Source organism: Balaenoptera ricei, chromosome 1, assembly GCF_028023285.1.
Source record: "Balaenoptera ricei isolate mBalRic1 chromosome 1, mBalRic1.hap2, whole genome shotgun sequence".
NCBI lineage: Eukaryota > Metazoa > Chordata > Mammalia > Artiodactyla > Balaenopteridae > Balaenoptera > Balaenoptera ricei.
In genome coordinates this window covers 58,917,877-59,062,055 of record NC_082639.1, presented here as the reverse complement: position 1 = coordinate 59,062,055, position 144,179 = coordinate 58,917,877, and the positions used below count along the sequence as shown (strand labels likewise).

The window sequence follows — 144,179 nt, the reverse complement described above, 5'->3', positions numbered from 1 at the left end:
GAAACATTTTTCAGTCTTGTTTGCAATTAAATGTGATTATGTTTTAGCTAATAGAATGTGAACAAAAGTGATATGTGCAAATTTTAGATCTGCTCAATAACTTTCCATCCCTCCATAGCATACAATCTTTGTTTTCTTTTCTATTCCCCTGGCTTAGTGATAATAAGCATGGTGACCTGGGATGCCGTAGTTTGAAGATAACAGAATCGCAAGATAAAGGAAGTCCCAAATCTTCACTTGGAGGAGAGCCACCTGCCTATCAGATGTCTGTTTTGGACTTTATATGAGTAAGAAATAAACATCTTTTGTATTATGTCACTGAGTGACATGCTGGTGTCTATCTGCTATAGCAACTGGCATCACCTAACTGATTCCTATACACATGAAGAAAGAATCTTGGAAATTAGAGCTGGAAAGGGCCTTAGAAATCATCAAATCCAACTCTCTCAATATTCAGAAGTGTGGCCCAGAGAGGTAAAATGTTTCCCCAAGACTAATGAGCTAGTGCTAGAATCCATGTGTTATTTATTAGTCAGGATGAACTGTAAGTGTACTAAACAAAAAACAGTAATGTATTGGCTCACATAACTGAAAAACTCATGGGTAGGGCTTCATCCAGAGGCTGAGACAATATCATCAGGATTTGGCCTTGCCCTTTCTCTCTGCTGTTCCTTCCACTGGGTGAGCTCTGTTCTTAGGAAGACTCTCCACTTCTGGGAGCAAAATGTCTGCTGGCAGCTCCAAGATACAACCCCAAAAGAATGAGAGTTTTTCTTTACTGCACTTTAAACAAAAATCCTGGAATAATTGCTTCTGATTGACGTAGCCCTGTCGTATGCCCATCTCAGGACCAAATGCTGCAGCCACCAACCTAGGTGACTTGCTAGGTGGCATCGACCCCACTCATAAGGTCTAGAAAAGCCAGAGGTCAGTGTTCTTACCTTACATAACTAGATGCACCATCTCTTCCTCACAAGAGCATTGACCATGCATTTACTCATTGTACATTTGCAGTATGCCAGGCTCTGTGCAGGATGCTATAATGGATAAAAAGAGAAACAAGACACAGGTCCTTCACTCAAAGAACTATCAATCTTGTGTGTTTGATAAAACATATACACAAATAATTACCAGGCCACCAAGCAACCATACGAGCAAGCTATCAATCATAACTAGGATATGCTTAGAGTTTATGATGGCAATTTCCTACCATGGGACAACATGTTTGTTAAAATCCACAATCAGTGCCACTAAAAAGAGGAGAAACAGTTGAACTAGGGAATTAAAGAAAGGCCAATTGAAACATACTTGGGGAAGATAGAATAAAGCTGGTTTTCCCTTGTAATTCCAAATTCCAACTTTAGTTACTAAAACAAAAGCCCAATTTATCAAAAGTAGTTTAAACAAGATAGAAGTGTATTTCTCGTAGAACATTTTAACAATAAATGATAATAAGGCAGCTTCATAGTGTGAAAGGTCTGAATTCCTTCTATCTCTATCATTCCTGATGGTGCTCTCTCCTCGTGCTTGAAGGTGGATTGCCAACACATCTCCTCAATCAGCTTTCGGCAAGCAGGAAGAGGGAAAGGTTCAAGGGAAAGACATGCTTTTTGCTTCTAAAGGTACAACCCAGAAGTCGCAAACATTACTTCTGCTCATATCCCATTGACTACAAGGGAGACTGGGAAATAGCTTTTGTAGCTGAGAGTTCTAATAAGGGACAAAGAGAATGGGCACTAAGGGACGGCTAGCAATCATGCTACACAGAAGAAATAATGATTTAATCTATCCATGAATGATTAGGGAGAACTTGTAGGTATTATTTAGTCAACTTCTATTATAGGAAACCAAGATTCAGAGAGGTTGAATGATTTAGCTAAGGTCACACAGCAAATTATTGAGGGAGCCAGGACACAAATTGGTGTTAGTTGACTTCAGATGGTAAACCGTTGTTATCACCCTGTGCTGCCTGTATTTTATTTTTATTATTTTTTAAAATACATGCACTTTTTTTTTCTTTTTAATGCTTCTAGTACTCTTTTTTGTTAAATTAATTAATTAATTTATTTATTTTTGGCTGCGTTGGGTCTTCGTTGTTGCGCGCTGGCTTTCTCTAGTTGCGGTGAGCGGGGGCTACTCTTCGTTGCAGTGCGTGGGCTTCTCATTGCTGTGGCTTCTCTTGTTGCGGAGCACGGGCTCCAGGTGCCCGGGCTTCAGTAGTTGTGGCTCGTGGGCTCTAGAGCACAGGCTCAGTAGTTGTGGCTCACGGGCTTAGTTGCTCCATGGCATGTGGGATCTTCCCAGACCAGGGCTCGAACCCGTGTCCCCTGCATTGGCAGGCGGATTCTTAACCACTGCACCACCAGGGAAGTCCTGTGCTGCCTTTAAAAGTGCTTTGTCACATAAAGTTGTAAAAAAGAAAGTAGTAGTGTAAGATGTCAATGAGAGCTTTTATAAGAAATGTCAAAAAGCAGAAATACTGATTTTTTTTCATTGCATAGTTGATAGAGCTTATATAGATTTTAAGATATTTGGTTGTGTTATTTAATGCAAATTAATATACAGTCATAAGAATTAAAGTATCACAGAAGTGGTTAAAAGTAAAAATCTTCCCAGGCATGACCGCTGTTAACAATTTGTGCAGAGATCTTCTCAGGTAGATTTTCAAAGGTTCTTGTGTCTATTCCCAAAGTGATGAGACTCCCAGCAATATTTTTTTAAGTAGGATCAAAGGAAAAAGGCAAGTAGATCAGCAGAACCATGCCCAGTCACTGCAAAGTGGGGTGATTCTTTGGTTAGGAAACTTCGGAGGCACCTGGGTTCAGGCCACAGAGAAGTAAAGAGCCAGTATAAGAGGTGGGCACACCTGCAGTTGTCATCTTGCCAACACCAGGACTGGTTGCTTGGCATCAATTCCTCCCTCCATCTCCATAACCCAGCACTCCATCCAAGCTGATATTATCCCTAAGGACACTGCCTTCCTTCCTCCCCAAAGACTGGCTTCCACAGCCACATTCACCTGGTGGAAAATATTAAGTGTAGGGGCAAAGGGAGAGGAAGAGCATGAGTTTTTTGTGTGATTTTCTGACCATTCAGAATGACAGCCCAGAACTGTATTCTTGTTCATTCTGTCTGTCCAAGAGATAGTGTGTGCGGAAAGGCAGAGAGCTCAGTTCAAGGCCTTGTGCCACTATTTACCATACATGTGCCTTGTAACAAGTCACTTAGCTCTCTGAGCCTAAATTTCTTCATGGTGACCAGGGACAATTAATCTTACCAGGTTGAGAAAATTAGTGAGATGCCGTATATGAATGCTGTTGTAACTCTAAGCCTTTGTGGAAGAGAGGTTTAAGGCCCTGCTGTCAATGGGCTACACTACCTTCTTTCTTGATTCAAGTGATTTCTGATATTAAAAAGAGTAAACATGTTCATATACCATTAAAATTTGTGTTGAAAAACCCACAAGTTCTAATTGATAAAAATATTTTGAGAAACAGGACAGAACAACAAAAATATTAGACCAAAATCTAATATTCATAATTCTTTAGGGACTTAGCAAGCCCCAGGTTATAGGTTTGAAGTGCCCTGGATATTTTTAGCATTAATTAAAAGATTCTTCTTAATGAATAGGCAGTAGTTCTGTAACATTATTCGTAATCTCAGAACTAGATCAGAGGGGCTAGTCCTTTTATTTTTGTTTTTGTTGTGACTTCTATTACTTCCTTTTTTAGGTCTAAACTTCATATGAAGATTCTCTGGGCCATTACTATGCTGGCAACAAGGGAATGGATTGAGGAAGCCTAACAGGTAGGGGTGATAGCCAGCAGGTACCATTAATTCAGGCTAAAAGTGGTGGTTTAAGGCTGGCCTTTCTTCTGATTAATACCTGAACCAGTGCTAACAGGGACCTTTTCATTAAAGAAGCAAATGTCAGTTTGAAAATCAACTCATTCTTGAGGAGAGTAGAGTAAACTTAAAGCATCTTTACTTTGTTTGGGCAGAAAGGTTTAAATCAAAGGCAGATATGTTTTTCAACTCCCCAAACAAATGTCATTTACAGGTTGACTGACTTGCATAGACTTGCCCTTGTGTTTTGGTCCTGTTTTAAACATAGTTTGGGGTCGCTTATAAAATAAGCAAACAAATGAATCAACCTCCTCCACTGCTCCCCTCCCTGCAAAGAAACCCAATAAACAAAATCAGTGGTGTCAGGAATGCATTAACCCTTTTTGCTCATAGACATAGCAGCATGTGTGTCTTTCTTCCCAAGATCCATTTTCAACCAAGAATACAAGCAAGTGCATACTCCTAATCCTTGCCATTCCCTTGAAGATATTCCTGAATCTACATTTTCTGTTTAAATCTGAAAAGCTCTAAATAGAGATTTTATATATATATAAATATATTGAGATATATATATATCTCAACCCCAAAGTGTTTGAAGACAGCAATTTGTGAATTGGTATATCTGTTTTCCTTCTTTCTTTATCTCTTTTGAAACATTTTAAGCTAGTGACTAATAAAACTAAGATTTTCCAGCTTTTCAACCAAAGATTGGAAACCCTACCCATTTCCTGGCCTCTGATAATTTTGCTTCCATTTATAGGACACAAAGAAAAGACAGCATGGGGAAATCAGTTAATTCAGAAATTACTTCTCTGTCAGTTGTGCATATTGAAATCAGATATATAGACATATAGAAACAAAATTATGAGGAAAACAAGAAATTCAGAGAACTCAATCATTTCTATTATGACTGAATCAAAACAATTATTTAAGCCACTATATCCATCAAGTCTAAGCATAGCTTATATAAATGAAGAATAAAGTTTGAATTACTCCAAACTATCAGATTATTCTATTGATACTTTTCTACAATACACTGAAATATTCACTTGCTGTATTTTAGATTTGAGATTGTGGGTGATCAATTGATTTCTTTTTTCTTCAAAAAAATTTTGACTCACATATACTACCAAATTGGTGTTACTTTTTAAATTAGAAAAGTGAATAAAATATTATAGTCAATTTTTATCATTAGAATACTCTTCTGTTCTAAAATGTTGATTCCACTGCTTTTCAAAGTTTCAAATAAATGTGAAAAGTAAGAATTAATAGTTGTTGACTTTGCTGTTGTCCTCTACTGTTCAATTAATCTTAGAATTTTTTTGATGGAATCTTTGTTGGCAAGATACCACAATTCTGAAGTCAGTGTACTCTCATAAAATTGAATATTTCTCTTACGTAATAAGTCTCAGGGAGGTAACAAAAGCCAAATTATTCAACCTACAAAGAGCCTGAATCACCTCTAGTAGAAGCTAAAATTTATAATTTTGTTTAATTTTGCTTTATGCTTATTTTATGAACTTTAGTTTCACCTAAAGAAGAGTCAGGTACCTTATTCTGACCAGGAAATGAAACAAAGGCTTAGGCACATTTGCCTTAAACAAAGTAAAGTTTTACATTTCTGACAGTAATATAACTGTTAATATAATTTAGTTTTTATATTTAGCAACCAGATAATTTCTAAAAAAGATTGACTAATGACTAACATTAGTCAGAGGAGCTCTAATAGTCAATGAAAATTTCCCAAAAGGAAATATCACAATGGTCTTGCTTGGTTTAATTTATGAAATTGATTAATAAACCTGAAATACATATTTGCCTCCATGACAAAGATGAGCAGTTTATTGTAACCTCTGAATATTAGCAGTCAATCCACAGCAACATTAGACAAGGAACAGTTAAAACATGTTAGCTTTCAGCAATTTAATGTGTTCCCACCATTAAAATGATTATTTCAAACCAGTATCCCTTCTAAAGTTTCAATGTCTTAGGAAAAAAAAGCTTCTATTGACTATCTCAGCAAATTCAGATGTTTATGATTTTTTCCCAAATTGAGGTTAGGAGTTATTGGAAATTTTTTAGCAGTAAAGATAATAGGTATGACTGCAAATAAATCATTTTTGTGTATGTGTTGCATTTTTTACTAGAAATGAATTCCATCTATGAAAAGCAGAACAGCCTGATATTTAAGAATACAGATCTGTGTCAGAATCTTGGAGTCAAATCTTGCCTCTGCCAATTACTAGTGGTAAAACTTTCAACAAGTTATATAACCCACCTGACACTCAGTTTCCTCATCTGTAAAATGGGAACATCTCATTGGAATGTTGTAATGATTGTACAAAATACAAAACTACAGTTTCTTATCCAAAACCCTAAGGCCTAATGTGTTTCAGAATTTAGATAGTATGTTTACAAAGGAAATATGGTGAACATACCATATATTATGCAATACCCCCACTAGAGTCTGGGGTAGCACTCCAAAATCAAACATGTTGTGTTAGTCAGCTACTGCCTCAATAATTCCTCATAATAAAACACACCAAAACTCAATGGCTTACAAAAACAATCGTATGTATATGTTTTTTATTTATAGGTCTGTGGGTCAGTTGGCATGACTACTTCAGCTTGTGGGTCACCTGAGCTCAGCTAGGATTGGCTGGGTTTGCTCTAGAAGGTAGCTTGGGGAGGCTCTTTTGCATTTCTTCTCATTCTTCTTGGATCAGCAATTTCCTGGGGCAGGCTTTTTCATGGTGAATCGTAGGAAGGTCAGAGGCAAACCAAATTCAAACCTCACAAGCAGATTTAAAGCCCCTGCTCTCATCACCTTCACTCCATTCCACTGGCCAAAGCAAGCCACATGGCCAAGTCCAGAGTTAGGGAAATACATTTCAGAATGAAGTAAGTGAATTATTTCTGTAAAATACTCAAATCTATCATACATATTAACATTTCTTCAGTAAAATATATGAATATACTCATATTAAGTGGGATAAACACTAATTATAAATAACCTCATTATAGTCTGGTTTTCAGAACTTTTTGAATTTTATATTTGTTACTAAGACATTGTGGATCAGTAATGTAGGCAAAGAAAAGCACTTTTACAGTGCCTGATAATAGATAGTCTTCTTCTGTGCTCACAGATGATGTATAATCTTTATGGTACCTAGGGACTTAACTATTGAAAACTTTTCCCCATGTCATGCCAAACATATTAAAATGTATTTCTATCCCCTCTTGCATATATGAATAAAATTGAACTGTAACTAGTTAGATGGCATAATTCTAGATTGTAATGATGCCTAAACATTTATTAAATTTAATTAATTTATTTTAGTTTTCTTCTTGAAGGTTGAAACGAGTAATATGTCTTTAAATCTGAAATACCTACATGTAAACACAACGTAGAGCTTACTATGAGCCAGGCACTATTAAACTTCACATGTAGAGCTAATTTAATCCTTATAACCACTCTGTGAGTTAGGCACTATTGTTATCCTCAGTTTGATATCCCCAGATAAAGAAACTGGAGCATCTTAGATGCTCTAAAACCTAAATCAAGTTCACATACCTAGGAAGCTGCAGAATTGGGATTCAAATACAGGGGGGGCCCACTCTCTTCCCCTTTCTCTTAACCTTGTGCTAAGTGTTTTTGTAAACACAAAGAAGCTTAAGTTTTTCAACAGTGGACCAAGAATCCGTTGTGGATAAAGAAAAGTCCCTGTTTGCACATGAATCTAGGACTTCTCCAGCTATCTTTTAAGATTTGGGAGATCTAGCTAGTCATTAGTTTACTTTTTGTCAATACCGTTTATCTGTGAGCTCCTGAAAGTCAGGAGGGCCATGTTCTATACCATTATATTTCCAGCGTCTGGCATAATGCCTGGCATATAATAGGCACCAAATATATATTTGTTGAACAAAATGAATGACCAAATGAGTAAGCTATACATAATTAATGCATTTTAAACATGGACCTTTAAGGTAATAGTGTGTATAAGTTCCATCAAATCACGTGGTTTTTCCACTCATCCTTTTACTCTGCAATTCCTACTCCTGAGACTAAGAGCTGCGGTAAGGATGGCCTTCCCTCTGCTCAAGGCAGGCAAAAGCTACTGCTGGTACCTGATTCCTAATGTTCTCCATGGCACCTTGGCTCTTTCAGATTTCATCTACTTCTTTCGTTGCTCTCACAGGGCCTAACAAAAGCTTCAGACCCATAGGAGGTCCATAAAATAATGCTTATTCAATTGGATTATAACATCAGTGAAGGCTGTAGATGATGCAAGCCAATTGTGAGAAGGCTTGGGGAGTTAAGCCCCAGGGATGTTCCTGCCATTCAGCTAGTGTATCTCATCCACTCCTACTCTGTAATCACTCTGCTTAAAGAACATCTGAACAATTTTCAGGTGGGTTAATTAAACTTCACATTTTCCATTTATTTACTAATTCATATTGCCATGTTTTTAACCAGAGTGAGATAGTTACTTAGACTTCAATAATATTCTCCTAAAATAAAGAAAACAAATCTTGGCAATAAAGTTATACTTAACATTTAAGGCCAGCTAATAATTAGTGACTATACCATTTATGTGTTCCCTTAGTTATCTGAGAATCATGTTTCTAAGGGGATTTGAAGTAAAGCTATGGACTTGTATTTAGAGTGGAATATTGCCCAGTAACAGTGCTATCTACCATACATTTATCCCTAACCCTTTTGGCCTAGATTGTAATTAAAAGAGAGGGTTATTACAACAGCATGGTTATTACTTGTTTCATGTTACAGTAGGTTGGTTGATATCTTCTTGAAAAATAAAGAACTCAACTTTAAGCTGAGGGATTTTTCTAAATACCCTGATGCCATTCTTGAGTGAACAAAATTATGATTTCTCAGGTTTCGAAAGAAGATGAAATAAATCCAAAGATTTATGAAAGAAAAACCATAGAAAACAATACGGCTGAATTACTGGCAATTGAACCAGACAAAAGAGTCAAAATGAATTACATTTATTTTTAAAGCTAAATCATGAAGAAATAGCAAATCAAGAATAAATAAAACAAGAGAAATTTTTATGCTCACAAAGGAGATTTCTTAGCATTTTTCTGGGACTTCAAAGATTCTCACACACATGCACAATTGACAAAAATTTTCCATTGCTTTTTATTTTTATTTTTTATTTTTTCAAATTTATTTATTTATTTATTTTTGGCTGCGCTGGGTCTTCGTTGCTGTGTGCAGGCTTTCTCTAGTTGCGACAAGCCGGGACTACTCTTTGTTGCGGTGCGCGGGCTTCTCATTTCAATGGCTTCTCTTGTTGCGAAGCATGGGCTCTAGGGTGCGTGGGCTTCAGTAGTTGTGGCATGCAGGCTCAGTAGTTGTGGCACACGGGCTTAGCTGCTCTGCAGCATAAGGGATCTTCCCAGACCAGAGCTTGAACCCACGTTCCCTGAATTGGCAGGCAGATTCTTAACCACTGTGCCACCAGGGAAGTCCTCCATTGCTTTTTAAAATTAACTATTTTATTACAATAGTAATATAGGCTCAATATTTTAAATATTAACAGAATAGAGAGGTACAGGTAAAACAAAATTTCCCTGCCTTCTATCCTTCCTACTCTGTAATCCCACTTTCTGGAGATAACTACTGGTAACATTTTCTTCCTTTTACAGCCTTTGAAAAGGTTTCACTTTTACTGTTTGTATTAGTTTGCTAGGGTTACCATAATACAATACCTCAGACTGGGGGTCTTAAACAAGAGGAATGCATTTTCTCACAGTTCTGGAGGCCAGAATCCCAAGATTAAGGTGTTTGATGGGTTGATTTCTTCTGAGGCCTCTCTCCTTGTGTCATACACAGCTGTTTCCTCCCTCTGTCTTCTTGCGGTCTTTCCTCTGTGCATCTCCATCTCTCTGAGTCCTAATCTCTTCTTCTTATAGGGACACCAGTCAGATTGGAGTAGGGCCACCCTAACAGCCTCATCTTAACCTAGTCACCTCTTTAAAAGTCGTATCTCCAAATACAGTCACATTCAGGGGATCTGGGGGTTAAGGTTTCTACCTATGAATTTTGGGGAGACACAACTCAGCCCATAACACTATTAAAAGTAATACTACAACAAAATTGTGAAATTCCTGTACATATATCTTCAAAAACCTTTGCAAGTATATGAGTAGGATAAATTTCAACATGGAGGTCAAAGGATATGCTCATTAGTAATCTGGAAAAATGTTGATAAATTTCCTAAAATGGTTTATAATAATTTATACTATCAGCAATACATAGAAATTTCAATTTCCCTTTAGCCTTGAACTGACCTAATCTTTTAATTTTTAATTGAATAGAAAAAAGTGACAATTTATTCTTGTTTTAATTTGTACAATTTAAAATATGAATATGGTTGGGTATCTTTTCATGTGTTAATTGTCTATTAAGATTTTTTTCCATGAACTCCCTTGCCCATTTTTTCTCTTGGGTTATTTATCTTTTATTTACTTATTTGTGAGAATTTCTTGTATATTAAGGATGCTTTTTCATATGTATTACAAATATTTTTTCCAATTTGTCCTTGTCTATATTTTTGCCCTTTTTTATTGCATAGTCTTAAAATTGATAAAAACTTAAAATATGAAGATATAAATTTGGATATTAAATGTTCTTGAATAGCTTGAGAGGTTTAATAACATTTTTTTTTTTTTTACACTTTTATTATTTATTTATTTATTGGCTGTGGCCTCTCGTTGCGGAGCACAGGCTCCAGATGCGCAGGCTCAGTAGTTGTGGCTCATGGGCCTAGTTGCTCCACGGCATGTGGGATCTTCCCAGACCAGGGCTCGAACCCGTGTCCCCTGCATTGGCAGGCAGATTCTCAACCACTGCGCCACCAGGGGAGCCCAGCTTGAGAGGTTTGAAAAATGCTTTAGAAAGGCCTTTCCCATGCCAAAATCGTTTATATATTACTATTATCTCAAGTTCTCATCCAGGTATTTTATGGTTTCTTTTTTCACATTTAAGTTTCTTTTTTCACATTTTAATATAGAAGGAGAAGAAGAATATTCAGCTTTATGTACTTCAAATGTTCAGCCATTCTCACCAACATTATTTATTCAACAATTCATATTTTCCTAATTTATTAAAGTTGGCTTTTATCACTTATTAAATTCTGAAAATTATTCAAGTTTATTTATGAATTCTCTCTTCTGTCTCATTGATCTGTGTGTCTAATCTAAGGTCAGGGAAATACAGTTTTAAATACTTTACTTGTTACTCTCCTCATGATTTTTCTCTTTTAGAATTTTTTCTTACATGTACATTTTTCACATGAATTTTAGCATCATTTAGTTAAAGCTTAAAAAAAAAAATCCAAAACCTTGTTCATATTTTTGATTGATTCAAAGATAACTGGTGTCTTTTTAAATATTGACTCCTCTATCCAAATTAAGGATATCTTTTCATTTATTTAACTCTTCTTTTAGGTACCTCAGAGGAATTTTTAATTTCTGTGCCTTTTTTGTTATATTAATTCCTAGAATCTCAATATTTCATAGTAATTGTGAATGAGACTTTCCTTTAATTCTACTTTCTGATAGTTAATCATTAAGGTAAAGTAACTGTCTTTTATATTAAATTTGTGATTAACCATATTAATGAATTTTTATTGCTCTAAATAATTTTTATTTGAATTGTTTGTAATTTTTAGGTTTATAATTATATCAATTACAAATTATTGTAAGTTTGTTTCCTTTTTGCTTCTTTTTTAATTCTCTTGTCCAGTTGCACTGGCTAGCATTTCCAAAATAAATATCAAGCAATAGTGGTGACTTTTCAATTTTACATTGTACTGAAGGAATTGGCCGTAACTATAAGGTAAGAAAACAAAATAAAGTTGTAATGTTTGGAAAGGAAGAAGTAAAATTGTCATTATTTGTACATGACATGATTGTTCATGTAAAAATTCAAAAGAATCTACAAATAAATTATAAAAATAACTTAATTTTGCAAGGTCACTGTATAGAAGGTCAATATAGAAATAGATACCAAACTAGAAAATAAAAATTTTTAAATTACCATTTATAATAGCACCAAAAAATCCGATATTTAGGAATAGAGCTAACAAAAGAAGTGTAAGACCTCTTCCCTTAAAATGAAAATATGACTGAGAGAATCTAAAGAAGACTCAAATCATTAGAAGAGACCCCATGATTATTGATTGGAAAACTTAGTATAATAAGATGTCAATTCTTGCCAAATTGGTTCAATGCAATACTCGTCAAAACCCAGCAAGTTCTATTGTGGAAATTGACAAGATGATTCTAAAATTTATTTGAAGTTCAGAGAACTTAGGAGAGCCAAGGCAATTTTGAAGAAGAACTAATCTGGTAAACTTAATGTATATCAAGTTTTAGCATAAAGCTTTAATAATTAAAATGGTCTAGTGTTACCACAAATTGAGATAAATAGACAAATGGCAGAGAATACAGATCCCAGAAGAAGACCTGCACAAATATGTTTACCTGATTAGCTGCATAGCAACTACTGCAATTCAGTGGGATAGAAGTGGTGCTGGATCAATTGGCTAGACATACAGAAAAATTAATTTCAGGTGAATCATAATCTTTTACATGAAAATAAAACAATCGAGCTTCTAGGAGAAAACACAGGAGAATATCTTCATGACCTTGGAGTTAGACAAGGTTTCTAAAAATGGAACATCAAGACAAACTGTAAAAGGAAAGATTGAAACATTGAACCTAAGAATGTTAAGAATTAACATTAAGAATGTCTATTCATGAAAACATACCATTTAAAAAGAGAAAAGACAAGCCATAGACCAAGAGATGATATCTGCAATACAAATCCTGAAGAAGGGTCTGTATCAAGAATATACAAAGAACTGCAAAAATCAACCAATTTAAAAATGGAAAGAAGACTTGAACAGACATTTCACAAAAAAGGATATCAAATGACCAAAAGTCAACAGCATTAGTCAGCAGGGAAATACAAATTAAAACTCCAAAGATATACTCAATCCCACCAGAAAGGCTAAAATTAAAGAGCTGATAATGCTAAGTGTTTATGAAGATGTGGAACAACTGGAGCTTACATTGCCAGTATATGTTGGCACACCTACTTTGGAAAATTATTCTACAGTATCTATTAACATTGAATACACCCATATATCTATAACCTAGCAATTCCACTTTTGCTATATACCTAGCAGAAAGGAATGATTATGTCCACCAAAAGACATATATGAGAATGCTTACAGCAGCTTTATCATAACAGTCAAAAACTGGAAGCAACTCAAATATTGCATAAATTGGAACATATTTACACAATAAAATGAAATAAGATACTGCTACATGCAATAACATGAATGGATCTCACAGACATCATTTGGGGGGAAAAACAGCAGTCAAAAAGATAACAAACCCATATTATGAAGTTCTGAAACAGGAAAAAACATCAATGGTGATAAAGATGAAAAGGGATTAGCATTGTTGGATTGATTGACTGGAAGAGAGCACAGAAGAACCTTTTGAGATTAAGGAAATGTTCTATACCTTGATCTAGGCAGTATCTTATATATGTATTTTCTACAGCTGAATTATGTCCTCCTTCAAAGTCATATGTTAAAGTCCCACCCCCCAGTACCTAAGAATGTAACTATATTTGAAGATAAGGTCTTTAAAGAGGTGATTAAGTTAAAAGAGACGTTTGGGAGGGGCCCTAATCCAATATGACTGATGTTTTTATGAGAAGAGGAGGGGACATCAGGGGTACAAACACACAGAGCAAAGATCATATGAAGAGACAGTAAGAGAGTGGCCATATTCAAGCCAGGAGAGACGTCTCAGAGAAATGCAACTCTGCCAGCACTTTAATGTTATATTTACAGCCTCCAGAACTGTGAGAAAATAAATTTGTTACTTAAGTCACACAGTCTGTGGTATTTTGTTATGGCATCTCTAGCAAACAAATACAGTATTCATTTGTAGAAATTCATCAATGCGTATACCTATGATTTATGTAGTTTACTGTATGTAAGTTATATATACATCAATCCAAATTAAAAAAACAAAGTTTCCTTCTGGCAGACAACCTAACTTATCCCAAACACATCAGTCCTACTCATCATCGGAAACCTGTATCATAATTTATCCAGGATTTTCTGCAGAGCTCATCACTCTATCTGATTATCTTTAGCTCCACCTTAGCCTTTTCAGCTACAACATTTTGCTCTATTTTTCCATGACAAGAAGAGGAATGGGGGGAGAGTGTGGAATTAGCATGATCTTGTTATTTTGGACACTTCAGTGAGCTGCAATTTAGAGTCCCATTTCTAGGTCCATCAGTAACTTTTTGTGCAACCCTGGATTTCTGCCTTCCCTACCTTGTACTTCTGCTTTCCTGTATGGAAAATGGTGATAATTATAATTGGCCAGACCTCCAAGGTTGTGAAGATTACTAAGATAGTATCTTAAAATTGTACAGAATTGGTGCTATACAAACACAGAAGAAGTGTTATTATTCCCAGTCCAATAATAAACATGGTTTCAAATGATAGCTTTTAAAGATCTATAATCATAATGAGAACATCACGTCTCCACCCTTGTTATGTTCCTATTTCCCATGGCTATAGGTCTCCAAAGCAATATGGTGGAGACACAATGACACATTTTACTACCTCTTTTGTATGAGCTTTAGGAGTTACTGTTCTCTGATTTTAATATTGCCTATCTATCTATCTATATATTTTGCCTACTTGGAGAACACCTGCTCATTTTTAAAAACTCATCTAGAGTTATCTTTTTCTCTAAAGACTTATATGAACTCCTTTACTCACTCTTTGTTCTTGCTTCTCAATGCCCATGTTTCCTTATATGGTAATTCCATTAAAACAACAACTACTGCTACTACTACTAGCTACAGCTGCCCTTTACTTAGTGTTGCCATGTTCCAGGCAGTGATCAAAGTTCTTTACATATAGTAAAACTTAAAATCTTGATAGCAATCATATGATGTAGGCATAAGTAATTTAAGTGAATTTCCTAAGATCACACAGGAGGTATGTGGCAAAGCCAGGCTTTGAACAAGCTCTATCTTGTTCTAGAGTCTGTGTTTTGTTTTGTTTTGTTTTGTTTTTTCTGGCCACACTGCAAGGCATCCGGGATTTTAGTTCCCTGACCAGGGACAGAACCTGTGCCCCCTGTGGTGGAAGCATGGAGTCTTAATCAGTGGACCACCAGGGAAGTCCCTAGAGTCTGTTTTCTTAACCTCTTTGTAATTCTACCTGTTATACTTCATTGTACTTGTTGGCTTTAATGATCTTTTCATTTTCTAGATTTTTATTTTCTGAAGAGAAGAAACATTCTCTGGAGTATTTAGTGTCTTTCATACAGTAGGTATTCAATAAATGTTTGCTTAATATGTAGATGGTTGACTGAATAAAAGAGACCCTCACTATCATACTGGAAAGGTACCTAAAAGTTTGTGTTAAATGATCTGAGAAATAGAAAATTCCAAGGAATTCTGAAACAAGCCTTTAAAAGAGTAAAAGTATACTCTTTTGCACTGAGTATTCATTTCAAGGTTTTTAATGGGTTTCCAGTTTGAACTTTTATTCAGTTTTCTTTAAGTTTATCTGTATAGGTAATCAAGGAGAAAAATGACACCTACCTCACAGAGGGTGTTGTAAGGACTGAATGAAGTAATACATGTAATATATTCAGAGCAGTGCCTGGTACATAGAAAACCTTAAGGTATGCTACTATCTCTGCTATTTGAATCAAAGGCAGAAGAGAGCATCTATTAAGTGCAAGGACTTTGGTGCTATACTGATTGGGTTCACAGCCCAGCTCCAGTGTTTATTAACTGTGTGACCCTGGGCAAATTACTAATCCTCTCTAAACCAAAGTTTCCCCAGTGTCTAAAATAGAATAATAGCATGCATCTCAAATGGTTGTTGTGAGGATAAAATGTTCTAAGGGATATGTATAAGAGTACACTTAGAACACTTAATCCTCACTACAACTATTTGAGGTATATATTTGTATTATACTCTAGCAGTTCTAAGTGTTATATATTTACACATTCTATCTATCTATCTATCTATCTATCTATCTATCTATCTATCATCTATCTATCTATCTCCCTAACTATCTATCTCACTTCAAACAGGGTCTGTTATGTAGTAAGTATGATATGAGTATTTTGTGTTATTATAATGATGCATTATTTATGATGCCTGGCAGGTAATATTGTCAGTATCTGTTGACTACATTTACAAATGAGAAGTCTAGGATAATTTCTAGGTTTCCATTGGGTCTCTGGATAGCCAGCACTTTTAAACAGACAATGCAACAGGAAAAATACCACAAAATCATAGCTTGGTGACATTGCCTTAGGGGTCAACTAGTCTATCCCAATAATTATGTCACAAGGAGAAAGACATAAGCTAGGCTGTGAATTATACACAGTGAGGTACAAAGAAGTGCCTTGGTGAGTCTGGGAACAAAAGGTAGTACAAAAGAACTAGATCTTAGAGTACTCAGTGGAATTTTGCTAGACAAGGGCTTAAAAAGTAGGCTTTATTTGTAGGCAGTGGGAAGATACCACAGAATTATATTCAGAAAGTGAGCAAAACAGATCTGTGTTTTATAACGATCATACTTGGAAACTGTGTGCAGACTGGATTATCTAGAGTAAGAAACCAGAGATTGGAGAACTGATAAGGAAGGTCTTCAGTAGTCCCAATTTGGAGAGATAATGAGGGTCTGGAGTTGCAGAGAAGTGGGGAGGATGGAGACGAAAAGGTAGCTCATTATGAATAAGGAAGACAGAAGAATCTGGTCTGGATAACTGATTGGATGTGGGGGTAATGAATCAAGGATTGCCTTGAGACATGTAACTTGGGTAATTGGTTGGAAAGTTGGGCTATTAAGTGAGATAAGGAAGACACCTGTTTGGTTTGGAGATGCATGTAGGCAGAGATGTCTAGGAAGTGACATCTATAGACTCTATGAGTCTGTAGTTCAGTCAAGAGGTCAGGGCTGAAGATCCAGATTTGCCCACAAATTCTATGGGAAGAGATGAGGTAAAGGAAAGAATACTCAGGGATATTATCATTCAAGGAGTGGGCAGAGGAAATGGAGCTGGTGAAAGAGAGCGAAGGGGATGTTAGAGAAATAGGAAGAGAATTGAGAAAGCAAAGTTATTAAAGCTGAGGTAGGGAGAGCTTTTCCAAAAGGAGGGTTAAATTTCAGAGGCATCAAGTAGGATGAAGACCGAAGAGGTCACTGGTGATCTTTGTCAGATTAGAGAAGAGTAGAGTCAGTGGAATATTGGGTCTGGAATCTAGATCGTCTGCAGTAAATCAGGGAGGGAATGGGAAATGAGGTTATAAATATGAACCGTTCTTTCCAGAAATTTGATTCACAGCCAAAAGAAAGAAGCCAGTGAAGATAATGGATTAAGGAGAATGCGAAGGATATATTTTAGGATGGAGATTTGAGAGTAAGATTGAAGAAAGGTAGGAAAAAAGATCATTAAAGAAGCAAGTTGTAGAAGGTGATGGAAGGTAATTAATAATAATAGCTAACAATTATTGATTGTATACCATGTACTAAGTACTCTATCTAGGAGGTGCTTTCCACAGGCTAATTCATTTAATCCTTATTCTCACCCTGGCCGCAGGGGCTAAACAGAACCCACACTCTTAACCCTTAGGCTGTGCTGGCCAGCTCTCTAAAATAGGCCTAAGAGCATAAGTAAAGGTGGATATGCATCAGTAAAGTTGTATGCTTTGCCCAAGAGGGGGTTCGTTGCTTCTTTGGAGATCAGGCATTGGAAAATATTGATGAGTTTGGAGGCTAAGAATGTTTATACCTGATGGCTCCTTCCCCCAACTTCCCCAGTAAAATAGAACAACTGTTTTGAGAGGGAGGTGAAGAGGCAAAGATCAGGAAGAAAGATCTGGGAGAATCACTACAGAGCCTGGGTTTCTAATAGAATTAAATAAAAAGTCTTCTGAGTAAAACACAGTCCTTTTACCTTAAAAAAATGTGTGACTTAATAGAGTAGATATGACAAGTGCCCAAAGAACTACAATATCAGGTAGCATGTGTGAAGGGACATAATAGACATAGCTATTTGAGGGTTCATCCAAAGGAGATACTGTATCTGCTTATGAGGCAGGAGAATCAAAAAGTATCTCCAAGTATATCTGTGATACTGGAAAAATAGAGTTTCAGCAAGCAGTCCTAGAGGCTTAGTATCCCATTCTTTCCAACAGACAGCTCCACAGCTCCATAAGAGCAGGGTTGTTCCATGAGAGAGTTTTCAAGAAGGATTACAAGGAATTGGAGTTGATGGGAACAAAGCACGGGGGAAGGAAGAGTCCCTGAACAGGGAAGGATGGTAAGGCAAGGGTTGAGAGCACTGAACCTGTTTTCCAACTAAAAAATGTCAACCACCTCTAAGATTATTCTCCTCTTCTTCCTCCCACTCTTCCTCTAGTTCCTCATTATTGAGTGCTTATCAAATGCCTGGTACTTTACTAAGCTCTCTATACATTGAATGTATTCAATCTTCTCCACAGCTTTTGTGGAGATGTGATCATCTCTACTTTACAGGTGACTTAGCTGAGGCTCTAAGAGGTCATGTTACTTGCCCAAGGAATTCCACCCACATCCGTTTGATCTTTATCCTTGCTTCTCACACTGCCTCCAATAATTATACAAACAGCACATGGCATATAGGAGATATCCCATGTATTAATAATGATGATAATAATAGTAATAATAATTATTAATGGATATATATCCAACAACACGTGGTGCTTTGGGGATATATCAAGATGTTAAAGTGAACAGAATCCAAGGTACATTTGTGGGAGTCATAGAAAAGGAAAAAATTTATTTGTTTATTTATTTTTAGCAAATCCATTGAACTTAAAATCAGGCAGTTTTAAATACTTTACACAAATTATCCCATTTAATCTGAGTAATGATCATACTTGGGTAGGGTATTATTATTCCCATTTTACAGGTGAAGGTACTGAGTGACAAAACAATTACCCTAACTGGCCCAGGCACACAACCAGTAATTGGCAAAGCAAGGATTCAGATCCCAGGTAATCTGGCCCCAGATCCATGCTCTTCACTACTACACTATGCTGACTCTGTGAAGGTTAAATGGAGCCAGAGTGTGGAGGACCTCGTACATCCAGCCAAGGAAGACACACCCCCTCTCAGAGCACATTCCCTTTCTCTTTCTCAGGTCAGAGTGTCTTCCATGCGTCTTACACCAGTGATTCTTTAGGGCTTACTATCTTGGCTAATAGAGCCATTGCATCACCAAGATCCTTGGACACACCTGAGATTATAAACTTTACGAGAGTAAGAGTATATCTGTCCTTCTTGTATTTGTATCCCAGCACTTGCCAGACACTTGGCAGATGGTAAAGGTATAATAAATCTTTATGAAATAAATGAAAAAAAAGTATCATCAAATCATTCAGGCTTCAGGTATCAGATTTCCTAGAAAGGTAAGACATATATCAGAAGTAGGAATTTTTACCCATATAAATGATACAGTAAGATGAATAATATTTATGAAGCAACTTGAAACTTTGTGTAGAGACAACACAATATCAAACAAAAATGTTTTAGGACTCAATCTGCAGCTTAGCTAAGCCAAAATTAATTTTGTGCATTGAATGTCTTTTCCTGATGTATATTCTTCAAGGATGTTCTCAAAACACTGTGAAATCATGCTTAACAATTTCTTCCATGAGTCATTTGACTTGAAAATTGATCTTCAACTTGGAAAAGCCTTAGTGGCAGATCCAAGCAAGGAAAGAATTGCAAAGATTTAAGGCTTTATTGGAGGGAGTTTGACCTGAGTGAGAGTAAGGTGGTGAAGAAAAAAACAGAGTTGAGTGTATGAACTAAGTAGTAGCTGAAAAACACTAAAACAGGGCCTGTCTCAGAATTGGCAGGAAAAGGGGTTTCTGAATGATTGTCTCCTGAGGAAAACATGGGAAAGCAGGAGTAAGGCCCCTCAGCCCAATGACAACATGATTTCTACTCACTTCCACAGCCTTATGGGGTTCTTTCTTTGATAAGTTCAAAGGGCATGGCTGACATAAAGGAGGTAAGAACCTAGGCTCTGAAGTGAGCTTTCTAAAGTAGGCTGCATGAGGGCAAGGCCTGTGTTGGGCTCACTGCTCTTCCCCAGGGTCTAGATCAGCCCCTGGCACTTAGAGGAGTTCAGTACATATTCGGTGATTGAATGAATGGAGTGTTGCATCTACTTTAGAATCTTAATTCCCCACGTTACTAGCTCTGTGGCCAAGGGAATGTTCATTAACTTCTCTGAACTGGCTTTCTCCCCTTTTAAAAATGATAAAAATAGTACCTACCTCAAAAGTTGTCACGTGCATTAATGGTGATAACATATGTAAAGCATTTCACGGAGTGCTCGGTACATAGGAAGCAATATAAGTTCTTGTTGTTGTTGCTGTTATAATTATTGGTGTTATTATTAGGGGCTATTTGCTGCCATGTATCTGACATTTGGGGCATTACCTGCCCTCTCTCATTCCCAGTCATCGCAGTTTCCTTTGGCTAGTGGGAAGTAGAAATATGAAGTTCCTTGACTTTCATGTATTTTATTCTCATACAACCTTTACTTTCCCACATTACACATAGATGCCTGAAGCTTTTTTTATTGGAGGTTGTCCTTCATGCTGAGCTGCTTAGCGATGATTCTGAGCTAATTTACAATTAACATGGGGTAAGGACTGGGCTTTGGTCCAAGTCAGGGCCTATTCTCACCCCAGATGGTCTAGGGCTGACGTTAAAAGTCTGAGCCCCTCTTCTTGCCATTGGCCACCTGTGGGGGGCCTTGTTGAACCCCCGGACAGTCAGGGACTGGGACATGTTCATTTGTCATTCATTCATTCATTCAGCAAAATTTGTGCGCTGACTCTGTGCCACGGTGTTGCGTGTTGCCCACACATCATAGGATCGCCCTCCAGGTCCTCCTCCCACTGCCACTCTCGGTGGGGAGGAGCAGATGGAAAGGAGCTTGTGAGCATGACAGAGTACACGGTGAGGTGGGGAGGGAGGGCAGTCATGAGAGGATGGGGAGTGGCGGAAGCAGTCAGCTCAGACCCCATTAGGCTTATACAGGCTACGAAAACAGGCTAAGAGAAAAAGCCCTTTCCTCCACCTCTGCTCCAGGAACCCAGCATGTGTGACCTCTGAGGTTTAAACACTGGAGGCATGTCTGCTCTCTGCCGAAGCTTCTTTCAAGCCTGGGAAGCAGCAGGGTGCTGGCTGGCTACTTCAAGTTGTCAGCTGCCTCCCACCAGAGGCCTCTGGAAACCTATAAAGTTTCTTACCTGCCCTTCCGGGTTGCAACTTCAAAGAGACAATTTCATAAGAGACAATAATTAGGTGTTTCATAGTTCTTTGGGGGTTTTTTGTTTGTTTTTTTCTATCTGGGAACAGAAATCTCCTCCTTTATAGCATGCAAAATGTTTGTTGAGTGCCCACTTTGTGCCAGGCTCTGTGCTAGGCACTTTGTAACATTATTTTACTTAATGCTCACCACAAACTATGAGGTTATAGTACCACCTTTTTTTTAAAATTTTTTAAGAAATAAGAAAAATAAATATCAAAAAGGTAAGTAATTTTCTCAAGTTTATTTACACAATTAGTAAGACTTAAAGTTGGGCATGAATAAGCCTAATGTCTGAAATGTATGCGGAATGTAAAAGAAAAAGTGAAATGGAGAACTTCAGGGCAGGTGCTGATGTGTAAAAAGGGAGGAGTGGTGGGATATTTATTAATTAAACAAATTCATCTAAAGATCAGGTTGAAATACTGGTCTTCCAAGCTCTGGGTTCTACATAGTTCCTACCCAAGGTTAGCCTGTGAAGGGAGGGGCTGGGAAAGGTCTTGTGTGTATACATGAAACAAGACAATGGGACTCAGAGAAAGAAGGGAAGGGTGGTTCCGTGTGGAAAAAAAATAAGCATTTTAAAAAAAACTGAATATATATATATATATATATATATATATATATATATATATATATATATATATACATTCAGGGAGAGAGACAGAGAGAGGGAGAAAAGTGACACTGAATAATAGAGTGTGAACCCAAAATGCCTGCTCACATTCACAGGCACTAACTGTGAGAAAATACCAACAACGGAGGAGCTGCGGGGATGCCATTTATGGATAAAAGCTATTTATGAGAATGAGAAGCCTCAGAGTGAGACTATTACTCTTGTTAGGTCCCTCTGAGAAGTAAATTACGTGTTTGAGTAGGTAGGTGCAACTCTTTTGTATTTCTATGTTACATTTACTGCGATGATAATAATGATATGCCACCCTTGGCTTCCAAAGGGGGCTTTCTCAACTTGAGGAACTGAGCCTCGCTCTGTGCAAGTTGCTGTGCTGGGGCTGTGAGAGACACAAAGGCTCAGGTCATATCTCCTTGTTTTTAAGGAGCTTGCCAGCCACGGGTGACAACACAGCACATATATAGATAGATGTGCAAACTTCAGCACAGGAAAATGTGCCAGAAAGGCATTTAGTCAGTGAACGCTATACAGGAATGGGGGTTGGGAGAGGGGGAGGAATTGCAGTGAATCCACCTTCGGTGAGATATTCATTTATTCATACGTTGGCTCATTCATTCATTCATCCATTCAATAAATATGCACTGCAATCTTTATGACCTTCCATATGCCAAACCCTTCAAATAAATCAATGGATAAATCAGGATCCCCAACTTAAAGTCTAGTGACATGGAGTTGGAATGATCAGCTTCAGTTGGCAGAGTTGGATTGCATCCTTGGATTATCTGTCTTTTGGACAATGTACCTAATGACTCCAGAAAAGTGTTTTACTGGTGATTGGGTGCAGTTTTTAGAATAGAATATCTATATTTAAGGTTCACTGAGTGTTGTTCAGAGTTCAATACCAGATGTTGGCCTTATTAGCCCTTTTGTCAAATAGTTAATCACCCAGACTGCTCCTAAAATATGCTTCCAAAAATAATTATAACATGATAAAATCTTAGAGCTGAGAAAGAACCAATTAGTGATCAGTTTTACTAGTCTTTAAACACAAGGTTTTTGTTTTCTTCTAAGGGTTCCTAAATATAATCATCGTTATCATCATCATCATCATCATATCTTGCAAGAATACCATGAGGTAGGTGCTATTATGATCTCCATTTTACAGATGAGAAACCTGAGCCTCAGAGTGGGTAAATGACTGTGTAATGGTTTATGGTGATCACACACAGCAAGAGGCAGAGCTGGGCTCTAGGCTACACCCCAGATCCAGGGGACTCAAACACTCATGCTCTTTTCTACTCATCTGTGTTATTCCCTTGGGAAATACGGATCCGATAGTCACTTTTAATATTCATAAAGACATAATAGACATTGTGAATTTTTAAAAGCAGTTCATGGTGATGAATATTGCATGTTGTCTGCCCTACACTCAGTTTGGCAATATTGGTAATCTCAGGCAAGCTAGAAGCATTTATTAGCAATTAGAAATATCTCTTTTTAATAAAAATGGTTATATAAGTGCCTGTTCAAAATAGGGGATCATATTTGTGGGGAACCAGTATTTTATCCCAAGCCTCTGGTTTCCAGATGTGGACACTGGAACATAAGGAGTTAAGCCAGTTACTCTGCAGAGATGCATTTGGGAGCTACAGGGGATGGGGTGTGTTGTAGCAGTTGATAGAAAAATGAGTTGAGGACTCATTAATCTTAAATGAATAAACCAATGCAACTAGCCAAGAATATCTTATGGATCCAATTCAAACTTGAAGTGCATGCGACACCCATTTCTTTCTTCTTAAATAGTGAAATGTTATATCAAATGGAGAGTAAATCTTGATATTGAATCCTGTCAACCTTACTTTAGAAATATCCCTTGATATTAAAAAAAGGAATTCTAACCCTAAGGCATTATTATTTAAATGTGTGGAAGTTGCCAGCTTGTTGAGATGAGAACACAGAATGTGGAGTTAACTAGCAGTAAGGTGAGAAGGACATTCTTACTTCTTTTTATGATGCTCTGGAACCAATACTGACAGGGAAAAAATAATGATGTAAGATTCTGAAAAGGTAAAGAAGGAATGCAAAAATAACCCACGCTGGTCTATCTATGTTTGGGTACCAAAGTGTTGACCGCTATTGTTCACAACAGTTCTGTCTATTTCTGACCATTTGCCATTTGATCTGCTGTTCTTTAAAGTAAAGATGGTTAATCACTAGTCAGTGAATAACAGCTAGTCTGGGGCTCCTCCAGGTCAAGGGCAAGTGTCTTCACATCTTGCTATCCTCAAGTACTTAGAAAAGAAAGCTTGGGACAAGTTAAGGGCGCAATATGTGCCTATTGGTTAAAGGAAAGAATAAATAAATAGCAACTGTATCCCCAGAACTGTTAAAAACTGTTAGACTCCAAGGAGATGGAATTTTATATATGTATGGTTTGGCACCTGTCCTTAAGGAGTTCCTAGTCTAGTTGGAGATTAGAATCTAACACTTCTATTAAGTGTATCCTGCATGGCATCTTCTATAAGGGCACCGAGAAATCAGGAACAGAGTAGAGGAGGAGACAGGACTTGGGATATTCCCTTGGCATGAGGAGGGTGTAGGTGGAGGCGAGGGACAAGAAACCAGGTATGTAAGGGGTGGTGGGTGGTGGCAGCTGTGTATGTGTGCGAATAGGGTGTTACCAAACCAAGGGTCTGTTGGGCAATGTGAGTTATACTGGCCAAGTGGCTAGTTTATGTAACATGGAACAGCCAGCCAGGCCCAGGAATTTAGACTTGCTGGAGCAGGAAATCTCTAGAGTCCCACTTACCTTTCCCCCTGGAAGTTAAGCATAAATATAAATATATCCTTACAAAGAGAGGACAAACATTGTAACTTAATATGTGTTCCCTCTAAGGCAAATAAGGTCTCAGGCTTTTGAAATGCACACCGTGGGCTTGCTTTCACATTCACTTATTTATTCATTCCACAAAACTTTACAGAGGACCTACTAGAGCTAGAATTTTGTTAAGCACCACAGGGGGTACAAAGATGAAGAGCACTCGGTCCCTATCCCCCAGGAGTTTACAGCTAAATGGTGGAGACAAACGTGTACACACAAGTCCTTGCGATAGAAGGTAAGAACGTAAACACAGGAATTGTAGGGGCTTAACGCCCGGAGATATTAAAAGGAGGTGGTTTCGAAAGTAAGAAAGATTTTTCAGGCGAGCTGGTTTTTAAATGAGGTTTAAAACTCCGATGGGGTAGAATATATTTTCTTTCAAGGCAAGAGCCAGGGTTAAGGCTCTGGAAACCTATGGAGTGGGGGGATAATGTGGTAATGAACAGTGGCCTGATCTGGCTGGAGCGCAGGGTTCCCCAAGGGGTGCAGTGGGGGGGATTTAGCTGGGTATTTGCCCAATAACGAGGCTGGGATCAGGCAGAAGGAAGCCCAGCTGAGACTTTATTCCGCATCTCCGTGCTTTGACTTAAGCATCTATTGGGTCCCTTTAAAAAATTCTCCTCCTCTTTCCTAAAGAGAGTTCTAGCAGTTGGGGGTGGGGACCATTTCCTAAAGTCAACGCGTAAGTTAAAGGTCTGCCGAGCTGCCCACGGGGGATTTAAATCTCGCACCAGAAGAGGAAACGTGTGGGAAGCGGAGTAGGGGGAACCCACTAAACAACAACATCAACCCCCAAACGACACGAGCCCCTGGCGGGACAGGTTGCCTTCCAGACCCGGGAGCGGGACACCAGCACCCGCCAGAGCTCGGAGCCCCGCACTGAAGGGCAAGGGGGAGTGGAAGAGCGGGAGGGAGGGAGGGAGGGAGGAAGCGCGAGAGGGAGGGAGGAAGAAAGGGAGGGAGGCGGCGTCATGTGATCCGTTTCCCTGCTCCTTTAAGCGTCCACAGGCGGCGGAGCGGCCACAATCACAGCTCCTGGCATTGGGGGAGCCCGAGCCGGCTGTGCCGGGGGAATCCGTGCGGGCGCCTTCCGTCCCGGTCCCATCCTCGCCGCGCTCCCGCACCCCTGAAGTTTTGCAGCGCCCAGAAAGGAGGCGAGGGAGAAGGGAGCGTGAGAGGAAAGGGAGCAAAAAGCACACCCTAAAACATTTATTTCAAGGAGAAAAGAAAAAGGGGGGCGCAAAAATGGCTGGGGCAATTATAGAAAACATGAGCACCAAGAAGCTGTGCATTGTTGGTGGGATTCTGCTCCTGTTTCAAATCATCGCCTTTCTGGTGGGAGGCTTGATTGGTAAGTGCGAGAGCTGCAAACTTTTCCCCCTTTCTCTCTTTTCGGGCCCCTTCCCTCTTTGCCTCTTCGGCTACTTGTTACAGTATCACTGCCTTGCTTCTATGATCTAATTAGTCCGGCTATTGTGCTTAAGAAAGCAGAGCTCCATGGGGCTCCGTGGGGCACAATCCAGTCTAGTGGCTAAGAGAAAAGGAGGGGGAAAAGTTTTGGCCTAGTTTCAGTATCCACTTGAAAGGAAGGAGGGGGGTAACGGGGGTGGGAATCTTAAGCATGGCGACGGATCGCGCGAGGAAGCGCTGGGTTACAAAGTTGATTGCCGCTCCCCCCGCTTTTTCCCGCGTTCCCCCCCTTTTCCTCTCGCTTCCCTCCCAATCAGCTCCCGGAGGGCAACGTAATCGACTTTATTAGGAACAACTGAAGAGTCGGAGAACTGCGCCCGGCGCAAACCCAGAGAGCCCTGTTACAGGGCTGTGATCTCTGCATGTGTAAACGCTTTGGGTTGTCTCAGCTGGGGGCTGAGAGTTTGCATTTTGGGTCCTGACCTTCGTGCCCTCGGCTTCCTCGTCGCACTCCCATCCCACGCCCCGCCGTGGCCGTCCGCAAGGTCCGAGCCTTGGCCCGGAGCCTGGATGGGGTGAGGTACGGTGGGAGAAAGTCCTTGGATGGCGCTGCGGGAAGTTGGAGAGGTCGGAGGGGAAAGGCGTATCAGAAAGGTGTTGCTTTTGGCCTCCCGCCCTCTCGCGAATCTCCCCTCCCCCACTTCTTAGAGCTCCGAGAGCCGGTGAGTCTGGAGCCCCGGGTCCTGCCTTGGCGCCTAGGAGGGCGGCCTGCGCCCCCGCCGCAGCCCCCCGCAGGTGACAGCTCCCCCCCTGGGAGACCTCCCCTGGCGTGCATCGCCCGGACCTCTCGAGCCAAACACGCTTCCGGGTGAAGAAGATGGTTTCACGGACCTTCCACTCAAAAATACTCCCTTCTTCTCGCCGTGTCTCCATCTATCCTCCCGCCTCTCCGCACACTCGATTTCCCCTTACCCTCGAGATTTAGGACGTCCCGGCGCAAACTTCAGCGCCAACTTCGCCACGGGTGCGGATGAGAGGCTTGGCTTCCGTATTTCGCAGATCTGTAAAACTTTGCGGAGTGGAGAGTCTACGGAGGGGCTTTCTGCGCGCGTCCCTTTTCCGGAGCCCGCGCGGCGCGGGTGTCGTCGTGGTCGTGAGAGCTGCACAGGCTTGGGCACCTCGAGTCCTGTGCGTGGCGTTTTGTCTCCAGACTTGGGTTTGATGGGAACAAATGAAAGGGAGTCTGGTTCTGTAAATCACCGTAACATCCAAGCTAATTGTTGAAACAAAGGAGAGTGGGTGAAGCTTCACCAAGGAGAGAAATTTCTGGAGGACATCGTGCCTTTCGCTGTGTGTGTATCCACAAAGCAGAAGGAGGTTCAGAGTTTTCCAAGCTCATATCCTCAATTTGGGTCAAACAGCTTAATCTTTTTATTCCTGGAACCCTCCCCCCACCCCTCCCGTTAGGAGCTCCTGTTTAGCTACGTGCAATCTCCATGTTTCCCTGTATTGGATTTTTCGAGGCTCTTAATACATTCTCTACTGGGAGCTGAAGGCAGCCTTCTCTGTGCCCTCACGGTGATTATGCAGCGGTTACAATTACACCTCTTGTCTCCCTTGATGAGCAGTTGCAGTTAGATGCCATTGGATCTTGTGTGATTTCAGTGGCAGACCATAATTAAAATTTCTTGCACCTTGTGCTTTCAGAATTAAATTGGCCTATTATCCCTGTCTGACCTTCATCCTCTTTGAGGTTTTTGCACAAGCAGTGAACCATTACACATAGTTCCCTGGTATTTGTTGGTGTGTGTTTCTTTTTCTAAAGTTGATCTAACCCATTATCCACTGTTGTAGGTTTCTTAGGGCACTTCTGGAACTAGCATAATTTCTGGAATCTTAGTACTGTGGAGAAGGTCCAAGGGCACTGGTGAGTGGCTGCTGGACATTGGAGTCGCCATAGGATCAGAACAGTTGTATGTTCAAAGAGGGGTTTGTTTGGAGTAAGTGGTGCCAAGGGTTGTTTTTCCCCCGAGAAGTTGATTTGTGACCGTATCTGATAACAATCTCAAAAAGTTAGTGATAGGTCTAGATTCCTCTCAATAAATCAACTGATTTAATTCCATCTTTGCTTGAAAAAGAAAACCGTCTCTGTATAACACTTCTTGGGGGAAATTGTTGTCTACGTTTACCTCTTGCCTCTCCTCCTTTCTCAGTTGCCAAGGCTATGTCCCTAGTTCCGGCCTGAAGGCTGAAAAGATCAGATCCATTTCACCGTAACACTTGAATAGTGGCTTAGCCTTTACCTCAACCAGTTATAGAGATAGAGTAATTTTTTTTTGTTGTTGTTAAACAAATCTAAGAACTTAGGTATGCTATAAGACCCAAACATGGGAAATAAATATCAACAAAAGGTAAGTGATATGTTTTCCCACCAAACTTCCCTAAACTGGAAAGCAGGTGAAACTAAGCAAAGGATGGAACTTCAAGAAAGTGAGTGGAATCAGTGGCTGAAGGAGAAGTGTGTAGGCTGGAAAGTCTAAGTAAAATCCAGAAACCTCCTCTTCCACCCTCCCCAGTGAGAACAGAACTTCTTCACTGCTCAACCCTATTGATCCGTAGGAAGTCCGGTGTCTTGGGTGTGCAGTGTCTTTCTAATTCATCTGCAGAGGCCAAGTGAGAAAGTGAAGTCTTCACTTTGAATTGGCCTTGGTATATAATGTTCCTTTTTGATCACTGTTGTCCTAGATGAAAGGAAACATGACAGCCTAGAAAGGGGAGGATCCGAATGGCAAAGCTCCTGATTGTAAGGGTGTAAGTACTCCACGCACGCAGACGCAAAACAAAAACAATCAACCACCACCCCCAAACAATAATGACAAACCACGCACCCAAGGTGACAGGCACTTTTTCAGTTAACCAACAGGCTTCAGTCTCCTCATTGGTAGGTTGATGAGTTTAAGATTCCTTTCAGTTGTGAAATTGTATGAATTTTTCAGTGCTTAAGTTTTATGTGGCATTCAGACTGGTGTTTGGTTGTAGCCTTCTAGAATTGATGGGGAAAAATTTAAACACTAGGTAAAAAGGAAATAAGAGGGATTGGGTTTTGGTTTAGTCAGCTTAAATCCTCCCCTGCTCCAACAGCCTTCTTAGAACCAAGGTTTTGTTTGTTTGTTTGTTTTTGTGCTTGTTTTGTGCCAGGGTCTGTATACTGCTAAGCCTTTAATGGGATTTTTCAAGAAGTCTCTGGAAAGCAATATCTTATGTGGTAGAATTTGGGGTACTTAAGAATTCACTGAATTATGCCATGCTTTTGTAAAAACTTTGAGTCATTATAAAATCATGCATCTGATTGTTTTCTTATGTATTCAGAAGGTTTCTTAAGTGGCTAACTTATTTTGTATTTAGAATTCATTTAAAAATTTAAGAACCCCTGAAGGAAAAGAAAATATTTTTAGAGATACAGTTTAATCTTTAGCCTCCTTAAAAATAAGCCTGCAGAAAATTTAAAAAATAATTTTCCTTTGATTTTACGTTTGGTGAGTTTAGTTCACGGAGAAGCAGCTGCAGGGGTGGTAGAAGGGGGGAGGGGAAGGAGACCATGTGCGCTGAAACAAGAGTGCAGCCGACTAAAAATCATGAACTTGATTCCCTGGCCTATTATGTGCAATTTGCTCAGCTTCAAATTAGTCATGTCTGGGAGATATAATGGTTGGAAAAGCAGGTCACCCTTCCCACCTGTTCTAAAACTGGTAAGAGTATAAAGATCAGGATTGGATGAATAGAAAATTATTGCATTGTTTTAAGCATACCCATAAATTAGAATATTCCAAACTTAAACCCAAATAAGTATCAACAAATTGCCCATTATTATTTTTTTAGGAAGGATTGCTTTCTTTCAAAGGCTTAGTATGTGAGCAGCCTTTTCTTGTTTTTTATTGCTGAGAATATTATATGTGTGTATACATGTATAATACACATACATATGCACACATGTATAATCAGTTTTCTCAATTTTAGCATGGACTTATCTACTGCTTTTCAATGATATAGCCCATATTATTGTGCTATTATTGTTTGAATGGAAACTATGGATGGTTTTGATTGTGGTCCATTCATATGAAGAGTTTTTGTTTCTGCCACTGTCACTTATTTGAAAGGGGCAGGATTTTAAGAAATTTAATAAAATTACAGTTATGCAGCGTATATAAGTGTTTGCTTCCCAACACATTAAGTTTTAAACTTGTTGTGGTATTTATTACATTTTAACATATATTAATAGTGCAATACTTGGCAATCCTGCAGTGTTTGGGTATCTGGTGAAAAAAGAACTAATGAACTTGCTTTTGGTTGATGTTACTCCACATTTTTCTGTATTTGATTCTTATTTTGTAAAATTTCATATCTGACTAAACCATGTCATTTTTTTCTTTGTTAACTGTCAGAGTATCTAATATGGCTTGTAGAAGTACTGTGCAACCTCAAAAATTCTTTTGTAAAGAGTGGGAAATTTTTTGTAATTGAAATTACATTATTTGACTTTTAAAAAACTATCTAAGCTATCTACTTGGTTATTGCAACAAAGTCATGCTAGTGCTAACAATCTCTAATCATGCTTTCATCTAATCATTCAGTACAGCCTGTCTAGCCTTCTATTGGAACTTTCCCTTTTCCCTGTTCAAAGTGAGAAACATCTCCTTGAGATAATAGCGTGGCTTTGTAAGGTTTTCAAGTCCCCTGCCTGGAACCCAGATCTAGACTCAAAGCCTTTCCTAGCTAGTTGACATTTTGCAATAATGCAGCCTTAAAAAAATTTTTTTTTTTAATCCATGTAGACTGAGGAAAGATTCTTACCTTATCTTCCTCATAAAGGTGTTTCTATGGAGGTTTAGAATTTGGAATTGTGTGAAAGTCCTTAGCTTAGAGCTCATGTATGTTACCTACCTAATGTGCAAAATATTGATTAGAGCCTAATGTGTACCCAGCATAGTGCTACAATGATGACTAGGGCTTAGGAAAGAGGGGACTTGAAGCCTGAGTAACCTTGGGGAGCCAGAGGTAGAAAAGAGTCCCTCTTAATCCAAGTTCACTAGCAAAAGATTTCTTATGATAAGGTTTTTAATATCATGATAATTCTCTCATCTACTGGGAATTTGAGAACATGTGAAATGAGAAGCCCTGTTAATTATGTCATCAAATAGTTATATTAATATTTTATCTTAACATAAACATATTAATATAACAATATAAATAATGCTAAACATGTGTTAAATATGTACTGTGTGCCAGACTTTGTTTAATTTGATTCACGCAAAGCCTTGCCACATTGGTACTGTTGTACCCATTTTACATATAAGTAAACTGAGGTACAGAAAGGTCTAGAAAAATTGCTCAAGATTACCTAGCTAGTCAGGGTCAAAACTCGGATTGGATTCCAGTCAATCCAGAATTATCAACCATTAGGTGCTCCTGACCCCACTTCCCAAAGCCTTGACTTCTAGGGCTGAATAGAAATGGTTTGAATGTAGAGAGACATGATAAGTAACACTGCAGATGCAACTAATTTCTCATTTCTAACCAACAGGTAACATGTTAAAAGAAAAAGTATCAAATCTGATGATAGGTGAAATGGAGTCCAGCTGTACTTAATAAAGCAGAGCCTTGACCCAGCTAAGGGAGGACAACTTCTGAGAAGTCTATATATGCCAGTCCAACCAATTTCTTACAGGTTCTAACCAGTCCCCATAATTCTATGAATAATCAAACTGGCTGAGCAGCCAAGTTCATTAGCCACAAAGTGTTTGAGTTCTTCTACCTTAAGGAAGATTACTCAACTTTATTTTCTCTAGTTAGTGGTTTTAACATATTTATACAGTTATGTAAGTCTGGACTTTTTCAAAGGAAGAGAAGAGAAGAAATTAACTGAGGTTGGAGAGGTTTTTTAGAGGGTGTGGATTGGCAGAGAGAGCAGTTGAAAGAAGAGCCTCTTACTGAAAGTTGAAAATTCAGTTTCCCCAAAGGATAATTTTTGTTTATATATACACCCATGCATAATAATTAGGGCATTTCAAACCGGAGTCTTCCATGCTGACACCATGAATAGGTACATGTCCTATTGGAAAAAATGCTGATGGATTTTCTCTATTGAGAGATTTACTGCCCTCAGTTTTGATAGCAACTCTAAGAGATGAAGGGAGACAGAGAGCATCAAGACGTGAAAAGATCATGTCTATTTCATTTGTCTTCTGTTTTCTCTGAGGTGTTGTAACGGTGGCACAATAGAATAGACAAGTGTGCCAGATGTGGATGGTTCCCAGAAAAAGTGCCTGGATGGGAGTGGAGAGGAGGAACTTGACGCACTGAAGTTCTCAAACTTGATGATGAAATGTTTTGCATTTTTCCCTTTTCATAATAGGACTAATCAAAAAGAATTGATAAATAACAGAAAAGAGCAACTCATATGTTTTAGAATACAGAAATCCTAAGGTTCTTTAGCCCTTTAGCACTACCTCTCCCTCCCCTCCATCCCTCCCACCCTACCATGTTCCACCCATAATTAAATTTTGTAGAGGAGCAAAAGCAATAATCAGAGCGTCATCTGACCAGTAGTGAGGGATTTGGCTAATTATGATTTGCTGCTTTTTTTAAGATTTATTGGGTGACTATGGAAAACATTTTACATGTATTGAATCACTTAATGAACATAACAACCTAGAGGAGCAGGTACTTTCTCCAGTTTTCAGATGAATGTGAAGCTCACTTAAGGAACTTTTCGGAGTTAACAGAGATGGTAAATAAGAGGGCTGGCATTCAAGCCCATGATCCTGAACTGAATCAAGCCATGCTCTCAAGTCTAATGCCACTCTCCTCCTATTGTTCCTTCAATTTCTATGGGAAACAAAGAGTCAAGTGTGATGAAACATTCTACACAGATTCAATAGAAGATGAAAGCTCAGACTGGCTTTTTCTGCTTCTACCCCTTTCCCAGACCACATACTCCCATCACTGCCTGGGTACTATTCACTGACCTAGTTACTTCCCATACAAATGATCCCAATTCCTAAAATATATTAACCTCTTTCACCAGCTATTGTAAATGTTGGCCAGTGCTTGCAGGCCGTGCTGAACAGGGCTGAACCTGAGGAAATTACACCCCAGCTCCCCCCCTCAACCAAAAGAAATTATTACACACTGCAAAGAGTAACTGAGAGTTGTAATTGAAAACTTGTCAAAGAGTTGCTTCAACCTGAATGCCAGCTAGACTTAGCATACACAATAGGTCCTGAATATAGCTGTTAAATACAAGAGAGGGGAATGTGGGTGTGGAGAAGGGAGATAGGAGTAGAATATGGATTCAGGAAAGGAAAATTAAGGCCCCTGTAAACATATGAGAACGTCTCTTTGGGAAATAGCTTATGCCTGGATTTCCAGAATCTACTTCCTATGCCACCCACTCCTCCCAAGCTAAGCTAGTGTTTCTCCCTCCTTGCCTGTTTAAATCCTGGGCCTTCAAGTGCAATTTCTGCTCCCTTTTTTTCTTTTCTACTCTATTCTTTTAATATTCCCTGGTAAAGGGTATTCTTTCTTCACTGGCCCACAGGAATTATAGGGCCTTCTTAATCTTCTAGTTAATTCCCTGGGTTAACTAAGAGGCTTTATCCATAAATACACATTTCCAAGAAAGCAGAAGAAATTGAAAGAAGATGCCAAGTTATTACATTTGTTTTGGCAAGGCATTATGATTTTTCTTTATGAAAAAGGTAACCGGTCTGTAAATGATTGGTTCAGTTTTTTTTTTTTTCAAGCCCCAGATTAAGGAGGTTAAGCTCATGAGAGCTGGTTGGGGGCCAGTTATCTGCTGCTTTTAGTTTTGGACTGAGACCCTCCCAGGGAGAGAGTGCCTGGTCTCGGGGCAGCATCATGTAGTGGAGAGGAACTTGGCTGTAACTCTGCAGACGATCTGTGGTCTCCGTGATCGCAAGTAAGTCACAAAAGCTCCTTGGCTCCCACCCTCAACTGTGATGTGGGGCAGAGGCCTCCTATTTCATGGATGACTGTAGTGAGGAATCCACTATCATGAGGATAAGGCACCCTTTGGGTTTCTCACTGAGCCAGGCCCACCAGAGATCTGCTTCCCAGAGGACATTTTGCTGAAACCATCTGCTTAACCCTTATCCGTTCCTCCTACTTTTCTCTCTCTGTACCTCTCTGCTCTTAGATCTGGAAGAATTTAGCCTTGACGTCGTCTATTTTCTATTCTTTTTCTTTCTTGAGTCACCACCACTTTGTCAAACACCTCCAGATTCATGGATCTATTTAGGCAGAGGGAAGTGGAATGACCCAAAGCATTACTCATTTTGGGTTTGAAGGTGCACAGAGAGGTCAACCTGCTTTCTAACATGAATTCCCATTATAACTGTATGTCTCAGAATGAGCCTTCCCCAAATGGTAGATATTAATATTGTTGCAGATAACTAGCAAAAAAGAACATGAGTCTAAATCATTGTCCTAAAGCATACACATTTTGCTCCAAGTTAATTACTTTTGCTTTATAGGCAATTTTAATAGAGCTTGGTTATGCCATTTTCTAAGTCTACAGCAGTTGGGACAATTTGCCACAGAAACTCACCGGCAGCAGAGAGATGTAGACGTGTAGTAGGTCACATGAGGACACAGGAAGAGAAAGGGAGCATGCCCCGGGCTCTGGGGTCTCTGGATATAGGCAAGTCATTTCACACCTAGCAGTAGCACCCCTTCCCCCTCCAGTGGCATCGTTACATTATAGGCTGGGGTATGTTAATTGATTCCACTCTAAAGCTTTGCGATCTTATCACTTGCCATGAGTGCAGCTTTTTGGATCCGCTGTGTCTGTCCCCTTTGGTGGTATCTGGCCTTAATGGAAGCCGTGGAGCTTGTTGCTATTAAATTGTAAAGATGAAAGGGCCTTGGAGACCGTCTTGTCCTACCTCCTTTGAGGAGGAATCGGAGTCCCAAGAAAGGGAAGGGGCTCAGTTTACACAGTTAGAGGCAGAGCCTTGGTTTAGACTCAGGTTCTAATGCCAGTCAGCACTCCAAGCATATATCTCTTTCTGCGTTTCAGCATGAAGATCATCTGATTTCCGTCGTAGAGTTAATGTGCAGAAAATTCCCAACTTGTGGTTCTTAAAGCTCTATTGACTTTCCTGTTACTTGAAAATAAAGTAGCAATAACTTTACTGTCTTCTGCTTGCCTTTGTGTACTTAATGTTCTTAGCTAATTTCTGATGAAGCAGTAAGATTATATGGAGTGTTCAGCTGTTCTATGTGGATTCGAAAGAACACCACATAATAATAAAAAACAAAAATAAAGCTAAATTTCTTCCTTGTTTGCTGAGCGGGTGGTACATCCCCTTTCTCCTGCTTGAGAAAATGTAAATTTAAAACTTAAGACAAAACAAAACTGTGCGCTATGGTCCTTACCAATCCAACCAAAAGTGACATCCTCATGTTTAAAGACTTCATCAGTCTAAAGCTTCCTTGTCTAAATGTCTGTGACTAACTTTTGTGCTTTCAGGGGATATTTGTGGCAGGCATAATTCTGAAGTTGTAGTGAGTTTAGGGGAAGTGACATGCCCTGTATTTTCTGGGTCTATTTTACGTACAAAAGAAACAACAAAGTTGCTCATCCTTTGTGTCTGCCATTTCTGCACTCTGAAGGGAATTGCAAGTAGAAAATTCAAATTGCCAAAACAGGGCTTAAAATGTTGAAGGCCTTATGCAGTTGTGTCTGACAAGCATATTTTTGTGATTTCAGAAGTGCCAGTATTACAGGGTAGATTCTTCTACTTCTTTTATTTTTGCTGAAACTAAGCAGAGTCACAAAGCACTGTTTTTCTGCGTCCTCTGATTTAGCTGTAATGAATTCTTTTTTCTTTTAATTCTCTCTTTAACATGCTTGCCTTCAGGTGATCCCAACCAAAAAGTTGGGCTCCGTATCTGTGAAACCCAGCCCTCTCTCAAGGCAGATCAAGTCTTTTTTCTGTTCCTTTTACTCCGGGTTCTTATATATTTTATCTGCTCTCATTTAGGTTAGAACTCGCCTGAGAACGGAATGCCTCAAATGTAGAAAAGACACATCCCCACATTCCTTTCTTTGCTCTGCTCTGTTGAGCTAGTTCTGGCGTGTGTGAAATGGGCTCTGACTTCAGCCCCTGCGTGCCTGGGCAAAAGGAAGTTGTAGATAAGATTTTTACTGAGGCTTTGGAAAGACTGCACCAGGGGTCTTGCTGTCACTTAAAGAACACATCTGTACTTAGAAGGGATCAGCTTCTTCCGAATTGTGAGGTGGCAGTGGGTGGGTTGGGGAGGGGCTTGTGACAGGCAACTCCAGGGCCTTGGACATCCGTTCAGTCACCCAGTCTCCTAACTGTACAGTGTTTGCATGTCCATGAGCCAGCCTGTGTTAAATCCTCGGCCGGCATCGTTCTTTGAACATGCCCAAACGGGACAGAGTTATGCTCTATGAGAACGTGGTGTTTCTGGATAATAGTTGATGAAAGAGAAAGAAACAGAATAATTTGTAGATGCCTAAGATTTTTAAACTAAAAGTATGCTAAGGTCCCCTTTCAGTTAGCATCTTATTTTTTTCTAGAGATCGGGAGAATTTCTCTCATGTCACTTCTCTACCCCACCTACCTGTTAAAAAAGACAAGGAGAGAAAATATAGTTCGGGAGAGGCAGTAGGTTTGGGATTTGAACAAAATCAGCACTAGTATATATTTGAGAAGACAACATTTCCAGGTCAGGATGTGGTTAGGTACTGATACCAGCTCTGTCCAGGGAAGCCGCCAACTCTCTGTGCATCTCACGTTAGAGTAGCTCTCCCAGCGAAGCAGTGATGCTACAGGAATTTGGAAGTTGCCTTTAATGACTTGGGCTTCTTATAAGATTCCTAGGAAATTGTCACACTGCAAAACTACATGGTGTTGGCTCAAGGTTTTCCATATGATGTTTCTGTTCAGTGATAGACTTACTGATTTAAAGTGATCAGATTTCTAACTGCTGGCATGCGGTTTTTGGGTTGATCAATGGGTGTGATCCGGTTTGTTATTAAACTTGGACAAACCATTTACATTCTATGAGCCAGCCTCAGTTTCCTCGTCTAAACATTTTTCCCTCACAGGAGGTTATGGGTTTAAATGAGAGAGCATAAGTTACCTGTGCATATGTGCTAGATCCATCAATATATGTTAGACATTTCCCTGAATTAGAAGTCGTCACTAATTAACTTTTTAAGGATTTTTTTGAGTCATCCCATGTCTAGTTAGGCTCATGGCAGCTTATTTCTGCCTGTTAGTGAATTACATAAAATTAGAAACCCAGCAACCCTGCTTGATAGCCTTCGCATTAAGCATAATCCATGCAAGCCAGCAGTTCAAGAAGCATGTCATCCACACATTTGGTGAATTAGAGCAGTTAACTTACTTTTTGGTCCAGTAAGTGATAGTTTTCACCAAGGTTTAATTTGAATCTTAAATTTTGCCTTTTAAAATGCTTGCCAGTAGTCACGGTTCTTTATAGCATATATAGCCCAGGTAGCTTGACTTTTAAATGAATACCACTCAATATGTGGAAGAGAGATTCCATCCATGCTCGCTGCATAGCAAATCCCAGTTGTTCTGTTTTACATTATAAAATTGAAGTCATCATCCACTGGGAAATGTTTTTGCTTCTAGATATAATATAAATGACAAAGACCTTTGAAAGTCAAGCTTCAAGGAAAGAAATGATCTTTTTCTTATAAAATATTAACTACTTCTGAAACTTTAGCTAGAATTATTGTGCTGTATTATAAGGAATTATGAAGAAAAATAAAGTTAAAATATAATCCCTCTAAGACTATAAGCTACATGAGAGCAAGGATGGTCTAATGTGCTCATCTTTATCTCCAGTGGTTACCACAGGGTAGTGCAGTGTAGGTGCTTAGTAATACTTTTTGAAGAAATAGATAAATGCCTTGCATTTTGGACCTGTTGCAGGGGTAGCTAAAATGCTTCAACTTTAAGGTCAGCCCTAAAATTTCTAACACTCTATTCTGGGCTATTCTTTTATAATTTAAATGAGGACAGGTTTCTTATTACTTACTTGAACTTAAAAGATTATGTCACCTTCATGGTTTATATGCTTAGATTTATAAAATTGTAAGTTTGAGGAGTTTTGGGAAGGGACCTTTTCTTGTTTTGTTGTATAATAGAAACTAAAGCGCAGAGAAATTGCAATGAGAGAAGATTTGAACCAAGTTTCCTGACTGCTAGGGGAGTGTTTCATTACCTATGCCTAGTGTTACAGTGATTACTGACTGCTAGGTCTGATTTATGTGTTGGGTCTTTATTTGACCATAAAGGCAGAAAATTGATTGTGGTTATCCATACTAGCTGATAAAGTTTGCTGAGAAAAAGGAACGCACCCTAGTACATGAATCTTGAATATTCAAATGGGAATGTGGAACCATAATGGAATTTTGTGATTTATTATCTTTAAGAAGTAAGTGTGTTTCTTCTGCTCCCTGAGAGCTGTTCTTTCGGAGCTTCTTTAAGAAGATCACATAATTTGCTTAATTTTCTATAAACTTTTTTTTTTTTTTTTTTTTTTAATTTTTTTTATTTATTTATTTATGGCTGTGGTGGGTCTTCGTTTCTGTGCGAGGGTTTTCTCTAGTTGTGGCAAGTGGGGGCCACTCTTCATCACGGTGCGCGGGCCTCTCATTATCGCGGCCTCCCTTGTTGCGGAGCACAGGCTCCAGACGCGCAGGCTCAGTAATTGTGGCTCACGGGCCTAGTTGCTCCGCGGCATGTGGGATCTTCCCAGACCAGGGCTCAAACCCATGTCCCCTGCATTGGCAGGCAGATTCTCAACCACTGCGCCACCAGGGAAGCCCTTCTATAAACTTTTAAAGATGGAAAATTCATCTTTCACAGTTTCCCTTCTAAGAATTTTGCAGATGTATTTATGGTTCTTCTTAGAGATCAGTAATGTATTTGTGATGTCAGCTTTTCTAACTGCCCTTGACAAGAAAGCATAAGACATTCAAATAACCACCTCTGCATTCCATTGTGTTCAGCTTGTTGATCTGGTGGGTGGGAATGAATTCATCCGCACATCCTTCCAGGTTCCTGAACTGTACTGAAACATGCTGTGTGGAATAGGTGCCTGCAGGCAAAGAGGAGCCTGGGCCTGCTGACTTGCCAGTGGAGCCAGGTGGGAAGGTGGGAACAGAGATTTAAGCAGCAGACGTACACTGAAAGGGAAGGAAGCGAAAACCAAGGAGAAAGCTACACAAAAGCTGGACTTGGACTTCTCTTAGCCAGACCTTCCAGCTAGAGGTGGAAGTATTGGGGAGGGGACACAGAGCTGACACAAGAGTCAGGGGAGAGGAGGCGGTGGTGATGGAGAGAAAATGGGCTTGAAAGAGGCGACAGGAATTCCTCCTCGGCTGGGTCATCACATCATCATGCAGGCCTTCCCTCTAAAATAGTGATGTGTGTGTGTGTGTGTGTGTGTGTGTGTGCGCGCGCTATGAACCTATCCACTGCTCTAAAGGCTAGGTAAAACCACAGCGGAAATGGAAGTTTGCTATTCTAAATGTAAGCAAGAGCGTTGCGTTCAGAAGGAGGACTGGATAGAAATCCTGGCTCTACCCCTTGGTGGCTATGTGGCCTTGAACAAATTATTTAAACTTAGAGCCAGAGTTTCCTCATCTACCTCTTGGGTAAAATGGGAGTAGTAGCGCTTGTGACATTGCTGTGAGGATTAAATGAAATAATCTGTGAAATGAAAGGTATGTGTATAGTAACTTGCAAATTGTAACCACATAGAATATGCTACATGTTATTTTATTATTAGTCTTATTCTTTTAACCCAAGAATGATTTCCCAGTGTTAAATCACCCAGAGTCCTTTGGGAGCTGACATAAAAGGTTTTCTGCCTGCTCCGAACCTGGATACAATGGTTAAGGGAGATGTAGGTGGTTCTAGAGTCGGGTTTAGATTGCTTGTGTGACATTATAATCTAGTGACTAGAAACATGCATTTTTGTCCCCTCCTAATTTTATTTGTTTTTAAGCAAGAACACAATGATGTTAAAGGAATTAAAAGCAAAGAAAAAAGGAAAAGAATCCTCCTAAAACGCACCATTTTAATACAATTCCGTGTTAATTTTTTATTTTTTCACACTTCTGTGACTATTTCCAACTTTATGTAAAAGCCTAGTTAGCAGAGGCTCAGACGTTTATTGTTTATGCCTCTACCAATTATGTGTTTTCTTTGGAAATTCAGCAGTCAGTTCCTCCTCTCCTTCTAAAACTCTTCTCTCATACTTAACTCAAGATTGCTTGTTGAACCATTGAACCATGGGAAATTCATTTTCAAAATCTGCTTAATTGCTGTGAGACTTTTAATTTGTTCTGGATGATGGTGCTAATGTCTGGGAACTGGGACCGAAGCCCTCCAAAGTTGTTAATTCAATCAGCCACTGTGCCCTTGCCATGCCTAATGAAGGGAGGGGGGTATCCAGACCCCTCTCACAAAGAGGCTGGGTCCCTCCTGACCACCTCGTCAAAGATGAATAAGAGGGACCCCACAGTTAGGTCGAACACTTGGGGCAAATTACCAGGGTGTCAGTCCACATTATCCAAAGCCCTGGGTTGTGCTTTCCCAAATAATTATTCAGTAGGTTTTATGTAGGAGCCCAGAGTTTTAAGGCATGGTTTTTGTGTGCATGTGTTCACACCTGCTAATCTGCAAAATTCTTTAATCACCAGCGTCTATTTGGCTCTGTCTGCAATCTGTAAGATCATAAACATCACCCCCAGACTATTGATATTCCTGTTAACCACTGAAGTTTTCCATGGCGAGACTGGTGAAAGCTTGCTCTGTCCTCATGATAAATTAGCTTGTTTATTCCTCTTCTGCTTATTTCTATCCTGCTGTTGGTTAGTGTAATGAAGCAGAAGTCCATTGTGTATGTTCATTGGGTAGCGATCCTCTGGCACCAAAGGGGGTAATTGAGTAGAAAGGCAGAATGCTGTTGGTGCATGGGAGAAGTTAACACCACATGAGGTCACCAGGCTTCAAGCTTTAATCAATGTGGACACAATGCAATTGAGATTTTGAAAAGGGTTTGTTTATAGTGTGAGAGTAAGGGTCAGTAGTTAATTTGAAATGCTGTAGGTGTGTTTTCCTTGAACCAAGAAGGTACAGAGCATGTGTCATAGAGGATTGTAAATATCCTCAAGGGAGGGATGTAATTGGGGTGGAGGCTTAAAAAGAAGGGAATTTAAGAACTTCAGTGGGCTTATTATTGACCCATCCATGTTTCATTTAAACTTTTACCATTCTTCACAATGGGAAAAAGACTGTAGGAAAAAACCCTATAAAAGTCCATAGTATAGAGGCACAGCCCTACCAAGAAACAACTCTTTTTTTTTTTTTTTTAAAGCAATGCTTTCCTTTGGGAAGATATTTGGAGTGCTATAAAATATTGCACTAAGAGTACTTAGTAGTACTAATATTACTCTTAGTATTAGGTGCTAATTCTCAAATAATTGCCACTCTCAAAAGTTTACATCTTTTAGGATTTTTAATTGCCGTGGCTTGAATGAAATAATATGAAAACCCTTAACCCCTCTACTCATTTATGCTGCTGCCTCTTTCCATTTCAGGCTCCAGTCTAAACCAGGCATGTCTGTCTGCTTTTTGGATTATCTTTGACATTTCTCCCTATTATTTAATTACCTAAGTTTCAACAGCTAGAAACACCATGCTTTTATAATCACTATTCCAATTTGAAAGTAGAGAGGGCCCTATCCTTTTGTTGCAGGGAAACTCTGCAGGCCAACGTCTGGTTTTCAGAAATGACTACAGGAAAAGAACGTGAAGGCTATGGCAGAGCCAAAGACTAGACACAGACTCAGAGATGCTTTGTTAAGTGCATGTTAAACCTACGTGATGACTTCATACTCCTAATACCTCATATTTGTATAGTGCTTTTATCCTTCTTCAAAGCACGTTCATAGAAATGATCTCATTTGATCTTAATAACAGCACTCTGAGACAGGTCAGTCCACCAGGAATATTCACATTTTAAAGTTATGGAAACTGAAATGGAGAATAGCTGTGTTTGTGATTAGTTTTGTTTGAGAAGGGTTGATTTGGTAAGATTTATTTGTGGTGGAGTTACTCTGAGGATTTGAAGATTAATTGCTACATGATGATATAGGATAAAGAGTAGTAAAAAGCTTAGTTTTTTAATATAGAGAATTATGTCTTACAGAAGTTGCTGTATATTAAGCAAACATTACTTTCTGAGCTATCTTCTAGGACAAGTACATGTCACCTGTGGTCCATCACCTTTAATTTCCCCATGTAACACTCACCTGCTCCCTTAAACAATTGTTAAGCAAATATGTCAAAAATATCTCTTTGAAGGAACAACAAATTTTAGCCTGTTGAAGGTGTCCAGATATTTTGACCTTTCCCTGGGCAGATCTGGGTCTTTAGAACCCTATGGAAAATCTTAAAGAAGGAGCCAGGGAGCACCTAGAGATGAGAGTGAAATTAATTTACTAATTTTAGCTAGTAAATGGTGCTGTGGTATGGTCACTCACTTAGTAACTCTTCCATGGTATGCCTTTCTCCCTTAAAGTCATGCCAACAAATATGCATTGAAAAGCCATTTTTGGTGTTGATATGATAGCCCATAGAATGGATTACCATAATTGGTTTACCTAATCTCCTACTGTTGGACATTGATGTTATTTCCAGTTTGGGGCTATATAATAGCAATACTGGGAAAACCTCCCTTGTAGTTAAATTTTTATTCATACCCTTAATTATTTTCTTAGCAATTTCACTTCTGTGAATTTATCTGAGGTCAAAAATCATGCCCATTTTTAAAGATTTTGATAATCTCCATCTTGCCCTTCGAGATCAATGATAACCATCACATATACCTCATAAGTCAATCCTGGGAGTGTCCATATCCCTGCACCTTGGCCAGTACTGGGCATTAATTTTATTTTTAAAAATTTTGCTAATGTGCCAAGAATATTTTTTTATTTTAATTTACATTTCTTTGATTACTAGTGAGGGTGAACCTATTTTCATATACTTATTGGCTACTTATACTCTTTTGTGACTTGCCTGGTTGTTTCCTTCCTTTAGTATACTATTTTCAAAGTTGATCATCCTTGTAATGCAACTTGTTAGAGATTAGGGAAAGAGGGAAGACTTCCGGAGGAGGATGATTCAGCCTAATTCTGTTGATAGCAGGATCCTGCATTTCCTTTGTGGTACCTCCCCTTTCCCACTCTCAGACCATGAGCTTTAAGAGAATCTTCATCTCTGACTCCAGTTATGGACATGTGACCAAGCCACATGGGACACGTGGCTCAATTTAGTCTAATCAGAATGAAGTCTGAGATTTGTTGTGGAAGCTACCAGGAAGAGATGTCTTCTCTGTTTATTACTGAACCTGAACCCAGATAATATGAGCCTGGAACTGCTGGAGCCCTTCCAATGAAGTCTGAAAATGAAACTAGTAAAATATGATAGAATTCAGTGACTGCAGAGAGATGAGGTCTGTTGATATAATTTGATTTCTCAAAACAACCACTATCTAAAGACCATGCTGTCTCTGGACATTTTTCATCTTCACCTTGCTAATTGATTAATTTAATTTTTGCTCAAGCAGCTTTGTGCAGGGTTTCCTTTCTTTTGCAACCAAAAGACCCCAGACTGATTTACTTACTATGCCTTTGGTTTAAAGATAGGCCAATGGAGACTGCTGCTATATCGTAGAAGGTGTATTTGGAGAGTTTGCTCATCTTAGGTCTTTGGTAACAATTAAAAAATAAAATTAGGTATGGAACCAACTTCTGTTAGGCACAGCTCTTCCAACTATAGCAGTAGTTGAAATGGTGTGTGTGTGTGTGTGTGTGTGTGTGTGTGTGTGTGTTGTATCACGGTTGGAGCACCAACTGGCTGGTGAAGATCACTAGTGACAATTCTTGGAACTTGGCCAGGCTGTTGGCTTTGAAGCAAAGCTCATTGCAACATGTACTCCTGCTGAGCTAGATGTGTGTGTGAAATGGATGGCAAGAGGATGTCCCAGCAGCTAAAATGAGGTTCTTGACGGCACCACAGGAGAAGCTTAATGACTGCCCAAGCAGGCTAGTGTTTGGGGGGATGGTTGGGCAACTTGAGTAGGTGTTATGATGACTCGAGGTTTCTTTGGGGCATCCAGAAATCTGTGAGGCAGAACAAAGGTTGAGCTGGCACATGTTACTACAATCCCTGAGCTGGGTTAGTCATGGGCTCCAGAAGGGATGCACACATGGATCTTGCCTTTGGGCAACTTAACTTTGATTAGAGAGATAAGAGCGATAAAATAAGATAGTCTGTTGTCAAGGTCAAAGTGGGTGAAATGGACTAAGTGCTCTAAGTATTTTTTAGATCAGATATAAAGATTTTTTTGAAGAATTAGGGAGTTTGACCTGGGCCTTCGCAGCGTGGGTGGTCATTGGAAGCACAATTTGATGTACATAATTCAAGACGAGATTCACGTCATTCAAGGCACTGAATTAAGAGCAAGCTTAATAGAAAAAGCTATGAGCAGAGTATCAAGAGATCTGGCTCTAGCCCCATTTGCCTCCTTAGACATATCATTTAATCTCTCATGCTTCTTCTTGCCTTTGATTATTTGCTGAGTAGACCTGGTAATGCTTTCCCTTGGCAAATAAAGACAGAGGCATGTCTTTCTCAAAGCCAAATACGTTGGCTTTTTCCACCCATTTCTTTTCTTTTTGTTAAAGGCATTAAAGTAAGAGTCTTTAGGTTACCGGCAGATTAGAAATTTGTTTAGATGGTGATTAAGGTATATCTTAGCACTTTGTTAAATTCTAGGGAACATAAAGAGGCACAAATCATGATAATCTGCTCATCTGTTGTGTCATGGAGAGAAAGCATGAAGTTCATGAGTTGAGATCTCAGGGAACCTATTTCTCACCAGCTATGAGACTAGGTTTGCTTTTAGTATCTTGTCTGTACCCTACCATAGATCTGTAAATCGGTAAATAAGAGGATGTGTATGAAGGCAAGGCACTTATCTTTTGTAATGTACCAAAGACAAATGAGGTGGCACCGTTTTAGCTGAGTAGACAGGCAGGACATATATAAAAATATCATTAATAAAACAGAGCATGGTGTGGTAAAAATATTAGGTAATATTAATTGAGCACTTACTATGTGCTAGGCAATGTGCTAAGTGTTTTATATGCATTATATTGGCCCACTAACATGGTTGAGCTGGAACTAGAATCTTTGTTTCACTTGCTGTTTTCATGTTTAAAGGTCTAGAGAGACTGAACGATCCTTAAAGCACTGATTTGGACTTCTTTAACTCGATAATTGTATTTTCTTTAAAAACTGTAAGTTTCAAAAGTGGTGGAGTTTTGGGGACAAAACCTGGGGGTGGTTGTAAATTGACCAGAAGGTTTACAAATATCCATAAGGACGGGCATTGTGTTAGACATTGTGGGCAAATCCATTCAGCCTAGGGCCTTCCGTCTGTATTTCCCTTTGTGAACTCTTTTGCTGAATGTCCCATCATCCTTTGTGAGATGAGGTCCTGTTCATCCTGTCTGCTTTCACGACATAAATGTTTTAGGAACTCTCCACAGACTGGCGGGATTGTCTCTTTGGGCTATGAACAGATTGTGTGGGTGATGAGACAAGTAGGAAAAGACTCAGCAATCAAAAAAGGGGGGTGGAAATCTCTTTCTCTGGCTCTCAGAATGGAGCTTGGACACAAAGGGAACTTCGTTAATCATGCCTCCTTTGTAATCAGAATGGTGGAGGCATTTTTTTTTAAACCACTATTATTTTGTCCTTTGTCTCGTCTGAGTGAAACCAATTGTTAATAGCTAATCGAGGGGTTAAAAATTTCCCAGACATGGCCAGGCAGAATCAACTTCACTTGATAAAGTAGTGGGTTGATTCTGGTTGGAAAACCAATTCAGGTGTGGTGACAGGCTTCTTGCAGACGTGGTGCTGGTCTGATAGGATACCCTTGTCCAAGATCTGCATGGTGGCAGCTTTGTGCTTAGTTGATGAAAATTTCATGCGTGTGTGAGAAATGGGGAAGAGATAGGTAAGACTTGGGGGTTTTGGTGAGTTAGGATTCAGTCACTTTGTAGTACTAAGTCCCTAAAACAAGCACTGAGTGGACAACTCCAAACATCTCAATTTCCTGAGCAACTTGGACAGCTTACTTGTGTAACCTTTCTGTAGTTGTTTTCTTAGAAATCAAAGGAGGATAATAATCTTTGGTACCCACTTAATGGGTGTAAAATAATGAGAATGTAAATGCTTTGAGTGCCCTAGAGATGAAGAGATAGGGAAAATTCTCTTAATGTATTATTCATATATAATATGGTAAGATGAATCAGTATGGTTTTTTTTTTTGAAAACCTGTTATTATTTTAGCACCTCCTCCCTTTTACAAGGGAGGTTGTGTGCCTTAGCAGAAGTTGACTTTGTAACAATTTTATTTTCGAAGACAGGTCCAGCAAATTTACAATGTGGTGGGTTTTCCAAGAGGAAAGGTTGAGGTTAGTTAGCCCTGTCCTATCCATTCCCTGAATCTGGTGGTGAGTTGTTTTATAATGAATTGTTGGTTGAGGGCAAGTCAAGGATAGTGAAACCAAAGACAATATTAGTGTTCAGAAGAAAGCTGTCAACTGTTATTCTAGCTGTTCCTTACCTGGATGTTTGTCTATTTTCTTTAAAAAATTGAATGGATTTTTTAAATCAGATAGTGACAGCTGGCTGTAAATTCCAAGAAAGAGGCATCACAGTGTCTTAGGGTTGGAAGACAAAAGAAAGAGCTGCTTGATTCTTGGTCCTTTTTTTAAAACCCTACTGCCCTACCCCTTGGTCATCTATTCAGAAGAGAAAAAAATCCCCCGCAAGGTCTTTCCCTCTTATCTGGTACCACCTAAATGATATTTTCTTCCCAGGCAAGATGGGAGTCTACCTCTCCTATTATGGCGATGAACTACTGCTGGTGTTTTTTCGCCCAATGGAGATCCCCACCTTTCCCACCCTCCATTTGTCTGTTTTCAGCAGGAATCCACAATTTCCCAATTCTTTAGAGAAACAGAGATTCTTGTTTTGTAAGGGTCCTGGGAATTTGTCTAGTCTAACCTCACCCACGCTGGGGTCTCCCCAACACAGACGACCTCCCTGGCAGCATTTTTTCCATTCCAGTGACGGTTGCTCAATAGACAATTAAAATTGTTTAATTTTTCAATCTAGTTGAAACACTATGATGGTTAAATGTTCTTTCTTATAATTCAATGGAAAACTGGTTTCCATTACCACATTGTATTTTCCACTCATGAATCCTGGATTTTCCTTTTGGAATAATCTAGAATATGTGCTGCTTCCCTTTTGTTAGATGGTGGCCTTTCAAATAATTGAAGATGACTATCATTTCTCTCTGACTTTCCCTTTTCCAGGTGAAAACACCGTTGTCTGGTAAGATTCCTTACCAGAATCTTGCTGTCCCTGTCTGGTGATTGTATTCCCAGGCAAGATTAAGTTTACCTCTGCTACCATGGCAACCAGCTACTGCTTGTTGTTTCTACTTAGAGGAAACCACCATTTTCATGTCTTCAGTAGAAAATCCATAATTCAAAAATCAACTTGTTAGTGTCCTTAAAACAAACACGCCTCTATTACTGGTGATCAGCTTAGTTCAGAGAGCACCGAGTTCTACAACAGTCTATGTGCTGGCCTCCCCATTTTAACTCATGTAACTTACGCCAAATGTACTTCTCATATATGTCTGCACTGGTTTTTCTCATTAGGAGAAATAGGGTGACCTGAGACGGAGAGAGACTCTGGACTCAGATGGATTTAGGTTCAAACCCCAGCTCAACCCTTTATTGGCTGTGACCTTGGTTGAGTTATTTACATTTTCAGAGCCTCATTTTACTCATCTCTAAATGGAGATAATGATATCTACCACTTACTGCTGTATAAGAATGAAAATCAATCCAGTTAAATCCCCTAGCCTGCTTCCTGGCACATATGAAATACCCAACGATTGGTAGCTGTTATAATCATTTATAATTTGTAGATGACAACCTGATGCCTGATGCAGCCAGTCCAGCATGCAGGCAACTGTGATGGTTATGGATTATTCAGAGCTTGGAATCCCCATAGTTGCAAACTCTGAAAAGGGAGTGTCGCAAATTGGCTTAGTGGGGTATGAATTTTTCTCCGAAGCCCAAGTGATTGGGATAAAGCCGGGGTTCTCAACCAGGAGTAATTTTGCCCCCCAGGGGATATTTGGCAATGTCTAGAGACATTTTTGATTTGCACTACATTCGGGAGGAGGAGAGAAGATGCTCCTGGCAACTAGTGAATAGAAGCCAGGGCTGCTGCCAGATACCCTGTAGTGCCCAGAAGAGCCTCCACATTTATCCAGCCCCAAATGTCAACAGTGCCGGGGTTGAGAAACCCTGGGGTAGAGGGATGGGGGCAGGGTAGCCAGGAGTATTAAGAGGGAATAGGCATGTGCAGCTCTCTGATTGTAAAGAGCCCAGGCTTTGAACAAAATATTGAAATAAAATGATGATGATATAGTGTAGGTGTAGCTGTAACCTCATATGGTCAGCCCCATAATCCTAACCTGCCTTTCTAAAATGTCAATCCTTTCCATCTTCCCAGTGTCATGTGCTGATTAAATAAGTCCTGCCAAAGGTTTAGGTGACGTTTTTTGCACCTGTTAATCTGTTTTGTTTGTGTTGCCCCCATGTAAAGACATGACTAGCCTAATAGAGCCATCCTGAAGTAGTGATTCTGTCAAAGAAATGGGCAATCCCCCCAAAATGAATTTAAAGTCGTATAATAACTTCAGTTCTCTATTCATACTGTGAAACACGGTAAAGAAGACATATAATCTGTAACATTACTTCTGGAAATCCCCCTTTTCTTCAATGCTTCTGACTTCTCTCTTCCAAAATACCCTAAAACCTCCTCTGGTAAAATTTCCCCCCAAGCCCATCTCTTCCACTTGTCCCTTTTCTCTTGATTGTGTATCATGAAAACTCAAAGAATCCATTTAGCAATAAGTTGAACCCTTGCTGGGGGCTGGTGAGGGCCTGCAACAGAGCAAGCAAAACCAGCATTCTCTCTATCTGCAGGGAGGAGGAGATGGAGTAGGGAAGACCCACATTAATACTTTTGGCTATAGTTATTTTCTAATAATTTATGGAAATACCTGTGAAAAAAGATGTTATTAAGCCCATTTCACTGAGGAGAAAATTAAGAGCTAATTCTGTGTTCAAACAACAGGCTGCTTAGGATATCCCTGGGATGTTTCTTAGGGAAAGACATCTTAGATGTTCAAGTTAAAATTCTGATAGAATCATCTCCGATTGCTGAGAACCTCTGTTTTTAATGACCCAAGCTTCAGACCTTCTTGTTCCTTGAATGTTTAGATAAACACATCCCTGGGGGGAGGGAGGGGGAGACAGGATAGAGAGCAAGGAGCATGTCACCATCTCCCACCAGATTATTCTTCTCCATCTGCTAGCAGCTTTCTTATTATCAGTAGTTAACATTCATTAAGGCCTCACTATGTGCAAGGTACTGTGATAGGCTCTTTTTACTAATTATTTTATCTTTACAACAAACTTACGAGGTGGGTACTCATAGTAAACTTTTACAAAGGAGAAACCGGCATTTTGTAAGACCATGAAAATTGCCCAACTAAATTGCTAGTAAGAAACAGAGTTAGATTTGATCCCAAGTTTTTCTGAGTCTAGAGCCCTTGCTTTTAATTTCTCTTGTTCTGTTTTTGTAGATGCCTACAGCAACCTAAAGAACCCTTTCAGTGAAAGCATTTCCCTTGCTGCACTGTAATTGTCATTTTCTCTTATGGAACATTTTTTTCATAGAGGGTGATTTGGGTAAATTTTGAAATATATTAAGAACCCAGCAGTTTAAATGAAAATCTGAATGAATGTTGTGGATTGATGTCTCGTTAGCAAATTTTGTCCATGATCTTTTGGCTTAGGGCAGTGTTTGCCATGACTTCCATTTCTTCTGAATAATAGACTCAGCTCTGTTGAGCCTATTTCTATCAACCTGAAAAATAGAGGTTGGACATACTCCAGATTATTTCATTGTATTGGAATGTCTTTGTGTTGTTATACTGCAAGTGTATGGGCCATTGGCTGGAAGCTGGAATGGAGTTTTGGGTTTTTTTCCCTAAACGTTTTCATTATGATTAGGTTGGACCACCTTCCCATAGTATGTATTACAGGGGTATATTTCATCGTGCTGAATATATCAGTATGAAATTTTACATATACAGTTGGCTCTAGCTTGCCTTTGCTTTCTGGAATAATTTGTTGATGTCAGCAGCTGTTGGAAGATAGAAAACACCCAGAGCCCATTTCAGCCTCAATAAGCAACAGAGAAGAGTAGGAGATTACAGTCTTTTCCTCTAACAGATGTGAAAATACGAGGAAAATGAGGGGAGAAGGGCTAGATGGGCAAGGCATGGCAGCCTGTAGTGTTGGCATATACATTGATCCTAATTTAAAAGGGTATTTTTCAACCTTAAAAGAACGACTTTCACCATAACATAGAACATATAAATTCCCTTTAGAGTCGAAGAATTTCTAAGTTAGGAGTGTCCAGCAGTTAAAATACTGCCCTTTACAGTTGAGAGAACTGGGGCCCAAGATTGGTTGAATACTTTGCCTGCTTAGTAGCATATCCAGTACTAGAACGCCACAATCCTGATTCCTAGGATACTTCATTCTGCCAAGGTTCTTATCCTAAAACTTGTAGTAATTCAGGATAGCAGACCAATTTGTGGCCCAGAGTTGAAGCTCTAAATGTCTGAAGAGTGCTCATAGAATATAATGATGGAGAAGGCCCTAAAGGCTGTCTTTCCATCCCCATCCAGTGCTCATATGTCCTCTGCACTCTTTGCACTTACCAAGTGTTTCTAGCAGGAGCATTTGTACTCACACAGGTATGAGCAACTCATTGTCTTCAGCTGGTCAGGTTAACTTCGGACCATCTGATTTCTGTTGCTCTCAGATTTCCTTCCTTAGAACTTGCAACATTGGAACCACCTAGAATAAATCTAACTCCTCTTCCAAATATTAGTCATTCATGTATTTGACCTTTTATCTGTAACACCCCCTGCATCATACAGACTGAGCTCTTTAATTTAACGAGCTCTACACCCCCAGCTTCTTTATATTCTGCCTGTCATATGACATATCACTCATTTTCCTTTGATTCCTCTCCTAGCAAATGACATTGCCATCCATCTGCTGCCCATGCAAGGAACTTGGACATCCTTGACTTCTCTCTCTCACTCATGTGCCGCGTTAACCAACAGGGCCCACAAATTCTTCCTCCTAACTAGCTCTTCCCTTCAGTCACAATTGCATTTGCCCGTCACCATTCAGAAGCTCCGTGTGTCATCTCAAGACTTCTGATACCATCCTGTGCTCCACAGTTCCTTCAACACCAGAAGTCTTCCATTGCTTTTCTTTGCTACTCTTTTGTGAACTTTCGTATGTAATTCATTGGACCACGGAGAAAATCTCATTTAGAGCTGCTAGGTAAATAGATCATAATGCCGCAGGAGATTCTTTTGCCCAGGTTTCTGCCTGAGCTGTTTTGTAGATTTGATCTCAAAAGTAGGATTTGATGCCTTTAAAAGCAAGTGACTTGTGTAGGGGATGTTAATGAAATGGCCAAAAATTTCCCTATATATGTTCTTAGGAATATAGATTTTGTTATAAAATCTTCAAATTTGCAGCCATTAATTATATACGCTTAAGTCTAAGATGTGACTATTTTATCTCATTTTGTCTCCTATTTTCTTTCCATCATGCAGGACTTGATCCCTTCAAGGCAGTGCTGGTATAGGGTAAATAACTGTTAAGTCCTACCTTTGTGAACCTCAGTTTCCAGGAAATAATGCTGAAGAGTGGTATCTAAACATGCTCCCACAATTTTAATATTGGCTGCAAACCCTCATAGTAAACAGGTGAAGGCTAATAAGTAAACTGGCAATTGAGGCAATGTAGTGTATTGGAAAGAGCAGCAGATGTGAAGTGAGACTGGGGTTCAAGTCCCAGCTCTGCCACTTACTGGTGGGACAAAGCCACCAATCTTCTGCATATGCAGTGCGGACCATTATAATAACAACTTCACCTGTTTCCTATGAGGATTAGATTATCCAGGTGTCTGAAAGTGCTTTGTAAAATGCAACGTGCAGTTCACATATTAGTTAGTGTTCATGTTTATTGTTAACATTGATAATATTGATAAAAGTAGAATATCTGTAATTTATAAATAATACATGTCTGATAATAATAAATGATAGGTAATAAACATGTGAAATTATTGTAGAATGTAATAGGTACTTCAGAACAAAGCAGCTATTTCTCCTAGGAGATTTAATTTGGGGGTCTTCTAACCCTAAAGTTTCACTCCAAAGTTGTGTCAGTGGTGAGCTTGCTGGTTCATAGAGCCAGGTGGCCACCTTTGTGTCTCCCCTACCCACGGAGCTGCCAAGAGCAGCTTTGGGGGCCTCTACAGGGGCTCTGAGAGATTTTCCACACAAAAGCTTGTTCACCCTCCATGCTGGGTTTCTGAGATCATAGCCAAGGTAGTAAATTATAAGATGCTATAATTCACTTTCCATAGGTGGTCTTGGCTGCATTCCACAGCCTTTTGGCTGAATGGTGGCTGATTTTGACGCACTGGCACAAAGTCAGAAATTCAGCCCAGATGACTGGTTTGCTGAGCGATGAGCAATAGTGTCAACAGATGAGCCGTTTGCTTTCTCTGTGGAGGAATTTTGTGTTCACTTCATGTGTAGTTTCTAGGGTTTTGAGTATTTTTGAAGTGATGGAGAAACAGTAATTGTAGGTATTTTTCAGAGCTAGAGGTTAGAAATATTGGATGTACCTGTCAAGCTTCTTAATTTAATCTCTGTTCGTTGCCAGACACCAAAGGTGAGGGTCAGTGTTTTTAATCTGAACTCAGGATTGCTCCCCCAATTAGCATGTCTAATGGTTGGCGGATTTTATGTGCTAAAACTCTGGCAGGGCTCTTTATGTGCATTTTATTATTTTTTCAAAAAGAGGGAAAAAAAACTGGCACTAATCTTGAGCCTAAAGTAACTTCATGTTTACCACAGCATTTCAAATACTATGTAAGAATTTGGCTCTGTGTCCCAAAGCACAGTAATTTTTTTCCTCTTGGTTCCAGTGCTCCTCAATTCCACGGGATCCAAGCCAGACAAGTAATGGAAGCCAAGTGGCGCTTCATGTTTGCTGTGTAGATTCTGACAAATGTAGAGTAATTCTTCTATTCCTCAAAGCTGTTGCATCTTTGGCTCCAGAACAATTGAGGTTGCAGGCTAAGCATTTAAAATCCTCATCAGCCTAAGATGTAAACATACACTATTTTTCAATATTTTTTAAGGAAGGAATGAATTACACAAGTGTTTGCTACAATTTCTGAACCTTTCCTGTCAAAATTTCTGTCATTTATTCATAAGTTTATGTTGTAGGGAACTGTTTTAAAATACGTGTTGGACTTGTGTGTGTACAGTACAAATTACTTTGCATTCATCTCTGCTATGTGGGGTGTGTGTGTGTTTGTGTGTTTTGGTGGTGGTAGGTTAGTGTAGAGGAATGTTCTGCTGTGTTTAAAAATTTAGCTTTCTTAGAACAGATGTTAGCATAATTAACTACTACTTACTGAAAACGGCTGGCAAGAATGAATTACACGTCACTTAGTGTACCCCGTTATGCCCACTGGGGCATAGCTAGGATAATTCTGAAAATTACTTCTCCAGATCTTGGCCCTGCACACCCACTTTTGGTTCTCTAGTGACTGAGATTGAATTGTGAAATAATATTTTAGTTAGTAATCTCGTAAGATTTAATTGGTATGGTTGAAATATAGGAGAATTTTATCTTCAAAGTCAATGGCAGAGGTAGAGTGAGTGTCTGACCATTACAACTTCAGAGCAATTTATGTAAAGGAATTAACAGACTGAGTCAGTTAATTCTGAAGCACTCAGTTTAACACAAGTATTTACACTTTCTTTAGCTGAAAAGTTTTGAAGTGGTCATTATTATGAGACATTCTAAAACTTAGGTACATGCTGTGGTAGATACTAAGAAATCTTTTTAGGAACTGACCTGGAGGGAACAGTAAGTAGAATTGGTCAAGGAATTGCTAGTTGTCTAAAACCTCCCAACTCAACCAGATAACATGATCTGGCTACTTCAGTTGTATAGTATATCCCACATGTATCCTTTTAACTGGAATTAAGGTAGAAGGTTTCTGAGCTTAAGAAAGGCAGGTGCAATCTCTGAGGGAATTCAATTTAATACATTTAAAAGCTAATTTTTAAATTTAGCCGAAGATTCCTTTATGTTAAATGAGTGTTTGGGGGGGTGGTTTGAATAAAACTTGTAGTTGTATAAATAACAGGTATTCATCTGGTCTCCTTGGTTTCTGTGGCCACCTATGTTCCTCTGCCCCTCTTTTCCCCATGCCCTTCCTTGGGAGGGAATCAAAAATTTCTAAGCAAACCCTGGAATTGTCCAAGGGCCTTAAAAGGCCCAATGCATTTCATATAAATTCTCATTTAGGCAAGCGTAGATATTCAGATAGGCAAAGCTTAGAACCAATTTGAGTATATAATCTTTTATGAACATCTTATACATACCATCCATGATGAACATCTTATACATACCGTTCATAGCCAGGCAATGGAAGTTTTCTTTATATTACAAAGTGAAATGGATATTGAGCCATTTAGCTTTGTAGTTCAGGTGAAAACTGTGGGGCTTACATTATCCAGCTATTGATTTTATTCTCTACTTTCATAGATACAGATATAGGCCAAGTAATTCTTAGTGCCCCAAACATTAATTCCATGCTTTTAAATCAGCCTCAACTCTTTTTAAAAAATAAAGTCTAATATTCACTTCCTAGTATCCAAAATCTTTTAGGGAACAAGGTAGAGAACAAATAAACAAATTAAATTGTAAAAAATAAATAAACCAATTATTCATGTTTATACAGGTCGGAGATCATGACAGCAGATTTTGAAGTAAGACCAGATTTCAAGAGTTAAATCAGCCTCCCTCTTGAGTCAGTAGAAAGTATCTGCTAGCAGTTGTCTGTGTTTTTATTTATTTATTTATTTATTTTCACTTTAATATTTTAATACGTCTCTCTTCTAAATATAATTCTGTCACATATTTTTTACACCTATATATACAGCTTAATAAGTTATTTTAAGAAATAGGAATGAAATTAAAGGAAATAACACCTTAAATTTTTATTAATTAGCAAAAGCAAAATAATCAAAAATAAGAGTAATGAACTCTTATACAAGTGCACCATTTTCTACAACAAAGAAAAATAACACTTTCAAGAAAGTAAATAATTGTAAGAATATAAATAATGTACTTTGTTTAAACAGCTCTATAGTTTACCTGGATCAGACTTATTGCATATATTTCATAACAGTTTAAAAATTTCTCCAGATTTAAATGTTAAGTCCCCAAATTTATAACATTATATATCACATTTCATTCCAGAAGAGAAAATGACCTGGTCTCAGGGATAGTTGCTTACAGCTTGGATATTTTGTAAACTTTTATATGAAGTATTAATACAATTTCTTTCATTCAGACAATTAAAACAATTTTCCTGGAATACAGTAGGGTACAAAATGTGTAGAAATCTTATAGTTAAATGGGATCAAATCAGACAGCAAAGATTTCCCAGACCATAAAATCTATGAAGACAGGAAGCAAGTGATTTAACTTTCAAGATGTTAAATTACAGATCTAACTATTCATTTATGTTTGACATTAAAACAAATTTTGAATAAGTACTGTTACAGCATTTTTTTCTAGGGACAGTCTTATACTGGTTGGGTTATTCTGTCCGTTATTATATATTCATTATTAGATCATATAATTAATGAGAGTCTACTCAGCTTTGTTTCATTTCATTAATTGTAAGGGTGTGTTTTTATTTTTTAAAAATGTTTTTCTTCCAGTTTTATTGAGATATAGTTGACATACAGCACTGTATAAGTTTAAGGGGTACAGGATAATGATTTGACTTACCTACATCATGAAATGATTGTTTTTTTTTTTTTTTTTAAATTAATTAATTAATTTATTTTTGGCTGTGTTGGGTCTTTGTTTCTGTGCGAGGGCTTTCTCTAGTTGTGGCAAGCGGGGGCCACTCTTCATCACGGTGCGCAGGCCTCTCACTATCGCGGCCTCTTTTGTTGCAGAGCACAGGCTCCAGACGCGCAGGCTCAGTAATTGCGGCTCACGGGCCCGGTTGCTCCGCGGCATGTGGTATCTTCCCAGACCAGGGCTCGAACCCGTGTCGCCTGCATTGGCAGACAGATTCTCAACCACTGCGCCACCAGGGAAGCCCAATGATTGTGTTTTTAAATCAGTGTGTATAGTTTTGTTTTTTCATTTTTGTTAGCTAAGATGCTATTATAAAAATAAAATTCTCTAAAATATTTCTGAAATGTTTGACTATTTTTAATTAAAATCGTTACTTTTTCAATTAGAGAGGTTCTGGTTATTAATGCTTGTAAACATGAATTACCCTTTTAATTGGTCTGTTTTCCACATTCCTTCCCCTTGGAGCCCAAAGCACATTAATCCTGAAATAACATTTCGGTTGCAAGGAAGACAGTCTTCCTCTCATTTAGGTGAAGGCTATGCTGATAATGGAGACTGCACAGGCTCTTTGGAGACCCCATTGCCTTCTCCCTTCCTTCCGGGGCACCGTGTTGCTCATGTCTGGCCTTGTGGCTACCTATAAGGTGCCAACAGTGTCTTAGAAGGAAAGATTCCCCCAAATAAAAGTTCTTTGTTATCTGTGGGTCTCTTCATGTCGCTGTACAAAGTGAAGCTGAGCCTGTTGGGAACAAAAGCCAAGGCCCCTAGAGAACTAGACCCCTGGTAGAGAAAGCAAAGGGCTGTAACAAGGCTAGGGCTGTGCAGCATTTTCACCTAGTAAATGATCTCTTCTTAAATTTGATGCTCAAACACAGACTGTACAATTGGCCTTCGGTATCCTCAGATCAACCAGCCAGGGATCGATCTGCTGATCAGGAGGGCTGACTATATTGTGCCATTTTATAGAAGGGACTTGAGCATCCTCAGAATCTGGTATCCATAGGGGCCGTGGAAGCAATCCTGCACGGATACAGAGGGACGACTGTATTGTGGTTTTCTAGATAGCCTCTGACCCAGCACATGCTCTTCTTCAGTGCCTTCCCTGCTCCTGTCCCCTTTTCCACCTGGCTAACTAACACCTGCTCTCTTTGAAGTCTAAGTCCAGGCCTCGGGCAGGCAGCTGTCCCAGCCCCCTTCACGAATAATGCCTCCTGTGCAACATCTGTAAGGGCACGTTTCAATCAGGATGGACTTCTCTGCCAACTTCTCACCCTCCCACACTCGACTGTGAGCAACTCAGGATCTGGGACTGTCATTTGTCTCTATCTTTAGGTTGCACAGTGCCCGCATAATAGTAATACTCCTAGATAACTGCTACAGGAGTCTTCTTTACTTGTAATAAAGCAAAGAAATAAATAGTCTGTGTTGGCTTAAACGGAGACCATGTGTCATGTCAGCATGTTGTTGTAATTTTATTTTAACTTTTCTAGGAGGCAACCAAGTCTTGTGTCTCTGTCCAACTCTCTAATTAAAGGTTCTGGCGGGAGTAGGGGCTAATGATTTGATGTTGACTCAACTTTGAGCATGATAGCGGTAGTGGTTGGCCAGATAGTAATTTGTAAACTGGACAGCCATTTGAGATGCCATAACAGGAAGCTGACTGGAGTCAATGGATATTCTTCCAAAAGAAGTACAGGTTTAGTCATTGTTCACTTACATTTTTATTCAAGGTTGCATTGTAATGATGACTGGAATTTTTGCCTCATTCTAGTGAATTCATTTCTCCTGCCTTTCAAATATCTGACTATGGCCCTTTCTCAGGTAATGTCAGGGTAAATATAGTATTACCACAGCTATAATTACTTTTTCCTGTAATTATTTATGTATTGTCTGTTTTCCCCATTATTTTTACATTCCACGTGGCTGGTGTCTGTTAGGTTCCCTCAAGCACCTAACAGTGCTTTGTGCATAGTAGGTATTCAAGACATTTTTGGTGAATGCAGTATGAGCCTTAGTGATGTATGTCACTGAAGGGTCACTGAATTTTTAAAGAGGCTTCACGTTGTGTTTGTGCAGTTTTTCACAGCCTCGAATTAGAAGTCTTATTGATTTCACATCACTTTAAATGTTGTGTAGTGTCAGATTTCACAGTTCTCTGCTATTGTGGAGAGACGGAGGCCAAAAATACTGTGTTGAAATACAGATAAAAAAAGGGAAAAAAATGGCCTATGTTTGACACGGTAGAGAACTGGCCTCAAAATGGGGTGGTATTTTCAAAGAGTAGCTTGTGTTTTATAACTTCTGTGCCTACTCCAAAAGTTGTGTTAACCTACCATAAACTAACCAGTCCATAGTGCCTGGGCATATTCATTTTGGGCCAAACTGCTCTGTCTATGAAATTGTACTGATGTAGTTTTGGGCCACTTGTTTTCAACTAAGTCTTACGAATGGGTAGAGGAGACATTTATAATATGTGCCGAAGCAGCTGGGTGATATTACATTACTATCCTAGGAATACTGAGGAGTGGTTATTTTTAGCTTTCACCTGAGCAAACATGACTCAGTTTGTTGACCTGAATCCATCTAGTTCCTTCTTAAGTACACAAACTATTAATCCCTAGAACCACGCTGGTGACTGAGGCCTTCCTTATGTATAACTGTTGGTTAGTTGACTGTGGCTTGTTCAAAGGTTACAGATAATTTCAGCTTCTCCCATTTCATTCTTTTCTCTTACAATAAAATCCCTCACACTTTTTGAAAATTTAAAGACAGAAATCAAAGTTCTTTTGATTTTAGACACTGCTTTGTGATCTACGTAGTCACATTGTTGGCTATAGCTGATGAAAACACCTTCTATAGTAGGCAATCAGCTAAGAGTTATAGACTTTGTTTTTGGCTTACTTTGATATGCTTTCTACATAAGAAACACCTGGAAATTCACTTTTAGCTGGAGTAGGAAGTTGTCTTGAACTGTAAACATATTCAGGGAACATTAACTGTCCATGTTTGAATATCAGAATGTCTGTTTACTTTCTCAAATGATACAAGGGTTTCGCCTTTTGAGCACTATTAGAAATGGAAAATGTTGAATTATCTTCAGGTTTTTAAAGTTATACAAAAGGTTTTTTAGACTAGATTTATTCAAGTGAAGAAAAATACTTGTGATTCTTATAGTATAGCTTGAGATGCACTTGTGGCTTCCCACGTTCATTGCCATGATATTTATGAAAATATTAGTATTCCTGGGATTTTTTTCTTTATGTAAGAAACACTAGACTAATGAAAGAATGAAAATAATTCAGGCTGCTACAAAGGCAGGCGTTCACCGTGTCCATTAAAAATGCAGCCTTTGTGCCTGTAAAGTGTTCAGCTTCTCTGTTATTAAGTTTGGAATGTGGTTTTGGAGGTTAACTAGGAACTCAGATAGTTATTTTTCATTTTGGTCTAAGGAGGGAGAGACTTGTTTTTCAAAAGGAAAAAATAAAGAAATGAAAAAAGGTTAGGTTCATTTTGGAAGAATAGAAGTTTTAAAATGTAGTAACTATTTTCTGCAGCAAATAGTCAGTTTGAGTATGTTAGCCAAAAATAGAATTCATGACTTTTGTCTCCCTGTTTATTCTCCAACCACATTAAAAGAAGTTTAGTTAAATGTGCCATTTGGTCTTTGTAATGTTGGTGGGCTATTTAGCAGAGTCAGGATAACTAAAGTTTGATTGGTTCATATTTCTAATAATAAGTGAGATGTCTGATTTTAGATGGATTAGGTGTAAAATGTATTCATGATACAGTTTTGAGTTTTAAAGAAAAACTTCCCTGGCATGGATTAGTGGTGGCTCTGTGTTGTGGTATTGAGGATACTGCATTGAAGAACTTTCAGCTAGAGTTTAGCAGTGCTGTGTTCTCTGGTAAGTTTTAGTAGGCACCGTCCCAACTTTCTGGGAACATAACATTTTACTACTCAAAATTTACTGTTAGGATTGATATTTAGGGATAGAAAAATGTGTATTTGAGCACTAGAAGTAGGGCAAAGTATTAATAATACACACTCTTATATCATAAGTGACTTTTCCTCTTGCTTTACATATTCCTCTAGCTGCTCTTTGATCTCTGTCAAGTAAGAGATGATTTCTGTTCATAAAGGGTCTGAAAGCACTGTATGTCAAGTATCATATGTACAAAATTAAACATATTTAAACTGTGCACATAAACCAGATTTATGTTTTCCTTCCACTACTTTCAGAGAAAAGTTTTATAAATAGATTGAAGAATATATTGTAGAAGAAGGATCTACATGAAGAAAACTATGAAAATTTTCAAAGAGATATTAAAATGGACTGCAGTTAATAGAGAAGTGATCACTGTTCTTGGGTGGGAAAACTAAATGTCAGGAAAGGATGCCGACTCTGTCCACATTCATTTATAGATGTAATGTAATTTCAGTCAGATCCCAGCAAAAAATATAAACATGAAATGGCATGGGGGAGGGGTTTTACTCTATCAGATATTGATATAAACCATCAGTTTATATGACTTAAAACCATGTTGTGTTGGGCCATGAATTTACAGTCCAATACATGGAAATAGACTAGATTGTCCAGAAATACCTATTTGTATACATAAGATAAAGGTGATGTCATAAAGCAACAAAAAAGGAGAGTTTGTTCAGTAAAGAATAATTTAAATATTTAGAAAAATGAAACTAGATTCTCACCTCATCCCTTATAACAAAATAAATTCCAGGTGGATCAACTATTTAAATATTTAAAAAATGAAATTGTTAAAGATGACTAGAAGGTAAAAGTTTATTGAATTTGGAGATTAGAAAGTCTTTCTATACACAGAAGAATGGGAAAAACATACAAGTGTGATTGTATATGAAATCTGGGATTTCTCTGTATTAAAATATGCCGTAAACAAATTGAGACAGCAGAGGGAAAAGTTGAGGTAAATCACTAACAAAACATATTAGGCAAAGAATTATTCTTATTTATAGACAACCTTTACAAAACAAGGGGTGGGGGGTTATAGGTAAATTAAAAGGGTGTATCGTGTGATTACTTTGCAACCACTAGTTGAAAAATTTTAATTATACAGAAAATATTTGTAATATGATAGCTAAAATTAATTTTATATTTTTTCATGTACTTTCAAGCACTGTTCTGAATACTTTTCATATGTTAATTTGTTTAATGTATACGACTCAGAGAGTGTGACAAGATCTGAGACATCGAGGAAGTGATTCCAAGGGAAATCGAAGCCAGTGACATTGTGTCTTCTGTCCACAATCCCCTCCCCTCCATGGAGATGAGTCCTTGGTTCCAGTTCATGCTGTTTATCCTGCAGCTGGATACGGCATTCAAGCTATTATTGTTGCCATTTAAGAGATAACAACACTAATACACAGACAGGTTTAGAAATTCACCCCAAACTTTGCTAGCTTGGATTCATGGTGACACAACCAGAAATGAGAGAGCCAGGCAAGTTGGCTTCACAGCTTGTTTTATTTACCACTGTTCTACTCTACTTTGCTAAGTGATTAAAAAGAAGCTACAAATAGGTATGACCCTATTTTGTAACAATATGTGTTAATATTAGTATGTATTTTAAAGTTATACAAATTAATTCCTCTATAAATTTGTATCTAGTTACACACTCATAGAAAAGACAGATAATACTTTGATATTTTTCCAACGGTGGTTACTTCTCTTTAGTGGGATTTTGGGTAAATGTTGTTTTGAACTTCAACATTTCTGTATTTTGCAAATTTTCTGTTATAATTATGTGCCCATTTTATAATCACAAAATTGTGTTGTTAATGTTATATATTTCAAATTTGATGATCCCTCTTGAAATGCATGTATCGTATTTTAGTATACCCTTGAAGTGTCAGTCAGTGTTTGGGTTCCATCCTCTGATAGGTACATTAAATGGGGGCCCAAAGTCAGAAAAATTCTTTCTCTCAATCAAAAGCAGTGTTGTAGAATTTCAGAGTTAAGAAGAATCTTAGAAACCAGCCGTCTTGGTTGAATTTTAGAAGCCAACCATCTTATTTCTCAGATGAGGATCCTGAAGCTACTATAGATTTAACCAATTTACCCAAAATTATCTGAGAGTAAGTCATTCAACCAGGCTTCAGACCCAGGTCTTCTGACTTCAGACACTGTGTTCTGTGAAGCCCCAGAGGTCTCCAAGCCCTCAGGCAGGTGGAAAGTGAAGTACAGTTGATTTTTGTGACATTTGTTTGGAATGAGGAGGTAACTGAACAAAACTGAAGAGAACAAATGTATTCTTTCAATGAATAACAGTCACTGAAAACAGTGGGAAGGCTCTTGGGGATGCTTTTTGATGCCTCTGGAGGTCACTGAAGGATCCTCACCTGGATCTGGGAGATCTCTTGGTATTAATGACCTCAAGTTATGGAAGGTGGTGTGAAAAATGGAGGGAGGACAGTAGTGGAAAGAATATTAGACAGAAATAGGCACTTGCGTGGATGATTCTTCTAAAACAGGAAAATATTCTCTTTTCAGCTCCAGGACCCACAACGGCAGTGTCCTACATGTCAGTGAAATGCGTGGATGTCCGTAAAAACCATCACAAGACAAAATGGTTAATGCCTTGGGGACCCAACCAGTGTGACAAGATCCGAGACATTGAGGAAGCGATTCCAAGGGAAATCGAAGCCAATGACATTGTGTTTTCTGTTCACATTCCCCTCCCCTCCATGGAGATGAGTCCTTGGTTCCAGTTCATGCTGTTTATCCTGCAGCTGGACATTGCATTCAAGCTGAACAACCAAATCAGTAAGTGCTTTCTCCCCATCCCTCTCCTATCCTGGAGAATTTCTCTCTTCAGGCTTTTCAGAGCCAGTTATAATAACAGTAAAATAATAGTATTACTAGTGACAATTATCGACTGCTTTCTACTTACTAGACACTTTTCTGAGTACTCTACCTGAATTAACCCATTTAATTCCTAGAGGTAAGTCTTATTTCATTTTACACATAGAAAACTCAGGCATCAGTGAGACTGCCCAAAGTCAGAAGGCTAGAGAGTGGAGGAGCTGGAATTCAAAGTCAGGCAGCCAGAGCCCTGCCCTAACCAAGTTTCATCACCTCTCTAGTGCCGAGAGGGAGCTCATCCTAGTGGACTGATTTGAGGGTTTCTGAAAGGTCCCATCTTTCCAAATGTCTTGTCTGGCTGGGCTTTGAGTGAAGCCATTGCCTTAGAAAAATATACCTGTCAAAATGGGAACACCAACCCACGAGCACCCATTTTCCCACAAACCGGGTTATTTTTCTAGCTTACTCAATTGTGATTCAAGACTCCGAGGGCATGAGGCATATAAACATTTTGTGAGGAGGAGATTATTGGGTGATTTTGGAGAGGAAGATCCACTTGTGGCATCTGAGGACAGTATAGGGAATCTGAAAATTGAGAGGGAAGAGAACATTTTTTACTGAAGCAGGATCGGGGTGAGAGTGAAAGAGAAAAAGGTGTCTTGAAGACAGCTCTGCCTAGGGCCTGTCCATGGATTAAAGCACTTTTTCTAATTCTAATTTTCCTGTATCAACAATTATCTTGATACACAATCATATTGATTTTACTCTGTTTAGGAGTTGGAGCAGTATATATGCCTGATTGACATTTTATCTGGAACAGATTATGCTGAGATAATTTTTCAGAATGTAGAGTTTCCACCCTACCCCTAATTCCTTCAGTCTCTTACCCATTATTTCAAACTGTTTTTGAGTACCCACTACGGCCACATACCAAATTGATGGCTGGACATGTGGTTGCATGTGAAGACACTGTCCTTCAAGGGGCTTATAGTTAAGTGGAAATGAAAGGCAAATAACCAGTCATTACAGTATAGTGTGCTAGGTGCTGTGACCAAGGTATACCCAGGAGCTGTGGGAACATAAAGAAAAGGCTTCAGAGCAGAGAAAGGGAAGGCTGCCTTGGTGCGCACACACACACGTGTGTGTGTGTGTGTGTGTGTGTAGAGGTGAGCAGACACATCTTTGAGGCGAGTGTTAAATAGTGAAAACCCTGACAAGGAGTTGGGATGAGGGTGGGTGCAAGTGGAAGAGCACTTTAGATAGAAGTAATGGCTGATGGGCACATCTGGACCTTCATAACAGCATTCAAGTGGTACTTCCCACATCCCTATTCTCTTGCCTGTTGACTTGCTTACTCATTCATTGCTTGCGTTAACATATTTGTTCATTCAAGCTTTATTAAGTCTCAACCATGTGTTAAGCAGTAGGTACTGAAGATACAAGATTGATCAAAGCACTAGGGAAGAAGTGGTTGGGAGAAAGATACTTAAACATACCATAAGGAAAGATAAGTGCTATAAAGAGAGGAATATGCCATATAATGTGTGAGATTCGGGAAGGAAACTTTGCTATGAGGTTAAAAACTGAGACTAAAACTAATGTATATATCTTGAGGTTTGGATTTTCATATTCCTAATTCTAAGAATGTATTCAAGAAAAGGAGAATTACAACAGTTAGAGGAGCCATGGTAGGCTGACATGGGTAGATTAACTGGCTTATTTATGTTTTGGTTTGAAGGTCAAGGACAGAGTACTCTGTTATCTGGTTGCTTGTTGTATATTTCAGGAATAATGTTCCCAGACTCCTAGCTCCAAGTATAAAGGAAATGATTTACCCTGTAATAGAAATTAAATAATTGTTCTGTATTGACTGTATTAGTGCTGGGTATAACAAATTATCCTGAAATTTAGCAGCATAAATCAATAAGCATGTATTATCTCCCTATTTCTCTGGGTCAGGGATCTGGGTACAGCTTAACTTGGGAATCTCTGGCTGAGCTTCTCTTTTGAGGTTGCAGTCAAGCTGTTGGTCTGGTCTGCAGTCTCATGAGAAGGCTTGAAGGCTCGACTGGGGGAGATCTGCTTCATGTGGTCACTCGTGTGGTCGTTGGTAGGCCTTGTTCCATCACCACATGGGCCTTGCCATGGAGCTGTCTTACAATAGGTCCCCCCCACCCCCCAGTAAGGGCTAGTGATGAGAGAGAGGCAGAGAGAGAGAGAGAGAGAGAGAAAGAGATGAGAGAGAGAGAGAGAAAACTCAGGTGCCTAAGACAGAAGCCACTCAGTCTTAGAAGTGACATCTCATCTCTTCTACTGTATTCTACTGGTTAGAAGTGAACGAGTAAGTCCAGCCCACACTTGAGGGAGATTATATAGGGCATGAATATCGGGAAATGGAGATCATTGAGGACCAATGAGTTGATCAATCAAGCCTATATGATGAAGCCTCCATAAAAACCCAGAAGGAGAGCTTCCAGGTTGGGGAATCAGAATGCTTCCACATGGCACCATACTGGACCCCAAACTCCATGAGGACAGAAGCTCCTTTGTTAGGGATCTTGCCCTATGTATCTGGACGTTGATTTGTATCTACTTTAATATCTTTTGTAATAAACCTATAATCTAGTGAATAAATGGGTTTCTGAGTTCTGTGAGCAGCTCTAGCAAATTAATCAAACCTGAGAAGGGGGTCGTGGGAACCTCTGATTCGTAGCTACTAGGTTAGAAGTACAGGTAACAACCTGGACTTGGCGGCTGGCATCTGAAGTCTAAGGAGGGGATCGTGGTATCCTCCAATCTGTAGCCAGTAGGTCAGAAGTGCAGGTAACAACCTGGGCTTGTGATTAGCATCTGAAGAGAGGGGCAGTTTTGTGCGACTGAGCCCTTAACCTGTGGGATCTGATGATATCTCTGGGTAGATAGTGTCAGAATTAAGTTGAATTGTAGGACACCCTGCTGGCGTCAGAATTGTTGGATGTGTGGGAAATTTCACGCCCCATCCTTATTGGTGGTCAGAACCTATTACATATCTTAATAACTTCACAGATGAATTGCTTCCCATCAAATATTAATTCTAAATATCAAAAATGCCTATGTTGGTAAGGCTTTAACTAAAACATTGCTATATGTAAATGAAATGTGAATGCATCTTATGGTTTTTTTTCCCAAGTACATCTTCAGGTTCCAAAATATATTTTATCTTCATCTAGAAAAAGAGTGGACTAAAGATTCTTTATCTTAGAAACATACTTTAATTTCTTATAACGTGAGGGTCTGCACTTAATAGAGGCACACTAAAAAATTTTTTCCCAGCGGGGGCTACTCTTCGTTGCGGTGCACTGGCTTCTCATTGCGGTGGCTTCTCTTGTTGTGGAGCAGGGGCTCTAGGTGTGCGGGCTTCAGTAGTTGCGACATGTGGGCTCAGTACTTGTGGCACACAGGCTTAGTTGCTCCGTGGCATGTGGGATCTTCCTGGACCAGGGATCGAACCCGTGTCCCCTGCATTGGTAGGCAGATTCTTAACCACTGCGCCACCAGGGAAGCCCCCCACACTAAAAATTTAACAAGATGAACAGCTAACAGTTCCTTCAATAAATGTATAAAATAACTGAAACCATAGAGTCATCAAGAAAACCAGATCAAAAAATGCTTATTTTGAGCAGTAGCTCTGGGTGGGGGCTGTTGACTTTAATATGAAAATGTTACATTTTGGGTTTATGAGAATATTTTTTCCTTAAATGTATTCTCCTTTTGCTTATGGGCACTAAGGAGGGCATTGATTAAAGAGGAATGGTATGTCTTTGTTGATTGATACAGAGACATACACACATACATATATTTTAATTATAATAATATTTATAAGACATGGCAGGTCTGGGTTTTCCCCTGATCCTTATATTAAAGAGTATGTGCAACTGCCAGTTCACTTTTTATATTTTATCATTGTTTGGATGCCTTTCTGACAGCAAGAGATGGGGCAGAAGAAAAAAGATAAGTGTGGTGAACAAGATCCTGTTATATGTGGATGGCTTTCTGTTTATCAGAGATTCAGCTCTAGCAATATTACCTCAAATGGAAGGAAAAGTCAGGACCAATCCTGTTTTTTCTTTAAACTTTCCTAGACAGTCTGTGAAATGAGTTTCAGATTTCAAGTAATAAGAGATTTCACATTTGGACTATGAAATTAAAGTTAGGATTATATATATATGTGTATATATATATATGTATTCAGAGTTTTCATGTATCTTTGAAGGGTCTTTGAGCAGATAAAATAATCTAAGGACTATATATTTTAAAGGACAGTCATTTGGTGCTAAATTTTATTCCATTTTTAAATTTATTTATTTATTTTAAAAACTTATTTATTTTGGGTGAGTTGGGTCTTCGTTGCTTCGCGCGGGCTTTCTCTAGTTGCGGCAAGCGGGGGCTACTCTTCATTGCGGTGTGCAGGCTTCTCGTTGCGGTGTCTTCTCTTGTTGTAGAGCACCAGCTGTAGGCGTGTGGGCTCAGTAGTTGTGGCATGTGGGCTCAGTAGTTGTGGCTCACCGGCTCTAGTGCGCAGGCTCAGTAGATGTGGCGCACGGGGCTTAGTTGCTCCGCGGCATGTGGGATCTTCCCGGACCAGGGCTCGAACCCGTGTCCCCTGCATTGGCAGGCGGATTCTTAACCACTGCGCCACCAGGGAAGCCCTGTTTATTCCTTTTAAACTTTCAATTTAAGGTGATACAGATTTTGGCTAGGATTTGAGATCTTGACAATCCGTCAGAAACTGAATAAGCATTGACATTCACTTTAAAAACTGGTCATTGTTTCATCAACTTCAAGATTTCATCAGACTGATGTTTTTCGGAGGGAAATGATGATATTATAGGGTAATTTATAGTAATAAAAGTGTTTAGAGAATGTGTATATTTTATTTGATTGTTGAGAAAGATGATATTCCATGTTTATTATTCAATAAAAGTAATCCATACTTGAAAAAGCAATTCTGAACAGAATCCCTACTCTCATTTTTTAAACATAAACATTTAAAAAACCTACAGTTGTCATTCAATAATAAGTATGAAAAGTAGTAGCCAGTTCAACTTGTAAATGGTGATAGTTTTAAAACTATAGTCTGCAGGATCTGGGAAGGGAAAGCCAGTTGAATAGAATCTAGTTCTAGATGCTTAGAAAGTGGACTTTTCAGTAAATGCCAATTACAGGTGGCCCTCCGTATCTCATCCTTGGATACCGAGGGCCTACTGTACTATGGTACTTTGTATAGGTGACTTGAGCATCCATAGATTTTGGTATTTGCTGAGGGTTGGGGGTGGAGGGTGGTCCTGGAAACAATCCCCTTGGATAACGAGGGATGACTGTACAAATTCTGAGAAGACCTGTCTGTTGAAATCTATGTTTGGGTCACCGCTGACTTTTACCTAAACATTTCAGAGGCATTGAATTAACGTGTTTGTCAGGGCACAAACGTGGTGCTTCTATAGAATTGAAAGAGAGAACTTCAGTTTTTGCTCTGGAGAGTTAGAAAATGGAGGGAGTGTGAGTGGACTAAAAAGTGTCAGAAAAAAGTCAACCTAAACAGCTGGTGTCTGGATGGTTGATCATTGAGAAAAATGAATGCTTATCTATGTGATGGGCTTAGATTGTTCTGTAACAGCAAATTCTGTTATTTGAAAATATCCTCTAGAGTGGGTGTATGTCATTCTTTTTAAAGTGTTTTATCAGTCACTTAATTTATGTATGTATTTGTGAAATACAGGTTTGGGTTGGCTAAAATGGTACCCACTTGTAATGGAATGTCGCTCTACTGATTACAACTGCAAGTCACATACTTAGGATAACCTCAGACTCTCCATGGGGCTTCTTTTGAGGAACTTGGGTGGAGAGATCAAAGAAGGAGGGTTTTTTTGACATGTCTCTACCCAGCTTTCAAATCTACTGTTGAAATAGAAGCACTGAAATTCTTTGGCAGAAAGCCTCAAGATGGATTGATCTGTCTTGAGTAGTAAATCTAGGATTTCAGGGGTCTAAAAATCCCTTAGGCTGAAGAAATACTGATAAATGGTGTGGGATGGGGAAAGCCAGAGCGTTTATTCTGTTCTTAGGTAATGAAGTCATTATGTTTTGCCTCGAACCCCGTGCTGTACGCTATAATTGAGTATTGTCTTACTTGCTTGTTTCATTCTTGCAAATGACTACATGTAACGATGGAATTATTTATATAACAAGTGATTTTTCTTTTCTCGAACTGAAAACATTTCTGTAAAACATTTCTAGTAAAAGAAAAAAGTAGAATGATATTATTGCCCAGTCATTTTTCAAGTTAGATGGCTGAGTGTCCTGGGAGGAAATTGCCTAACTTTTTATGAAATGATTGTGTGCTTCCATTTGTGTATCTATTATAGAATGTTAGTTAGACACCACATGAAGACAGTTAGAATAAAGGAACAATCTACTGACTGTAAAAAGTAAACTGTCATGTTATCTAAAATGATTAGGGGCGAATTTATAGAAGGAAGAAAGATGGAATCCTTTTGTGATCTTATTGTTGACCATCAGCAAGAGTCATGGTTCTTAATTCTATTATATTTTGAGATGCTTCTTGGGAAGAGTCCACAAAGAGAGCTTAATGGGGCAGAGGATTCTGTACACCATAAAACTACAACTACTGTGATGGAACAGACCATTGGTAATATGGTATTCACATAACTGGAATTCCATGCTTCATCAGATAATCCTCTTTAACAAACTATATTGAAGTAAGTCACTGAGAAGAAATCTAATTCTACCCTCCCACTCCCATTCCCCCACCTCCCCTAAAAGAGACCTTCTTTGATTCATGACCATGTTACAGTCTCTATTTATAAGAAACATTTCTGATTGGACAGTTGTTATTACAGGCTGGTGACACCAAGATTTTTTAAGTTACCTTTTAAATTTCTTTACCTGCCCCAGAGTCAAAGTGAGCAGAAGTAAAAACCTCAAAATTTTCCTCTCCTCTCTCCCCTCCCCCTTAAAAAAAGATAAGCTGAAAAAGCTCAAAACACACCAGAAAGCTGTGGCAGACCTAAATGGAGTGGGGTTTGAGGTGGTGGGTAAAGGTAAAGAGGTTGTCACTATTCGAGATGGATTTACACGGCCAGTCCTTTTTCTTATGGAGTCGTGTTTGCCCTTCAAACCAAGGCTAGAACCTAGAACTTACAAGCATGACTCAGTCTTATCTACTGACTTGAAACAGAAAGAAACTAAAATCATGGGAGAAGACCATGTTTTGTTGATTAACCCAGGATAGTGAATGTTAAGGACATGATGTTTGTTTACTCTCATTGATGGATTATCTTTCCCTGTGCGGGAATCTTCAGGCACAACTTTGGAATTAACCATTGTGAACGTGTTTACATTGGCAGGAGCATGGGAACCTTTGGCGTTGTTTTATTTGGGTGTGATGGGTGTAAGCACGTGACTTGGACGGCATCACTATAAAGCTGTCTGGATCTCTATATCTGGCTCAGTGGTTTTGTGTTATGTATTTCCAAATGTAAAAATCCAGTTGAGAAACAGAGTTGGGCTCTTTCAAAACCTTCCCAAGATTTTTTATTAATGTTTATAGTTTGCTATATCCAGTCCCTCCCGCTTCCTTCCATTCATTGACTTACCAGTCAGTTTAACATTGGAAGCTAGATCGTTTTGGATTGGTCTTTAGTCTTAGCAAAACACTCATCTATGGTGTTGAATAATTTGCAGTAATTGTTACTAGACATCCACTGTGTGATTGCAGACTCTGAGCGCCAGAAGATTGGTGAGAGTGCTGCTGGTCTAATTATCTTCAACCAGGAGTCTATGGATAGGGTTCAAGGGCCACATGAGCCCCTGATACTGTGTGAAATTTTAGTCATATTTACTTATGTGCATTTTGGGAGTAAAAGGGTTTGTGGCTTTTGTCAGGTTTTCAAATGGGTGTTTGGCCCAAAAATGTTAAAGGACTAAGTCCTTTAGTTTACTAGATGAGGAAACCCTACAATACTTGCCCACTGTAGCACAGCTGGCTGGAGACAGAGCAGGATCTCCTGGTGTATATCAGCCATGTAGGCAGGTGGATGGTACCTAGCAACAAGTAGCTACCATATACAGGGCAGTGAGCCTTCTACCAAACAGTGGCCTCTAAGATTCATGGACAGAAGTTGTGCTGGTCTTTCTAAAATGGTGTATTCTCTATGTTGTTTTTTTTTAAATCTCCCAAGTTCAGGAAATGTAGTGCAGTCTAGAATCTAGACTAGGAGGTAGGCTGGTCCTGTTTATAGTGCCACAGCTGCAGATCACCCACGTGTCTCATTTCCTGCTCTGAGTTTAGAATATAAATGAGGAGATTCTCTTTGCATCCGTAACAAGTATATCCTGGTTACTAAAATAAAAGCCTGGTGACATCAATGAAAAATGGGAACAGCAAAGCCACCAGCAGCAGCAGATTCCTTGTTGGCGCTCCACTATATATAAGGTGTTTTTGTGCTTTTACCTCCTCTTCTAATTTGGGGTATTTTTGTCAATATTTAAATGCCAGTCAATCACCACATAGCTAATATGAGGTTATTTTATGGGGAATCATACCTTTATTTTGGGTAACCTAAGAAAATATGAAGTAAAATTATTTTCTGGATGATGCTTTTCAAAGCAAAAGAAAGTTAGGTAGGGAAAGAAAATCCTTTGTTAAGCAAAGCAGAATTCTACTTGCAAAAGTGCCAGGGATTCTACAATGGAAAAAACCACTTTCTTCAACATCTACCTACTGTCTACACACTGATGCTAGAAATGGTTCCAGTTCCTCTTTTGCTTTAGTAAGTTAGAGCTAATGGTATTAGTAGGAGAGGTAGTAGTAATTCTTTAAAAAGGAAGAAGAGGTTCTGGTTTTTTAATTGTTCTGGTTTAGGTTGTTTCCTAAAGTAATTGTCCAAAGAATCTATCTTTCCTGCCTTACTGGTTATTCATATTATGACCACAAAGGAAAGCCCAGGCCTGACCTAACAAGCAAGATTATGTATTCTCTAAAGGTAAGGGTTGGGGGAAGATTGTAAACATTTAAATTTAGTATCTTCTAAAAAGTTACTGTCAACGTAGAAAAGAGCTTTAATAGTTGAAGTTGTTCAGCAATGGAAAGGCTGTCTCTTCAAGCAGTGAGCAGCCTGTCATTGGTAGTAATCAACCAGAAGCTGGTTGAGGAGGGAATCATAATGATGACCCCAAGTGATAACTTGCATTTGGTGGTGATTTCTTTACAAAGTACTTTTGTACTAGGGGTGCAAAAAATGCTAGGGGTGTCTGTGTTGCCAGCCATTTGCTTTGTCCTCATGTCATTTTCCTGCAGAACTTGTGTCTCTCCTCTCTGAGTGTGGGCTTCCACCGTGCCTGCTGAGTGGGCACCTGGCCACATGATCAGTCCCCCAGCCACAGCTGATTGGATTAGGATGGGCCCTTGCCCCAAGGGAGAACAATCAGATTCTCTCTTATAACAAATGGGGATTCACTATTTCTAGGCCCACCTTCATTGGCATTTAAACTGAAAAGCCCTGGGGGCTACCTGGGCAGGAGGTGTTGGAGATGTTGGAGAGAAAAGTTGTTTGGCAGATTGGGAAAATCAGATGCAAAGAGAAAAGTGGAGACAAAGAACCATGGGGTATAATTATGATCAACTGCAAATGATGAATCTCTCTCTGACAGTTTTCTCTTCCTGGTTCTGGTTCCTCAAGCTTGTCAGCACTTTGTGTCCTGAGTTTCTTGAGATACTTTTGTATCCTTCCAGCTAATTTCTGCTTAAGCTAGTGTGCATAAAATCCTGTTACTTGCAAGCAAATCATCTCTGATTAAGACTTTATTTCATTTGATCATCTCAATAGTTCTTCTCCCTGATAAAATCAGAGGAAACTGAGGATGAGAGAAGCTAAATGATTTGTCCAAAGTTTCCCAGCTGAGAAATAGAGGGGTTATAAGTGAAAGCAATCTTGGAACTCTAGTGCCTTGATCCCACTGAGTCTATGGTGTGAATCCATCCATAGTGCTCTGGAGAGACTTCCTGATCTGAATGGGAAATCATACAAGATGACTCCTAAGGTTCCGTCCACTCTACATCTCTTTTGCTGAAGAGTCCATGACTCACTTAAGATTCTTTGGCTCTATAAAAATCTCATGAGTATCCCTTCAGCTTTGTGAATCAGCTACTTCAAAGACCCTGAAGTGTAACCATTTTAGAAGATGCTGCTGAGTGGGGATGGATGCCCCTTTGTTAGTGGGTGAACTTAGTGTTGAAATGAATGAGTTTTCTTGTCTTTTATTTTGTTACGTGTTACCTTGTGTTCATTTCTAGTCCTTGGGTAGGCAGACAGGGTTGGTGTACTGGAAGTGTATTTTTAGTCTGACATTAAAAAATGTATCATAGACACCAACACAGGAAACAGTTTTTAGGTGAGTCAGTATATAAATAACCTCAAAGAGTTTTCATAAAGGGATGGTAGATCTTTTAAATTTAACAGTCCAGCTTCTGAGGCCCCCTTCCCAATGTCCTGCATTCATTTATTGCTTATTTATTGGGCTTCTACTATGTGCTGGCATTTTTTACTCAGAAATTAAAGTATGAAGGTAAGTCTTTATCCTTCATAATACAGTTTCAAAAAACATCATGACCCTTCTTTGTTTACTTCTCTCTGTCCTGAAAGACTGAATTTTGAGGGCAGGGACTGTATCTTGTTCATCTTTGGGTCCCTAGCACAGCCCCAGGCACAGTAAATACTTGAGATGTACTCAAAAGAATTAGGCACTCATTGTCTAGTTCAGAGAGAAAGAAACAAGAATATCACACTAATGTGTTCAGTGCTAAGTGCCCAGAATATTCCACGAACACAGAAGGGGAAATGATGAACTAACTGCGAAGATAGTTTTTTAACTGAGTCTTGAAGGGTGGAGTCTTAAAGGAGATGTTGGAATTTGTGACTCTACTATCTGATGGCAAAGAAACAATCCAAGGGCAGCCTTATTTTGTTCTGGGAAGCCAGAGTTTTTGGGCCAAATCCCCGACCTATCACTTACAAATTATATGACACTTTTGGTAAGTTTGTGAACTTCCTTATACTTCATTTTCTTTATCAATAGAATAGATATAATAGTAGTACCACCCTTATTAGGATTGTTTTAAGGATGAAACTAGAATAAAATACATGTGAGGCTTTTACATAGTAAGTGTACAGAGTAAATGCTCAGTAAAGGTGAGTTATTATTCTTGGACTTGAGCAGAGAGAAGAAATGTGAGTTCTGGAGAGAATATAGTAGCCCAGAAAGGGAGGCAGCAGGGTCAAATGTGCAGAACAAGGACCTGGGTGGATGATGGCCTTAGGCCTTTCATTACTTCAGGACAGTGGTTCTTAACTTTGGATCAAGGACCTTGACCTTGGGAGAAAAATGTGCATAAGCCCCATTCAGATATTTTGTATTCATACTTCAACAGAAGACCTGAAGGTCGTCTGTGGAATTTAGAGATTTATGAATCTCAAGGTAAGAGTTCCAACTTCATGGTATAGGTAGACCCCATGAGTGCCAAATTGCATGTTGATCACCACTTAAGCAATTGGAGAACACCCTAAAATAGAAGTTATGGGAAATTCTCAGCATCCTTAGGAGAATATGTCCACAAGGGATGATTTAATCTTATTTGACTGTAAACATATGAATATATAAATTAAAATGTTTGGGAATAGAGTAATAAGTCAAGATGGGAGCGGAGGTATGTGGGTGACAACCTTTTAGAGGTCTGCAAACTGAGATTATAGAAGGTATGTGACTTCTCCAAGGTCATCTGGTTTGCAGCTGAGAAAGGCAGGACTAAGACCCATATTTTTCCACCGTGAAATACTGTGAAATGACGTGTTGTATGCAAAGGACAGTAAATTTACTTGTTAGAAGAATTCTAGATTGGAGAGAAAAGATAAGCTCCTGAAAGATAGAGGGGCCAGTCAGTGAGTTGCCTTGATGACCGGGCTAAGAAATTTGGAGTTTGATCCTTGAGAAAAGGAATTGAAAATCACATATTTAGGGCTGAAATGAAATGTGGAATTCAGGATTTGAGACTCATAGCTTGTCCTTTGAATTATACAGCAGCTGGAAATTGAATTTCTTTTTTTTTTCCATCTGGACTTCTCGCATGGTGGTCTTCCCGACAGGAGGGCATCTGTGAACTTTTTAATGGGAGAAGTCGTAAAGCTGGGTTAGGGCTGTGTTCGCATGAGGCTGGCTTCCGAGGCAGGTAAAATCGAACTCCCCTTTTTCTTTTCAGCTACAGACACAGCCATTGCTGCCACCACCAGCTGAGTGACTCGGAATCTAGGGGTTGCCAGTAATTGTGGGTTTTAAGTCACAGAGGAGAAAGATAAGAGGCAAGCAAGGCTGGTTTTTTCACAATTAAATGTTGCCTCTCGGGCTTCTCTGTCGGCAGGAATCCAAGAGGTCAGGACCCACCAGCCATATTATTTTTCTCCCTGGCTGCCTGCTGTCATTCTTATCCCCTCCTCATTCATGGGAACGAAGAAAAGGTGGGTTGGAAATAAAAAGCTTGTTCTAGCCTACTTTTTCCTTTACGAAACTTGTCGGAAACAAAGCTTTCCCGTGAAACAGACGGGATCCCTTCTGGTAGCTGGCTTTTCCTGCCAGCAGCACAAAAGTATTTTTTGGGGGGGGAGAGAAACCATTGTTGAAATGCACTTTTGTCCTTTTATAGTTATGACTTTGTTATTTCTCAAGGACTGCCATGGACTCTGGTATTTTTGTATTTGTTTCTGTTTAACTCATGTTAGTCAAAATCAAGTTTTTATCCCTGGTTGCTCCAACTCCATTATAAGTGCCCTGAGGGCAGGAATTGTTTTACTGTTCTTTGTTTTTACTGCAGTGCCTCAAAGGTAGAAGGCAGTTAAGCAGCTAGTGGTTTAGTTTTCTGCATTCATGAGATGTTAGAACTAGAAGGACCTTAGTCATCATACGTTCAACTTCAGTATTTAATGAAAAAATACAATGTGTACAGTGACTTACTCCAATCGTACAGCTAATTAGTGGCTTTTCTAGAGCAAGAAACAGGTCTCGTCCCCGAACTCATGACATGATAGGAAAGGCCTGGAGTGGTGGAGGTGGGCAGGCCTGGTTCACAGTTTGCCTCCTTCCCAGTTTCCTCGTTTTGAGATTGCAGGTGATCTTTTATATCTGGCTGGCATCTATGTGCAGCTGAAAATGTCTGCACGTAATAGGCACTCAAAAATGTGAGCTTTAGAGAATCATTGTTTTATTTCTTTTTAAAATACAAGACCTCCTTTATAAGAAAACACATTTCTTTTTTTAATTTTTATTTTATTTATTTTTTATTTTTTTATGTCTTTAGAATATCCTTTATTATTATTTTTTTAACATCTTTATTGGAGTATTGCTTTACAGTGGTGTGTTAGTTTCTGCTTTACAGCACAGTGAATCAGCTATACATATCCATACATCCCCATATCTCCTCCCTCTTGCATCTCCCTCCCACCCTCCCTATGCCGCCCCTCTAGGTGGTCACAAAGCACCGAGCTGATCTCCCTGTGCTATGCGGTTGCTTCCCACTAGCTATCTATTTTACCTTTGGTAGTGTATATATGTACATGCCACTCTCTCACTTTGTCCCAGCTTACTCTTCCCCCTCCCCGTGTCCTCAAGTCCATTCTCTACGTCTGCGTCTTTATTCGTGTCCTACCCCTAGGTTCTTCAGAACCTTTTTTTTTTTTTTTTTAGATTCCATAAATATGTGTTAGCATACGGTATTTGTTTTTCTCTTTCGGACTTACTTCTGTATGACAGACTCTAGGTCCATCCACCTCACCACAAATAACTCAATTTCGTTTCTTTGTATGGCTGAGTAATATTCCATTGTATATATGTGCCACATCTTCTTTATCCATTCATCTGTCAGTGGACGCTTAGGTTGCTTCCATGTTCTGGCTATTGTACACAGAGCTGCAATGAACATTGTGGTACATGACTCTTTTTGAATTACGGTTAAGAAAACACATTTCTGGGATCTCTTTAATGTCAGAAAATGTAGCCCGATTGCTGTTGTGAGAACAACTTAGGAGGGAGAGCAGGCTAATAGGGCTCCTGGTTGGGTGCAGCGTCGAATTGACCACAAGTGGAAACTGGTCCTGCCCCCAGATAAGAAAGGCCACAAGTGCAATGCCTTTGCCTGGGTCCCATCAGCCCTCGCTGGAAGGGCGTTGGGTTGCTTCGTTCAGCAGTTAGTGAGGGATGCCTGCTGTGCCTGCCTTGCTGGGCAAGAGGCTAGACTGTAGCGGGTGGGAGGGCACGAACGAGAGTCCACGGGCCCAGCTTGCTTCAGGAGCGAGATAAACATAAACGACGGTAGGCGATGCAGTGGGAGAGGGGGAGGCCAGGGGCTGAGGGAACACAAGAGGCACGGGCACAAGGCACACAAGGGGACGTTGCCCAGGCCTAGTGTCATTCAGAGGCAAGTTTGTGGAGAGGTGCCTAGAGAGACCTACAGAGATGAAGGGGGTGCCAACATTACATGAAAGGAAAGAGGCTTTCAAAGGAGAGACTGAGGGAGACGGCTGGAGAGGAAGGGCAGAAGAAGGAACCTCCTTTTAGTACTGGTGGCTTTTACTGAGGGAGGGGCCGTTGAGGTCTTCGGGGCCCAACCCAGGGTCCTGGTTTTTGGTTACACTTCTTCTCTCTGTCTCACAGACACACACGCCTTCTCCACCCTCTTTGTGGTGTTATGAGTCCAACCGTCTCCCGGAAGCCTGAGCAGCAGCCCAACATTGTCCCGTTGCTGCCCGGAGGTCAGGGGATGCCCTTGCTGATGATCAAGGGGAGGACCTGCTCTGCAAATAGCACCCCAGTCCCGTCTGCAATAATTCCCCACCTAAGCCGCACGAAGCACATACTCTGTGCAAATAACACTGGCCCGACTCCAGCAGTGACACAGCTGTTGAAACAGCTTAGTCACCGGGGCAATGGAGGTGGTGTGGCTCGGGAATGCGGGGTGCAGCGATCTGACATTTAGCTGGCTGGCAGCCGCCCTGAGAGCCAGCACAGATCTGTGGGAGAGCTGCAGAGAGAATCTGCTTCCTGCCCACAAGCATTCCCTTGTTTCTTTTGAAGCCCAACCATAATCCCCTCCCTGGGCAGGGCAGACTGGGGAACAAAACGTTTTGGGACTGAGGAGAGGAAAAAAGAAAGGGTGAACTCCTTTGAGACACCTGGTTTCTTTCCCTTAATGATCCATGTTAATTTCCTGGATAACTTTTTTTTTTTTTTCCTGCCTCAGGCTAGGCAGAGTGTGATTTAGACATGGTGATGGTAGGGCGGGGCAAGGGGGAAGAGCTCATTTATCTAGAAAATGGAGTGAGTTTCTTAGCTTTTAAGGTATCCAGGTGATGTAGGAAAAAGTTAAGAAGACAAGTCCTGGCCCTCCTGCCTTGATCTTGATTGCATTTCTTCAGCCGTTTCATCTGCCAGAGCTCCTGTCTGAAGGACTCTGGGCAGATCTGGGCACACTACTTCACTGGTTTCATCTGGATTTGAGGAGGACTAATAAACTGCCACAGAGTGACCCCATTCCTCTTCCAGCCCTTTGAAGAAGTGACCTTTGTATTTTCTCTTTATCCTGGACTTCTTCTGCACTGTTTGTTTTGGGAGTTGTTAAGTTAAATTAGCCATCCCTTTCCTCTCCTGGTTACTGTATGAGAATGCAGCTGTCAGTCTGTGAACTCCGCCGTCGTCTATTTTTAGATTCAGTGTGAATGAGGCTCTCTTCTCTAATTGCATTCAGAGAGAGAGAGAGACAGAGAGAGGGAGAGGCAGGTAGATTTTCGTAACCATCACATTGGCTATTATTCCAGATGCTCTGTGCACTGATGGTGTCCTGGGGAGAAAGCAAAGAAACCCACTGTGTGTTTCCCTCCCTTGGCTGTCAAGTTTGTTTTCACTCCACATTTATGTTGATTATGGTCAAATAGGAAAGAGCAGTGTTGCCACATTTGCTCTCCAGTGTTTTAACACTTGCCAGCTTGGATGGTTCTGATTTCTCTAGCTTTTTTAGGAAAAGATTGGTTCATTGTTGAGTTCAAATTCCTTGGAAAATGGGGAAGGTCCTTCTGGTGATCTTTACTATGAGATGAAATAATCTTAAACATGCTGAAAACTGTGTAAGCGCAGCGGGCCGCAGTTTCTTCTAGATCTCTCTACCTCTTCCCCCACCTTATCCCACTCTGCCTTTCACACAGCTGCCAGATCTCTTTGCTTAAACATCCTTCTAAAGAAAATGCTGGGACTTCTCTGGTGGCACAGTGGTTAAGAATCCGCCTGCCAATGCAGGGGACACAGGTTTGATCCCTGGTCCGGGAAGTTCCCTCATGCCGCGGAGCAAGTAAGCCCGTGCGCCACAACTACTGAGCCTGCGCTCTAGAGCCCACGAGCCACAACTATTGAAGCCCACACGCCTAGAGCCCGTGCTCGCAACAAGAGAAGCCACCGCAATGAGAAGCCCGCGCACGGCAATGAAGAGTAGCCCCCACTCGCCACAACTAGAGAAAGTCTGCGCGCAGCAATGAAGACTCAACCCAGCCAAAAAATAAATAAATAAGTAAAATATTAAAATAAATAAATAAATAAAATGCAGCGTTCAGAGCATGTTTCTTCTCTTTGTCAGAAAATCCTTCCTCCTCTCAACCTTGTCTGTTTTCTCCACTCCTTTTCCCATTCCCTGCCGTATTGAATTAGTTGATTTCTCTGACTACACTGTCCTATTTTTTGCTTCCATGACTCTTTAGGCATGCGGCTCCCTCTGCCTATAATTTCTTCTCCTGCTTCCTTACCTAGTGAACTCTTACTCATCCTGTGATTCACAGTTAAACATCATCTCTTCTAGATGAGATAATCTAGAAGATCGTGTGTTCTATGCTGCATTTCTTGTCCCCCTACCTAGCACTCTTGACATCTTTGTGCTGACTACAGTCATCCCTCGATATCCCTGGGGGATTGGTTACAGGATCCACCTGAATATCAAAATTCATGGACGCCCAAGTCCTTTATATAAAATGGTGCAGTACAGTCAGCCTTGTATATCTTCAGCTTCTGCATCTGTATATAGAGGACTGACTGTATATAACTACTTTAGATGTACTACCCACATGAGATAATATTTATGTATATGCCTGCCATCCCCACCTTACTGTGAGCAATCGAGGGCAATGACTTTGCCTCGTATGTCTTTTTCATCCCCACTATTGTGCATAGAAACTAGTAGGTGCTTAAACATATTTGGTGGAGGAAAAAATGAATTGGATTGGATGGTCCATTTAGAATTAGAGGTTTCAGAGGCATATTATTCCATCTTGGTGGCCACACCAGCTGTTATGACTTCCTGTTATGAGTTCCTGATGGGCTTCTTTTCTGTCCTGGAAAAATAGGCTTGAGTAGATTACCAGAGACCTGACGTGTTATACCCAAATGGGTGCTGTACAGTTTTTCTTCTCTGAAGTCTCTTGCCAGTAGTTCCATCTATTCTCTTATCCCTGTAGACCTGGGCAGGCATGATACACACCTCAAAGACCCATCTTTTTATTGCTTTACTTAAACCTTAAACTCTAGAACAGGTCAGAGAACTATTTGGTTTCTAGTCCCTGCGGCTACATCCTTTCTCCTCCTTTACCCCTACTAGTCGTCTCAAGCAGAACACTCCTGCAACCCCATATTATAATTCAGATGGAGCGGGAGGAAGGAGACGGTGCCTCCCTCAGGCTTCCTCCCCTTCCACCCGGTCCCGGGAACAGGCATGTTGCTTCTTGATGGGACCCTTGGCCAAATTTGAGGAACATCCTTTTTTCTGAGTGTGTGTGTGTGTGGGAGGGGGGGTGTGGGAGAAGGGAAGCAGGCAGTGGGGAAAAGAAAGTGAATGCCACCAAAACAGAGCAAACTATAGACTACACACGTTTGTTATAGAGGTGATGGAGTGATGGAGGGAATTTTGGATTGTAGGAATATTTGGAGAAAGAAGAATGATATTCATTAATTTGGCAAATATTTAATGACTCTCTGTTTTGTAAAGACATGGGTGATATAGCTGTGACTGAGGTAGTCCCTGGCTTTCAGGAACCTCTCAGTCTAAGTGAGAGGTGGGTAGGGAAAGAGATACAGGTACGTAGTCAGGTAGTTGAACTGCAGTAGGATACGTGTTACAGTGCTGGACACACAGGGTACTGTGCGAGCAAGAGGGAGGGGCACTTCATCCGTTTTAGTGGGTGAGGGAAGGTGGGAATGAATCTGTAGAATTCTAGAAGATGAGGAGGAGTTGTTCTGGCATGAGTGGGAATGCCAGGCACTATCTGCAGAGTACTGTCTGCAGCCCAGAGGCAAAGAAGCTCTTTTGTAATTCATCCTCTCAAAGGGGACACCTAGTAAAAACCTGGTGTGCAAGCAGGAACCCCAAGTGCAGTAAGTGTAGGTAACCTTGAGTAGCAGACTTTAAAAAGCAGTCAGCATTTACTGAGTGCTTACTGTATGCCAGGGCTGTGCTGAGTGATTAGCACATTTAGTCCTCACAGCCATAGGAGATGGGCATATTGTTATCCCCCTTTTATAGAGAGAGAAGTTCAGTGGCTTGCCTACTGTTGCACACCTTGCCTACTTGGCCACCGAGTGGCCAAGGTGGGCCGTGATTCCAGGCTGCGTCTCTCCAGAGCCTGAACTCTTACCCATCTTCCAGGCTGGAGGCAGGATGGCGGGCTAAGGTGACTAGTCTGGGGGGGCAGGAATAGGGAAGGGTTTGCAAGATGAGACCCTGGGATGCTAACCAAGAATCAGATCTTAGTCTCTTATGCCATTCAAGGAGTTTCAACATTAGACTGAGGGTAATGTAAAGACATTGAAAGTATCTCAGAAATCATCTATCTGGCTACAGTGTGAAACACAGGCATGGGGCATGTGTTTGCGTCATCTAGACCTGAGATGATGGTGGCCTTGAACACGGGGAGTGGTGGTGAGGAGAGAGACGGGGGTAAATCTGCAAGACTTGATGAGCTGAGAGAATTGACCAGATTTGGTGGTTTGGCTTTCTTTTCTGAACCACAGAAATAAAGCCATCCAGTGGGTAGTGAGCGTGCAGATTTGAAACTTAGGAGGGGAATCTGAACTTGAGAGGTGGCTGGTGTCCCAAGAGCAGATGAGACCCCTCAGGGCAAGTGAGCTGAGTTGGAAGGGGAAAGAGCTACTCTACAACCCAGTGAACACCAGGATGTATTTTTTCTATATTCTGTGGTCCTGCAGATTCATTTGTTTACAAAACATTCGATGCCCCAGATACTTTTCCAAATGTATAGCCTTTAAGCAGTCCAGTAGGGCGCAATAAGCGTGAGTGGATGTTTTCTAACTGCAAAGGGCCTGATGTGAGGAACATTCCCCCATGCCCTAGTCATGTTTCATAGACAGCTTACTTCAATTAGGAGATACTGCTTCAGAATATAGCAAGGGATCATTCTGATGATGCTTAGAAAAATGTCTTCCTACATGTGGAAAATATTTCTCCACAACGCAAATGCTTGACGTGATGGGGGAAAAATGAGAGAGGTGGTGTGAACTAAACTGTTAGGCTGGTTTGCAAAATAATTGTACTCATTCATTTTATAACTGCTTACACCCAGGCCTGTAGGGCATCTTAAGAAAACAGCTGAGACCAAATTTATAATTAGCTGAGTCCATTTTTGCCAGACCTAACCATGGATATAGGACAGGGTTGGTTTTGTTATTTCCTTAATTGAAAACGTCAAGAAAATACAAGCCAGGTCAGGGAGTTTTTGATCAGGGTAGGAATGCTGGCATAAATAACCCCAGATTATATGTCTGCAGGAGGCTGGGAGGAGGCTGGTCTGCGCGGCCTCCTTCTGAGGTTACCCAAACAAACCTGGTGACTGGCAGCTCCCCTATGTAACGTGGGAATGCATGTGAGCATTTTGAAATCTCTTTAATTTTTTCCCAGAACAAGGGCCCAGGGAAATCAAGGTTTCTCAGGGAACTGAAAAGCTTTTGACAACCATAAAATAATTCTTTATTAACTCTTAATGTAACTTGTCCTCCCCCTTTTCCCCTTTATTTCCAGTTAAATGATCAATAATATAACATAACCATCCTAGGACTGGATGGAAAGGGAGTGAGTATTTTTAAGTACCTATATGCCAAGTGGTCCTGTCAACAGCCTTGGGAAGTAGGTCCCACTATTTCTATATTGCAGAGGTGGAAACTAAGACATTTCAGGTGTCTTAGCTAGGAAGACATAAAGATTAAATTGAAAAGCAGATCTGTTTGGCCTCCAAACTGTTTGTACTATCCTGGCTGGCAAATACCTGTTTCTAAAAGTGTAAGTAAGAAGCATTTTGATTACTTTCTTTCTTTTTCCTCAAGGAAAGCTCATCTTTCATCACTTCAGCCCCTCCTCCCAGGGGCCATTCTTACATTAAGCAGCTGCCCTAGGTTTCTTGAGGTGCTCACACTGTTTTCCTAGCTATGTGTCCCCCCCACCATTTTTGGCTTATGCTAAGGACTTGCTCACCTCTCTGGCCTTCCACTTGTCTTCAGAAAACTGATTGGCAAACACTTTTCTCATGAAGGGCAGGGCTTTTTAACTCATACGGAGATAAATGCTTCTTAAGGATATGATTGGTCTATACTTCCCAATATGGAAAGGCACAGATCTTTCTGCTTGTAATGATACTCTGCAGCCTGGATCTGCTCCTCCGGAACCCTGGAGTGCAGGTTCCTCACATCAGAGCACTGCTCCCATAACAGGATGGAAATACCCAGTGTGTCTTTCCACACCTCCCTTCCCGGTATTGAGAATGGATTTTCCCTGCAACCAAAATGTGTCTCCAAAGCCATTTGAGAAACGCGAGGTTCCGACAACCCACAGGATAGCAAAGCTGCTGGTCTCGTTTAGGTGCGGAAAACCATGCATTTCAAATCTATAAATGCCCTATGCTGATACTTCACAACTTTACCCCATGGAACTGGTATAACCAGCGTCCTTGTTTTATAGGGAAGGTTCTCCAGGTGCCAGAGGTAGCCTTGGCCTTGCTGCCATTCTCCCAGGGAGTTCAAATTGGATGCTTTACTTTCATTATCTCTGTGGGGAGGAGAGGGGTGTCATGAGACCAGTGTTTTATTACATGCAACATAGTCATTAAAGCTGAACTTTGTTTCCGAGTCCATTGGAGACAGAAGAGAAAGTGATTCTGGTGGCTGACTTCAGAGCTTTGCTGCGTTTCTCTGCCCAGTGTTTTCCTTTTTCTGAGTTTTGTGTTCCAGGTTTGGATACGGGTTCATAGTGGGAGGTTCCATGTCCCTGAAACCCGGTAATTATTTTGAATTAAAGTAAGTATAAGACTGACTTTCACTTCCCTAATAAAATGATAAAAACAGTAGCTAACCCTTCATGCTTTCTGCACTATTCTAAGGATTTTTCATGTAGTAACTAATTTAATGATCACAGAATCCTAGGAGGCAAGTCCTATTCCAACAGGGTAAGGAACCTGAATGTTCATGGCAGGGTGGGTAGGGGAGATCACAGAGTCAAGCCAGCGAAGGCTCGAGGGCCACTTGAACCGGCCATTCTCCCTGTGGTTTCTGTAAGAATTATACGCCATGACACTCTAGAAGCTTGAGCGTCTGATGTTTCTAGGGGTAAAGCTTTCCGAGTCTTGGCTTCTCTGCCTCACAAACAGGAATGATAACACCTGCCCCCAGATTGCAAAGGAAGGAAGGAGGTGATGTGTGAGGATTAGGCAGAGCATGTGGTAAAGTTCATGAACCAAAATAGAAAGCTTTAGAAAGAACTTCACCTAATGCTGAAATGGAAAGAAAAGAACGGTGGTGTGGGGGGAGTATGATAAGTGTCCCCCCAAAGAATGACACGGCTTGCCTGATGTCTCACTAGCTGACCTGCGCAGAGGTTTTGTTTCCTTTTATTTTTAGCAAATTGGTTATTGACATTGAGAGATGTTGTATAGCCATCTGAATTTCTGGCTTCTCTTGAAAGAAGCAGCAGGTCTGGTTGGAAGACCTGTGCTGCCTTACGATGATGGCTGGAGCTGAAAGCAGCTGCCCCCAGTCCACGGGGCTCACTCCTGTCCCTGACTACACACCTGGTTAGGGCCAGACCCACAACATGAGCACAAGCGTCCCCAGGCTTCCAACTCCACGCTGGGGGTGTCGCATCACTCTCCTCCAGTCAGTTTTCTGAAGTAGTGCTGTGTTTCTCTCCTGTAGAAAGTTGTGTTTGGTCAGAGTTGAGTGGTCTCTGCACGCAGTGTGTTTGATGCAACTGTTGAGTTTCTTTTGAATTCTGTTTCTACCATCAAAGGTAACAGAGGGTGGTGGGGTCTGGGGTGATCCGGACTGAGGTTTAAGGCCCAGCTCTGCAATTACTAGCCATGTACTCTTGGACAATTTATATAACTAACCTCTTCTTTATCGGATGGGTGTGAGGGCCGAAGGGGACAGTCTACACGCGGAGACTTGCTTTTATTAAAGACCTACCTATTCATATTTTGTGACTAGTTTGAGGGGCTTCTTTCATCACAAGTTACCCAGTTTTCTTTAAGCCATACAAAAAAGATGGTTGTCTTTTAAGACAGTTTCAAAATACTTCTCTTTCTCATGTTACCAACAATAATACAACTTCAGGCAAGTCACTTCCTATCTGAGGACCTCGGTTTACTCACTAATCAAAAGGAAATATCCATGCCCACTTTATAAGTTGTTCCATGAGGTCATTTAAATGAAAGCACGGAAGTCACGAGGGCCTAACACAGAGTAATTGTACATGAAAACAGTGTTTAGAATTTTTTTTTGTTTTTAACAGCATATTTTAAAACAGTCTGGGGATTCCCAACAGGTGGCAATAACTTTTAAAGCTGGGAGCAGGCCAGGAGGCCAGTCTGTCTGGCCCTTTCTCTCCCTGAGTCACCTGCTCTGTACCAGGCCCACTCCTAACATTTTTGGGGCAAGAGTACCTATGAAGGCATGGCTGCCACATGTCTAAATATTTTAAAGTGATAAACTTGGCTTAGCAAATTGTTAAGCCAAATAAGTCTTATCATCCAATTGTAACAAATTAACTTTTGTAATGCACTGGAAGTCTGGATTTGAATTTAAGATTCTTGGATGCCTTGGAATTCTGTGCCAAAAATGTGATGGACCAGGGAGTGTGGGCTTCTAGATGTCTTTTCTTCCCAACCCTGGCTCCGTCCCATACAAAGAGTGTGTTTCTGTGTGGACACCCCACGCTCCAAGCTCAATCTCTGTCCGTATCCTCCTCCAAACAGCAGCCCTTTGAGCACTCCTGAGCCCAAGGGTACACAAGTAGTTGTGTAGTTCCCTCTGGGAGGCCAGATCTGGGGGAGAGGTTCCCCCAAGTCCCACGATGTGGAAGTAGGCTCAGAGCTGTCTGGGTATGTATTCTGGGGTCCTGAGTTCCTGGACCATGTTCTAAAAATTGGGGGAGGGGATAGGCTCTAGATGGACATGTCCCCTTCACTTCAGGGTCTTCTCATCTGGAGAGGAAGAGAACAGCTGGAAAAGGGCCAGACAGAGCGGGACCCTTTAAAAGTGTGGCGCCCAGATTCAGGGCCCCTCCTGCTGTGTTGTGTCTAAGGCCAGTGCTGCTCTGAACCCTGGTCCTCCAAGGAGTGCAATATGAGAATTGATAACTTCCTTTATACCTTTCAGATTTATACTGTTGAGTTCTGTGGTTCTGGAAGTGCCCTTTCGACAGAGTTGAAAGTCCCAATTCCTAATCACAATGTTAGAAATGAAAAGGAGGTACCCTGGTGCCTAATATGCAACTCACAGATGGGAGCTCTGCTCAGTTCTTTCTTTGGACCACTGAGGCTGCCAAGTGACAAACAGTTGTAGCCATTCTGGTTCCTAACCAAGAGGATATACAAACTCTGAGCATTGCTTCTGCCAAGCCAGGCGTCCCACAGTTTCTTATACAGACTCTTATTATCCATTCTCAGCCCTGGGTCTCTGCACAGCCTGGTGTCCTCAAGTCCAGAGTCTCCTGGACTATGTGGAGATGGGAAGATGGATGAGAACTGGTGTTCCAGCGATTCTGTGTACAGACTTTGACTCCGCTACCCTGTTGTCAACATCTTGCCTCTTCTGTCTTATGCAACACCTGGTGCTTTCCAGTTCTAAGTGGCTTGGGGGTCTCCGCTACCCTGTTGTCAACATCTTGCCTCTTCTGTCTTATGCAACACCTGGTGCTTTCCGGTTCTAAGTGGCTTGGGGGTCTATTGGACATGTTGGCTCAATTTTCCAAAATATCCCTTCTGTGGAGTTTTGGCTTTGCCCATCTCTGTGGCTATCAGGAAATCCTACTCCATCTGTTTTTCATCTTCGAAAAAATTGTTGCAGTCTCTGGTTTGCTCATGTCACTACCATTTTTTTTTCCCCTTGTGATTTAATATCCTATGTGTTCTTTTACTGTTTTTTTGTTTGTTTGGTTGGTTTTTTTGTGGAGTTTCAGGAGTGAGAGGAGGAAAACATAAGTAGCCAATTCACCATGTTTGACTGAGATTTATTATCTTTAGTTATTTTTTCATTGAAGTATAGTTAATTTACAGTATTATATTAGTTTCAGATATACAGCATAGAGATTCAGGTTTTCTTTTTTTTTTTTTTTTTACAGATTATACTCTATTAACAGTTATTATAAAATAATGGCTATAATCCCCTATGCTATACAATATATCCTTGTTGTTTTTCTATTTTATACATAGCAGTTTGTATTTCTTAATCTCATACCCCTTACATGCCACTCACCCCTTCCCTCTCCCTGCAGGTAACCACTAGTTTGTTTTCTATATCTGTTTCTGTTTTGCTATATACATTCATTTGTATTATTTTTTAGATTCCACATATAAGTGATATCATATAGTATTTGTCTTTCTCTGACATAAGCAAAGCATAATATTCTCTAGGTCCATTCACATAGCTGCAAATGGCAGAACTTCATTCTTTTTTATGGCTGAGTAATATTCCATTGTGTGTGCGTGTGTGTGTGTGTGTGTGTGTATTTATATATGTATATTTATATATGTATATTTATATATATATATTTATACCACATCTTCTTTATCCATTTGTCTGTTGGTGGACACTTGGATTGCTTCCATATCTTGGCTACTGAAAATAGTGCTGCTATGAACATTAGGGTGCATGTATCTTTTCGAATTAGTGTTTTCATTTTTTCTGGATATATACCCAGGAGTGGAATTGCTGGATCGTATGGTAGTTCTATTTTTAGTTTTTTGAGGAACCTCCATACTGTTTTCTGTAGTGGCTGCACCAATTTACATTCCCACCAACAGTGTACAGGTTTCTTTTTTCTCTACATCCTCACCAACACTTGTTATTTGTAGACTTTTTGATGGTAGCCATTCTGATGGGTGTGAGGTAATATCTCACTGTGCTTTGACTTGCATTTCTCTAATATTAGAAATGTTGAGCATCTTTTCATGTGCCTGTTGGCCATCTGTATATCTTCCTTGGAAAAATGTCTATTCAAGTCTTCTGCCCATTTTTTGACTGGATTGTTTGTTTTTTTGATATTGAGTTGTATGAGCTGTTTGTATATTTTGGATATTAATCCCTTGTCAGTTGCATCAGTTGCACATATTTTCTCCCATTCTGTAGGCTGTCTTTTTGTTTTATCATTGCTTTCCTTTGCATGCAAAAACTTTTAAGTTTAATTAGGTCCCATTTGTTTATTTTTGCTTTTATTTCTTTTGCCTTAGGGGACAGATCCAAAAAAAAATTGCTGTGATTTATGTCAAAGAGTGTTCTGCCTATGTTATCTTCTTTATGGTATCATGTTCTACATTTAGGTCTTTAATCAATTTTGAGTTTATTTTTGTATACGGTGTGAGGAAATGTTGTAATCTCATTCTTTTACATGTAGCTGTCCAGTTTCCCCAGCACTACTTATTAAAGTGACTATCTTTTCTCCATTGTATATTCTTGCTTCCTTTCTCATCGATTAATTGACCACAGGTGTATGGGTTTATTTCTGGGCTCACTATTCTGTTCCATTGATCTATGTGTCTGTTTTTGTGCCAGTACCATGCTGTTTTGATTACTGTAGCTTTGTAGTATAGTCTGAAATCTGGGAAGGTGACACCTCCAGCTTTATTCTTTTTTTCTCAAGATTGCTTTGGCAATTCTGGGTCTTTTGTGGTTCCATATAAATTTTAGGATTATTTGTTTTAGTTCTGTGAAAAAAGTCATGGGTATTTTCATAGGGACTGGATTAAATCTGTAGATAGCTCTGGGTAGCGTGGCCATTTTAACAATATTAATTATTCCGATACAAGAGCATGAGAGATCTTTCCACTTCTTTGTATTATCTTCAGTTCACCTCATCAGTATTTCATAGTTTGCAGAGTATAGGTCTTATATCTTCTTGGTTAAGTTTATTCCTAGGTATTTTATTCTTTTTGATGTGATTTTAAATGGGATTTTTTTTTTTACTTTCTCTTTCTGATAGTTCATTATTAGTGACTGAGGGTTTAAATGATACTAATAAAGGAGCGGGTGCTGATGTTCATGAAGGTTTGGTCTATATCAGAATGGCCTCAAATTCCTTCTTTCCTGCATTATTTCCTTCTCTTCCTAGATTTCCTCAGAGAACCAGGGATTCACCACACTGTCAAATTGTCTTCAAGCCACACCGGGTCAGTGGAAAGAACAGCCCTAATTTTCCAGATGGCAGTTATTCTTATGTTTCCCTTGTGACCTGATATTCAGGTTCCAGAGCCTAGAACTGAGCCCAGTCTCATAACCCCAGTGGGAGCTGGCTCACCAAGGTCATTTTGGAAATGTAGTCTATGCTTTTTTTCCTCCATTAAGACTCATCTGTTCTTGAACTTGCTCAACAGAGTATAAAACAGACAAAATGGATAGAGGCAGTTTTTATTACTCTAATCTCCTTAATGAGTTCTATGGTGAGTTAAACCCATTCATGGTCCTTATTGATATGGAAGTGTATGTGAACGTTCCTTTGCACAATTATGAACTTATTATTATATTCCTGTCTGTGTATAAGTCTTTAATTTGGAAAAACCCTTTACCTCTTATATTAACTTTGTCCATACTCTGAAGAAGGGGTTTTGAGAAGCAGCAGAGCCTATATTTGAGAGCTTCTTGGGGGTAATTTTAAAAAGGATGCTTTCAGACTAGAGCATGTCCTGAAGAAAGCACCCAAGGTACTTAAATCATGTCTCTGAGGGGTGGCTGAAAAAGTTGGTCATTTTTATCAGAGAGGAGAGGAAACACAGGCAGATGAGTTGCAGGTTTCAAGTACCTAAGGAACTTTTGTGGAAAAAGGACCTCATCTGCTGTGGGACTCCTACAGGCAGACCTAGGACCAGTGGTGCAAGTTAAGGAGGATGAATGCTGACCATGAGTTGGAATCTGATCGTTTGAACTGCCTCAGAGAGAGTGAGACCCCATCTCTGGAGGAATTTAAGTGGATGCTCTTTGACTCCTTGGCAGAGCAGTTGGTTATGGGAGGGGACCCAACGTCCAGCTTAGACAGTCATCCTATGACTTTTAAGTCCTCAGGTTTGGAGAGTCAGGTTTGGCATTTGATAGGAACTGATACGTCTCTTTTGTCTTATTGGTTTCCATGGTAGAGCCTATAAGAATTTTTAAACTGTTTCCAAAGTATCTTCCCAGAAGCTGTTTCTGAATTGTGCATCCTTTCTCTTGCAGGAGAAAATGCAGAAGTTTCCATGGACGTTTCCCTGGCTTACCGAGATGATATGTTTGCTGAGTGGACTGAAATGGCCCATGAGAGAGTGCCCCGGAAACTCAAATGTACCTTCACCTCACCCAAGGTAGGGTACCTTGAAGTCTCAGTTGATGGGGTTTTTTATTTGGTTTCCAGGTATGTGGGAACATTTGCTCAGACACATTTCTTGTTCCTAAGCATGCATGACCCACAAAGGTTAGTAGTCACCGTCCTTTGTCCTAGAAGAGGGCAATGTAGATATTTCATGTCCCTGCAAAGGAGGAAAGAACAGAAGAAGGAATGTCTGTTTGAAGTGATTTAGTTGTTTCTCTGAAATACCTCCATAAAAGTAAATTCTTGGTTCTTTGGATATTAACAGAAAGTGTTTGAAGATCATTGCTAAGTTAATTTTAGGTGTACAAATCTGTTCATATTGGTTCAATACATTCGTCTGCTTCTCTGTTTCATCGGCATCTCTGTTGCCGAAGTCAGTGTGCGGGTGTGAAGACTAACAATCCCAGGGAACAAACACCACAGAGAAAAAGAGGACCTGAGGGAGAAATCTAGTTTCCTTTGAGACCTCTCAGTTCTCTTACATACTTTTAGGACTCTCCTTTCTTTGGTTCTTCCAGGAAGACTCATTTAACCACCAAGGGGAGGAAAGCCACTATCCTTCATTGAGAGTAGGGAGACACTTTCTCTTGGACAAAGGCGTTAGATTCTCCAGGAATTAAAATACAGGCATGGACTCAGTGACTCTCAGAGGATAGTGGGATTTGTCTGTATAAGGACCAAATCAGAATTAGTGAGGGGCCCTTTTCCAGTGCCACATGCTGCCCTCACACATGCCTCCCCAAGATTCTGTCCTCCTCCCCACTCACCACCCCCTTCACCCCCTTGAAAGTCTCTGTGAAGTTGCAATGGAGCTGTAGTAACTGTTACTCATGGTTACTCACATTCCTCAAGAGTGTTGACAAGGAGCACCACCAGCTAGGTGATCTCTGATGTCCCTTCACAGACATAAATAGTCTTGTTTTCTTTGCATGAAACGCATGAGAGGCCAAACTGCACTGAAGCACATTCCTGTTTATGTCATTTGTCACTTGACATCTTCAGGTCAGTTGCTGAAGGATTTGGGCTACTTTGTAGTACTCGCTCTGTTGACTGATTTAGTTCCTCTCTTCTCCTAACATTGGCCTTTCCTAACTTCACTTTTGCCTATAACTGGAAAGTTGGGGCTCCCTGTGGAATGGTAAGAATGGCAGGTTGAAACCTCTGAGTACCATGCCCCTGCCCTGTCCATCCTGCCCCGAAGAGGAGTAAGATGGGGCCGGGCAGGTTCATGAACATTAGTTAAAGGCCTGGATTTGGAGCAAAACATAGTTGGCTTCACTTCCAGGCTGTTTCACTTACTGACTGCATGACCTCAGGCAAGCTTGCTTCATCTGTCCAAGCTTCAGTTTCTCCTTTGCAGAATGGGATAATAATACCTGCCCTGGGAATTTTTATAAGGACCAGATGAGATAATGAACCTTATCACTTAAAGTCAAGTCTGGGACACGTTTCACTAGTCGGGCCAACAGGACAAAAGGTATAAATTAAAACTCTCATGGGCAAACCATGCACCCTACACATAAGCATCTTTTGGGGCACCTGGTGTTTGTTAATTCTCCCTCCCCAGGTTCCCTATACAAGAGCTATGGAAAGTGTGGTCTAAGGACTAACAGCGTCAGCATCACCTGGTGGCTTGTAGGAAATGCAGATTCCCAGGGCACACCCCAAACCTATGAATCAAAATCTCAGCATGTAGGACCAAGGAATCTGTGTTTTAACAGGATTTCAATTCCTTCTCTTAAGCTTGATAAAGTTTGAAAATCACTTCAGTAGACCTTTTGCTGAATGGTCAAATATAGGGTTCCCCCCACCCAAAAGCCATCTGGAATTGTTTTGGGTAGGCCTTTGGGGGCAATCTATAGGTAAAAACGAATGGTCAAGAGAAATTGGAGGTAGCAGGAGAGAAATATGTAATATTTCTAGATCTTTGTATGCAGTGGAGGAAATTAATTAAAAGTTGACCTCATCATTCAGAGTTAAGACTGGTTGGCTGTCTAAGCTAAAGGATATAAAGCTTTTGGATATGGAATTTCAACCTCAGAAAAGGGAAAAGTCATTTCTCACCTTACGTATACACTTAGAGGGCACTGAGAAGCAGAGTCAGGGGGAGGCGGTTAAGAAGACTGTAACTGCTTCTTAATGACAGTTGCTTAATTATCTTTAGGGTGTGCTGATGCCTTTCAAGAAAGATATTAAACCTTGAAAAGTGTGAAGGAAATGAATCATCAAATCTATGCTTTTTGATTGCAGTGAAATTTAGACTTGAGTTTGAAGATTAAATGAGAAATTGCTTTAAAGCTTTTTAGTCCCTGGTGGATTGTGAAGTTAAAAAAAATAAAAGTCAAGTTGCCACCTGCTGTAATTTGTCCTAATTAGCCAGGCTTATGCTGGATTTGGGGGAAGGCGGAGGGGCGTGGGGGAAAGGAAAAGGAGGGAGGAAGAGAGAGAAGGAAATCTTTCTTCCTAAATGCCCTAAATACTGGCAGAGGCAGAACCTCAGTGAATAAGGAAAAGTCCCCAGCAGGATACAGTGAATTTGTCTCTGAGACAGGTAGGCCAGGCCAGGATCCCAGGACCCTGTGTGTCTCTCTCATTTGTTGGACTTAGGTAAATTTGTCTCATGTGGTGGTGTTACCCTCTCTGTAAGGACAGGGAAGTGGAGAACACACAGAGACCCATGACGGGGCATTAGAAGGAACCCCAGAGATCATATAATTTTTTTTTAAATTAATTAATTAATTTATTTTTAACATCTTTATTGGAGTATAATTGCTTTACAATGGTGTATTAGTTTCCGCTTTATAACAAAGTGAATCAGTTATACATATACATATGTCCCTATATCCCTTCCCTCTTGCATCTCCCTCCCTCCCGCCCTCCCTATCCCACCCCTCTAGGTGGTCACAAAGCACAGAGCTGATGTCCCTGTGCTATGCGGCTGCTTCCCACTAGCTATCTATTTTACGTTTGGTAGTGTATATATGTCCATGCCACTCTCTCTCTTTGTCTTACCCTTCCCCCTCCCCATATCCTCAAGTCCATTCTCTAGTAGGTCTGTGTCTTTATTCCCGTCTTGCCACTAGGTTCTTCATGACCTTTGTTTTTCTTTTCCTTAGATTCCATATATATATGTTAGCATACTGTATTTGTTTTTCTCTTTCTGACTTACTTCACTCTGTATGACAGACTCTAACTCCATCCACCTCACTACAAATAACTCCATCTCGTTTCTTTTTATGGCTGAGTTGTATTCCATTGTGTATATGTGCCACATCTTCTTTATCCATTCATTCGATGATGGACACTTAGGTTGCTTCCATGTCCTGGCTATTGTAAATAGAGCTGCAATGAACATTTTGGTACATGACTCTTTTTGAATTATGTTTTTCTCGCTTTACTTAGGAAGAAAGTGAGGCCAAATGAGGTGGATGACCTTCCCCAGGTACCCAGCAAGGGGTGAGGTCAGGACTAGAATTTCAGCCTCCTGGCTTGAAGTTCAGCGCCCTCCTTATCCCAGCACAATGCCTGCCTTCAGGCATGTCTGAGGCAAAACAGCATTCCTTTCTTCCTACTGCACTCACGCGTCCTCCTCTGCATCAGAGCTGGAGGCTGGACTTGGGAGACCCACGTCCTCAACCCAATTCTGCCATGAGTTTTGGACCTTGGGTGAGCCACATAATCAAGCCAGTGGCATTAGACTAAATAAGTTTTGTTTCCTTCAAACTCTCAATTTCTATAAATAAGACCCTGACTGGAAACACATCAGAAAACCCACCTCTTGCTGTTACCATAGCAGGTAATCAGCCTCCTGAGTGCAGCTTCATCTGAGGCTGAATTAGAGCCTGCATTGTATTTTCAGTAGTTCTGCAGAGTCCTAATAATAGCCTTGATTTGTAAGTATAAGAGAAAGGAGCAGAGGGGAGAGGAAGACAGATCTATACAGGAAGACTCATCCAACCTGCAGCTGAGATTTGGGAAAGAAGGATCATTTCTACAGAAGAATTTTTAAAATCTTACATGCCGTGTCTAATCAACTGGTAGTTCTGATAAGAGCCCCTTAGACCTCAGAGGATGAAAAATTATCATGATTGATTAGTGATGTCTGCCATGAATGGGAAAGGGAAAAATGGAAGTGCGTAAGCCAGATATTTGCCTGCTCTACCTCTACTTATGTCATGTGTGTCTTCCATTCCTGTACAAAGGTCTGTTTATTGCACTCTAAGCTCTGACTGTCCAGTAAAGAGCCCCCCTCCCCACCCCCCATCCCCTGCCCCAAGATCACAGAAGAAACAGACTCCTTGGTATCTTCCTTTTGATTTCTCCACTGGACTTTTTACTCTGAAGATTTACAAAAATTTTGGAGGCCCTGAGAATTCAGGCTTAGGAACACCAAATCAGTCCCCCATCACTTCATCAGGAGGTATCAAGCAAATATTGAAGCTGGCATACGAATCCAGCAGTGAAGACAAGACACTCATCTGCTTTATCAGGGAAGAGTCCTCGGTTGCTGAAGCTCCTGCCTATACGTGTCCATACGTACCCACTTCCCCCACTCCTCAGCTGGGACACATAGCCATGTGTCCTGCGAAGGTAGAGCAGAATTTAGTTTTCAAAAGCAAGTTGTACTACTTGCCAATCTCCCACTGCCATGTGCTGGCTGTTACCTCTTAAATTGCTTGGCAGGAAGTCCAAGAGGCTTTTCTAGAAACTGGCTAAATTTTTGTTTATTTAATTTCTGCTCCCTCTGCCATCTTGTCTCTTGGGCAGTTAGAAAGCTTTAGAGGCAGAGAATTGCGAGTGGTCATCTCTAGCAAGCTAATCTCATTGTTTCCTTTCATCCCTCTGTGTCTTCCCCAAATTCCAAGGGCTCCTTGGGTAGCTTCTTTTTTTGGTCAAATCAATAATAAGTAGATATTTTCAGCTTCTTGTAGCTTCTCCTGCAGGCCAAAACCATGTAAATAAGTAGTCATCATCCAAGAAAGTGATGAACATTAGCAAGGGCTTCCTCCTGAACATTTGAGTTGACTGTTCCACAGAGCCTTATAGGTCTCCGACGGTACGCTGCAAATAAAACTGTAGCCCTGGTAGACCAGGTTAGTCTGACGTGAGGCTCTAATGAGGACTGAAGAGCTGAGAAAGGTGTCGAAATAGAAGAAATTTCTGCTTGTTACCTAAAATTTCTGGTTCTATCTCGAATGTGGCTGGGTTTTATTATTATCTTTTTATAAATGTATTTATTTCTTTTTGGCTGTGTTGGGTCTTCGTTGCTGTGTGCGGGCTTTCTCTAGTTGCAGTGAGTGGGGGCTACTCTTCGTTGTGGTGCGTGTGCTTCTCACTGCGGTGGCTTCTCTTGTTGCGGAGCACGGGCTCTAGGCACACGGGCTTCAGTAGTTGTGGCTCGTGGGTTCAGTAGATGTGGCTCGTGGGCTCTAGAGCGCAGGCTCAGTAGTTGTGGCTCATGGGCTTAGGTGCTCTGTGGCATGTGGGATCTTCCTGGACCAGGGCTTGAACCCATGTCCCCTGCATTGGCAGGTGGATTCTTCTTAACCACTGTACCACCAGGGAAGTCCCTGGGTTTTATTTTGGGGGAGGGGGCAGCTTGTAGATGCCATGCCTCCAGTGTACCCTATTATCTGTACCTCTGAGGTATACCTTTAAGCATTAGCTTTTTAGAATTGGTGATGTGAGGCAAAGGCAAGACAATTCAGACATAGTCTATTGGAAATAGTGACCATGCCTCAAACCCTCCACTCTTCTTCCAGACCGCAGAACATGAGGGCCGTTACTATGAATGTGACGTCCTTCCTTTCATGGAAATTGGGTCTGTGGCTCATAAGTATTACCTTCTAAACATCCGGCTGCCTGTGAATGAGAAGAAGAAAATCAACGTTGGGATTGGAGAGATTAAGGATATCCGGCTGGTGGTAAGTGAATCTGATTGATCCAGGCAGCCTGTCACATCAGAGCACTGGCTAAGAACACTGGTTGTGAGCATGTGTATTGGAAAGACGCTCCATCTCACTCTTGAATTCTCCATGTCTCAACTATTTCATTAAGAAGTAAGAAGAATAACAAACCCATGGAAATGGAAAGTAATGCAATTATTGTGTCCATTTAAGATCTTATTATGATGATCATGATTATATAGTGAATAACACCAAGATAAAAGTAATTTTATTTTTAACATGTTTCACCTTGCAAGCACAAATGTTAAAGGGAGCAGTCGTGATTTAGGTTCTTTCCATTTTATCTCTTTAGTAGGGGAAAAAATAGAATGTGCAGCATGACTTTTTATATCTAATTTAGATTTTTTTACATCTAAAAAAACAAATACATATTTACTCTAGAAAATTAGAAGCACAAATAAGCACAGAGTAGAACATAAACATTACCTGTAACATCCTGCCATCTAGAGAAATAACCACTTTGAGGTTATGCTGTATCTCCTCAATTTTTTTCTCTGTGTATATACGTATATAATCCTTCCCTCACAAAAAAAAGGCCATCATACTCAACTGACTCTTTCGTTCCTTGCTTTTTAAAATTAATTGTATGTATCTTTCCTTGGAAGAAATTTTGAGAATATTTAAAATGTCTTAATTTGGGATTATTCTACATGAAACCCAGAATTTCAGTGTTTCTGTATCTTCATTAGCAAATACTAAAAGCACTTTGCTACAGTGGTTTTTAAGAGTTTCTTCACTGTGAAATACGGTGGCTGGTGCTTACGTATATACCAACTTTCATGGGCATACTATGTCAGTAGGCACCCACAAAATCTTTTTCATTTCTTGAAGAGAGAATGTGTTTATATGCAACTCCTGTGGCAATGACATCCATTCCACCCCTTTCTCTCCACTAAAGGAAGGATATTGTAACACAAGTAAGGTATAATGAAATTTTATGGGAATAACCTGAAAGCCGCTCTGACAAATTAAAAAAAAAAAGTTGTTATCATTAACAATACTGTATTAATAGAAACAAATCACATTACAACTGTATTCCAACTGTTGGCACAATGTAGGCACTCAATATTTGTCTAATGAGTGTATTAACTAGACACCCACATATTACTGAACGCCCACATATTATTAAAAACGTGATGGAAAATATTTGTGTTGAGATCTGGGATTGATTTACCAATGAATGGCCAGGGTATGTGTAAAGTTACATATGTATTCAAGATGTTGATAATATAATACATTTCTCTGAGTTCATAAAGAGTTTGTGACCAAAAAAAAATTAATGGTGTATTGTGAATACAGTATAAATATACTTTGTAGTACTGCTTAGCATTCCACAGTACAGATTTACCTTAACACGTTTTACCAATGCCAACATTTTGGGCATCTAAGATAGCTCCAATTTTTCAATGAAAACCTTACAGACAAATCTTTGATCATGTTCTTAATCATTCCCTTAGGATAGAGTGAGTCTATCTTTATGCCTTTTGATTTATATTTCTACAATGCCTGAGGAGGGGCCCAGGGAGGTAGTATTAGAACAGTATATGCTGTGAATGTTAGCTCTCTTGATCTTGAAAGTTCAGCAAAAAAGATCTCCATTTACCTCTCCCCAGAATGCATCTGCTGGTAGCAAATAACACTAAGATATATTGACCTTCAAAATTATGATTGGTCTCTATCTAGGGAATTCACCAAAATGGAGGCTTCACCAAGGTGTGGTTTGCCATGAAGACCTTCCTTACACCCAGCATCTTCATCATTATGGTGTGGTACTGGAGGAGGATCACCATGATGTCTCGACCTCCAGTGCTTCTGGAAAAGTAAGAGCTGATTTTGGAGCACCCTTAAGGAACATGGCATCCTGTGATTTGCCTGCCATGGACCTGGTTTTGCTGGGGGCCTAGTTCAAGTGGTCAGTGTGTTATGAATACTTGGGCTGGTGATTTGACCGCACATCAGCCTGGACTCCTTTTTCTCCTTCAGCTTTCATGTGCAAATTATTATTAAATCCTAGGGGTTCTACTGCTCTCATATTTCCAGCTCTCTGTTATATCTTTGCTCTTCATTCCCATGTTCTGCATCAGATACTTCTCTCTATTACAGTGGACGAACTGCCTTGCTGCTAACTGATCCCAACCCCTCTCACTGCCAGAAGGATGATGTTTCTGTAGACATAGCCCCTTTCTCTCCCACATTATTGACTTTTTCCTTTCTGCTGGATTATTCCCACTAATACACAGACACACTCTGCCTTCTCCCATTCTTAGTCAAAACTCTTTGTACTTCCCCCTGAAGCCACCACACCAATTTTCTGCTCCTTTTTACAGCAAAACTCCTCAAAAATCTTGTCTATATATCTTCTCCTCCTGCTTTTTCTTGAGCTCCTTCGACCCCTTATTAAAATTGCTCAACAGAATCACCAATGACCTCCACATTCCAAATCCAATGCTCATTTCTCAGTCCTCGCTTTTCTTGACTTGTCGTTAGCATTTGGCATAACTGATCACTCCCTTTTTCTTCATAGAGCCTCCTCCACATTCTCATTGTTATTCTCCTTTGCTGACCACTCAGTCCCCATGGCTGCTTCCAACGATTTTTCCGACCTCTTAAACTTTGGAACCAGGGCTCGGTCTTTGGACGTCTTCTTTTTCTTAGCTACGCTGCTTTCCCTGGGTGATCTCATCTAGTCTTGTGGTCTTAAAAATCATCTACACTCTGATGACTCTACATTTACATGGTCAACCTCAGCTTCTCCCAAATCTAGACCCAAATATTCTACCTGTTTACTTAACATCTTCATTTACACAGAAATGTAACACATATGAAGAACACTTGTTTTCCTCTCACTTCAAACTTGCTCCTCTTCGGGGCCTCCTGGTCTTAGGAATTGGCAACTCTATCCTTTCAGCTGCTCAGAAGCAGCTGAGCAGACATGCAGGAGGCATCCTTTACTTCTCTTTTTTTACATGCCTCTTCCAACACACCAGGAAATCTCACCATTTCCATTCCTACCACCCTAATCTAACTCACCATGATTTCTCATTTCTAACCTGGATTATAGGAAATAGCCTCTTATTTGCTATAAGATGCTCCTATTGTTTCCATCATTTTCCTTCCTGAAATCTATTCATACAGCAGCCAGACTGTTCCCTTTTAAGTAGAAATTGGATGACGTCACTGCTCTGCTCAAAGCTCTCTATTGGCTTTTCATTTCCTTTGCTCTGGCCTATAAACCCTCGATGATCCCGGCTCTTCACCACCTCTAATTTTATCTCCTATTCTCTGCACCACCTACCATCCACCTTGATGGTTCTCAGACATGCCCAGCATGTGCCCACCGTAGAGCCTTTGCACTTGCTGTTCTCTTCATCTGAAGTGCTCCTTCCCAGGTATCATTGTGGCTCAATGCCTCATTTCCTTCAGGACCTGATATAATTTCTGTCTTAAAGGTTTTTTTCCCATCTACCTTATTTAAATTGCACCTGATCTCTCTCCATTCACCTACCTTGCTTTATTATACTTCTTCATAATACTCATTCTCTATTTATTTATTATCATTCCTCCCATACCCCTCTGCTCACCCCATCTGAATACAAGCATCACTAGAGCAGAATTCTTGCCTACTTTGTTTACTACTATATCCCCAGCATTTAGAATAGTGACTGGCACATAGTAGGAGCTCAATAAATATAAATTTGTTGAATGAATGAATGGAATGATGTCACTCCATTGCTTAACCTTCTTATTGGATCCTCAGTCCTTTCAAGATAATTTTCAAATTCTCTAATGAGGTATGCAAGTTTCTTTACCAGCTCAGCCTTTTTTGTTTCTCTGGTATCATGTCCTGTCATTTCCTGATATGTGCCACATACAGATCCCCAAATGCTTCAGGCTGTTCTAGACTTCCGTGCTTCCCTCCAGGCTCTTCCCTCTGCTTGGAATGCCCTTCCACCTCCCTAATCTTGACTCACAACTCAGTTCAATTTCTGTCTCTATCAAAGTGAGAAGTCCTGGTAGCAGCCTGTGCACACTTCTGTCACATTACTTATCACACTTTGTCTGGCTCAGCCACTGAATATTCCTCCTTGAAGGAAAGAACTGGTCCTATTCATTTAGGTATGTATGTCCCTAACAAAATGCCTGGTACATGATTTGTGCTTAATAAACATATCATGGGTATGAATGAAAGTGTGAATAAGTCAGTAACAAAATGAATGATATTTTGATAGAGAAGTGGAAATCATAGGAGAAAAGCAAAATAAAAATGAAACAAGCAGCTAAAATAATTTGTATTTCATATTGTTTGGAGTCATGTATTATTGAAACAAATATGCTTGTATACTTTCTGGTTGCTGAGGATATCATAATAATGAGTTCTTAATGATCAGGTTAATGATAACCTGAATAGGTAAGAGCAGATAATTATATTCAGTGAGGTCTGTTTAAGAAGGCAAGGGAGGGTGAAAACACTATAGGAAACTCTTGATCTGAGGTGGCACCAAGATAAAGTTCAGAGCATTCAGGAGGTTAGGTTCAGTTACTGTGTAGAAAGATAAATGTAACACTCCTTCATTCTGCAGTGGTGCCAATGAAAGAAGACATTTAGCATCTCCGTGTAAAAACTCATTATGAGAGCAAAGAAACTGATCATATGGCTTCAGTCCCAATATGTAACATCTCAGTTCCCAAAACTGGGTTTTGATTTTTAAATCGAAAATGTTTTGCCTCCCAGATGAACAAAGTAGTTTTCCTGATATTTTCTCACCATCAGAGTCATCTTTGCCCTTGGGATTTCCATGACTTTTATCAATATCCCAGTGGAATGGTTTTCCATTGGGTTTGACTGGACCTGGATGCTATTGTTTGGCGATATCCGACAGGGCATCTTCTATGCAATGCTTCTCTCCTTCTGGATCATCTTCTGTGGTGAGCACATGATGGTAAGAGCACCCTGGGGAAGAGGCAGGGGGTGAGGCAGAATAAACTAGTGGTTACAGGAGTAGTGAGCTCAAGAGCCCTGGAGTCAGACTCGTGGTTCAAGTTCCTGCATTACCACTTATAAACTAGCTGGCAAGTGACTTGATCACTCTGAATCTCAGGTTCCTCAACTATAAAATGGGTTTTAAAGGTTAACGTATAGGTTTCTCGTGAGGTTTAAATGAGGTAACGTGGATAAGTATTTAGCAGAAAGTAAATGCACAAACATTAATGATTATCACTCTTTCTTGTCCTTTGGCTTCAGCTCTGCTTGTCCCTAGGACCAAGGTAACCGCCAGAGAATGTGGGCCGGGCTCTTTGCAGCTGGCAATTTGTCCAGGTGGCCTAGTAACCCCTATTACCCTGAAATACTGACCTCCCTGGTCTCAGTTTGCACACACACACCAAATCATATTTCAAGAGGGATTGAAGATACCATGGATAAAAATAAGAATGGTGCAGTCATCACGTTGTGGCTAGGAGGATAGGCCAGCTGGAGCTTGGTCCTTGTGTCAGGCATATGGGCCTCATAGTAGAGCGGCCTGCTTTTAAATTCCATTATGGTTTGATCATTGCTTCTGAAGGCTTGCAGCCCTTCCACAAGAGCAGTGAGAGGAGAAAGAGGCTTTTCCTTACAGCTGGGGTGGGCGTGAGGGGTCCTTCAGCCCTCGGCAGCAGGGATGGGAGTTGAGGGGACTCAGATGCAGCAGCAGGACAGCCAGTCTGGGTGGATTGCCTAGCCTGGATGCTACGACATGTCTTTTACCTTTCCCTGTTTTCTCACTTTACATTCCTTCATTTTCTGTCTCTTAGCATCTTTGTATATCTATCAAGAGGAATCATTCTTTTTAATGAAGATAGACTTTATTTCTAGTTTCCTAACCATAAGAGACCGCTTACACTTGACGTATTTTAATGCATTTAAGTCTTTATTTTGTCCTCTGGGAACTACCCCACCTGAAAAAACACAAGTGATAAGTCACATAGGAATTTAATTCTGAATGAGTTATTTTGTGGATCACAGAACTTCCACTATCTAAGGTATGTAGGGGAGCAAAAATTGCCACTCAAAACCAAAATATCTCTTTGGCGTGTGAATTATTTCTAGCTGAAACAATCAAGGTTCAAAAGACTCAGGAAGAAACTTGGACCTTCCACCTAACTGCCTAAAAGAATTTCAATAGAGGACCTGTTCCCTGAATAGAGCTATCACCAGAGATATCTGCAAGAATATGGGCTGGGTGTGGTGGGGAAAACTCTAGGCAGGGCCTTAAAAATCAGTTTACTCCATCTCATTGCATCTGCAGGGCCCAGCAAACATTTATTTACCAAACATTTGCTTTTTCATCTCCATGTGAATTGCCTTCCTCCCCTTTGAAGTCCCAAACCACTACCCCCAACATCCTCTTTTGTCTTTAGCTGAAGATAGTACTTAAGAGGTGAGGGTCAGTGGTCTGGTGATTAGGTCAAACTATTTATAAAAGCTAAGCAAAATGTGGATCTATTATTTAGATAATTTATGTAAGATGTCAAGGAAGAGTCGATAAGGCTCTATGATGAAATTTTTTTAAAAAAAACAAAAAGCTATGTACAACTTAGAGAAATGTTTTCCATTTGTGAACACTATGTTTCTTATCTATATCATGAAGGAATAAGGAATTATGGAATGGGTGCATTTTTCTCTAAGTAAATTTTCCACCCATTTATCGCTATCAAAAGAAAAGGGAGGTGAGGGTTTTGGCCATTTTGGCAAGTTACTCAGTTTTCCTGGGACTCTCCCATGTTATTAAACTTTTGTTTGATTTTCACCTTGTTAATCTGTCTCATGTCACTTTAATTCTTAGACCAGCCAGAAGAACCTGGAAGGGTAGAGGAAAATATCTTCCTCCCTGACAGGTACAAGGCCTTTCTTTGTGTTGCCTCCTGTAGCATCCTGTTCTTATGAGAACAGGATGAGAACCCTCATGGATGGGCTCGTATGCTGGTCTAGCGCGATGCTTGATACACAACAGGTGGTCAGCAGGGATTGTTGGATGACTGAGTCACCTATAGAATTGCTTTGCTCTCCCACACGTTTATCTCGTTTTTCAACTTGGTTTTCCTCAGGATCAGCACGAGCGGAATCACATAGCAGGGTATTGGAAGCAAGTCGGACCAATTGCTGTTGGCTCTTTCTGCCTCTTCATATTTGACATGTGTGAGAGGTGAGCAGGGGGCTCGTGGGACCCTGGGCTGAAATGCATGTCACCAGGTCCACTCCCAGCTCTTTTGAAAAAGTATCTGAAAAGGAGAGGGGGTGGTCGGGAGCCTGTAGGATGAAAGCACTGGACATGGTCACATCCTCAGATAAGCACTGGGATTAAATCAGAGACAGAGCTCTTTATAGATACAAAATATTTGAGCTGATTGTATTCTTCAAACTCCGTTTCTCTTTTAAGTCCTCTGTGACTTAGTCTAAATACAGTCTCTGCCCCTCTGGCTGAAAAGCTGAGAGTATGTAAGAAGGAAAGTTCCCCTTTGCCTCTGTATTAATTGTTTCTTGCCTTTCCATCTCGTTTCTCTTTGTAGAGGGGTACAACTCACGAATCCCTTCTACAGTATCTGGACTACAGATGTTGGAACAGAGCTGGCTGTATCCTTTCTTGATGGGCTCAGGGTTTTATTTCGTCCCATAGCCGCCTGGTCCCCAAGATCATTTTCTAAGTCCCGCTGATGCTCTCCATATGTGCTCAGCCAGGGCTTTGATCTTCAGACCAATGATAACAGCACAATTAAGGCACATAAAGAGGAGAATTAATGCTTGCTTTCAAGCCTGGGTGAGAGCAGGCCAAATGAGGAGGTAACAGCACATCCCCACGGCAGAAGGATCAGAGTAGCTGGTCTTACTGCTGCCTGTCTAAATGATCTATTATACACTTGTTTACTGCAGACCGAAGCATGACTAGCTTTTCCCTGGAGCCACGGAGGCTCATCTCTGGGCCCCTGTGGGAGAGCCTGTTTCTGAAGTCGTCTGTGTGCAAGGCTTCTCACAGTGACTTTAGTGTGCTGGCATCCCATGCTGCTGCTATTCATTTCCAAGACCAAGTGGAGATGAGGCTAAGGGGATTAGTTCCAGAGGAGTCGCCCAGGCTTCTGGTTGGTTGGCATAAAGTGTCTGAGTCATCTTTATGAAGCAGAAGCGACAGTCTTAGCTTATCCCTTTTAGGATGCTGGATTTAAATATTTTATCTTCCTCAACAATATGTTAAGTGCTTCAGGAGAAAAAGACTGTCCTCTGGAGAGGGGGCTTGAGTTGTATTCTTTCTTGATAGATAATATCTTGTCATGTGCTGGTGAATATGCTTTGTTTGGCCATGATCAATAGTATCATTGCTTTAAAGACGAGAGAGTTGAGCTCCCCCTTTCCGCGCCGCGCCCCCTCAAATGTGAGCTGCACGACACCAAGAATATTTATAATGTTAAGTCTGCCTCAACCCCTTCATTCTATAGATGTGATAGAGGTCTAAGGAGGCAAATAAATTGTCAAGTCTTGCAGCAAACAACTCTTTTCTCTTCATCCGAGGGTACCATTGATTTTAGGAAAGAAAGAGAAACCGCATTAAATATATTATTTAATGAAATATAAATGCTGAGTTCACACTTGTTAAAATTTTTTAAAATATGCAACTTGGCATGGAGTTGTAGCAGAAAAAAGTTGGAGTCCGATCACCTGCCTCCCAAGCCAGCTCACTCTACCCCAAACCTGGTTGGTTCTCAGATTAAGCTTTGAAGATCGGCCTCAGAGTATATTGCTCCCACCCTCAGCTCCCACTTTGGCCATGTGTTCTTCTGCTCCTCGTTCCATTTGACAAGATTTTTCTCGTGGTGAGAGAAGATGGCGACAGAACTTCATCCCTGGTTTTACTTGAAGACCTGCAGTCTCAGGCCCAGTATCCCTTGTAGCAGCAGCTGCTACTATTGCACCCAACCCCACTCCATCCCCTCCAGATTCCAGGGTAGCTCAATCTCCTTATAAAAATCCAGGGACTAGCCCAATGGTTCCCAACAATGGTTGTACTTGGTTTCCCAGCCCTTGGAAAATCTGATTCTGTAGATCTGCAGTGAGACCTAGGCACCTGTATTTTAACTCTTGTGCTGATTTTAATGCAACTTTCCACTTGATCAATATTTTACGACCAATATCCAATATTTTAGTGCTTTTCAAATTTACTGTGCCTATGGCTCTCCTTGGGACCTTGTTAAAAGGCAGATTCTGATTCAGTAGGTCTAGGGTGGACCCTAGAGTCTGCATTTCTAAAAGCAAGGCTCCATTCCTCTTCTTACTCATCTTAGAAAGCAATTTGGAACATTCCTCACTGGTACTTTTGTGTCAGAAAACCTCTCTGTTGTTGGTATGAGAACGCCAGGTTTTAAGATTTTTTATCCTCCCGAGAACTGCCTCAATATTTGGAGACAAAGAGTATCGCCCACAGAGATGGGGAGGGAAGTACTTGAGTCCTTGGCGATGAGCTGGCCGTTCCCTTGACTGATCGCCGTCAGATGGCCTTCATCATTGTGGCTGGCATCTGCCTCTGCCTGTACTTCCTGTTTCTGTGCTTCGTGGTCTTTCAGGTGTTTCGGAACATCAGCGGGAAGCAGTCCAGCCTGTCAGCCATGAGCAAAGTCCGGCGGCTGCACTATGAGGTGAGCACATCTCTGGGCTCATTCAGGAGCTGGTGCTCACTGTCTCCTGCTGGATGTGAACACCACCCCCCCCTGGAGATGTAGGGGAGATGGAAGCCTTTATTCCAAATACACAGTGAGAGAGTCTCATGTAATGTAGAACCTCTAGGCAAAATAAGAGGCTAAATCCTACTCTGAGGAGGCATCTAGCTGTCTGGCTTATCTAGATCTTGGAGTTTTCTGTGGTATAAATGTCTTTCTATCCCCAGTAAGGAGTAAACTTGTTCAGCAGGTTCTTCAGCTTTGGAATGGAATGTGGGTGTGTACTAGATAGGAGACCTGACTATGGTAGAATTGGGATTTGGCTTGGAGTGAGGCTTTATTTCAAGTTCTCTTGCTGAGAATCAGCCTTGAGAGTGGGGTTCAGCCCAGGTGATCTGATTTCCAGACTTCAATTAACCAACTTTCCCCTAAAATATCCAGCAGGTGCTCACTCTGTTTATAGATCATGTCCCTATTCAAGGGAAACACACTGACAGCCTCACATCTCTAATGCAGGCAACACATTCTTAACTTTTCAAGGATCCCTTAGGCTCATGCCTAAGTGGCTGTCCTGGGAGACATGGGCCTAATTCCTTTGTGCAAAGAGAAACAGAAACTGCAGAACCACAGGGTTTTTATATGCAGCGGAAATAAGAGCCCCTGAATAAGAGACGTCTCTCCCTGAAACACAGGTTCCCTCAATTCCTCTCGGGAAGCAGGGGCACTTTCAGAAGCTTTGCCTGTGTCTAGAGCTGGAATGACACATGAGAAAATTCAACCAAATCCACTTCATGTTGATTAATATGCACATTTCTCTTTGTTCACTGGAGCAGAGTTTTATTACAACCGCAGAAAACTTGGATTTGGTAACTTTGAACCCTTGCAGAGAAGCATAACTAGCTTAGCAGGGAAATTAGCAGCCTCATGACGTGCTGTGAATATAATTTCCCAGGCTCTGGTATCACTGTTTCATGACAGATAAGAACGTTGGAAATAATTTGGCCCAGTAAATTTTCCAGTCATATTCACCTCTGCAGGAGAAATGTTACTTTGTGAAATTATTTCACTGTTACTCTTAGGGATTTGGTTTTACAGATTTCTTTAAAATTAGCTTTTGATACACTTACATATTGAGAAAAGGATTGGTGGTAGCTGGTAGAATGTTAAACTGCTCTTTCTCTTTCCTAATAGGGGCTGATTTTCAGGTTCAAGTTCCTCATGCTTATCACCTTGGCTTGTGCTGCCATGACTGTCATCTTCTTCATCGTTAGTCAGGTAAGTTGACCCTGAGAGGTCAGGATGAGAATGTCCTGAAAAGGTGCCTCTGCTTTGCACAGAAAATTCTATAGAGCTACTGTGAAAGGAGCGGAGAAGCTGTTAGGCTGGGCAGCTGATCAAGCCATTGCTTTTAGGCTGCTCTAATCTGGGACTTGTTATCACCTGGCCAGAGGTAGACTGAATTTTTCTTTCAGTACAGCCCCGTAGGAGAGAAAAGTTGCTAAATAAATTAAAAGCCTGCAGCTAGACTGAAGGGCACTTGTTTCATTTACTTAAGAGAATAACTTTTCAAGCCCCTTAGCAGATTACCAACAAGCAAGTATTAATTTGATTTGATCCTTATCTAGCAGTAACATAGATCCTTTTACAGTCCATCAGCCATTCTTTGTAACAATTCTATTGCCACTTAAACATGAAATGTAATTCAAAATTCCCCTTGATAGAGCTTTATCTTTCTGCTGGTTATTTCCAAAGCTCAACATTTTGCTCTACTTGAAAAATCTCAATAATGGTAATGATAATGATTTTTAAATATTGGTAACTTGCTTTGGAAAGTGGAAAGTACTGTTTAAATCATACATATTACGTACCTATCATGCTTTTGAGCGTCACAAAAATCTGATGGGTAAGTAGGATAGGAATTGCTATGCCAGTTTGCTAGAATATGAAGTCTAATGGCCTTAGAGACATTTCTCATTTATGCTGTTTTCCAACTGGGTGGGACTGTGGATGGATTACTGAACACTTCTAAGGTTTAATTTTCTTATCCGTAAAATGGATATAATAATAGCACCACCTGAAGAAGGCGGCTGTAAGGATCATATGAAGTAATGCTTGCAAAGTGATTTGCAGAGGGCCTGGCAAACTGTGAGCGTGAGTAGCTGCGCTCTTATGAGTAGCAGCAGGGTGAGTGTTGTACCAAAGGACATACAGTGAGTTAGAAACCAGAATCCAGTCTTTCGATTTTCTTTGCCAGCTGCTCTGTCATCCCTATATTTGATTAAAAGTGAGAATGTTAGTAGTGCAGATAGAGCCTTATTAGGACAAGACTTGCCCCATTCTGCTAGCAAACTTCCTTTTAGGAGAGGGGCTCCTAAGCTTTTTTGTGTCCTGGACCCCTTAGGTAACCTTAGGTGAAGGCCATGGCCTTCCAAACATCCAAAGGCCTCTTCTTTGAATGTTTTAAAATGAACAAAATACTTTGGATTTCAAAGGGAATCATATAGATACAGAGATAGACAGGTGATGTATATTTGCAGTTATACATATTACAGAGATTTCAGATATATAAGTATAATTGATATGAAAATATGATTTCTATCGGTGACAAAATTACAGGTATTGCTAATATTATGGGGATTTGTTTTTCACATTCATAATTGAAAGAAATGGTAACTTTCAGTTAGAGACTGGTGAAAATAAAGACATAATTTTTTTCCCCACTCTAGTTCATGGACCCCTTGAATTCTATCCAAGGATACCCAAGGGTACCTCTAATCCCTAGAGCCCTGTTGGCTACACCCACTGGGCAGTGTTAGTGCTGCTGCTGAAGGCTGATGTGAATAGAAAAAAATAAAACAAATATACGTACACATCTTCAGAGGTTCTGTTCACCACCTCTGCTTTGACCTATAACAACGCTGTGTTTGTATCAGACTGTTTGTTTATAAAACCTTGGAAACTTCACCCTCCACTCCAAATGCAGTAAAAATATTTCAGATTCTGAATGAGTTTTTTATTCAACCAGCTGAGGCTCAAACAAGGGTGTGTGAGGCCAGACTTGTCCCTTGGCTGAGTCCCTCATGTGCCCAAAATGCCTTCCGGTCCTCCGGTCCCTCAGTAATGCACTGTGACGCTTAATACAGCCAGTTCTGCAAGGCTGCGAGAGCAGGACACACTCCTTGGAGAAACAGAACCTCGAGGAAGATGGGCTGAGGAATAAAATGTAATGCCAAGATACGTCCTCAGGGAGGCAGAAAGAAAGGACCCCTTTGCTCCTAACAACGTGCTTCTGCTACTTTAGAAAGCTGAAGTCATTCCCCCATGGCCCCATCCCATCCCACTTACTCTCTTGTTTCTGCAGAGCGTCTCTCCCATCTGAAGGCAAGAGGGATTTTTGGCTGATCTTGAAGCTGGCTACATGTTGCCCAGATTTAATCTTGTACATGTTTCATTAGTACACCTTTCTGAAGCAAAGGAGGCCAACCTTCCAAGTCGCAGGCTTTTCTTCGGAGAAAAAGATTAATATTCTACTGCCCAGTATTTTCTAACACGGCTGCAGCCTGTGGCTGGCTTTTTATATCTGCTGCGACAGTTGGCCTGGAGTGGGTTTCAACTCTAAGGGGGTAGCGATGAGGTCTGTTGGATTCCATTAGCTCCTTAGAGTCCTCCTGCTGGGTTTTTTTTTTTTTTTTAAGGTTTATTTATAGATATCTAAGACGTTTTCAGGCATAACTCTCAGTGTCCCAGGTACTGTGTTAATACAGTCATCACAGGATTTATTTTTTAATGTCATTTTGGAATGTCTCAGCAATGAGCTCACCTGAAAGAAAACCTATTGGGTAACTTTCTGAAATAGATCCCAGCCTTAGGTACAAGGAATGTATTAAAACTCCCATTATACTCTCAGGCTTGCTGGGAGAGCTTGCATTTAAGCCCCATGAAATATAATGCGAGGGGATCTCGCCAGGATATTGAAGCTCTGAGGCCAGGAATGAAAGGCCGACGGAAGCTGTGGAATGCAGTGACCTTGAGGCTTTGTAGTTGGGTACTGAGGTGCAGTCTTTTAATGCCTGCCATTTAAATGGCCTCAGTCATAGCAACCAAGTGATGGCACGTCACAGTCTGGTATTTTAGCCCCTTCCCTCTGGAAAAGAAAGAGGCATTCCATTTAGGGGTGGCAGGCAGTAGGGAACAGAAGTGCAATGCAGGAAAGACGGTCACTGACCTTCACTAAGGGGATTCCAGGTGCCTGACATTCAGGTCGAGCCACATGCGGCAAACTCCCAGAGAGCCTTCCCCAGTTCTTTTTTTTGGATGTGATCACTTCATTCTGTTACTTACAGAGGAAATGTTTCCAGTAAGAGAGCCTGTGTCTGGGATTTGGAAATCTCGTTGTAAAGTGGAATGTTGGTTGTCAAGACTACTGGGTGTAAAGGGATTTGACCTTCACTTGGCTACAGGGGTATAATTGGGTGGTTTCACACAAAAGTAAATTGTTCAAATGTGAAATCAGGAAAAACGGGGACTTTTAGAAATAAGACTTCAGGCAGAGGGGAGATTCTTTTCTTTTTCTTTTTTTTTTTTTGGTTGGGGCTACCTGATTTTTCTCTCTGGAAGTTTAAAGGGGGTGACTGTCACCTCTTTGCCTTGCCATTAATAAGATTTTGGATTTACAAGGCCTGCTCTGTTGAGGCTGCTCATTGTGGTACATATTGGTGGGAATGTACTCGGAGCTCAGGATGTCTCAGGCATGAATAATTGGGAGAGAAGAGGGGAAAGCACAATGGGGTCTCCAAACAGTAGAGTGACATTATGTATACAGTCCGTTTATGCAAATTCAACTCCTTGCCCTCAGCAGGAAGTAATGCATTTAGACATTACAAATCAAATAGTGTGGGTAATTCTGCAACTCCATTTTAAACAAGTGCAGGTGTCCCAAAGCAAGCGTGAGATGGGGGCATGAATCTACTGTGTCCTCAGCCAGTCCTGGTTCCAGTGCGTCCCTCATAGTATAAGCATGTCACTTCAGTGTTTCTACTGTAAAACTGTATTTTGCATATATATCTAGTTTGTTATATACCGAACATTACTACATCTGGGATACATAGTTCATATAATTACAGATTTGAATATAAAAACCTGTGTGTGTATATATATATATATACACACATACTGTATAAATATGTGCATTGTGCTCAATTAAGTGAATTTCAAAGGAAATTTGACCTGACATAATAGTTGCCTCTTAGTCTCTCTAACTAAGAGACTCATCCTATTTAAGATAATATTCCTACTCTTGTGTTGTATAATGGTTAGGAACACCCACCTTTTTGGTGGGTCAGAGGCACAACTTTCTGGCTGAGCAATCTTGGGCAAGATACTCTGTGTCACAGTTTACCCGTCAGTTGAGTGGAGATATTACCTGCCTACCTCATAGGATTGTTATTAAGACTAAATGATATCTTCCACGTACAGTTCTTAGTATAGTGCCTGGCACATCATTAGCACTGAATAAACGTTAACTATCATTATCCTTGTTATTATTTCTAAAAGTCTTAGCTTTGTGAATATCTACGTTAACGATTTGTTTTAAGTGATAATAAAGGAATATAGTAGAGAGCACTATTTAAATGATTTGACCTATTGACTACTCATTAGGTCATTGACTACTCCTTTTACTTTTAAGTGTAATTATTATGGTTTACTATGGACTGCAATATTTTCTTTTTACTTCTTAGTCAGATATTTCCTAAAAGTGACTCTTTCTATACCCCCTTTCTACCTCCCTGTATTTGTGCTGGCATTCTTGCACGCGTCCCTGTGCTTTTGCCCATGTTGATTCAACAAATATCTGTCTGCAGAGCGCCATTGTGTACCAGCCATGCAGGGGGGTGTTTCCTTAGATAGATCAGTTATGCCAGTCCCAGCAAGAATCAATTTCAGCAAATTTGTCAATACTGAGTATTCCCAGCTTATATTATGGGAAGTAGGCTCTCCTGCAGGCCCTTCCCCTAGCTGAGGGGCCCACTGCCTTAACAGAGTAGAAGAAAATAAGAACTGCCTTACTCCACATTACCTTTAGCTCTCCCAGCCTCATTTCCCCTCCTTGATCACATAAAGAAGAGTTCCCTTTGTTATGATAGCAGGTACATGGATTTCCAAAAACTGTCTTAAGGCTACTTCTCCCCTTCCATTATATACATTAAAAATCATCTTAAGTATGCTCTAAGTATTGTAATTTTTATAAAGATAGGATATTCTGTACTTAAAAGTAAGAAGAGTGACATTTGGAGACGTTTCTAAGAAGCAGTCCTAAATAGCTTGAATGCTGGTACATTTTTCTAAAATCATTGATGGTTATGAAATCCTTCTTTGCCAAAAAACTTTCCTGAGCATGTCATATAAAGTGAATTATTTCCCAAAGTAAATAAGAGTTAGTGGTGGTGGTTTGTTTATGAATCACAAAAATGAAAAATTATGTATTAACAAGGCCAAACTAAAACTGGCAAGTCTATAATCCATTAACCTAGTTAACTGACACTCCAGGTCTTTCAGAAGGAAATACCTGTCCTTATAGCTTTATTCTGCCTGGGGCCCCTGTGGGTCATGGGTTATACAGAGGGTACCAAATGAATATAGACCCACTGCCTCATAAACAGGAGGCGAAATCAACCTGCTTGTTTAAGTCATTAACATTTAGAGGTAGCTTGCCATCTTACACTTTAGCTCCTAGAAGGAGGGGCTCCTAGATATGGTTTATATAACCCAGCCTCATCACAGGAACATCTGTCCAATATTTTCTTTTACTCCCATTTAAGATTTCCTGTAGCAAGCAGAAGTGGTCAAAATCATTTCATTGATCTCAGAGCTGGCACAAATTATTAGTTCCTCTGCTCAGCAGCTTTCTTGACAGTTGTTAGTGCAAGCCATATGTCATCAGCCCTTAAAACAATTACCAAGTCATTAACATAGACAAAACCAGCCTCAGAATATTCTTGCCAAATTGTAAAGCATATGAAAGCTTCATAGTTACCTTCGTGAGTGACTTACATAGGGTGACATTATAAAATAAGATTTTTTGAGTGTTTGCTGTGTGCCAGGAGATTTCTAGAAATATTTTTACTTAATTCTCCTTAGTAACCCTGCAAGTTTTTGTTTTGCACTTCAGAAAACTGAAGTTTAGAGTCTTAATCTTACTTCTCTTACATTAAACAGAGAATGAGTGGTAGAGCCTGGACTTGAATCCAGGTCTCTGACTTCCAGCCTGTGTCCTTCGGCTTCTCCATACTGCCCCACTCCAGAAAACTACTCACTCCGAGGACCCATTTGTTTATTTAACCAACCCTGTGGTATATCAGGTGCTGAAGATACGGCAGAAAACAACCCAGAACTGGTCTCTGCCTGCAGGGAGTTTACATCCAGCTGGGAAGACAGGTAGCAGAGGAGGAACTATAATTGTAGTTAAGCGTTAAGACTCAAATGCCGTTTCATTAAATTAGGGATAATGATGTGCTGCTGTTTTAGGAAGAGACACTACCCAGGTGATGCTGATGTGCAGCCAAGAGGAGAACCACTGACTGTGTGCCTGACACATAGTAAGCCCTCAATTAACCTTAATTCAGACTAGTATGATTCGGATTAAAAGGTGGAATCTTACAGGGCCCTTCACTTTCCCATATAGGGAAGAGACTTGGTGTTTGTGTTAGTTGGTTCCTATGTTGGAATTGTTTCTTCTTGGTTCCAACTGAATGTCACTTCTTTATCCTGTAGGTGACTGAAGGCCATTGGAAGTGGGGCGGCGTCACGGTCCAAGTGAACAGTGCCTTTTTTACAGGCATCTATGGCATGTGGAACCTGTATGTCTTTGCTTTGATGTTCTTGTATGCACCGTCCCATAAAAACTATGGGGAAGACCAGTCCAATGGTGAGTTCCAGCCTCTTTGGCATAGCTTTAATCAGGATAAGTAGGCTTCTGTCTCTACAAGACTTAGATAGCAAAGGCTCTGGGTTCCCCAGTCGAACATTCCCTCCAAGTGTGAATGAACACCTCCAGGGACTCTGGGGCCGTAAGACAAAACGCCAGCATAGGGCAGGTATTTCTATAAGTCCTCATTTAAAAAAAATCTTTAAAATACATTGGGAATATTGCATTCTAGTCTACAGTATCTCCCAGTCTTAGGACAAACATTAAATTTACTTTCTTCAATTTTTTGAACAAAATTGACTGTTGGAAAGTGTGCTACACTTATTCTTCTAGTTTGAGAACCACAAGCTGAGATATTGGGTGGATGGGGACTAGGCCCTGAGTTGAAGTGGAGCTAGCTTCGTTTTTCCCCTACTCATTCTCCTGCAAGCCTGTTGACACATCCAAACCGGTAGCTATTCTCCTGTCCCCATAGCCTTCCTCCCCTGAAGTGCTAGTATGTGCTGTCTTTGGTGCTGCTGCAAGGAGCCTTGGAGAACTTAGTCAGTCTAGTCATTTTATAGATGAGGAAACTGAGACCCGGAGAAGGGAGAGGCTTGCCTGGGGTTTTTCTACCAGCCATGGCAGAGGGAACATTACTGCCTGGGCCGGTGCTGTTAACATGGAAGAGGTGACCTGGTAAACAACACGTCTGAGAGCTCCTTTTTCTTTGCATACTTAGGCCTACATTGTTTGGCTCCACCCTTATTCTTTCTTCCCTTTTTCATGCCTGCTTTACCCTGGCCACGTGCCTCCTATTCCCCCAACAAAAGATGCTTTTTGTCAAATCAGAGCCAGTGCCCTTCACTCTGCCCTGAAGCAGAGATCAGGGCTTTAAGGTCTGCATGTCTGCGTGGCACCAAGGGTTGGCCTTGCTCATAGGAAGTGCTCAGCAAGTGTCTGCTGAGTTGATGGATTCATATCCCCCCTCCATCTGGGCCTGATAAAACCCTACTCGTCTTTTGGGTCCATTCAAAATGTTTTCTCCTCCTTCAAACCCATTCCTGATCACCCCACTAGGAGTCGGGCAAATTACATTCGATAGAATATTGTTGCCATGGGATGTTGGTAGGCTTTAGTAGTCAAATGAGTTTGAGAATCATTGGGTTTTGAATCAGCATTAATATGATTTTACTGCAAGATATCTTAATGCCTTTAGCACATTAATTTGTACTATGTCTTCTAAAATGGGTGGGGGTAACAGCACTTCCAAATTATTATTTTTTAAAATTATTTATTTATTTATTTGGCTCCACTGGGTCTTAATTGCGGCACACGGATCTGCAGTTGTGGTATACGGGATCTTTAGTTGTGGTATGCGGGCTCCTAGTTGTGGCATGCAGGATCTAGTTCCCTGACCAGGGATCAAACCCAGTCCCCCTGCATTGGGAGCACAGAGTCTTAACCACTGGACCACCAGGGTAGTCCCACTTCCAAATTATTAAATCATTTGGCCCTGGAACCCTTTTTCTAGGCATGGTGTCATTTGGAACTAGTGTTCTGAAGAGCAGGCCTGGGGGAACATGACTACACTTGTCACGTGACACTCACTGTGTAGGTGTAGTAGATGAGTTTGCCTGTGCCTTCTCTCTCCTGCTGGAACGCTTAACTCCTTAAGGGCCAGGATCGGTTTTTAAGGGTGCTTTGAAAATGTTGAGTGCATTAATGCTTTAGAAATAAGAGTTCTAGATTAGCTTTCTTATTTCACAGATGGGCCAGTGATCTTGAGGTAGGTCACCTTGAGATGACATGAGGGATGGAGCAGGGATAGGAGGGCATCTGTGCTGAGGGTCAAGGGTCGTGGAATGGTCTCAGCCACCATCTGTCCCCAGTATTACACCTGCCTCTTCTGTACAAAAGCATCCTAGACACCAGGCCTCTCTTTCTTTCTACTCCATGACTTCCTGTCACACTATCAAGTCCATCTCTGGCCATGGGTCCTGGGCAAGAACAAAGACCTTTGGCTCACCTTCCCACCTGCCCAGCTCTTGGTTTGATTGACTTCCCTTCTACAAAGCTTGTGAGCCAGGTAGCCTTCAACTTCCTTTCCACTGCCAGCACTCTGTATTTTACTGTATGCATGGTAACGGGAGTATGTGGTCTCTTAGTGGCCCTCCATAATGCCAAAGGAAGGGATTCTGGGCTTGTGAACAAGAATCTTGATTTCATTTCATGGCCATCCTCTTGGACTTTGACAGAAACCATATGGACTTGTCCTTGACTTGAGAGTGTTAAGCAGGAACCTAGTAGGTGGAGTTCCTGCCTTCCAGGGATATACCACCTAAAGCAATGGCTGGACTTCCTGGGATGTTGGAATAATAATCCTAGCGGGTAACAGTTATTGAGTACTGACTGCGTGCTACAGCACTTTATGGACGTACACTATTCTGGTTGTTTTTGCTGTGTGACTGGTGGCGAACTGCTTCCCTCTCTGTGCACCACTTCTCCCACCTGTACGTGTTCTCTTAAAATCTTTTGGGACCGTAAAATTCTATGGTTCTCTTCATTCCCGTTAGCAAGGAAGGGGCAGAAGAGCACCTCCTTTCATAAAGTGGCAGCCCAGGGGGTGATTCCGTCACACGTAAGGGATTTCTAAACACTGGTGAGAATTCGCCCAAGCCCAGCACTTTCAGGCACATGGGAGGCCGGAGCTGTGGCCAGGCCTGCCGAGGCAGGATGACTGCCTGCCACCCTGTGGGGTCAGATGCTTGAGCTGCGAGCCAAGTGTTAGGCAGCTCCCACGAGGACGTCTTACACAGCACAGCAGCGACCCTCCTAGGCTTCAAACCTTGCCGTTGACAATAGAACTTGATTTGTTCCCCAGCAGATTTGTTGTTGTTTTTGAAGTCTACACAACACACAGATCTGTAATTTCACAGAAAGCTCAAAAGCTATTCTCAACAGGAGGTCATATCCACTGAATCCCTTGCAAAGAGGTGTTTGGAAATGTCCATGGCTGTACTGGATTGTCATTTATGACTGGGACGTGCCACTGGCATTTAGTGGCCAGATTCTAGGGATGCTAAATGTCCTACAAGGAGCAAAACAGTCCCTTATAGTAAAGAGTTATCCTGCCCAAAATGCCAATAGGGCCCTTGTTGAAAAACATTCAAGCAATCTAGCAGGCAGACTCTTTTGGGACCCTGTTCTGATCATAAACACAATTTTTAGTCGCACGATTTAGCAGCCCTGCAGTGGTGACATGACCCACTGTGACTTTGCAGAAGCCTGTAAGCCCCTAGCAACTTGTTGTGCCCTTAGCTTACCTGGCTGGTGCTGTGCCCTGTGCATTTGGAAAGGGCTCTTCCAAGTTGGGTTCTCCGATCATTTTCCTTCTCTGCTCTCTTCCCTTTTCATCTCTTCATCCGCCGCCAGATCACACAATGTATCGTAGGAATTATGGAGCGTTTGTCAAGATTTTGAAGCTCCTTGGAAAAAGCTAATTTGGAATATTACATGGAAACCTAGAAAATGAACTCTCAGAGGGATACACTGTATTTTTTAAAAAATATCTTTATTGGAGTATAACTGCTTCACAATACTGTGCTAGCCTCTGTTGCACAACAAAGTGAATCAGCCACGTGCATACATACATCCCCATATTCCCTCCGTCTTGAGCCTCCCTCCCACCCTCCCTATCCCACCGCTCTAGGTCATAACAAAGCACCGAGCTGCTCTCCCTGTGCTATGCTGCTGCTTCCCACTAGCTAACTATTTCACATTTGGTAGTGTATATATGTCCATGCTACTCTCACTTCGCCAAGGCTTCCCCCTCCCCTCCGTGTCCTCAAGTCCATTCTCTATGTCTACGTCTTTGTTACTGCCCTGCCACTAAGTTCATCAGTACCATTTTTATGTTGTTGTTTTTTTTAGATTCCATATAGATGCGTTAGCATATGGTATTTGTTTTTCTCTTCCTGACTTACTTCACTCTGTATGACAGACTCTAGGTCCATCCACCTCACTACAAATAACTCAGTTTTGTTCCTTTTTATGGCTGAGTAATATTCCATTGTATATGTGTGCCACATCTTCTTTATCCATTCATCTGTCGATGGACATTTAGGTTGCTTCCATGTCCTGGGTATTGTAAATAGTGCTGCAATGAACACTGTGGTACATGACTCTTTTTGAATTATGGTTTTCTCAGGGTATATGCCCAGTAGTGGGATTGCTGGGTCATATGGTAGTTCTATTTTTAGTTTTTTAAGGAACCTCCATACTGTTCTCCGTAGTGACTGTATCAATTTACATTCCCACCAACAGTGCAGGAGGGTTCCCTTTACACTACACCCTTTCCAGCATTTACTGTTTCTAGATTTTTTGATGATGGCCATTATGACTGGTGTGAGGTGAAAACTCATTGTAGTTTGGATTTGCATTTCTCTAATAATTAGTGATGTTGAGCATCTTTTCATTTGCCTCTTGGCCATCTGTATGTCTTCTCTGGTGAAATGTCTATTTAGGTCTTCCGTGCATTTTTAAATTGGATTGTTTGTTTTTTTGATATTGAGCTCCATGAGCTGTTTGTATAGTTTGGAGATTGATCCTTTGTCCGTTGTTTCATTTGCAAATATTTTCTCCCATTCTGAGGGTTGGCTTTTCACTTTGTTTATGGTTTCCTTTGCTGTGCAAAAGCTTTTAAGTTGAATTAGGTCCCATTTGTTTATTTTTGTTTTTATTTTCATTACTCTAGGAGGTGGGTGAAAAAAGATCTTGCTGTGGTTTATGTCAAAGAGTGTTTTTCCTGTGTTTTCCTCTAAGTTTTATAGTGTCTGGTCTTACATTTAGGTCTTTAATCCATTTGGAGTTTATTTTTGTGTATGGTGTTAGGGAGTGTTCTAATTTCATTCTTTTACATGTAGCTGTCCAGTTTTCCCAGCACCACTTATTGAAGAGGCTGCCTTTTCTCCATTGTATATTCTTGCCTCCCTTGTCGTAAATTAGGTGGCCATATGTGCATGGGTTTATCTCTGGACTTTCTATCCTGTACCATTGATCTATATTTTTGTTTTTATGCCAGTACCGTACTGTCTTGATTACTGTAGCTTTGTAGTATAATTTGAAGTCAGGGAGCCTGATTCCTCCAGCTCCGTTTTTCTTTCTCAAGATTGCTTTGGCTATTCGGGGTCTTTTGTGTTTCCAAACTGTAAAATTTTTTGTTCTAATTCTCTGAAGAATGCCATTGGTAATTTGATAGGGATTGCATTGAATCTCTAGATTGCTTTGGGTAGTGTAGTCATTTTGACAATATTGATTCTTCCAATCCAAGAACATGGTGTATTTCTCCATCTGTTTATGTCATCTTTGATTTCTTTCATCAGTGTTTTATTGTTGTCTGAGTACAAGTCTTTCGCCTCCTTAGGCAGGTTTATTCCTAGGTATTTTATTCTTTTTGTTGTAATGGTAAATGGGATTGTTTCCTTAATTTCTCTTTCTGATTTTTTGTTGTTAGTGTATAGGAATACCAGAGATTTCTGTGCATTAATTTTGTATCCTGCAACCTTACCAAATTCATTGATTAGTTCTAGTAGTTTTCTGGTGGCATCTTTAGGATTTTCTATGTATAGTGTCATGTCATCTGCAAACAGTGACAGTTTTATTTCTTCTTTTCCCATTTGTATTCCTTTTATTTCTTTTTCTTCTCTGATTGCTGTGGCTAGGTCTTCCAAAACTATGTTGAATAAGAGTGGTGAGAGTGGACATCCTTGTCTTGTTCCAGATCTTAATAGAAATGCTTTCAGTTTTTCACCACTGAGTATGATGTTTGCTGTGGCTTTGTAATATGTGGCCTTTATTATGTTGAGTTAGGTTCCCTCTGTGTCCATTTTCTGGAGAGTTTTTATCATAAATGGGTGTTGAATTTTGTCAAAGGCTTTTTCTGCATCTATTGAGGTGATCATATAGTTTTTATTCTTCAATTTGTTAATATGGTGTATCACATTGATTGATTTGCATATACTGAAGAATCCTTGCATCCCTGGGATAAATCCCACTTGATCATGGTGTATGACCCTTTTAATGTGTTGCTGGATTCTGTTTGCTAGTATTTTGTTCAGGATTTTTGCGTCTATGTTCATCAGTGATATTGGTCTATAATTTTCTTTTTTTGTAATATCTTTTTCTGGTTTTGGTATCAGAGTGATGGTAGCTTTGTAGATGAATTTGGGAGTGTTCCTCCCCCTGCAATTTTTTGGAAGAGTTTGAGAAGAATCAGTGTTAGCTCTTCTCTAAGTGTTTGATAGAATTTGCCTGTGAAGCCATCTGGTCCTGGATTTTTGTTTGTTGGAGGAGTTTTAATTACAGTTTCAATTTCATTACTTGTGATAGGTCTGTTTATATTTTCTAATTCTTCCTGGTTCAGTCTTGGAAAATTGTACCTTTCCAAGAATTTGTCCATTTCTTCATGGTTGTCCATTTTATTGGCATATAGTTTGTAGTAGTGTCTTATAATCCTTTGTATTTCTGTGGTGTCAGTTGTGATTTCTCCTTTTTCATTTCTAATTTTATTGATTTGCGCCCTCTCCCCTTTTTTCTTGATGAGTCTGGCTAAGGGTTTATCAATTTTGTTTATCTTCTCAAAGTACCAGCTTTTAATTTTATTGACTTGCTATTGTTTCCTTCATTTCTTTTTCTTTTATTTCTGATCTGATCTTTATGATTTCTTTCCTTCTGCTAACTTTGGGGTATTTTTGTTCTTCTTTCTCTAATTGCTTTAGGTCTAGGGTTAGATAGTTTATCTGAGTTTTTTCTTGTTTCTTGAGGTGAGATTGAATTGCTATAAACCTCCCTCTTCGAACTGCTTTTGTGTTCCATAGGTTTTGGGTCATCATGTTTTCATTGTCATTTGTTTCTGTGTATTTTTTAATTTCTTCTTTGATTTCCTCAGTGATCTCTTGGTTTTTTAGTATCTCACTGTTTAGCCTCCATGTATTTGTGGTTTTTACAGTTTTTTTCCTGTAATTGATTTCCAGTGTCATAGCGTTGTGGTCAGAAAAGATGCTTGATGATTTCAATTTTCTTAAATTTATCGAGGCTTGATTTGTGACCCAAGAGGTGATCTATCCTGGAGAATGTTCTGTGTCTACTTGAGAAGAAAGTGTATTCTGCAACTTTCGGGTGGAATGTTCTATAAATATCAATTAAATCTATCTGGTCTATTGTGTCATCTAAAGCTTGTGTTTCCTTATTTATTTTCTGTTTGGATGATCTGTCCTTTGGTGTAAGTAGGGTGTTAAAGTGCCCTACTATTATTGTGTTACTGTCAATTTCCCCTTTCATGGTTGTTAACATTGGCCTTATGTCTTGAGGTGGGTTTATGCACCCTATGTTAGGTGCCTAAACATTTATAATTGTTATATCTTCTTCTTGGATTGATCCCTTGATCATTATGTAGTGTCCTTCCTTATCTCTTGTAACAGTCTTTATTTTAAAGTCTATTTTATCTGATATGCATATTGCTACTCCAGCTTTCTTGTGATTTCCATTTGCATGGAATATCTTTTTCCATCCCTTCACTTTCAGTCTGTATGTGTCCCTAGGTCTGAAGTGGGTCTCTTGTAGACAGGCATATATATGGGTCTTGTTTTTGTATCCATTTAGCCAGTCTGTGTCTTTTGGCTGGGGCATTTAATCCATTTATGTTCAAGGTTATTATCGATATGTATGTTCCTATTACCATTTTCTTAATTGTTTTGGGTTTGTTTTTGTGGGTCTTTTTCTTCTCTTGTGTTTCCTGCCTAGAGAAGTTTCTTTAGCATTTGTTGTAAAGCTGGTTTGGTGGTTTTGAATTCTCTTAGCTTTGGCTTGTCTGAAAAGCTTTTGATTTCTCCATCGAATCTGAATGAGATCCTTGCTGGGTAGAGTAATCTTGGTTGTAGGTTTTTCTCTTTCATCACTTAAAGTATATCCTGCCACTCCCTTATGGCCTGTAGAGTTTCTGCTGAAAAGTCAGCTGATAACCTTATGGGATTTCCTTTGTATGTTATTTTTTGTTTTTCTCTTGCTGCTTTTAATATTTTTTCTTTGAATTTTATTTTTGTTAGTTTGATAAATATGTGGTTTGATGTGTTTCTCTTGGGGTTTATCTTGGATGGGACTCTCTGTGCTTCTTGGACTTGGGTGACTATTTCCTTTCCCATGTTAGGGAAGTTTTCCACTATAATCTCTTCAAATATTTCCTCAGACCCGTTCTTTTTCTCTTCTTCTTCTGGGGCCCCTATAATTTGAATGTTGGTGCGTTTAGTGTTGTCCCAGCAGTCTCTGAGATTGTCTTCAATTCTTTTCTTTCTTTTTTCTTTATTCTGCTCCTCGGCAGGTATTTCCACCCTTCTGTCTTCCAGCTCACTTATTCGTTCCTGTGCCTCAGTTATATTCTGTTACTGGTTCCTTCTAGTGTATTTTTCATTTCAGTTATTGTGTTGTTCATCTGTGTTTGTTTGTTCTTTAGTTCTTCTAGATCTTTCTTAAACATTTCTTGTATTTTCTCAATCTGTGCCTCCATTCTATTTCTGAGATTCTGGATCATCTTTATTATCATTACTCTGAATTCTTTTTCAGGTAGATTGCCTATTTCCTCTTCATTTATTTGGTCTTATAGGTTTTTACCTTGCTCCTTCATCTGTGACATATTTTTTGCTGTCTCATTTTTTTTTTTTTTTTTTGATGAGTGGGATTGTGTTCCTGTCTTACTGGTTGTTTGGCCTGAGTGTTGTTCCAACACTGAAGTTTGTAGGCTGTTGGGTAGAGCTCGGTCTTGGTGCTGAGATGAGGACCTCTGGGAGACCTCACTCTGATGAATATTCCCTGGAGTCTGAGGTTCTCTGTTAGTCCAGTGGTTCAGACTCAGAGCTCCCACCGCAGGATCTTCGGCCAGACCCCCAGCTCGTGAACCAAGATCCCACAAGCTGCCCGGAGCAGCCAAAAAAAAAATGGGGAGAATAATAACAAAGTAAAAAATAAAATTATACTAAGAAATTAACAGATATGTTAGAAAGAACGTAAAAATAAAAATAGAGATGAAACAACAACTGGAAGGCAAAACAGAACCACAATAGTAAAAAAGAGGAGGAGAAAAGAAGAAAAGGTAGAAAAGGCCTTGGCTATGGAGGGTGAGGCCTAAGCAGGGGTGGAGTTTGGGCAGTGGGTGGGCCCTATGCTTAGGACCCACAGGACTGGAAAAGGCCCTGGGGGTGTTGGGGGTGGGGCTTAGGCTCAATGGAACAGAAGGGGCCCAGGCGTGCTTCCCGCCTCTGGTCTCAGAGCACTGGGGACCCCACCTGGGAGCTCAGTAGGTTTCCCGGGCTCGAGTGGGTGGGGCCAACGCCCTGTGCTCCTCTTCCACTCTGGTCCTGGAGGCCCCCACCTGCCCGCCTCTCCTGATCTCCTCCCGGTCTCCCTCCTTTGCCCCCAAGACCCACGCAGCCTGGAGTGGGCCTCTGAGGGTGTAGGACCTGGCCCAAGAGTCAGGCAGACTTCTCTGGACGATTGGGCAGGGGATGCGCTGGGCGTGCTCCCCCTGATCCAAGCTTCCAAGGCTAAACCCCTTCCCCCTCTCAGTCACCCCTCAAGGGCACTGGTCCTATCTGGCCTCCACTTCTCCTCCTTCCTCAGTCCCCCCACGTCCTACCAGTTCGCTTGGGGGTTCCTCCTGTCACCTTGGGCTTCGAGGTCCCCCACCAGCATCCTGCCGGTGCCCAAGTTGTGAGGAGACGCAAACTCCTTGTCTTCCCACACCGCCCTACACTGTATTTTTAAATTCTCCGACTCTCTGGATGGAATTCCTCCTCCTTTCTCAGCCTTCCCATGCTCCTTTTCTTTTCTTGTGGAAAGTTTTTATTTTTAAATGGCTTGGACTCCCTCCCCACTCTAGCTTTTAAGGTCCAGAGCCAAGAATTTGGATCTCTTGCTATGGAGAATGAATCCTAGATGTGTGGCTCTTCTTGCCTTCGTGAGATGGATCCTGAGTGGAGCTCTGGAGAAAGCTCATTTCCAGGAACTTGGCAAGCAGTTTGTGATGCAGCAGAGGCCAGAGGGGCTACGGAAAGAGAAAGAACCATTGAGAAGTGTTGTTTTGTTTGGGACATGGAGAGAGATGCCGAGAAATGTGTGTGTGTGTGTGTGTGTGTGTGTGTGTGTGTGTGTGGAGGGGGAGTGGATAGGAAGGAAATGAAAGCAGAGAGCACAGACTTTTGCTTCTCCCTTTTGGTCAAGGAATGGACAGAGAGAAACAAAGCAGGCAGCAGGTTTGAGAAAGGGTCAGTTTCCAAAGAATATTTTCTCTCACATGATTCTGTTTATCGCGTGGCTCGGAAAATGAGCCTTAAAAATGAACCAGTGAGCGCCTCACTGCTTCGCACTGTGCTGGGTTTGAGAGGATGAGTGACAAAGACTCATGCTTGCTCTCACAGAGCTAGTAGTCTGATCTAGGAGACAAGACTTCCTCCTCTGCCTCCTGAAACGTGGGACGTGGCGGGACAACTCCAGCCAGGGTGTCCAAGCCAGAATGTTTTCATGTTGTCAGCGGCTGAGTGGTGCCGCAAGGGCATGGTGCTCCAGGTTCCTAACTGTCGGTTGATCCACCATAGCTGCAGCGTTGGTGTAAACACATTCAAGTCAGTCTATATATATATATGGTCGTAAAATTAATTTCCGTCCATGTTTACTAAACGATTACCCTTAGTTTTGTAAACCATAGAGATCCCAATTCTCAGATTCTTATATCAGAAGAACAGGAATGTTTTTGAATGCGTGTAATCTGTATTTTGATTGAGAATCATACAGTGGATTTTGAAAGGCTTTATTTAGACTATGTGTGTACTTAATATACGTTAATTAATAAAACTGAATAGTTTTTTTTTTTTTTTTTTTAATTTTTTTTTTTTTTTTTTATTCATTTATTTATTTATTCATTCATTTATGGCTGTGTTGGGTCTTCGTTTCTGTGTGAGGGCTTTCTCTAGTTGCAGCAAGTGGGGACCACTCTTCATCGCGGTGCGCGGGCCTCTCACTGTAGCGGCCTCTCTTGTTGCGGAGCACGGGCTCCAGACGCGCAGGCTCAGTAGTTGTGGCACACGGGCTTAGTTGCTCCGCGGCATGTGGGATCTTCCCAGACCAGGGCTCGAACCCGTGTCCCCTGCATTGGCAGGCAGATTCTCAACCACTGCACCACCAGGGAAGCCCCAAAACTGAATAGTTTTTAATGTGTTAAAAATATAGAGAGAGACTATCAATGTATACATATGTATCTGTTTACATATAATCATTTTATGTGTATATATGTATATATGTGTATACATATATAGATATACATATACTTTTTTTTTTTTAATTTAGCAAAGATACTTTAGACCTTCTCTTTCAAGGACCATTCACATTTTCTGCCGTGCTCCTGATGCCTTTTCATTAAAGCTTTTCCTTTTACCTGTTTGCATAATCAATCTGCGAATCATTCTGGATGTCTTCCCAGGCAGAAACAAACTGCAACACAGGCTGATGTTAACCCTTAGCCTGGAGCAAAGGCTTCATCTCTCAGGGGTACACCATTGATGCCCTGCACACAGGACACACTGTCCACATCCCCTCAGTCACCAGTTCATGTAGGGAAAAAAAGTTGGGGTTGCTTATGAAGTCAGTTATTGATACTAGCTTTCATTTTTGTGTTATTTCGTTTATAAAATTCTTATCAGAAGGTTTTAGAAAAAAATGAGAAATGGAATTCCTGACTGGATGACTATGACAGAGGGAACAGGAGACACTCTAAGTGCCAACAGGTTCCTTTCTATTTCTATTCCCACTAAATGTCTTCTGTCTGATACATTCTTTCTGCTGGAAGCCACAGCAGCAACCCCAGGCCCTGTGTCTTGGTAGCTACCGTTCAGTGTCAGTTTTGCTTCTGGAGGCTTCTGAGGTCTCCTGCTGCTTGTTTCACAGGAAAGGTGGCTTTGGCTTTTGTTGCCTCAGTAAATGTTTGGTTTGAGTCATGAGGCTTTGACAGTGGCTGCCTTTTGTTGCAGATCTTTCCCCTGCTTGTGTGTTAAGTGACACGCACCTACCCATGGCCAGGCTGGCTTCCCCTTGATGTCTGTGTGTAGCGATGGAATCGGTCTTCCCTCCAGGGCTGGACTCAGATTCTGAAGTGGGTCTTGATAGCCTGTGTCTTCACATGGTCTTCCCTCTGTGCATGTCTGTATCCTCATCTCTTTTTTTCTCAGAAGGAGATATTATGGTTATATTGGATCAGGGTTCACCCTAATGACTTCATTTTAACTTAATCACCTCTTTAAAGACCCTGTGTCCAAATACAGTCACATTCTGAGGTACTGGGAATTAGGACTTCAACAAATGGATTGGCGGGGAGGTACAATTCAAACTACGACGCTAAGATTTCATGCAGAATGTCTGGGATTTATTGTTCCCCTCCTTAGAGGTGCCTGGCACTGAGTGTCTGGAGGTACCTTGGAGGTAGATGGGAAACGGCTCACTTCAAGCCTGGTATAAACCAATCTGATCGTTGAAAGGGATTGAGAGATCCCTGAACCCTTCCTACCAAGGCCACTCTGCCTTATCCCCCAGAAGGGATCACAAAGGCTGAGTCATCCCAAAGCACACGTGTTTTCTAGCTGAGTGTTTGTCCCTAAACCCCAGTGGGGAATTCCAGTGCTGGGGTGCTGGGCTAGATGAGCCATGTAGAGCAGAGCAGAGCAGGGAGGAGCTGGACCGGCCCATGTGAGGAAGTATTGGTGGGTGTTTTTAATGATCACTTATTACATAGCAGATACTGTGCTGGTGATTTACATTCTTTAAAAAAAAATTTTTTTATTTTTAAATATTTAGAAAACCTACCATCCAGTATTTTGTTAACACCCAAAATGTAGAAAGGATATAATTGTAGAGTAAACAACAGTCCTTGGCATGGAAATAATTTAGCTTTACAAACAATACGCTCTCCTTGATTTTCTCATTTTGCCATGAACCAGGGATATCATTACAGAGAGTTATCATTTGAGCTCAGCTTTGAAGGTGAAAATGGGAAGAGGTTTGTTGTGGGACTGTAAAAAATTCCACAGAAAGGTCAGGAGTGTTATAGAAAGAACATAATCTTTGGAGGTAGACACAGATGGTTTGGAATCCTGGCTCCAATGTATACTGTGTATGACCTCAAGAAATAAATACAAACTCATAGTGTGAGAGCTTTCTGACTTCCACATCTGGGTAATGAGGTTATTAATTTGCCTTAGTGGTTGTGAGGACAGAATTAGGTAGCCCTTATTAATATTAGAAGAATGTGGATCTCTCCCAAATTCTGTGAAACAGCCTTGGAATTAAATTAGAAGTTTCCCTTCTTTGACTAAAGTAGCCATATTTACACAAATAATTGTCATTAAAATGCTGCCAGTCTTAGGAAGCTGTGCTCATCATTATATCATTAGAGTGCAGTTTATGTAGCTTTCTGCATCCCCAGTATGCATTCCAGCAGTTAAAATCAAGCAGCAGCTGCATATCTGTGGATGTCATACGATAGATGTGGATCTATTGATAGTCCTTTGAGATTAAATCCCATGGCAGAGATTGGTCTCATTTCACAATGGTTAGAAACAAGCCTTCATCTTATTGTTAATTAGCTGAGATGAACTGACATCATAAGTAGGAAAAGAGACTTACTGCAAACTGAAGAAATCTTTTCCTTTCATAATTTATTCTTTTCCATTTATTCTGCCCCTACCCCCTAATAAGAAACATATCACATTTTCAGAAGGGTTTGTTTTGTTTTGTTGTCTTGGAAGGGAAGAGACTTTGAACATGTTTGTGCACTGGAGCTGAGAGAGGGAGGGTAGCAGATGGAGTGAGACCTTGGCAGAAGAGGAAGTCTGTGGAGTTTGGAGACAAATGGCGGGATACCTACTCCTGCTATGTCACTGTCATTTTCCCATCCGTTCCCTAAGGGGAAAATGTTGGTCTTCAAGGTACAATGAAACCACACATGAATCATGGATTTTCCTAGCCAGAGTCTCATTGATCCAGGTCCTCATTCCGGCTCTGCTGGGAGCAAGCCTGGTCACATTAGAGAAATTCATTGCCTATTTGAGCCTTGGTGTCTTCACATCTTATTAGGAAATACAGGGCACACTAAGCCCCTAAAAGTGCATATGGTAAATACTTATAAATAATAGCTCTCCTTACTATCAGTGCACTGATGCTGTGTGCTATAAACTTCCTTTCATCAGATGCAAATGCAAAATTAATATGCTGAACAATTCATCCAAATTGCTGTATATATATATATATATATATATATCTATGACAGTAACGTATTGCATGTGGATTTGTACTTCACCAGCAGTCTCAATGGGTGTTGGAAACTTGAATATTTACACAGAGTCAGCATAACCTAAGGTTGAGGAACCTCATTGCTCCGGTTTCAACCCCACATCACTATTTATCAACTTGGGTCTTGGGAAAGTTACTTGACCTCTCTGTGCCTCAGTTTCTTCTTCAAAAGAATGGAAATGATGAAATAGTACCTCTCTCAAAGGGCTGGTAATGAGGATTAAATGCATAAATATTTGTAAAGTGTTTAGAGTGGAGTCAGACATAGGACAAGCACTATAATATATGTACCTGTTAAAATTAAAAAGCCCAAGTAATTTTGGCTGTTTTTTCACGTGATGTGATCTGTACCGTTATACACATTTTCCAGGACCTGCTAATTGGAATCACATTTTAAGCTTAAATAATTGGTGCCTTTGGTTCAAAACCTGAGTAGAATTACAATCTAGTGTCTATTTCTATGAAGTCTTCAGTGAAAGGGATTCATTAGGTAAACACTTGGAGGTACTAATGGGTCTACTGGGGTGCTCAGGACTCTCTTTGAAATTTTGATGACTCTCAGACATGCAGATCAGGAAATCGGCTTTGAAGTTTTGGTTGGCTCACCCAGATATGCAAATCCAGAACTAGCTTTGACCAAGAAATCTGAGGCTTAAGCCCGTTCTTGACTGAGGAGAGGACTAGAATTTGCAGCAGCGAGAATGTAAGTTACTGACCTGGGAAAACTCGCTCATTGTATAATTAATGGTTCCACGTGGCCCCAGGCAGCTCTGTGTAAAGCCTTTAAGCAGCCTTTCCACCCTATTGGTGCATGCCGAGGGCCGTAGCATTGGAGTCTGGGCTGATACCCCTTTGGTACCTGCTCTGCCCCCTGTCCTTGGATAGGACACTTGCTAGGACAGCCCCAAATTGCTATTAACAGTCTCTGCAACAGCCAATGACCCTGCTTCTGGGACTAAAGATTCTCCTGGGTAGAGAGCTGCAATTCCAGCATTTCATAAGACTGATTTAGTTGCACAGCTGCTGAGGGTCTACAGTGAAAAACGAATACCCCGTGGCACACATGAAGGGCATCAGCCAAGCAGCCTGCAGGGCCAGTGAGTTGGGTGACCCCTAGGGTCCTAAGGCCATCAGATTAATGGACGCCTAGCAATTCCTAAACTAGTGACAAGATATTAGTTGGGCCAGAGCTTTCTTCTAAGTAATAGTATGGAATCCCAATTGAAAACAGCGCTTGTGTGTTTAATTCCATGCTTTGAAGTAGGAAAAATTTCAATTCCAGAAACTATGAAATCATATGTGTACAATGTAAGTAAAAGAAAAATCCCAGACATAACCTTAACCTTTTGTTCTCCAGCACCCCTCTCTGCAAATATGCCTGTACGTGTGCACCCCATATACAGTCTTAATTGAGAACCATTGGGTCTTGGTGTTTTTCGTTTTCCCTTTGCCAACTATATATTCACTTGATGGTCTTACGTCAGGTAGCAGACTTTAAGGGTTTAACACAGAAACTTATTTTTCTCCTGCTAGTTGAGAAGAGGCCACATTATTCCATTTTAGCAGAGGAATACCTTTGTCCACTGGTGATGACTCCAGAACACTGATGTTGTGTAGAATCCTGGGGGCAACAGAAAATTCAGAGCACGTTTCTTATGCTTTTTTCCTGGAGGAGAAAACCCCTAATTATTCCTAAAAGCATTACACGTAGTGCCCTGTCCAATCTGTTGGTAAATATAGGCAGGTCTTCTTTACCTTCACATGGCCGTAGCTGCTTTGTAAATTATTCACAGCGAATGTGTATGCGATTTTGGAGTCAGACCTACCTTCCTTGGCCTAGTTCCCGGCTCCATCGTGTGTCTGCTCCTCTTCCTGACCCCCCTTCCCAGCTTCCTCACCTGTAAAGCTGGCAAGACCAGAGTTCCTGCCTCGGAGGGCTCTCGTGAGGATTAAATACGGCAAAAACCGCATGGTCGTGTCAATAGATGCAGAAGACGCATTTGACAAATTTCAACCATCACGTATAAAGCATCAAGAATAGCGTCAGGCACAAAGTAAGCTCTATTAAATGTTAATAATTATTACGAATAATGTAGGCAGTAAGCTGACTCATCTATCATTAAAATGTCTTCTCTGGGAGATGGAAATGCTAAGAAATTACTGGCAAGTCCGAGTGCAAAGGGTGGGAGTCAGCCCTAGTTTTAGGTGTCTGTGCCCTGGTTTTTTCTCTAAGCTCAGAATGTGAAAGAGCTCTGGCGTTGGGCGGTTGTTACTGAGACGAATCCCAGCTTTCTCCTTGATCACATCTAACACCAAAAACCCTGTTTCAGGCGATCTGGGTGTCCACAGTGGGGAAGAACTCCAGCTCACCACCACTATCACCCACGTGGATGGACCCACCGAGATCTACAAGTTGACCCGCAAGGAGGCCCAGGAGTAGGAGGCTGCAGCACCCGGCTGGGACTGTCCCCCACGCCCCAGCCCCTCTAACTAGAGTGGGGAGCGTGCCAGAGAGCTCCACGTGCAAATGAATGCGCTGTCTCTTAGCTGTGGTTTACTTGGACCAGCAGTGTGGATGTTTGTCAGCTTGCCTTCTGATGGTAACTCTTGGAGGGAGATTCCTGCAGCCACTAATGCATTGTGTATGATAACAAACCCTCTGGTATGACACATGTTCTGTGATCATTGTTAATTAGTGACATAGTAACAGCTGTAGCAGGTGGTTAGTAAACCTCATGTGTTGGGGGTGCACTCCTTGGGGGATGGTTTGGGCCAGATGGGGTCTATATGGAGTGGAATATTTGATTCTTTTTTTTCCTGTTTTAGATTCTAGGATAGAGTTTAACATTCTTTGCTGTCCGAGATGGGCTGGTGTCATAGTCTTCTTTCTCCTAGTCCATGACCACTTTTTTTTCCCCCTATTTATATCACCAAGTAGCCTATCGAGTTAATATTTAAGTTGTCAATAGATATGTGCCCTTATTTTTTATGGCATAATATAAAATAACTGAATTTCATGAGAAGATCTGTTACACCAGGGGCATTTCAGCTTTGAAACCAAATCTGTATATTCAATACTAACCAGTCTGTTGGATGTGGGTTTTAAAAAATGTTTGCTAAACTACCCAAGTAGGATTTATCGTATTAAATGGCCTCTGGGTCTGAAAAGCTTTTTTAACCTCTTGCTTAAAATGTGTTTTCTTTTGATAAGATGCTTCAAACAGCCTCCGAAAGTGTAGATCCGATCATTTAAATAAACCTGTATGTATATGCATATATGTATATGCACATCTCGCCCTCATGCTCAGCCAGAACACGTGCATGCAGATTCTTTTCCGTGTTGCGTCTATGAGGTAGGGGGGAAACAGCTCTATGAAAAATTAAAATATTTTGCCATCAAATCAAAGTGTTTGGGGGTGTTATATATTTCTGGAAATAGGGTAACATTTTCTTCACTGGATGGTTAACCTACCTAGGCTGGCATGTGTGACAGAAAGGGTGGGGGGGAAATGTACATGATTTAGAAGTAAATTATGACCCTCCTACCTATGCCCACTTCCCCAGATAGCCTGTTTCATTGTATTTTAACTCTGCCATTGGAGAGACAACATGGTGCAGCAGAGAGAAAGAATACTGGATCTGAGATTAGAAGGCAGAGTTTCCTAGCAGAGGCCCAACATTTATTACATAGCATGACCTTGTTGAAGCCACCTGACCTGGCTGTTCCCTCACCTACAAACTGGCATTCATAAACTTTAACTGCTTCACGGGTTGGCAGTGCAAATTAAGTCAGTTAATGTGTATGGAAATGCATTTTAAACTCTGAAGCTGTATAACTATGTTCTTTCTGGATTTTAAAGACAATTTTGTGAGTGTCCTGTTTTTCAGACATTGATGCCTGGAGGTTTGGGGCACAATCCATTTAATTCGCCTACTCGGCACTCCTTCTCCATCCTTTCTTTTCCCTGATTTTGGCTAAATCCATGGAAAACAGTGATGGGAGGAAATACTATGGCTTTGGCTTTTCTCTCAGGCCTTTTCCTGTCCTGGTAAACATTTGATGATGTTTAATCCAATGCAGTCAACATCCACTTCTGATCGACCACTGTGATGCCAGGAATTAAATGTAGCCCATGCCTCACAGTCTGGAAGGGAAGATGAACTTAAAACACAACAAGTAATCTGCCCCAGAGGATGGAGGGAGAGTTTCTCCTAAGGAGATGGGGAAAAGGCCTGAGATAGGCCTTAAAGAAGAAGAAGTAAGATTTTACAAGGGCTGAAGGACAAAGGGAACAACAGTAAAAACTCATAGAGGAAGTGAAGAATAGAGAATGTTTGGACAAGGCTGGTCATCAGGCCTGACTGGCACATAAAAGGAGTGGATATAGCAGAAGATGGGCCCCATGCATCTGTGAGCCAGAATGAGAAGGGTCCTTAATGCTGTGGGAAGAGCTATCAGACTGAGCCTAGAGTTTTAGGCAGAAAAGTGATATGATCAGAGTTACTGCTGGAGCAACAGAAAGGCTGGACAAGCCCAGCAAAAAAGATCACAAAGCCTGGAACCAGGGCAACAGTAGAGGACATGGAGAAGAGGGGATTAATTTTGGAGATAAAACCAGCAAGGTCTGAGCATTCTGAATGTGGACCTCATGAAAAGCAAGAGCAAAGTCAAAGTTCAAGCCCTCCTAGGTGAGGGAACGTTAGGGCCCTTGACAGAATTAGGGATTTTTGGAGAGGAAGTATCAGTGAATCTATTACCTAAGGGTCTGTAAGTACTAGAAGCCAAGTCTAGCAAGCTTAACTAAAAGAGGGACTTTAATAGAACTTTCCGAGAGCACCCAGCACCAGGAATTCATGGACCTTTCCCCTAAAACAATACCATTGACTAGTCCAAGTCTTTGTCTCTCTCGCTTCAAAACTAGGGGAGGGTGCGTGAGCGGCTCAGTCTCAGGCAGGTGTCTGCCCCTGTGCAGATCACCTGTGATCAGGAAGCCAAGTCAAGTGGCTGCGAGCAGCGTACCCTGTGGATTGACATCAGTTTCTAAAGAATGGAGAATCCATTTTGAGCTGGGCACACAATCAGAAAAGATGAATTACAGTGGGCCAGATGAGGAGTTTGGAGTTTTGGGTTTTAAAAGCCATCTTCTGGAGGAATTGACAAGCTAGCAGTTGGAAATAAGAGAAGAAGCGGACCAGTCAGGGCAGGAGACTTTGCAGCCATCATCATTGAGAATGAAGTTCAGCTTGGCAGAACAGCAAAGCGTCAGATAGCTGTGAGTGATGAACCGGGCACAGCCCATTCAAGAGGTGAGAGGAAGAAACTGAGGTAGATGACTCACAGGAACGCAAGGTGTCAAAGAAGCCAAAGAAAGAACCAGACCCAAGGGAAAAAAGTTCAATACCCTGAGAGATTCAACAGCATTTAAAGATTGAATAAGGCCTGTTGGATTTGGTGGTTTGGATATGTGGGACCTCATGGCAAGGGCAGACATTAGAGTTCTCATGATGGGAAGGAAAGAGGTAGGACGGTGGTCCAGGAGGAAACAGAGTCTGGGGAGAGAATGGGACTGAGCTTGTAAACTCTGAGAGGTGAGAGTCAGCCATGAAGTCAAGACAATGATGAAGTAACATAAGCCCCAAGGAAGGTCAGAGACTTGGGATAAAGGACACAAGCTGATGAGTTAGCTTTGAAAGAGTGAAAGGTCACTTCTATCCAGAGACAGGAGAGAAATAACCGATGGATGTTAGAGGAGAAACTTTAGGTCAAAAGGAGAGAAGTTGCAGCCTGTCCCTCTGTGTGTTCTGTTTTCTCCACGAACATGAAATGAGCCTGGAGTTCTGCTGAAGAAGTTCTCGGTTTCAACAATGCAGGTTGAACACAATTGTTTTCAATCAGTTGGAAACGTCAAGAAACCCTTCAAGAGGTGAGAAAAAGCCTTTATTAAGGACTATCAACCTAGAGCAAAAGTTAATTATTGGCCATGTATGCATTTTACAAATTATCTTAAATTTTTAAAGTAGTTTTGAAGAATATTATGGAGAAGAAGTATAAAATTCCCCAACTATCTGCCTTTAAAAAATAAGAGAATTTACGATTATATTCATCAAACAAGTAAGGTACAATTGCTATTTCCCGTAGAAAACAATCAGTTTTCTGTTGGTTAAGCCGTTGGGTTCACGAGGTGTTAGTCCTACATTTTCCCCTTAGGGGAAGAAGACGTCCATAAAAATGAAATAAGTGGTTTCTCTCACGACCTCTCTGTAGTTCTAATCATTTCTCAGAACTGAGATGATGTCTCAATTCTGATATCTAAGAGCTGGTGAAGCCTTTGGAAGTCAGACCCCTCGGGGTTCCGGCAGGTACCTTGAGAAGCTCTACAGAAGTGTCAGAAGGGAGGTTGGTCTTGGGTCTCATCCCCATCTTGGCAGTTCTAGAATCTCTATTTTGTCAACTCTTTCAAACTGATCCAGCTTTGAGAGGCTGCCTGGTCACATCGGGGAGTCTCAATGGATGACAATTCCCATGCAGTCTCACAGTGAAGCGTTCGACACGCCTTGTGTCTCCATCATCAAGGACGTGTTCTTCCTTGCTATTGTTGTGTAGCCATGGAGGCTAAAAGAGGAAATGGGAGGGTTTTGGTGCACAGGGGATAAAAGCACAGAGAAATAAGAGCCCTTGAAAGAAATAACATCTCAACCATGATGAAGCCTGAGGGATCATCCCTGGACCTCCAAAGAAAAATACACACAGCTCCCTGAAGAGTGCTTAGCGCAGTGCGGGAGTCCAGCTGGGGAGCATTGGTGGGTGAGCCGGTGAACGCACCTCAGCCCACCCCATTCTCTCTGACTGCTGGGGATGCCCTTCTTCCCTTGATTCAATCAGACCCTGCTCCTTTCACTGCCATTCAGCATCAGGATACGTTAGTGCAGTTGATTAGGCTTAATGTGTGGGTGTAGCCTGACTTCCATGAGCCTATGCCTCACTCCCTGTATTTCAAGGTCCTCTCGTACTTTTGTGCTACGGGAACCATTCTGACTTCAGCTGCTTGCTCTCTCCTGTCACATTTCGCTACAGGGATGACTTGGTTTCTGAGACAGTGTCAGTGGTGCGTTTCTTTTCTCCTGACATCAGAGGGCTCTTCCGGGCACTCCTTGAACCACCCCAGTGTCCAGAGCTTCCTGTCTCTATGATCATGCACTTAGCTCCAGTGGTTAAGACCCTTCAGTATTGAGAGCAGGCCCCCTTTGCGACTTTGGCCTTTTTGTTCTGACTGCAGTTCCTCCCACAGGTCCTGTCCCACCCAGGACTGCTCTCCTCCAGGCTCACGTCTTGATTCCTCAGTTCCTCCTCCAGGTGTGGTTTCTGGACCCTTGCCTCATGACTGTTCGCCTATTAACTGCCTTCTAGTTCCTCATTGTTCTAGAATTTGATACTTAGACTGCAGCATTGCTCCAGCTGGCACAGATTAGTGTGAAAATAATACTTCTACTGGGGCTCGACATCCTAAGAAAATGGCACTAGATTTGAAAAATTATCCACTTCTTACCTTTTTGCTTCTCATGAACATGTAACCACTAAAACACTTAAGAGTTTTAAAAATTAATACAGGCATACCTTGTTTTATTGCACTTTGCAGATACTGCAGTTTTTACAAATTGAAGTTTTATGGCGACCCTCTGTTGTCAGGTGGTGGTTAGCATTTTTTAGCAATAAAGTATTTTTTAATTGAGGTATGTCCATTGTTTTTTAGACATGATGCTACTGCACACTGAATAGACTATAGTATGGTATAAACATAACTTTTATGTGCATTGGGAAACCAAAAACTCCATGTGACTCCTTTTATTGTGGTATTCACTTTATCACAGTGGTCTGGAGCCAAACCCGCAGTATCTCCAAGGTATGCCTGTATCGCCAATACCCGCCTTTGTATTCAGCAATATTTTTCAACTAAATTGTAGGACTTTACAAGTGTATCTGTGAATTTCACTTTTTCCCACACACAGATTCAATAGGTAAAGCACATCTTTAACTTTTAAATAAGCACAGTTTGAAATGTAAATAAAAGTAGTTAAGACCTAAGTGCAAAATGGGTTGGTTTCAACTGCTGGGGAATTTCCTCCCTCAGCCTGGATCTCTCCTTTGTCCAGCTCTCTGCACACACACACACACACACACACACACCCACCATTACTGTTAAACTCCTTTTTTCATGTGCATGTGTTTTGTAATATGGAACTTTATAATTTATGTATTTTTCCTTTAATATCTCCTCTTCATAGTCACATAGTGACTACATAATAAAGGAGTGAGGTTCAGAGAAGTGAAATGACAAAGTTGGAACTAAGAAGAGATCTTCAGTCTCTGAACCTGCCTCTTCAGTGGCATATTTGCAGCAGAAGAGTCAAGAATTTTGTTTTGAGCTGCAACTCTCATTAGAGCAGAATGACCTTATTGGGAGATGTTATTCCAGCCTAAAAAAATATCTGCTTCCTCTCCACTTCCATCGATGGCAAGTGTCTGCCCTCTTCCGGCCAAAGGGAGGATGACAGCTACCACTGAGCAAATTCTTAGAACAAAAGTCAGACCTTGGAATGGGGGAATATGCAGCTGCTCCATGATAATTATTGCTTTTTAGTGAGTTCTTGTCATAGCTTTGCATATGACTTTGCTCTGGGACCCTTAGGGCAGTTGCCTACACCCCATCCCCCTTGAACTAGGTGATCTCTGAAGTCCTCACCAGCCCTGATTCTAAGAACGGTAAAGGAGGCTATGTGTTAATGACATCTTACAGCAACGCAGGGCACTTGATCCAGATCCGCTGTGGGCAGATGCGCTGGCATCGCAGCCTGGGGGGGTGCTAGTGTAAATAGATCCCCTGCATTTATTGATTCGGAGGCCCCTCCGATCCTTCTCACTGTTCTTCTGAGCTCCTCTGAAGCTCTGAGCTCCCTCAGGTGGCTGCTCTACCCAGCAACTCTTTCCAGGGGGATGAGTCAAGGTCAGGATGGTCTTCACTCCCATGATGAACTCTTCTCAGTTCAGGGACACTGAGAGACTGAAAGTGAGCCAAAGACAGGAGCGGCCAATACATGAGATCTTTCCATAGCACGTGCTTGGCGGACGTTCCTCATATGCTGACCGGATGGAAACTGCACGGCCAGCACGAAAAGGCCAGAAGCCGGTCAAGACTCACTGCGAACTGAGAATCCGTTTTAAAGAGACTCTTCCTTTGTTTGTGAAATGCTTCACAAAGGGAGCTGTTCCTAGGAATGGGCAGGAGTGTTAAATCACGTTTGTGTGGCTTAGCCTGGTCCCCCGAAAGGCAACTGCTGAGACAAGGATTCGTGTGCAGGTTCGTAAGGCGGTCCGAGGAGACACTGAGAGGGAGCGCGGAACTTAACGCTGAGAAAAGGGAAAGCTGGGAGCGGTCACCACTGCGCTGTTCACTCAGGCTTCTTCGGGCTTCGGGCTTCCTGCTCCCTAGAAGGGTGAGCGGCAGCCCCGCTGAGCAAGGAGGCGGGGCCTAGCCAGCACCCGCCCCCTGTTGGTGCAGGGTCACCCCTGAGCTGTTAGCTACCTGGAACCAGAGTCAGCTTGAGTAATACGGGTGCTACGGTGTGTTCTTACCTGATTCCCCAAAGCAAAACAGGCCCTTGGAAAGAAGCATGAGTCAAGAAAAAAAGGCAAACTTTTCATTGATCACATCAAGTATTAGACATAAATACTTAAAATGTCAGTGTTCTTACACAAGTTTTTATATGCATGTATGCATGTGTGTATATATATGCATAGATCATATTTCCTATGTTTATATATGCGTGCATATATCATGTATGTGTGTATATATCAAATATATGTGTATATATATAACATATGTATTATATATATATTACAATGGTATTATATACAAAAGATTTCTGGAGAATTTCTCCAGAAATTCTCTAGAAAACAGTATTATGTAACCTGCCTTCTTCACAATACACTATATCTAGAAACTCCATATCATTATATCATCTACAACATGATTTTAATGACTTTTATTATTGTAGTCTCTAATAAGGATGTGTCATTTGTTTATTAAGCCCCTATTTTGGACATTTAAATGATTTGCAAAATTTGACTATTATATGCTGAAATGAACATCCTTGGATATAAATCTTGTTGTAGATCTCTGATGGTTGCCTTAGGATCAGTTCCTAAGAATAGAATTACTGGGGCAAAAGTTCAATCATTCATTCATTAGGTGTATGTTGAGCACCCTAGTTATGGGCTAGTGCTGTTCTAAGTACTTGGGACAGACAAGTAAGCAGTGTCCCTGTCACCAAGGTGCATATTGACCTGGTAGGGGGAAGCGGTGAGGGAGAATAAGTAATAAATAAACACAGTGATGGTGATAAAGACTATGGAAAAAAACGTTCATGATGGACACCTGTAAGCTTACCATGACCCTCAGAAATGTGCCACCAGCAGAATGGGGGCCTGTGGCTTCACATCTTCACTGACACTATGCAATTTTGACATTTGCCACTTTAAGATGCAAAAAAAGTTGCATTTTACATATATTTCATGACCAGTGAGAATTGAACATGTTCTATATTCCTGTGAGTTTATATTTTTAGGTTGTCAGTTCAGATTCTTCATCCGTTTTCCTCTGATATTCTGGTTTAGGATATTCATCCTTTGTCTCTCATACATGTAGCCAAGCTTTTCCCAATTGTTACTTGCTTTTGATTTTGTTTTTGATGTTTCTTGGGGGCATGGAGCTTTTTAATTGTATATAATCAATTCTGTAAATCTTTTCCTTTATGTTTTCTACTTTTGCTGTAATGCTGAAGGAAATCTCTCTAATCTGAGATAATAGAACAGGTCAACCATATTTTTTTCTAGTTTTCTCAATTTTCTTTTTAAGTTTTCTTTCTTTAATTCATTAATTCGTATGGAATTTGTTTTTCAGTAGGAATCTCAAATACTTTTTTCTAAAGTTTTTTTGGATAATGATTGGGAAAGGCACTATCTTAAGCAAACTGGGGAGGCTGTAGCAGTGGGCCACCCGTGAGCTGAGACTCTGGGACAGCCTTGAGGCTGAAGTGTGGGAACCGTTCCAGCCGCCAGGCACGCTAGAAGCTGCCTGTGAGAAGTAGAGCTCTCTGTGCTCCGCTACCCAGGTGCCACCCAGGTCCTCACCTTGACTTTGCCGGTGTGGGCCCTGTCACTGGGGAAGATGGACTTGCACTGGATCATGGAGGAAACTTGAGAGCTGTGGGCAGGGGCCGAGTTTGTTGAGGGACAAGTAGGCAGTGGTTGCTGACTGCCCCCTGTGCCTGGACCTCCCGGGGGGGTGCCCTGGGAAGCAGTCAGCTCCTCCATTGCAGAGCTCGGGAATAGCATCTGGGGTCAGAAGCTGATGACCACATTGATTGGATCAATAAATGGGAACCGCTTGAGTCTTCTCTGTGGGTAGAAGGGGAGGTGAGGGATGACCTGGTGGGATGGACAGAGCAGAATGCCCTGGTTTATACTCTAACTTTGCAACTAATTGCTGTGTGTCTTTGGCCAAGTTACAGTACCTCTCTGGGTCTAGTTTTTAATCTATCAGATGTTCTTTCTATTATACTATATCTAGCAACACTAATTGATTGGGAAGAATATCCACTCTAGACTTAATGGTTTGGAGTACAAGGTGCAGTAGTTCAGATAGAATTTGGGAATGTGTACAGTATACTAGCTTGATGCATTGGAGTGAGTGTGTGTGTGTGTGTGTGTGTGTGTGAGACAGAGAGAGAGAGAGAGAGACATAATTAGAGAAAGAGAAGGGAGGAGGGAAAGAAGGGAGGGAGAGAGGGAAGGAGGAAGGACAGGAAGAAAGAAGTTGAAAATAAGTTGACCCTGTGAGAATATCGAGCCAAGGTTTGTCATGAGTTGGAATTTCTGCCAATCATCTAACTGCATAAAGGTAAGTGGGAGGGGTGGGGCCACTCATACAGGTGCAACAGCATCCTTTCAACCCACCAGCTGGCTCAGAAGGGGGCAGTCCTGTTAGCCTTCAAAATGAACATTTAAAAACCCCCTTGTCCAGAATGACTGTCAGTCATAGCTACTTGCTGCCCTCTGCTGGTCAAAATAAATAATGTCTGCATTACAAAAGAGTTTTAACTGATTGTAATAATGATATTTATTTACCCCCAAAGTATATACGGAGCACCTATGAAGTGCCAGGCACTGTTCCAAAGCAGACCAGTAACCAAAACAGACAAATTTCCCTACCTTCATGGGATTTAATTCAATAACAACAATGATAATATCTAACATTTATAGATCCCATGCTACGCATGTGCCAGGTAGCATTTTAATTCCTTGATATTTATCAATTCATTTCCATCCTCAAGTCAGTCCTAAGAGGTAGGTATGACTATTTCCATCGTTTTAAAGCTGAAGAAACTGGTGCACGTCGAGGTTAAACGATTTCCCTGAGGTCAGACAGCTGGGAAATAACTGAGCCAGGTTTAATTCATCCTGCTTCTAGAGCCTGTTCTTAACCCCTCCATTCACTGCCTTTACTGGCATTTCTGGCAGATACACTTCTCCTCCTGTCCCAAATACTGTGCAGGCGTCGGCATTACGAGGTGGAAAGGCAAACACCCACCTGCTCCTTTGGCTCAGCCACTCATCCATCTCAGCCCCTGTGTGGCCTCGGGCCAGTCCCTTAGCCCATGCAGCTGTGGGCAGATTAACACATGGCGAGGGCATGCTCACAGCAGGGTCCTGCCAAGTGTTCTCCCTGTCTTCCTCCATCCCCTAAGCGGACCCTCAGATGGGAGGGTCAGGGAAGCCACTGGAGGGGTGGAATCTCTAACCTGCTGCTCCAGGCTTCTGTCTTGAGGTCCCAGTGAGTCCTTCTCCAGTTCAGCACTAAGGGCAGGAGGCAACCTGGAAGTTAGTGATGAAACTCAGTGTTCTTTCCTGCTTGGCCTAGATTTCTGGGGCAAAGGGACAGCATACAGCAAGAGGGCTTCAGGTCAGCTCCAAGGGAGAGCTGGCACCTACTGACCTGGGAGGTGGAGCTCCCCCAGTCTCCAGGGAGAGCTGCACTAAAATGCCAGCGGCTGCTGCCAGGAGGGAAAGGGTCCAGAGCAGTGGGGCACAGGAGGAGCGAGGAAGTCCTCAAAATTTGCAAACCCTAGATTTCTACTTGTTAATTTTTTTGTAATGTGTGCCCAACCTCATATAAAATGTCTCTTTTATAGGGAGAGAACATATTTTTTAATTTTATTTTTAAAAAATCTCTTCAGAAATTTGATGTTTTTAAAAGGCAAATTTAAGAAGTATTCTGTTATTGTATACCCCAGAATCCCCTCTTGTAACCAATGTCTAAATAACAACATTATGAGAGCTACTCTTTAGGAAGCACTGAAGATGTGCCAGCACCTCACAGCAGCCCCATGACATAGGTACTTTATTCACGTCACTTACAGATGAGCAAGCTAAAACTCAGAGAGGTTAAGTCATTTGTTCTGGGTCACACAGCCAACTCTCAAGGCTGTGCCTGGATGACTCCATTACCACCACCCTATACTATGTCCCAAAGTGAGGAAAACACCATAAACTGAGCGACTGACTTCTAGGTCCCAGGGACTTCTAAGTGTCACCCCAAGAAGCAAAGATGATTTATCCATGGGTTTTGTCTGAACACACAATAGGGGTTTTATCCTCATCTCTGGGGTTCTCTCATGTGATTTGGAAGCAGCAGATCTGCATGTCCGTGGGAGAGAGGTGACTGGGCCAGCTCTCATGTGATCCGGATCTGCCAGCCTGGAGCAACCACAAGCCCAAGGGAGCCCCGGAGAGGACCTCGTGAGAAGCAGTCAGTGAGTTGAAACAGGAGGTGCCAGGGACTGTCACACACACTCGGTGAGAAACTTTCAGCAGCTTCATGTGGGGACGGGGAGGAGGGGTGTCATTATTCTGAACACTAAAGAGAAGGGACTAAGGCCCAGGGGAAGAGGCGTGCCAGAGGCCCCGCAGCAGCTGGGGGCCAGAGCGGGTAGAGCCCAGGCCTTACAGACGCAGGCTGAGTCCCACCTTCTGTCCTGCCTTCCAGGTCTGCCCCAGCAGCACTGGCACCACCTGGGGCATGATAGGAACGCAGAATCCCAGCCCTGGCCCGCTACTGAGGCTGCTCCGGTCTGCACCTGCCCACTTAGGGCTACCTCACACCTGAAGTGGCACCCCCAAACTGCAGACAGGAGAGACATTCTCCCAAAGGGGATTCGACTTTCTTGGTTTACACTATTTCAGTAGGAAGGAGACCATAGCCTGGTAACTGGAAGTTTTGCTGAGGCACAAATTTGAGTCATGGCCACTGCCAGGCTGGTGCTCTGGGCAAGGCTCTCAGCTCTTGGGGGCTGGCTAGGAGGAAAGAGGGGACCCAGGGACCACTTCATTCTCTGGCTGGTTTGGTCCTGTCACCTAGATCTCAGAAGTTGCATTCAGAGTAAAAGGGGTTGAAGTGAGGAACCAGCTCTGCGCCTCAGTTTCCTAGTGTGTAAAATGATTCACACTGTGTATCTCATTGCGTTGTAAGGAAACGTGAGTTAGGACAGTGCTTGGCGTGCCAGAAACTCTCCATAAATGTTAGCTGTTATCATCATTGTCATCGCCACGGATTCTTGACACCTGTGAGTATATGTAGCCCAAACCCTTTTCCAGTTCCCTAAATGACAAATAAGGAATGCTTGTATTGGCTCCTGGGTTTCTCCAAATGACATGTTCCATCTAGAATGCAGTGTTTCCTATGTACGTCCTCACAATGCATGTTAACCAGCAATTTAAATTATCTCGAAGGCTTACCTCTCATGCAGTGGTGGTATTCAT

At 40.9% G+C, this 144,179-nt stretch overlaps 1 protein-coding gene across 2 annotated transcripts; it reads left to right on the top strand.

Annotated features, from left to right (window-relative positions):
- The first annotated feature begins 25,822 nt into the window (after positions 1 to 25,822).
- WLS (Wnt ligand secretion mediator) lies at positions 25,823 to 132,578 on the top strand. Of its 2 annotated transcripts, XM_059924345.1 has the most exons (13): positions 25,823 to 26,179; positions 63,082 to 63,354; positions 91,234 to 91,358; positions 97,129 to 97,290; positions 99,016 to 99,152; positions 102,104 to 102,272; positions 104,416 to 104,513; positions 104,878 to 104,941; positions 106,849 to 106,992; positions 108,205 to 108,288; positions 114,784 to 114,937; positions 131,194 to 131,358; positions 131,635 to 131,725. In XM_059924345.1, exons 1-12 carry the CDS (start codon positions 26,074 to 26,076, stop codon positions 131,343 to 131,345), a joined length of 1,668 nt encoding a protein of 555 aa, XP_059780328.1. In that variant the 5' UTR covers positions 25,823 to 26,073; the 3' UTR covers positions 131,346 to 131,358; positions 131,635 to 131,725. The 2 variants fall into 2 exon arrangements, with proteins under 2 accessions (XP_059780328.1, XP_059780329.1); XM_059924346.1 differs by lacking the exon at positions 131,194 to 131,358 and having other exon boundaries at positions 25,828 to 26,179; positions 131,635 to 132,578.
- Positions 132,579 to 144,179: the final 11,601 nt, after the last annotated feature.

What these genes read in the sequence shown, in the direction of transcription:
- WLS (XM_059924345.1), top strand. Translation starts at nt 26,074, where the DNA reads ATGGCTGGGGCAATTATAGAAAACATGAGCACCAAGAAGCTGTGCATT. An exon ending in TTAAGGATATCCGGCTGGTG is followed by an intron (nt 97,291 to 99,015) that starts GTAAGTGAATCT and finishes GTCTCTATCTAG; the next exon opens with GGAATTCACCAAAATGGAGG. An exon ending in CCTCCAGTGCTTCTGGAAAA is followed by an intron (nt 99,153 to 102,103) that starts GTAAGAGCTGAT and finishes TCTCACCATCAG; the next exon opens with AGTCATCTTTGCCCTTGGGA.